At 40.7% G+C, this 139,718-nt stretch overlaps 3 protein-coding genes across 3 annotated transcripts; 1 reads left to right on the top strand and 2 right to left on the bottom strand.

Moving 5' to 3' along the window:
• Positions 1 to 4,468: 4,468 nt before the first annotated feature.
• Positions 4,469 to 30,750, bottom strand: baiap3 (BAI1 associated protein 3). The gene is made up of 34 exons (XM_029507826.1): positions 30,630 to 30,750; positions 22,485 to 22,627; positions 17,323 to 17,410; positions 16,946 to 17,029; positions 16,645 to 16,752; positions 16,288 to 16,347; positions 15,272 to 15,338; positions 14,533 to 14,746; positions 14,355 to 14,399; positions 13,827 to 13,904; positions 13,099 to 13,204; positions 12,904 to 13,011; positions 12,714 to 12,806; positions 12,313 to 12,416; positions 12,104 to 12,221; positions 11,805 to 11,929; positions 10,753 to 10,843; positions 9,759 to 9,815; positions 9,574 to 9,671; positions 9,362 to 9,413; positions 9,125 to 9,276; positions 8,863 to 8,986; positions 8,376 to 8,516; positions 8,133 to 8,228; positions 7,647 to 7,862; positions 7,289 to 7,357; positions 6,916 to 6,995; positions 6,351 to 6,459; positions 5,832 to 5,903; positions 5,652 to 5,735; positions 5,306 to 5,426; positions 5,098 to 5,221; positions 4,793 to 4,998; positions 4,469 to 4,603 (listed from the first exon to the last, which is right to left on the bottom strand). The coding sequence occupies exons 2-34, from the start codon at positions 22,616 to 22,618 to the stop codon at positions 4,500 to 4,502; spliced, it is 3,528 nt and encodes a 1,175-aa protein (XP_029363686.1). The 5' UTR covers positions 22,619 to 22,627; positions 30,630 to 30,750; the 3' UTR covers positions 4,469 to 4,499.
• A 4,771-nt stretch (positions 30,751 to 35,521) lies between these two features.
• Positions 35,522 to 48,477, top strand: usp31 (ubiquitin specific peptidase 31). The gene is made up of 16 exons (XM_029507825.1): positions 35,522 to 36,711; positions 37,127 to 37,261; positions 37,584 to 37,678; positions 37,760 to 37,852; positions 38,384 to 38,519; positions 38,809 to 38,956; positions 39,063 to 39,243; positions 39,351 to 39,462; positions 39,650 to 39,744; positions 40,801 to 40,878; positions 41,607 to 41,736; positions 41,999 to 42,118; positions 42,308 to 42,533; positions 42,627 to 42,785; positions 42,945 to 43,097; positions 43,872 to 48,477. Exons 1-16 carry the CDS (start codon positions 36,187 to 36,189, stop codon positions 45,338 to 45,340), a joined length of 3,855 nt encoding a protein of 1,284 aa, XP_029363685.1. The 5' UTR covers positions 35,522 to 36,186; the 3' UTR covers positions 45,341 to 48,477.
• Positions 48,478 to 76,547: 28,070 nt separating this feature from the next.
• On the bottom strand, positions 76,548 to 92,083 carry hs3st2 (heparan sulfate (glucosamine) 3-O-sulfotransferase 2). The gene is made up of 2 exons (XM_029507831.1): positions 91,572 to 92,083; positions 76,548 to 77,166 (listed from the first exon to the last, which is right to left on the bottom strand). Exons 1-2 carry the CDS (start codon positions 92,081 to 92,083, stop codon positions 76,548 to 76,550), a joined length of 1,131 nt encoding a protein of 376 aa, XP_029363691.1.
• Positions 92,084 to 139,718: the final 47,635 nt, after the last annotated feature.

A 139,718-nucleotide genomic window follows, 5' to 3' on the forward strand; every position in this document is an offset into this window, starting at 1 on the left:
TGCTACTTAGAGCAGGGTACGTCTTACTGTGCACTACTGTGAATGAGTTATTTTGGTGTTGTGATGCAATTTGACAAGACGAGTGTCAGGCTGTCTGGATGGCACAAAGACAGTTACCTAGGCATTATTTCATTTCTGACCAATGTGTGTTTGGAGCACCGGGTCAGTACATCACAGACGTCAGAACTTCGAAAACCACAAAGGTCACACCGGTGAGGAAGGAGGAGGATGACTATCGGCCTTGGCGGTACAGTCTTGAGTTCCAGCTCTGTGCAGCCATGAGTATGTGACAGCAGAGCACGCTCAAGCCTGCCAGCATTGACAAGGGATTTCTTAAATTACAAGGACATCTAGTGGATAGAATATGAAATACCAGTTGAAAATTGTGTGCATGTGTGCAGCTTGTACTTTCCAGCATTGTTAACTCTTATGTGAGGCCCCCAGCTGCACAGACACATTAATCGCGAGCTGTCAGGTGCCACGATGGATGTAGTGTGTGCAGAGGCTCACCAGAGGGCATGAGGTTACCATCAGATGACAAGGTCCTTCCCACACCTGAGCCAGTGAACTCTTCAGTGGCCTTTAGCCATCGCTGGGCGTGTAATTTAAAACGTATTGACGAGCACTCACAGACGCCGGTGTCCATCAGCTGCGAGGAATCCATGTCTAATCTCTTACAGAAACGTGGACAGTCAGGCGTCAAGGCGAGTCCTCTGATCTTACAGTGGACATAATGAACGCTCCTGTTGGCTGTGGTTCTTCCGCAGGGCTGCTGTGGTTGTTAGAGGATGTGTTAGACCGCTGGGGAGCTGCTGCACAGAGTAGGTAACATATTAAAGGTCTTAGGAGAGACGAGGAAGATTGGTTGTAAGGATGATGGCATCACGGGGAAGATTATTAGAGAACAGGTCAGCGTCAGCGTGGCATCTCTTCAAATGATTCCAGCAGTGAAGGCACCCAGTTCAAAGTTACATACACTCTTTATTCCAGGTCATACACATCTCTCAAAGGTATAATCCAATAAACAGCAACACAGGCATTTACAATGAAAGGACAAATAATTCACTTTCACAATAACAAAATGAAGGTTGCCTCTTTTCCCAGCTGTTGCCTTTAGATTTGACCGGCAGATCACAAACGAAATATTCAGTTACCAATACTGCTATATTACTAAAACATGTGAACACAGACATCCATGAAACTAGAATTTGACGATACTCTGTTAATTCACAGTCTGATGTCTTTTGCCATGTTTTCCAAAACTACATTATGAGACTTTTACCTTCTTTTTTCACGATGGCCCCTTTCATGAACTGCATTTTGTAGGACATGAATAGTATGATAATAAATTTCACCGGACATCTGGAGCCTGAAATACTTCTTTGAAATCTTGGAAAATTCACAAAAATAAATGCATCCACTGGACTAATACTAAGGACATCCACAGTGCTGTGATCGAACACAGACAGTCTGGATAAAGTCTGTTTGACTTTTAAAAGCGTCGTCTGAGAGATGGAAATTACTTCTGTACTGTTATTTATCATAGATTTGATCACACAACATAAGCTTTATTGGTGTAGTGAGGATTGTGGTTGCGATGTAACATTTTTCATTGCAAACATCTGGCCACACCAACAGGTTGAAGATGAATGGATGGAAATATACTTGCATAAGTTTGTACTACTAGTACTAATTATATAAGTATATAAATATTTTGCTTTTAATAAGCTGCAGGCAGATACTTATGCTGTTTGCAGGGTGAACTCAGGAACAATACTGAACGAACTGAAAACAATATTAAACAGAAGGGCAGGTTATGCTCAGCTGGACTGAAAGGACTCCTTGCTCCTGTTGGTTAAGGCAGTCTGTTCAGTCTGATCCCGATAATGCAGCACACTCCAGGCATGGATTCGGTCTACACGTCTTCATTCTCACAACAATAACGACGGACACATCGCTATCAAAATGCTGTTGGTGTGAAGATTTTGGTGCTAAATTCTCAGTTCTTGCTACAGTTTTTTTTTTTTTTTAACCTTCTCTACACATCTGTTACTACTTTGTCATCCTGTTTTTTTTTTCCTTCTTTAAAAGAAAAAACTAACTGTCATTGGTAATATCCATTAACAACTGTGAACTTGAAGCTACATTTTCAACAGTAAGGGCCAGTTTCCTATATGAGGTTTATGTGGTTTTAAAACCAGGCTTCCGTCTCTCACAGACATGGCTTTGAATCATCCTGCGTTTAACTTTGTCCCCTAAGTCCTCAAAATACGATGAAATTGTCTCCAGGACTCAAAAGAGTGAGACATCAATGACATTTCTCTTTTTGAAAGGCTTAAGGTTAATGATCAGCCAATGCAGACGTAAGAAAACGTGTGATTTTATGATGGCCTTTTGTGCTCTAACAGCTAAGACAGGTGTTCGATCTTAACCTTGTTAGTGAGAGCTGTGTTCGCCAATTCAAATTCAGCTCAGTGTGTTAAAATCTTAGATTCAAGACATTTCAGATAAAAAAGTTTTTCAAGCACATTACTTATTCTGGATTCAAGCCATATTTTGATGTCATTTAAACTCTCACTGGGAAAAACTTGCTACAATAATATTAGCTTACTAAGTCGCAGATGGATTCAAGTCAGGGGTGTATTATTACCAATTTGTGCTGTCTGGGTCGTTTTAGTCAGTGCAGTTTTAACTGCATAAGAACTTTGTGATTTCCACAAGATGATTGATAGTGTTTATTTCTGCAGTAGCTCCCAGCCACGTAGCTTCAGAGGACGGGGGAGAGCTGGTTTTGTGTCAGCCAGGCCAATGAAAGACGCAGCAGGACGGCAGAGCTTCCTTTATCTCCTTCAGTATGATTATGACACAGCACAGGTTCATTATGCCTTTTCCTGGAGAAACTAAGCCCCACACTGAGACGCAATTTCAGATTTTGGCATGCGAAGAGCCTGCATTGATCTTAAAGGTCTAGCCATAACGACTTGACCATGTTGGATGGCTGTTTACACACATCTCTGAATGCTACATGTACTCATTAGCTGCAATTAGCTGGGTTTATCCAAAATAAACGTCTCTAAAAGATATACCATTTAGATGCAAGCCGCAGTGCCACACACTGTGGTGCACTTTTTCTGGTATCAGTGCCTCCCAGCGTATCCTGAAACCACTGAAATATGAATGAGTCTGAATACGGGAAGACGAGAGGAACTTAATTAGTAATTTTTCAAATGAATGGCAAATTGAACTTTATAATAAATCAATTTGTCATGATGGAAAAAAAAAAGAAGGAATTTCAAATCTGTTAAGCTGCTGTTTGCACAAATCATCCAACCCAATCATCTTGTTCAAAAATTCAAAACGTTATTTGACTACTATTAGTTGAAAGTTTGTATTTAATTTTATTTATTCTGCAAAAACAAACTGAAATGGGAAATAATATGCATATTAACATTATATAAATAATTCAAAAGCAGCTGAATAGGTTTGTTAACTCCTTTCTGAAGAGACTCCTGATCATTATATTATGGTCCAAGTGCAACCATAGCAGATTTTATCTTTTACATTTCAGTTGCTGATGTGTTAATTGTTCAGTTGACATTGAAGGAGGAAGAATGAGAGCTGTCACATATATTTATGGAAAGGTATTCACTCACTGGTCTCACACAGAAAGAAAGTTATTTGGAAAAAAAAAAATAAACAACTGGTCTTTCCACCACAAAGATAGCACCGCCTTTGGCCTCTTCGGTGACCCATCATGAGCTTCGCGGAGAGCGATACTGAAAAGCCCCAATGAACCAGAGCGGTGCCTCAGGGGAGCATCAGGGGAGCGTCAGGCGTCCCCGCTGCTGATCGGTCTGACGGGCCTTAAATCACCAAAGCTGTGTGTTGTTTCTCAGTGATTTCCTTTTACACCCAGCTGTTAGGTGGTAAGTGGATATATGATTTTTGAAAACTAACGTCAACTCGCATCCTAAATAACCTTTCACGAGTTTCATCTCCACAATGTTGGCGAAGAATGGGAACAGTCTCGATACCTGTTTAAACTCCCCTCCGACCAATGAGCATGTCTGAGGTATAGATTTAGACTTTGACTGAATACATTTAGATATGTGAGCTACTTCCACAAAATAGTTCTTAAATGTTAAATCTATCATATCAAAGCTCATACAACAAAGAGAACATTACCTCATTACAAAAAATATAGACTAGTAACATTTAGGATCAACTATCCATTAAACTCTAAAATACATTTTAAGTGAGACAGCATAGAGTTGCACAGTGACAGGATGTTCATCTCCCAGTTGGAAAACGGTGGTAAGCTCCAGTGTTTTCCTTTTTTTTTCTCTCTCTTTTCATTTTGGTATAATTACTGAACGATCAATAACATTGGAGAGGAAAAAAAAAAAAATAATTCAAATATTGTAAACATCATACCGGTACAAAAGCACATGTCGCAAGACGTGGTCAGAAAACGGCGATATAGGCAGCGCGGACAGCTTTTACTCCTCCTCCATTGACTTCTCAATCTCCTTCAGCCTGCGGACAAACTCCTGAGCCTCCCTGTCTCCGATGCGAGCATCCAGCATCCTCATGATCGGCTTCTCTGGAGGGGAGAGCAAACAGATGACAGTATTACCCACGTTTGACACAAATATCTCCAGATTGGATGGCTTTTCATGTGGTATTGGAAAAGTAATTGGAAACCCAGATCTGGTCTCTCAGGAAACCAATATTATGTTTGAGTTGGGGAAATAAAAATAAAGACACTGATACAGCTCGGGGCTACATGTACCGCTGGGTTTACTGCGAGACAGGTGCAGAATGACTGGCTGGACGCTCTTGCCGGCCGCGGAGGCGTTTGGTCTCCCCGGCCAGCAGAAGTCGCTGAGAGGAGCCACGGCTTCACCGGCGAAGTCGTTGGTGGAGAGCCAGTCATAGTCCATCACAGTGAAGGTCAAACAGGCAAACCTGTGTCGGTAATGTTCAGGACTGACGTGGCTGGAAGGACACGAGGACCAAAGGGTTCAGACTCAGGGAGCGTACGGATATACAGGCTGAGGGAGAAGGAGAGGGGGGAAAAAAAAAAAATCTACTCACAAGTAAAAGAGCTCGTCAAACACTGGATGCAGGGTCTTCAGCTTGACTTGTGTGCGTTGACTCTTGGCCATTGGGAAGAGGTGATGAGGGCAGAGCTCTACTATGACAAACGGATCACTGAGTCCTGAGGACGACAACAGAAGTGTGTAAAAATCTCGACTTTGAAACCTTCACTTGCATTTCAGTCAGGCCTTTTCCACAGCTTTACCATTGGCATCCAGTGCGATGATATCGGCGGCGTGCAGGATCTCCACTGTCAGTCTCTGCTCGGGGGCATCGTAGTAGCACTTCACACTGATCCGACCATATCGGGTGTGTTTCAGCGTTTTCTGCAACATTGAGTGCACCTTTGTGTATTTTTCTTTTCCCCCCACAACAGAGACACTTTAATATTGTGAAGAACAAATACTTTGTGTTTTATATGCATCCATTCTTTGCATCAACTGAAAATATCCTGGTTAATAAAGGAGCTGAAGCGACAGACGGCAATCAATACTTCAGTTGTTTGCTCTGAGGCACAAATGAGATGGTCAGCCGGGGGAGCTGAGACACACCTGCTGGGAAATCTTCTCCAGATAGTACTGTTCAATCAGCTCAAAGGAGGAACACTTATTCAGCCTGAGCTCCTCGTCCAGGCTCTAAAGCAGCATGAGGGCGGTCAGAAAAAGGAGACAGATAAACAACACCGAGGTTGGAAGGACAGATTGAAAAGGAGGATTGAAAAACGTCGATACCTTGTAGTCTCCAGTCTTCATGTCTTCCAGGGAAAGCCCCACTCCCTTAGCTTGGAAGAACTGCAGCAAAGTCTAAAGCACACACAAAAAGAACGAAAGAAAGAAGGAAAAAATTCACATCTCTGATTTGATGTTGTTCACACAAACAGCATGAAACCTGTGGTAGGAGGGAAACATGATATCTGCCAAAAGCTCGTGCCATGACTTCTCATGCAAATCTGTCGCGTCCTCTCCCAGCTGGTTAAATTGGCATTGGAATATACAGCTTCCCCCACATCATCATTCATGAGGGGACTCACTTTGGCAATGAACTACTATTTAGTGGCTTTATAAATATCTGATATATGCAAATGGTTGCACGACAGCAAGCAGACAGAGCTAATTAAAGGCTGATGATGACAGCAGTGATGATAATCTTCACAGAGATGACAAGAGTCTTCCTGAGACTTTGAAAGACATGCGTCGGGAAACAGCAACAAAGAGAAAAATATCGCGAGAGAAGATTCGCCGAGCGCTGACCTCCACTGTGTACTGGAAGCGGTTGTAGAACTCCACCTGAGCGCCGCTGTTTTCTGTGACCGTGTCCAGGATCATCCGGAGGAGCAGCTCCCACAAGCTCTGCAGAGCTCTACGAGGCAGCAGACCTGAATTAAACCCCTGAACCCTCACTGATAATAAGCTGTCTGACTGTTAGAGCTCAGATTCATTTTCTTTACTCAATGCTTTCAAACTGATGAGTCAACAGTGAGGAGGATTATGCCTCCTGACTGACTGATCGAATCATTTACATCTTTATGTCTGGTTTTTTTTTTCATTATTATTCTACCTAGATGTTTTCACACACGACACATCAGTTTGATACAGTCTGATGTGTCACAATGTTCATCTGCTTTATGTGACTGTTTCATTTATGAAGGAAAGACTCTACAGACTTTTATAATTAGCAGCACTGACTCACCAGATGGGACAGAGCAGGTCGTCAAAATTTTAACTAAGAGCAGTTATGCTAATTAAAGCTCATTGTCCCTGTAGTGCAGAAAAATAAATGAAGTCCCATTTATAATGAGGAGAGGTGAGATTTTACCTCGTCAGGTTCTCCTTCACCAGATTTTCAGTGAGGATGACCATAGTGTCTTGTAGGTACTTCATGAGAGGTGACACGGCCTGAACGATCGACACATAAACAGACATTGCACGTAGTGCAAGAACAAAACTCTCACAAAGAGTGAATGCTGTGAAAGAAGAAAGAGCAAAAAAAAAAAAAAAACAACCTAACCTTCTTCAATTCTGCATTTTTTTGTTGATTTAGTAAATCAAAAATATACAATTCAAATAAAAAATCCTTGCCAATTCTTTTGCTATCTACTTGTTATGCTATGTACTTTCTTTGTCTTTATATTTTTGGATTCAAATAAAACAAAAATCCCCCAAAATCCTGAATCCCGTTGAGAACTTACATCGTCGTTGTTGATGGAGTCTGGAGACAGGCTAATGTGCTGGATGTACCGCCGCAGCTCGGGCAGCATCTGCACAGACAGAAGCTCTCACATGTGTGTCCCAGTGCTATCCACTGATACAGACAGCATTCTGGGGTTCAAACATTTATCTAGAAATCTGCGGGCGGGTGACATTTCCCCAAAGATAACAGTGCATTTATTAATGGGCATGCATTTGATTTTATTTTTCTCTAAATTGTGCAATCTTATTATGCACTCAAAAAAAAAAAAAAAACCAAAATATTACTGCTCACCCATCAATGTTTTTACATGACATTAATGGACAAACTGCATATATGCCCCTCAGCGTGTGATTCACCTTGTCTGTGAGCAGCGCAATGAGACGTTTGGCTTCTCTCTGCAGGTCCAGGTCCATGTTGAAGAGCTGCCCATTGAGAGCCTTGTAAACCTGCTCCTTCCCCTCCACCCCACACGACTCCTCCATGGCTCGCTCCACAGCTTGCCAGTCCAGGTCGTGGGGCAGGTGACTCAGGAAAAGGCGCACATGCTCTGTGTTGTTCAGGGCAATGCAGAACTAGCAGGAAGTGAGGAGGAGGAGCCCGAGAGGAGAAACAGAGGGTGGAGGTGGAGAGACAAAGAAGGAAAAGAAGCAGGGCTACAGAAAAGTGGAGGGATGTGTGAGTATAAATGGAGGATGAGTACAGGCACCAATTTTTTTTTTTTTTTTTTTTTTTGGATTGTAAACATATATGACCTCCTGCTGAGCCCCTGGAGTTGCATTGGCTGACATTTACTTTCCACGTCATGGTACACCCTCCCCCGGTTGTCTTGCTACAGGCGTTACCTGCACTGTGAAGCTCTTGTGGTCTCGACCCAGCTGGTTCCTCTCAATCTTGCGCGTTATCATCTCTGAGTAGCACACAGCCTCACTGCAGAAATTCTGAGAAAAAAACCCCCACAAAAAACAGTTATTACAGGAAAATGATTGGCTTCTAATACTGCCATAATCCTCCATTAACCCCGATGATGTGTGTGTATATGGAGGACACAAGTGCTCGAGTGTGACAACACTGGAAGTGGCACTCACGTCTGTCAGACGGGTGACAAAGATGAAGGCCCCCGCAGAGTCTGGCCAGGCCAGCTGGAGCCAGATCTCTCGTACCTGGCTGAAGCAGGATGTCACTTCCACCGCCGAAGAGCTGTGTTTGGCCAACTGCACCGGCACCAGCTGCTCACAAAACACATCAACCACAAAGGCAACATCTTTTTCAAGGCTGAGCAATCGGAATGGTAAAAAAAAAAAAAAAAAAAAAAAGACAGACTTTTTAAAAGTCCTATCTATTTAGCATTTAATAAGGACTACATAAACAATTAATCACTGATGAGCCGTGATCATGAAATTTGCTTTGTATCAACGACAGAGATCAACTCAAAGATATAATCCTTAAATCATACCTTTTAGTGGATTCAGATGCATTGACGGTGAGAGTTTTATGAGTTCGTGACCTGGACACTTAAAATAATTAAAAACCCCTTTAAAACATCTGACCTCCATCATTTTCTTCACTGCTCACCTTGTCCGTCTCCACGGCTTTACGGATCCGGTCACAGGATCTGTCATGAACGATCTGCAGCCACTTATGAATCGAGGACTTGAACCAGTTATGAAAGCCAGTCAAGGCCAACATTTTGGCGTCTCTATGGGAAAAGAGCTCATATTAAACACACTCCAGGCTGAAGAAAAAGTTGAATTTCCATCTTCTTGTTGCCATTTCGAATAAATACCCAACAGCCAGAGACTTTTTAAGCTTGTAAAAAACAGAGCTAAGAACTAACTTAAGTGGAAGAAACTCCCGGAAGCCTTTGAGGATTTTCAAGGACACAAAGAGCTCAAAGATGGTCTCTCCCATTGTCTGGGTCAGTCTGGAGCTTTCCTGCTCCAGACTCCCACACACCCGCTCCATCGCTACGTTCACATCATCCGCTACCTGGAGGATGAAAGGAAATCATCTCTGTGCTGTCAATGTCAGCAACAACAATACAGAACGGCTCTTCACATTTTCAAAGACGCACCTGTTTCTCCAGCTGCCTGTAAGAAATGCTGAAGAAATCTACTTTCACAGCGCTGCGAGAACAAAAACAAAAGGATGAAATAAATCAGGCCAACAATGCAGATCTGTGTTCCTTTGTCGGGTACCACAACATTTATCCTTAACGTCTTTTTGTTTTTTCCCCTGATCGTTTCCTCTAAGAGCCGCTGCATGTCTGGCACTCCTGATATTCACCTGTAGAAGAGTTTGTTGTAGATGTTCTGGGCTCTCTGTACGTCTGCACACACAGCATCCACCACCTGAATCAGCTTCTTCAGCTGCTCCTCCAGAGTCTACATCACCGACACACAACCAACATCCTGAGTTTCCCTCAGTTCTTCAGACACAGTCTGCTTAAGACTCAGTGAGTATAAACTTACCCCCTCCTCTGGTTTGTATTGCGCAATTAAACTCTCGTACCACTCTGACGATCCTTTCTGTTGAAGTAATTACACTCATTAAAGCAGTAAATGGTTAATCATATAACTATGACACCTCAACACCTACGAATATACACCTCATCTTCATTTACCGTGAAGTTGAGCAGAAGAAATGGGGAAAAAAAAGAGCAATCAATTAAAAGAAATATAAATACAAATAAAAACACAATCAACAATTTATAAACAGAAGTGAAAGGTTTAGAGATTATGGATCAGAAATGACCAAGACCTGCCACCAAATTCATTTTAAAAGAGTTTTATAGTCAGCTCACCGACAGAAAAAGCTGTAAGTTGCTCTTAGGGGAAGCTGAACTCATTTAGGCTTTATGTAATGGAAACATGGAACAACATGGAAGTAATGCACGATGGCTGCTTGCCAAAAAGAACTTTGTATATAAACTAATGCATAATCTAATCACAGCTGTCCGAGCAAGGAGACTATCCAGCCCTCTTATACAGGACACAACAGTGATGAGACAGCATCAAGGAGCTTTACAGTCGCAGCCTCAGAGATGTCAACATAACCTGATGATAAACTGATGAGCTTCTTATTTTACAGTGTTATGAGACACAGAATTTATTCCTAATTTCTTTTGCCTTTGTGTAATCTCCAATTATCCTCTGAATTGCGGCGAAAATCTGAAAATAATCGGACCCAAGGATCAGCTATGTTGATTCTTAAATTTCTGCAGAAAGGATTAAAGCAGCTTTTCTCTCTGAAGGGGCGAGCGGACGGACAGAGTCGCACATGGCAGAGCTCGGCCGGAGGAACTGAAAAGCTGTGAAGGACCTGGAGCAGTTAGTGTCCGTCATACAATCTAATCAAAAAAATAAAAGTCTTGAGATAGTGACTGCAACAAACTACACAGGATGCCTTCAAGCTATCTTCCAGGAAGCAAACAGTTTGGTCACTCGGTTGCCTTCCAGCTGTTACCTTGACAGCAGTGGTGATGTCCAAATGCAGCTCGTTTCGAAGAGGGCATACAGTCTTAAAAGCCCGCATGTTCTGCATGTAGCCGATCCCCCTGACACACACAGACAGGAAGTAAGTTACAATCAAGACTACTTTCAGCTTCCATAAATCACACTCGCACACTGAGCTCCAAATTTTTTATCCATTTCAATGTATGTAGTTATGTTAGTATGAAAACTATGAGGAGAATGTGTGTGTATTTCTGAGAAGTAGAAAATCTCCCTTCTTACAAAAAAAAAAAAAAAAAAGGGAGAGTCAGACACACCAGCATGAACTTTGATAATCGCTGATTTTACTCACATACACAATCAGTTTTTACCGTCCTAAGACTTTGAGCCAAAGCAGGATATCTCGATAAACACCACAAAAACAAACACTTCCTCATGACTTCATGAACACCTGAGCTTTTGGTGGTTTTATATTTCCCGCTGGCCAACACATTGTCGCTGGCAATGTGTCCGGAAAACTGATGGGTGGATTTCCCATGAAATTCACAGCGGATATTCATGTCCTCAGAGGATGAATGCTTATGATTTTGGTGAGTTCTCCAGTCTAAAAGTTCTGCATCTTCTATATCTGTTTCTAAATCTATAATCCTCAATCTGATGCAATGAAAGAGCAGTAATCCTGTCAGATTCCCGTGACTGCATGGCGAAAATACCAGCGTGTATGACTTTACTAGTGGAACTGAGGAATAGTATGATATGTAGAATAACATGCTAGATGCTACTCATCATAAATATGTATATTATATTGTTGCTTTTGACGACAATGTGTTCAGCTTTTATCGGGGAAAAGTTGTAGCCACAGCAAATTTCAAATATCCATTCTTATATGAATAATGAAAAATGAGAAGATATCGCTGATTGAGTAAGGAGAGCTCTGTGCTTTCTCCACAGAGTATGACTGGTTGTTGCCTCTCCGCATCTGTCGGGGCGAGAGGCCGCACGCGTTCCCATTACGGCGCCACGGGGCGAGTGCGTTGACGTGATGTGATGGCAGTGTGACTTTACCTCAGCATGAGCTCGTAGCGTGTAATGGCAGCGGCGCTGGTGCAGGGGAAAACCTGACGCATGTTCTTCATCAGGCACAGGCAGTGATCTGTGTACAGCCTGAAGCTGTCTGACAGCTGCCTCTCCTGGACACAGGAAGGGGCCCTCAGTTATAGCTTCAAGTACACTGGCTGTGAGACATTTTTGGCCGAACCAAAAACCTCGATGAATGTCAGTGAGGTAGTTGAACTAATGAGGTGACTGTTTCCAGATGATGAAAGGTTCTTTCCTACCGGGAAGCCTGACGGCAGAGAACCTACCAGTTCGCCCCTCACAGTTGGGGGGTCCCACTCTGCATCGATGGTCCTCAGGAGGCGCAGCAGCAGGGAGTAGCACACCCTCTGGGTCCGATGGTGGCTGCTGTAGCACTGCCAGCGACTGTGTCAGAAAACGCAACACAAACCTTTTACCTGATGCCAAAAGCTTCCGCGTTTGAGTCGGGCCACTTTGGTCCTACATTTATACTCACATAATGGCCTGCTGAAGAGGCGAGAGATCGGTTTGCACAGCGTGGTGAGTAAGCACAGTCCATGCTGCAGGACAAACCTGCCCGTTCCAGTTGTAAGGTTCTCTCTAGAAATATATTTGGAAGGTAAGCATGTCGTTTCAATTTGACTATGACAGAAGAATATGTTTGTGCTCATCGAAAATTTAATGAGCACTATAAATATCGCTATGAATCAACGAGCTAGTCGCTTTCTGTCCTTTCAAAACACCTCAGTCAAGTAGTGCAGCATACAGGTCATTCTGTCCTGAATGCTGGAATCAGGCCGCCAATGAGGTATGATCTGATCATCACTAAAGCTAAACCCAGCAGCACACAAACAACACGTCTTCATTCTAAAGGTGAATAATCTGGAGGAGACTCACCTTGACGTGAGCATGTTCATACTCCACAATCTGACTCAGCATCTTTTGGTGAATGGAGACATTTGAGTCTTTCTTCGACAAAGTTGTGTCTCTCTGCAGGTAAAAAAAAAAAAAAAAAAAAAAAAAGTCAATAAAAACAACAAAACAAGTTTCATTTCCTCGTCATCCACACCAAAAATGTAAGACACACCAGGCTGGTGAAGAGCTTCAGTATCAGGTGACATTCTCCCTGAACTTTGGACGCACTGGACCGAGGCTCCAGCTTGAACCAGGTGTCGTATCCGATGACGGGAATCTCCTGCAAGAAGGACACCAGCCTCATTCCTGCAGTAATCAGTTCACTCCCTTCAGTTTGAAGACACGCTGAGTTTTTTTGTTAACTCACATTCAGGGGGATGTTGATGCATCCCAGGAAGTCATCTGCGTTTTCCTCAGAGCCTGATGAGGCAGATCCATTGGCGCGCACTGACTTTGCGATTTGCTTGAAATACCTGAAACACCAAAAACAGAGCGCTGCACACTGGCCGAGTTATACTGTGAGAGACAATTCAGAAGTTATTATTTTTATCTGATAGCTTTATGTGCCGTAACTTAACGTCAAAGTGGGTTTCAATTCCTCATGAGAGTTGGATATTAGTCGGGTTCTTTTGTTACAAAGGAAATTGCCCACTTTCCACTACATGATCCTTCTGTTCCTCGGCTATGATTGCCATTGCCGGGTTTTCATTTTCATTAGACATGCCTGCCATTTATCAGTTTCTCCGTGATCCCACTGTACTCTCTTTGTGTGCACACAGCTTTATTGGTATTGAGGTTACTTGTATGTCAGTCCGCATCTTTAAGGTGAAAGGGACAAAAAAAAAAGAAAGAAACTATCCACAAAATTAATATGCAGTCAAGTGTCAGTGATTTTCAATAAGCGTGGAGAAGCCTGGCCTTTTCAGTCCTGGTGTGCAACGTCTTAATTTAGATGGAATCAACCGTTGGACCTTTTTCATAAATCCATTGCCAACTATGACAATGTCCAAATCTGAATTTCTTACAGAAGATGCATTTGAGACATTTTAATAATTGGCATTCCCTCCAAGGATCACGTTATGGTGTGTCTTCTACCTGCCCATTCCTCGAAGTCCACTGACTTCATTGAGCTTTTTGCAGGCCTCAGCGACAGACACGTCATCATCATGATCCCTAAAGACCAAAAGGAAAAGTCAGGGGTCGTTATTGCCTCTCATTTCCTCCGGGAGCAGCTTTCATGATCTTTGCACAACAATAAACTGAGGTGAGAAGATCGACCATCGAGGCCCGTTGTCATTTATCTGCTCCACTTTTACTGGAGACGAGTTCACTCCTCACAGAGCTTTTTACCACAGGAAGGATAAGTTTTGACTCTCAAGTGAATCTGTCATGCAACAAGAGTCAAATCAGTTATGAAGCTAAAGCTGAATATTTTCAGGGACATGATGGATAAAACTGGAATCAACAGTGCAATATTTTTTTCATCCAGCTCGAAGAAAAAAATCTCTTCTATTTGGCTCGATTTATTAGATAGTCACTGCAAACCTTTCTTATTTATTTTTTGCACAACATTGTGAATATACCGTCTGGCTTTGAAAGGAATTCAATGTGCACCAATCCTACCATATGTCCAGATGTAAAAGGTCGTTGTGGACATCATCTATTTCACTGTGGAAGAAAAACAGCAAACAGAAAGCCGCAAAAATCACAAATGACATCATCACTGTTTTTTTAATATCTAAATCATTTAGGGAGATGAGAAGTAACTTTGTGAGTCTACTCAACACTCTGCTGCACTCACAACACAAAGTGCTCATCCCACACCGGGTTGAGGGTCTCCGGTTTGACCTCGGTCACGTGGATACACCGGGCAGGCAACACCTCTTTGGTGCTGGAACGTTTCTCCAGTTTCTCCTTCCTCTTCCTGAAGCTGAACTTTCTCTCCTTCTTCTCCTCCATCTCTCGGGGACTCTGTCCTACCAGGATTCCCAGCATGCAGTAGGGGTCGCTGTACCCTGACAGCCCCCGGGGCGACACACAGAGAAAAAGGTTATCACACTGTGAAATTCTTTTTTTTATTTCCCCGGTGATGCTGTCGCAGCAGAGAGAGGAAGCGAGTCGGTGCTGTGTTTTGGTAAAGTGCTCGTCAGGGACTGATTGTGGTTAAAGGAAGCACCAAAAACCTGCTGACAGGAAGTCACGGAAGTCAATCAAGCGGGAGTAATTGTTGTATTAATGATGTGCTTAATGTGTGGTCGGCCATATTAAACAAGTGTCATCTTATTATAGAAGGAGAGGATGACACGCAATCCCAACTGAGAGTCTGTTTTTTTTTTATGCACACCATAAAAATTGATGTGCAATTTGTAATTCTGTCTATGATGCACTGTGTTATTACTGTGCAGGCCTCACTTGTTTAAAGCAGCTTTCTTCACAGCACAGGATCGGCTGAGAGGAGCAGAATCACTCGATAATGCACCGAGTGCCATTTGAAAGCTTTCAATTAGTCCTTGGGGATAAAATGACTTGCACTATCTCACCGTTCGCATCCTTGGCCATCAGACTCTTCGCCTTCATAACAGAAACTCTCAAGGAAAATCCGGCTCGCTGCGGGGAAAGAAAGAAACTGTATGATTGTCATGCACTGAGAGCATTCCAATGAACATTGATAAGTCGAGTCTGTCTACTGACAAGAATGTAAGAATGTCAGAGGCAGAAAAACTGTAGAAAACAGTTACATGGCCACACGTTTTCACTCGGATCATTTTAAAGCATTCAAAGCATCATTTTAGAAGTAAAGGAACAGCTATCTCTATTTTTCATCACAACTGATTTCAATTTATTTCACTGAAAGACCTTTAATAAAGTTTACTTGAGTGCTGTTAATCTATCAGTCTGTCACACTTCTGTCACCAATAAAACAGAAATTTAATATTGAATTGATTTAATCATTTAAGATTTAAGATAAACAGAAATGAATCACGAGTTTCCTCAGATTAATCGCTGTGGTGAATTCGGAGCACAATATTTGTCAGCAGCACGTACGTAGTCCGCAATAAACCATCACGCACGTTATCACCTTCAACATATGTGCTAAAAGCAAATAAAGTTATCAGTGAGTGCATCCCTGCATCGGCACGACATGTCTCTTCGCTTGAGTCTAGACAGCCGCATGTCTGAGGAGATGAGAGTACGACAAGAGGACCGCGTTATTATGTGTCTCTGTGCCAGGCTCATTGTTCACATCCAGTAACACGACAATGTGAAGTGTTCTCTCTAGCCAGCTGCTTAAACTTCACATTTATACACAGCACTATGGAGTAATGGACCCTAAGCAGAAGAAAGGTCAAAGACAATATACATGAATTTCAAAACACAGCATAACAGACGATGAAAAGAATAGAAAAGAAAAACAAAACAAAACTGGGAACGAAACTGCTGAATATTAAGAGCAAATTAAATGTATGATGTCCAACATACATAGAATCTGTGCAGTTACTGAAAACTCGTGAGCAGTTCTGATTATAGATGTACAGTCAGGTACATCGTTTCTCACCTTGGATTCTTGAACTTTCTGAAGAATGATGTCATGCTCCTCCTCACCCATATCAAACACCTTGGAGAGATAGGCAAAGATGAAATGATAACACCATGGAAACACTGCTTTCATCACACAATTCAAACTGAAATTCAGAAAGACTGAGCTTTGATGTTTAATCGGGTTCGAGCCGCCAGCTTCCGCTCCGATTTTTTACTGCCTGTTTAATAAATAAGACGGAGGCTCCGGATCAGTGTTACTGATAGATGTTTACTGGAGTTCAAGAAACTGTTTTGTGTTGTGTTGTGTGGTGTCCGTGTTCAGTAGATGGATAAAGCAGTCGGTAGTGGGAGCGAAGGAAAGGTAGGTAGGTACCTTCAGCAGGTATGCAAACAGCTCTTCATCACTTTTCACATGCTCTGATGAAGGCACTCCAACCCTGTTGACCACCGTGTACACAGCCTCCTCATAAAGCAGGTCCAGCTACACGAAAACACACTCCACTTAATAACAACCTTTCATAAATAAAAGCTCATGCTTTTTTGCTCTGCTGTGCATCAGAAGTAAGGATTAAAAAAAAAAGAAAGAATAGGACTGGCTTCTGTTATTGTGGCTTTTACACATTCAATCCCCCGCTGAAATACGATGAAAAACAGACCAAGCTGGGCCGACGCACCTCCGTCCTGCTGATCCTGTAGGGAATAAAGGCCTGGTCCACATGCTCTTGGGGCGGCGGCACAGTGCAGGCCCCTCGTTGGCACTGTGAGGGGACAAAAGCAGTTTAGTCATCGCATGAGCTTGTGTTGAATGAAAACAGAAGGGAGGAGGAGATCCATCATGAAGGAGTAGCCGTTTCCACTGCCTGCCGCTGATGGATCTGCTCAGACCTTTTTACTGAAGTGCAGCTACTGCAACAGAAAGAAATCCTCTTCAACAAGCATTTCTGTTTTCTTTATGATCACTGTTAACACGAAAAATCTGTGTTTTGAAAGGCAAATCACTGTTGATGGGAGGAATATGAACACAAAGGCCTGTGGTGGGGGGGGGGGTTACCTCAGCCTGGGCAGCCCGCAGCATGTTCTCCTGTTTCTGCAGGATGGTATTCATATGCTCAAAGAACTCCACGCTCTCCTCTGAAATCCTGCCAAGAAGAGGGAGCTGAGCTGATTGACAATCCATCTCTAAAAATAGAGATGAGACACTTGGAAAAGCTGTTAATTAACAAGAAAAAAAAACAAAACAAAACAAAACGTGAGAGTGAGAAATGTGCGTGGTACTCATCAGAATATTTCTGGGTGGTATTTAAAGGCACTGGTGGGATCTCACTGCATCCTGTTTGAGGACAAACTACCGGACACCACTGCCTGCAGATCCGCCGAACACCGCCGGCAAAAGGTGGACCAAAGCTGTCTGTGATCTCTGCGTGAACCAAAGTTAATCTACGATGATGAGCAGAGCTGTGTGCGAAATGCAAACCATGTTTTTTTTTTCCTTTCCTCCAGGTGCCAGTGAATCCCCGGACTCCTGCTGGGCCGCAGTTGTCATGGTGATAAAGGCACATTCAGGGAGGGAGCATCTTGGCGAACATCTTGGGAATTCCGCCCCCCATCACCACCATCACCCCCACCTTCGACAGACCCAGATCCCAAATCTCTCTCCTCCCAGCCACGGGCAGCAGCTCTGACGTGAAGTACAGCCAATCCATTGGGATGCTGTTCACCCCCCCAACACACACACACCCCCATCTCATCTGTCAGCCCTCCACACTCAGGCATGTGGCAGCCAAACCCATCAGCCAACCACCGGCTCTCACCGGGGCGGGAGAGCGGATGACAAAACCCCGAGGTATCGATGAAGACTAATGGCAGCCATGCTGGGAGAGCTGGTCGGGTTTCCGCTGGCATCAAACGCAGGATTTAATCAAATCTGCTGAATCCATTCCAGCCAAAAAATAGAACATAATTACACGTTAACATTTATTTTTTTTTCCCCCATTTGTTGAGTAGCAGAAGAACCAATGAATCTACCGTGTAAGGTTATTTTCAATATTCGTTAATCTGTGGATTAGTCCGGATTTATGAATTGACTAATTGTTCAAAATGCAGATCGCAATTTCACAACTTCGAAGCTGATATCGTTCAGATTGCTGTTGCAGTCAGACAGACACATTCAAGGGAACCAGGAGATGTTCCCATCAATGAAGCTTCAGCTTGTGCCACAGTGACAGGGCTTTTATTTTTCAGCCTCGACGCTGTGAGTTGATTTTGCTAAAGGTCATTAAAAAAAAAAAGAAAAAGAAAAAGAAAAATGGAGTTGTTATGCTTGAAACCACAATCTGTCAACGCGTCCACAAACAAACCCTGCTCCTCTAAGAGAGAGCAGAGGCTCAGCTTTTTTGGAGCTTGTGTGTTTTTTTGCTTTAATAAAAACACATTTACTTCAAATAAGCTCTCATTTGGTCGCTTTACTTGCATTAAGAGATGTTCAATACTCTCCACATCCACCCTCAGCCATCCAGGGCATTCTTCCATCTACAAATCGGTCCCAGCTTCTGTCACTCAAACAGCTTGAGGATTTTGTCCAGACAGCCTGGGCTGTTTGGTTTTGGAGCTTTGGGCAGACGTGTTCATGAGAAAAGACATAAAACCTCAATGATGCAAATCCACTTAATGTTGATTTGATGCGCCTCGTGTTATATTTTAAACTCTTCCTCTCCCTCTTTGACACACACACACACACACACACACACACACACACACACACAAGCACAATAACAAACTGATTTGATGTTGCTAGGAAACAGCTTCCTTTTCTACTCTCATTTTATTCTAATTCATTCTCAGAATTCATTCAAACACGTCAATTACGTTTCCCTGCCCGGTGCCTAAATCAAGAGAAAAAAGATTTAGAAAAACATGAACGGCGTGAACTTCTTCCAAACAGAGGAGTGAAAGGCGAAGGAGGCCCCTCACTTCACCACTTCAGTATTAAAGATCAGTGCACACAGTAATTAAGACAATCTGATGTCTGTATGCATTCCAATAAAATAAGGTCACTTTTTTAAATTTGTCATGTTGTCAGTGTGTGATAGATATCAGCCTGCAGCTCCTATCACAACTGTGTTGTCCATGACAAGAGGGCCCCCACCACCACCACCACCACCTGACCTTATTACTACAAACATCACAGTTTGTTCCTCTCAAACTGCACATCTGATTAAGAAAAACGGCTTGCAGATAGAATCTCAGACAGACAGACTGAACGGTGGCCTGGTGTCAGATTATCTCCAACATGGGTTCTCACGGCTCTGACTCCTTCACCGTGTGAGCTCACTCCTTTTTTTTTTTTTTTTTTTTCTTTTTTCTTTTTAAAGGGGGCAAGAAAAGGGCAAATCTAATGCAAATCTCACACAGGTCTTCCATCTTAGATAAATGTATAAGACGTGAAAATCAATCTGAGTTATTGCTGGGCTAAAAGAAAGGAACTTGATGAAGTTCCTCCGGGCTCAGGGTTTGGATGGATAAGGCAGTTTATGTTCTATGCCTTTCTTATTGTCAACAAATTTCAGACAGAGAAGAGAGAAGTTTAAATGTTTCCATCTTTGTGCTCACTTCAAGCTGTAGAAAACACATCTGGGTTAAACTTTAGGGGGCATGTTCTTCCATTATAGTTAATGTGGTCATTGAATCCTGAGTAAAACAACTAGCAGCTAAATGCAAAGTATTTTCTTTAAATAATATTTTATTGGATTACTTCAGATGTAACTGCCCTTCTTTGCATGACTTGGTTTTCCCACTTCCCACCTCTTCTTACTTATTTTTGTTTGAGTAAAGGTGGTTCCAAACTACAGTCCAAGTATTTCAGAAGGTCTGTGGCAGAGCAGCTCAAATCTACATGGCCTCATTTGCAAATGCTCAATTAAAGTGAGAGGAGGGCGCAGGCGGGCGAGCAGCAGTCTGAATGGCTAACAAAGATCAACAGCCTGCCTCTAATGACGAACGCTCAGGGTATGTGCATGGCTGAGGCTCAAGTGCGAGCGCGGTGGCACCAGGGGAGCTGGCATGGGAAATGAGACAAAGGGTGAGATCCTGACAGTTTGAATCCCTCTTTAATGAATAACACAAACAGGGTCCTATTGTTGGGAAAAAAAAAAAAATCCAATTAAGTATTAATAATGCAGCATAAATAAATATTGGTGAAAAAAGAGGTCCTGTGTTGGTGTAGAATCGACCTTTTAAATCCAAAATATATACGTGTTCAAGCATCTGAACATCTGAGGCGGTCTCCCATGTTAAAAATAGAAATGTTCGTCAAGTTCACATTGTGGCAGTGGCCTGTTTAGGTTGCTATAGAAACCTCAGATTCCTACTATTACTTTTGGCTTTAGATAAAGCTTCAATACAAAAGAGAAATGAAATATATATATATATATATATATATATATGTGTGTGGCTTTACCTGTGCCTGGAAAAACTCCTGCAAAACTTTTAACAGAAAAAAAAAAAAAAAAAAAAAGGGTGAAGAATCAGGCAAGATCCAGATCAGTGTACAAAAATCCACCAAAGTCCTGTTTATTCCACCATGCTTTTAGGAAAACAGTGCTGTCAAGCGAAGGGTGACACACAAGTCAAGACATTACTCAATATTGTAAAGGAAAAGGAAGAAGCAGAACAGACAATAAAAAAAAAAACAAAAAAAAAAGAACAAAAATTGCTAATAAAAATACATTCAGTACATGAAGCATATACACAAATTTACATTACATATACTCACATAAATGTGTGGATACATACATACATAGAAGTCATTTAACATATGCACATCAACAGAACTACAAATACATACAGGCCAATATACAGTATGTATACTACATTTACAAAACAAAAAAATTAAAAAAATAAATCAAAAACAACTTGACACAAAACAAATCGGCCAAGAGACAGACACATAAATGATAAAACAACAAGTTCACTGTGCTATTTATAAAAATTCAAAACATCAATGTGCCAATCTCACTGACGTGTGATGTCTGAAAGCAACATCTGTTTTAAAGCACAACTGTGAACATTTATCCATTTGTGAAACATAAATTGGAGAATTATTATTCATACAATTCGTGGAAGAGGAATCACAGCTGAGATCTATTTTAGTGTCTTGATGGGACATCTGGAAGACGCTGACTAGGTCTGAGTCTCTCCTTTTATTGATTATTTGCTTAATCACTTGACTCATAAAATGGCAGTCTTTTTTTTTTTAAAGATAAACTTTGACAGCTTTAATTCAGGGTTTCATCATATTCAATATTATGGACAGTTTTCTGAAGTTGGATTTTCACATACAAAATATAAGTTACTGGTTTCTTTGGTTCTTCCGGCTGCACATTTTTATTTGTTTGGTTTCTGTGTGAGTTACTGGAAGACGTGCACACTAATGTGACACAAATACATGAGAAAACATAAACATGTAAGATGATTTGTTCCGCTGATGTCTCACCACATAGGCCTCTGTATCTGTTATTCAAACAGCTGTGTGCTGGACCACGCTGCTTGCTCCCATGTTGAAAGAGACTTTTGGACACGCGAATCATGCGGCGCAAACTGCTAAACCAGAAATCAGCATTTGTAATCCCGGCTCAGAACCTGACTGTGCATGTAATAGTGTGGTTGATGTGTCCTCTGGGGGGGGTTGGGGGGCATAGCCTCCTTGCAAAAAGTCCCTGCTGTGAAATAAACGCCTACCACATTAAAACACAGCGTTGACAAGAAATTATGACCTGTGGCTTTGGTTAGATGGTCGGTGCAAAATAAATGAATATCGAGCGAGAATTATTGCTTGTGGGCTCTTGCTTCCTTTTTGGAAAGGCTCTTTTCATATTTCTGAGCTGCGCTGACTGCAATTCAATTTCCTTAAAAGGAATATCCTTATTGAGGCCATTACTCGTCCTCAACAACAACAATAAAAAAAAAATTAAAAAAAAAAATAAAAAAAATAAAAAAAAGTAAATGTCAAAAGAGCGAGTGGAAAAAAGTTCAGGCCGCACGCTTCATCAGGTGAATCATGAGCTACAGCAAAGTGGGCAGTGGGCCTCAAATGTCCTCAGAATTCACTGAAAACCTTCACAATAACAGGAAATCAGTCACGGGTCTGACCCTGTAAAGAGCAACTGACCAACTGATGGGCGGGCTCCTTTAATGAACAATAAAGCAGCGACTCACCTGCGAGGTAAGGGGCCAGGACAGTGTGTGAGGGGGCTGCTGGGGCTGGGCGGCGGTTCCCTCCGGCTCCTCAGCGACTGGCTCCTCTGCACTTGCCGCAGCACACTGCTCTTAAGGTCCAGCAGCGTCGTCATGATGTCTCACTGCCAGAGTAGAGACGAAAGAGCAAATTATCAGGACTCGCCCTGCAAGACCCCGATAGGCGTCGTTTGTGCGAAGCAGTCAATCACAAGTGCTGTTCTAGAAAGGTGAGGCGAAATGTTTCCTTTAATCAGATTCCCCCCTGTCCACTCTTACTCTTAACACAATTATAGCTCTTCTCGGCAGAAGGTGTATTCTATCTTAGTCCAGTCATTTCATAGTCACTTGACCTTTTTTTTTTTTTTTTTCCTGCCACGCGTCGTGCAAAATATGTAAATGAAAACACCTTGCTGAGCTGCGAGCCATAAGAGCAGTACAGTTGAAATGTCACCGAAACACAATAAAAACAAAAAAAGAGGAAAAATGGCTAAACTGGAGCTTTGATTTGATATGTTGCGTTAATCTTAGAGCTAAAGCCTCTGCAGAGCTTTGCCCAGAATATGTTGGAAAAATAGTTCAAACGTTATGAAAACAAATTATAAAAAGAAGAGTCTCAAATTCCAATGGCCAGATTTAGCTGGGAAGTTTACAGAGACTCTACAAATGAAGAGAGGCCCAGGTGGTTTGTAAGACAAAAGCAAAGTAATCCATTTGATTAGACTTTTTTCAGTTCTGTAACTACATCACTTAATTTGGTCATGTCCATTTTCACCATCTGAGTGCATTTATTGCAAAGATTGCAGTGTTTTGCTGACTATTAGTATCATTTACTGCCATTGTGAGGCTGATGAAGCACAAGAGCTCCTGGCTGGTTCCTGGAAACCGTGGTTTATGGCCTTTAATCATGGCGCTGGCTGGACATTCATTTTTGGGAATGAAAGGCTGGCGCGCTTTGCTCAGCGACACACCAAAAAGGTGCTGAAGCTGCCAACTGGCCAAACGACGACACACACTACATCGATGTCCACCATGAGGTGGAGGAGAGGCGTAGCTCGATTACTTATTTCTGATCTAATCTTAATCTCTTTTCATCTGAGAAGAATAATAATACAACAATTAACTGAAGAAACACTCTTCAGAAATTAGCTTATTCAATTTCTTGGCTGGAGCTGGAAGAGAAACAGGCCTCCACTTTAATGCGTGAACAGTTTACCTTAGTTTAGCAAAAGCGTGTTTTCACAGTAAATCCTCAATTTGCATACAGATTTAACGAAGAGGATGTGAACAGTTGAACTTTAGACAGGCAGAATGTTGTCTTTAGTTACCTTTGGACAAATCTAGGGCCAGTTGTTTCCTGTCCAAAAGCAAAACAGGGTTTTTTTTTTGTTTTTTTTTTTTTGTATGTTTAGAAAAGTGAAAAGAGAAAGAAATTGAGCAGACTATAAGAAATACATTAGACATAATACAATTCCTGTCTTGCAAATGTTAATATATGGCAACTTTTCATTTGATAAGGTTTAATGGGGTCTCTATCTGAGCATTTGCGGAGGAAAGTCTAATTTTGTTGAGTGTGACTGTGAAATGTGAATTTAGAAAAATGAGCCCATCTGACGACCCCAGAGGAATCGGCACTGTGTTGCTAAGCGATTCACTGAGACCGAGCGGTTCTTTCTCTGAGCCACTTCGCCCAAGAAGAGAGCTCTCACTTTGGCTTCATAGTGTCTTTAACAATAACTGAATTATATGAACTCATAACCATATTGTGCTCCAACAGAGCTCTAAACAGAAGAAAGCCAAAGAATGAAATAACCTGAAATTATTCAATGAAACGACATTTTCTGAAATGATCAAAAGGCAAAAAAAAAAAAAAAGCAAAAAAAAAAAAAAAAAAGCAAATCAAGTTTGTTCCCATTAACCATAATGACAGACAAAACATACATTTTAGAGGATTTAATGGAAATAAATTTCATTCAGATATTCGTAGGTCCTCATCACTTTTTTTTTTTTTTTTTTTTTTTTTTTTTAAATCAGCAGTCAGCCAGTGAACTGTATTATATCTCTGCAGCAGATGCACTTTATCAGAAGTCAATCCCTTCAGTCTTGACAGAAGGTTGGCGTCTATAAATACACAAGTTTCAATATTGAAGTCCGTGACTAAACTCTCAGAGGAACGCAAAATATGTTTATTACCTGCCATGTTTCCTTTAAGTGCAACATAACATTTCAAAGACCGAGGTGCTTAGTTTTGACTTCAGGATTAATTTCAAGCAAATAAAAAAGGTCATTAATTACAAGTGACAGAGAGGAGGATGCTCGCACGTCTGCCTGGCAACTGAGGGGACAATGCAGGCTCAAAGAGTCTCTTCAACAGCATCCAATCAGTTTTGTCGCTGCTTATTCAATTTACTGTATTATATGAGAATAACTCCACCTGTATGACTGAGCAAAGAAGGAGGACACAGACCAGTCAAAAAAATAAAATAAAATAATAAAAAGATAATGAGGACTGGAAGTGTGATTGATGGAGAAGTTGTTTTAGAGGACAGTGAGACAGAATCAGACAATCCTTTCAATAGTTGACAGCCAATGTCTGCACATCTGGGTGGTAAAGAAGCGATGAGCCCACAGGCCGGGAGCTCGGTGTGACTTTTAACCAGGAAGAAGCACAATAGTCTTTTAAACAAGGCTGCTGAAGGTCGTCTGTTATAAATCCGAATAAAAGAAACATATTGGCTGTTGCAGTTTACAGCTTCAGGGGAAATGAACTGAGAGCAGCATGCAGTCGTCCTTGCAGTCGAGTTGCATCACCAGCTGAGCCGAAGGACAGAACACTATCGATCCGGGAGGCTGACATCTGTTACATCTGGAGTATCCACACTTCACTCATTTAGACTCAAGTGCTGATACTCCTTCACCATCAGATATCATCAGAGTGTCATTTCCAACACGTCTCCAGTGAGGAACTGTTAGAGTTTACATTTTTATTTCAGTGATTTCCTTTATTTTCCAAAACGACACACATAAGGTGTCACTACTATTTTCAACTCAACGCTGTGAAACATGAAATATTCAGCTATGACAATATTCACGTATTACTTTAGTTTAACGGTGACTAACTTAGATTCATCAGTGGGCAATCAGGACTTATTCCTGGTTCACTTGACAGGATGTTGTGGCACTTTGTATGGCGCATAGATTAGCTGTGCTGTGCTAATAAGCTGCCGTTACCGGCCCCCTAATTCTGACGTGTTGCATTCTGACAGAATGTGAGAGCTGTTTTGATAGCATGTGCGTGCCGACGTGTTTTTGATGGAAGACTTCAATATCGACTTTCATTGTGTGACTAATGCCTCCAATTTCACACAGGTTGCGACCCTGCCAACTCGTATTAAGAGCACTGAGACGGGCCCTCATCCATCAGGGAGCACAAATGGCTTCAGAGCATAGGTCAGGGGTGTTAGTAACTGTATGATCAATGATCGTGTGGACGTACGAACTCACCGTGATCTTGGGAGTTTACTAAAGGAATTCTAGAGATGCGTAAAGGAATCCGACAGATATTGTCAGTCACAGACACTTCAATCCTGACATGTTTAATAAAAGATAAACACCAAGTTCAATAGTCGGACAACTGAACAATTTATCGCATTCCTCTTCTGCCTTTGCATTATTCATGAACATTATGAGGAAAAAATTGTTTTAAAGTCTGCAGCTAAAAGATGAAGACTAATGGCTCACAATTTCTGGATGATAAAAAACATATTTGATAGCGAACTATGAAAACATGTTGCCATCAAATCAAATCATCTGACAGCCTCGCCATCATACGCTTCCATAATGAACAGATTCAAAAATGAACTGTGGTTGCATAAAGTGGGGAAAGCTTCAGCGACAGAAAGTACATGTGGAACCAGTTAAACTGCACTTTGGGAAAAATATTGCGGATAAATCTGAGTCAATAACGGCACATTTTTCAGCTGATGGCCTCGGCCGTTTAGATGCTAAAACACCTGAAAACATCAAAAAAAAAGGGGTGAGGTACAAGCACAGAGCTGCTCTTTTTTCTCCACAGTTACTGTAATGACAGTCACAGCTTGATTACATGAAGGAAATTATGGTTAATTGGTTTACAACAAGTAGTTCCCAGGAGCGGCTAAGTAGCCAACCTGTTGGCCGAGTCCAACCTGTTGCTGGAGAATATGTACTAAGAAGAGAAAAACTTAGAAATTATGAGAAAGACATGTTTCTATACAGAACGCCACCTTTTACAAACCTACACTGAACATATCTTCAATGCAAAAAGTTTCAAAGTATAAGTCAGATGCAGAAGATCTGATGTAACGATGTGAAACATTTCTCTCCCAACACAAGCTGCCCACAATGAGCCGAGTTCCTTCGAAGGTTTCGACCGGTTCAAATGGAGCTTTAAAGCATTAAAATATGTGTTAAAGAAAAAAATGACTACGTGTTTTATTGTTGTTGTTTTCAGTCGGGGTCAACAAATCACAAAGGTTTATTTAAACACTTTCCCCATTACTGTTTTATTTTGCATTGATTCTCTGGATTTGACGTCACGTTCCAGTCCCTGGAAATCCAAATTTCCTGTTTTTTTCTGGTTGAGCGCTGCTTCAAAGCAGCACTGATGTGCTTTTCGTCACTGAACATCGGAGGACAGAGCTCTGTGAGGTGATCGCATTCCTGTTTCGCTGAGTGACATCAGTTTAACAGTGTTTTGCACTCTCCAAGTCAGCTTTACACAGCCAAGCCTCTGAGATATTTGAAGCATAAACAAGAAAAATGCCATCTAACTTCAAAGTATGCTGGGGGGGGGGGAAAAAAAAAAAAAACAAAAAACCCTGCTCAGCCATCACATTGTATCCACAACAGGCAGGGAGGCAAATACAGACTGTTGACAGCTAACAGGCACAGCAGAGCAGCTGTCTCCCAGGTGAACTCATTTCAATTACAGGAGTGTTTTCTCCCAACTGGATTTCACTGCGCCTCAGTCGTCAACCCCATGGTGACAAAACGGGTCGACGTGCCAGCGTCGGTGGGCCGCCGGCTGCCAAGGAAACAACGTCAAAGCCAAGCAAATGCCTTTTTCACTATATTGGTGTCGAAGTCGCGCCAGGGGAAATACTGGCTCGCCGGTGTCTCTCTCCTGCGAGAGCCGATGAGCCCGGCAGCCAAAGGCGCCTTGCTGATAGGGATGGAGTGTCTCTATGGTAACAGCAGAGGGAAAGGAGCGAGTTGATGCAGGTAAATGGAATTCGAGGCTGGGAAAAAAAAAAAAAAAAAAAAAAAAGACCCTTGATGTTATAATGTGTTCACCTTAATGCAGCCAAACATGGAGAGCATTATCTTAATGTACACAATTCATAGTGAAGTAACAATCACAGAAGGTCAATCTGGGCACTTGCACAACAGTGACAGAGACCATCCATAAAACATCTGATATGCGTGTGCGTACAAAACATTTCCTCACCTACACATCACAGTCTGCCGGTGCTGGTCACTGTTTACACAGACAGTGTCAGTCGGTTCAACTACTGTTGTTTTTTCTCGTGTCTTTCCTTTCTCCAAATTAAACGACAGGCAAAAGGCAGACAGATAACGTAGCTGATCGATGAAGCAACAAGGTTTCCTGTGTGTTTTGCAGCCGCTGGCCCATTAGCAGCTTCAGGCAGACTTTGGATTATACTTTGTGCATTGTTCAGAAACACACCTCTAGTCTCAAAAAGTCTTTAGTCTTTTTGTGTTGCCAAGCTCTTTCCCAGGTGTCTGTTTGATCGTGAAAGCTTCATCATTTAGAATCTCTTTGGGTGTTTCAAAGGGGTTTGGTACAGAGAGAGAGCAAGCAATGTGGGGAGATTATGCTTTTCCACGTTATCTCACAATCAGTATAATTGGGAGCATGCATTTAATTCATTAAATTCCTCCCAAGTCTCCCAAATGAAAGGGAAATATTAACCTTTTATGATGACATTCATGGTTTAAGTAATTGGATCAAATGCGCATTCTGACCTCCAGCTTAATATACCCATGTCAGCCTGAGGACATACACATTCAAATCATAAATCTAAATAGATTACACTGTAGTGTCACTATTGATAAAATCCATCGCCTTTAAGACACAACCAAATGCCTCGTCAGTGGCCATCAATGTTATTCTGAGACTGGCCCTTTGGGGCAGATGGGTTAAATGGATCACACCACTCCTCCACCACTGCTTCTGCCAAAGCTTCAACAAGCTTTCCGGTGGACTGGATGTATGAAAGTACACACATCAACATGACTCCATGCACCTGTAGATAACAAATAATCTATAATCCCGGACAATGCAGCCCAGTGCATCGAGTCATTTACTCCCAAAAGCTACAGGCTTTGTGTTGTCAAGGCACATAAAAGGCACTTTGGCTTGGAAATTGATTGCCGGAGAAAATCCCAGGAATTGACCGTTCACAAGCTTTTGTTGAGGGCGTCTGCACCACAGCCAAGTGGCGGAACTTTAAACAATGGCACAAATCCTCGCTCATTATGCTGCAGATAATGCATCCTTTGTCACCCTGAAAACACTCACTCCAGCTGTCAGAAATAACGAGTCTTTATGCAGAGGGAATAATGCCACCTCCATAGTTTACGCAACAACAACAATCTGAATTTACAAGACGCTTTGCTACAGCACAAGTGATGCTCTGAAGACGTACAATTGCTCACACATGCTATAATTAATGGTGTACTTCCAAACAAAAACAACTCAACACTTTATTTGTGCAGCATTACCATAACCTTTTCATGATGCCTCCTTGACTCTATGGCAAGTGGGAAAACATTGTGTGAGCTGCTTTCTTTGTCACAAACAGGCTTCTGCCTAATGACCAGCGATCCACCGTAGAATAATAAAAAGAAATTATTAATTAATGACTCAGAATGATTAGTCTACAGTGGCGCTGCAACCTCCACCCGGCGGCCGCTGCGAACGCACCAAGGGTAGTTTATGTTTTGTTCCGAACAAGCCAACCACAGCTCTGAGTATGTTTTCTTTATTGCTCCTTTTAATCTGCTGCACATGTAATCACTGTAATTATTAAAAGCACAGGTAAATTACCACCTAGCCATCATTGTGTGTGTGTGTGTGTGTGTGTGTGTGGTTCTGAGATGAGACTAAGGTGCATGTTTGTGTGTGAGGACAGAGGAAGAAAGGGAGCATCTCCGCAGCACAAGACTGATTTGAGTATAAAGCTCAGCACATAGTGTGTCAGTGACTGGAAAAGGCGAAACGGAAAACTTCCTTCAGTGTGGCATCAATCAGAATAAAACAGTCTCATCCAAGTCAGCGCAGTCAAGACGTCTCCAAGCTCACGAGTTAAGACGGCACATCTTCAGTCTCAACTTTGTGCTTTATCATTATCAGATGCGATGCTGTCATGTCACATCTGTGTGTCTGTGTTTTGATTCATGATGGGCATGGGGCGTTGTTAGGTTTGGAAATATGCACAGTAATTGGCAATATAACAAAAAAACAACAACAACAAAAAAAAAGGGATTTGGAGGAGACAAACAAAACAAACAAACAAATGTGCATTTTAGAACTTGTACTACTAGAAAAGCCCCACAGCACTCATCCACCTGAGTTTCAGCAAAACCTACATGATGCATTGGAGCATTTCTCTGAAATGGACTTCCAAATGATGTGACATTCTGGTCTGTCTGCATCTGGTCTCACTCCGAGGCAAACAAAGCTGCTAAACATCACCTTCAAGGTGTTTCTGACGGAACACAAAGACAGATATCATTGTAGGATTTGACCGTTTCCTTCAACCAAAAAGTGATGAAAACCTCCTTCATCACGCCAAAAACAGCTTCATTCCCACACTGAGAATCAACACAACTTTAAACTCCAGCAAAAAAAAAGACCAAATTCTTATAACTATGATAAATTCTCATCAACAGGTGCCAATTAATCAGCCTTTAATGAAACAGCATGAGTCACAACACCTGCTGCCTTTTTGCGTGTGTGTGCTTTAATTCCTCTGAACTACAAAAGTGATTCAAATGTTTATTTACATTTTTTTTTTGTTGTGCGTTGCGAAAGGATGAAATAACCAAGAAAAGGCAGCTCACCTGTGTTGTGTTGCCGACAGTTTTCCTCAGTGAGATGTTTTTGCTGCTGCGTGTATTTCGGAGTTGTGCCGGATCGGGTCTGTCTCTGCAGCAGGAAGCGGCTTTTCTTCTGGAAACGTGACGCAATCAACTTATGCGTTAAACAACGTTTGTCCAATTTTTTTTTTATTTTATTTTATTTTCTTTTCTTTTTTTTGTGACAGTCGACAGACACAGAAGCTTTATTTATTTATTAACTTATTTGTTTATTTGTTTGGTCCCCTCGAAATGCCTTCCCCGTGCTCACGCGCCGCCGATTGCTCGCCTCTAATATGGTCATAGGAAGTGCGGCGGTGACTTTACTGACCTCGACCGCTGTCGGAAATTTCGCCATCAAAAGTTCAAGAACGGCTCGAAAAAAAACCTCCTGCTGTAAAAAATGATGGCTTGGAAAGTGAAGAGGTGAAGATGATTAGCTGTGTAAATAATTGATTGTTAAAGCCAAAATTTATTGTTCCACCCTGAAATAGCCCCGTTAACCTGAAACCAGCAGACCAGATAAATTTATTTATTTTATTTATCTTTCATTATTGCAGGAGTCACAAGATAACTCTTTTTTTTTTTACATTGACATTGTGTGAAATTTAAAAGTAAATTTTAAAGTTCCATTAAAATAGTACTGGTATAACAGCAAACAATCAAATAAAATGGAAATTATTATTTTTTAAATGAATGAGACGTGTCAACATTGCATAAAATCTGGACCAAAACTTCAGACAAAGCTCTTCTCGTTACATGCATTAAAGAAGCAAATGCAAACATAAAACAATGCTTTAAAAAATGCAATTGAATGGTGGACTTTTGAAGGTGCATTTTGTTTTTGTGGCTTTACTTTTGCCTCTGTGACGTGACATGAATTTCATCTCATGTTGTAGAATTAGGCCACTTCCGGCCAAATAGACTCGAATATAAGGAAAAGTTGGAGTTTCCGCTGTGCACCTGAAGGCATCATTTGACTGTTGCTGAGGGACGTTGCCGAGAAAAATCTGCCCATCGGTGATGGAGGGGAACAGGTCCTTCTGTTAGTCACACTGAGGCTTCTACTTAGTTGAATTCTTAATTAAGTCTATTTTCCTCAAATCAAATATGATTTGACTGAAAAATTCCCCTCCAAATGACACTGGCCAGTGAAACTAGGAAATATAATTTCCTAATGATATAGATGATTATGCAAACGATACATTATGGAAATAAAATAGAATTTCCTTTATCTTACTTCTCATAACAGCATGTGCTTCCAGCAATGACAAAATGTTCTAGTACTCGGTTGCTCAGCCTTGCGGTAATATTTACACCACATGCAAAATGATGCAGAGAAGATGATACAAATACACATCACTTTGAAGGACTGTATCACAGACCACATCGGGCAAATTCTCATTCATTTGTTTGCACACTGGGACGCGCTGGGAGAGGAAGGGCATGAGCATCAATGCTTTAAATAGGCACAGGAGCATTAATTATATGCTTGCAGGGGGAGAGGTGTCTCTCTAAGCAGAGAAATTCTTTCACATGTGGCCAGCAGGAAGACGAAGAAGAGGAAGCTGCAGAACTGGTAATACACCAATGGAACCCTTCATCAACACAGACAAAGTCAAAGCTTTTCAGCATCCTGTGATTAGGGAGTTTCCTTATCGCTGTTTACCGACAATACTCTGCCCAAGAGCCCACTCCGAAGCATTCATTACACACTGTGGAACAACTGAAATCAGTAACTAGGAGTGAAATGTGTTTATAATTTCCCAATAACGTGCAGGTTCCACTTTGCATTCCCGTGAAGGCCCCATATCAACAAAATCTGCTGTTTTCCAGTATTATAATCAGTACTAATTAATACTTATTATGTAGGTGGGTTATGATTTTGACTTTGGTGTTTTCTCATTACTGCATGTTCAGAGAGGAAATTTGATTTTGTGACTGACTGAACGAGGCTCCTGAGCTGCAAATGATACAAAGACAATCTGACAAGGAGTTGAAAGCTGCGGGCTGGAGAATTACATCAGAGGGCTTATATCTAATACACTAACGGGGGGGGGGTGACAAACAAAAACAAAAGTGGACTTGCGTCTTTGATTTGTTTTGACTTCATTTTAAGATCCCAGAAAAATAAGGCAGAAGGCTTTTCCTACGCTGAGTGATGAGACATGTGACCCTTTGCCTTGTTACCATGGACACATCATTGGAGAACGTCCCCAGTTTGCTCCAACTGTTAGAAGCGTTGATGGCAAATCACAAGTGAAGGGTTTGGTTATCACCAAGAGAAAATCAAAACCCAAGGCTGAACCTGATTAAAGTCCTGTAGGTACAGTAACTCTATGGAAGAATTGCTGTAGAAGTACTGCAGCTGACACATCTTCAAACATCTGTAATGTCTAATGCCAACATCAGGCCCCTACACATATTTATTTCTAAATATAATTATTCACTCAATCAAAGCTCACTTGGTGCAACCATTTGTCTTTCTGCTGCAGTATTTCATAGAGAAGGAGTTATTTTTATTTTTATTTTTTTTTACCACATTGCACTACAAATCCTTGTGGTATTGTCAGATTTGTGTTGTGATACTTTGACATGCCGTATACGTGGGCATGTTCACCAGAAGTCAGAGCTAAACAAAACTTGTAAACAACAGTGTTGACAGGTTCAGAAATACACCTACACAGATTTTACTTTGTTCCGCTCGTAAGGAGCTGAAGAAAACTCTTCTAAAGGTCCCAACGTGCAGGGATGACTAGATGTCAGAAGGTGGTGAGCAATTTGTTTGAACACCACCTAATAATAGCTACACATGGGTCATTGCCTAAAATTAACAGAAAAACATAACTGGGTGACTTTCTCTTCCTCTGACTGAGCCACAGACAAAGTGGAGCTCCTGTGAACTGCAGTGGTAGATGGTGTTTACCTCGTGGATAAATCTGTCTTCCACTTTCATGGATCTGTAGCAATGTCTGACAGTATTATTTCTACACGCATGAACCTTCCAACAAAAAGTTCCTTATCAGAGAAAAAAGGAAGTCTCTCTAACCAGCAGTTTATTCAGGAGAGACTTCAATATGTGTCAAAGAATAAACTTATTTTGCCATGTGCAAGCCAAGAGCGGAAAGGTAGGCCATGTGAGTCTTTGGTAATTAGACAAAACAGCTGTCTCATCACATTTTTTAGGGACTGATGTTTTTGAAAAAAACATAATGAATGATTGACTGACAGAAGATAAAACTGCTGCTAGTCACCCGATATAATAAAATAATATTAGTTTGTCTTAGTATTTCTTCCCCTCTACTGTCTGGATCGGTCTTCTGCAGATACTTTGCTGAGAAAAGGAAACATTGATTAAAATACTCTAATGCTCTCAAGTCTACTTCATCTAATCATACTGAAGACAGCAGTATTCAACAATAATAAATACACACTGTGGGCTACACACCAGACACATCATAGTGTATTTTTTCTGTCTCCCTCTAACACATAGCTTTGTGATAGTTCAATGATAAAACATGTTTTTGTACTCATGCACCTCTGTTTCTGTTTCTTCTTTATTTTCCCAAGCTTCTTGTGCCTCCCTCAGGTAGAAGAGAGAACTGACAGGAAAGAAACGTGACAATCACTTCACTCTTACTTCAGCCACCATATCACCTCTTGGAAAACGTGTACTAACCTGGGAAAAAAAAACCCAAAAACTTTGTCTGTGCCAGATTTCTGTGTTAACTTCAGGGCACAAAACAACTCAGAACCTGCAGAGAAAAGCAGACAAAAACATAAAAACACCTAAATCGGTTCTTGATAGTGATTCTAATTAATAGTCTTTTTATTGGGAGAAAATTTTACTTCTTTGAATATTTAACTGTAGTTCCAACACCAAAATGAACAAAATCAGTATAATTGCTCTGGCTACATGAATAGCAGTGTTCTGAAAGATATGTGTTTAGTTAACAGATATTTATTGTGCAGAATGCCATGCTGAGTGGTGGCAAACTAATCTGACTGTAGAATTCCAAAACATAATTTCTACACAAAAAGTTATTAAATTATCACACAATATGCCCATTTTTTATAAATAAAAATTCATCTGCCTGCTAATTTTACAACCAATTATGCACCAATCTGGGCTTTTTGGCTGAGAGGTAAGATGGAAGCCTGTTTTCAGTGAAAGTTTGTTCAAAGCATGTGAAGGACTTTCAGACTGTTAGAAATAAATCTGATGAAACCTGCATTGAACTGTCGGGTCATTTTGAACTCATCTTTGTTCTTCATTCACGTGGTTACAGCAGTAACATGACCAATGCTGTCTCTAGTCTGTGGAGGGATCCAGTCTCGGGGGGGGGGGGGTCCGGTCTAGTCTTTGGAGGGGTCCTGTCTAGCCTCTAGTCTCTTGTTGGGTCCAGTCTTGAGTCTCTTGGGGGGGCTCTGAAGGGGTCCCATCTGTGGAGGCCCTAATCCCTAGGAGGGGTCTGGACTGGTCTAGTTAGTAGTCACTGGGGAGGTCCGGTCTCTTGAGGGGTCCCCTCTGCCGATATAGTCTTCTATTCTACCATCAAGCCATATCATATCTGCTGTAACCATCACTCACCTAGTTCTGGCCAGGAATTGAACTTATTGTGGGGCGACAGCGTAAACCACTACTCCACCGTGCTGCTCAAAACACACGGCAGAAAACTGGTGGATCATCAACCTCCGTCTGTGTTCTTAATTTACTTCCTAGTTCATATACAGGAGCAATATTATATTATATTAATTTAATATGACACGGCTTTCTTATTATCTGACTCCCCTCCAGCAGGTGGCGCTGACGCGGCTGCGCAGACTCTTAAACTGTCTGCCAACATAAACAACACGAAGAAGAAGAAGCAGACGACGACGAAGAAGAAGAAGAAGAAGTAAAACGACTTGTTATTTTTTAATAGCCTAGCCCCAGTGTGCCTCAGAATATGGAATAAAAGCGAGGTTTTCCAAATTTCTGACTTCTTCTCCACTTTAACGTCCCTCGCCGGCTCGACATGGCGGGCTGTCGGTTTCTGTGTCGTTTGGACATTTCGGACTGTCACTGCTTTCGCGGCTCTTGTTATTGTAGCTAGCGCCGCCGTTAGCTCGTTTGGCTAACGACGCTGTCGGTTCGTCGCTGCGGGGCAGAAAAAGTTAAACCGCAAAAATAAATAAATAAATAAATAAATATAACAAGCCGGCTGGGGAGCAAAGTCTCAGAAGACAAGCCAGCGGACCCGAGCCATGTTCGCGTTGGCGCTTCCCGACTCGGTAGGTAGCCGGCCTCGGAGCGCTTTTTCGGCCAGGTAGGAGCGCACGGCGTGCTAACGCTACTCGGCAAGTGGGACCAAACATCAGCCACGGTGGGGCTTCAGTGGGGGGAACCAACTGAGAAATGCCTTTGCTGCTGTAACGTTTTGAGATGTAGCAATCGATAGCAGCCGCCGAGATGGCTCTTGCTCATCGTCGTCATCACCCTCATCATAACTTGTCTGTGTAACTTGGTCGCCTGTGAAACGGGGGCGAAGGGGGAGAGATCATGTCTTGCAAAGCCGCAACGAAGGACAAGAAGTCCAGTTTCAGCAAGAAGCTGTTCAGGCGAGGCTCCGTGCGCTCCGTGGGCAGCTTCATGAGCAGAGTCCTCAGGACGCTGACAGCCTTATCACACTTTGGATCTGAAGTACCTCCAGAGGAAGACAAGGACGATGGGGGCTTTTCCACTTTCAAATCCGGGAGTAAAGATGTGGCCATGGACGATGGGGACATGGGGGGGTTCCTGTCCGGAGAGAGGGTGCCCGGGGTGTCGGGTCTCAAAAACCACGGGAATACCTGCTTCATGAACGCGATCCTGCAGTGCCTCAGTAACACTGAACTCTTTGCCGAGTACCTCGTCCTGGAGCACTACAAAGACGAGGAGCTGGGCGAGGACAAGCCGAAGACCAACGGTGTACTTCTGCAGAAGAAGGGTCCTCTGGCCAAAGGAGAAGTTACGGAGCAGCTGTCAGGGCTTGTGCGGGCTTTGTGGACCTTCGAGTACACCCCACAGCACAGCAGAGACTTTAAGGTAAGAGTGACATGGGGCAAGTCAATGATGACTGCAGTTGTGTGTTTGTAATCAGTCAAAGCATTAAAAAAAAGCCTGTAAATGACCTGAACGTACAGTTTTATGGTTCAGTTGTGAGTGTGTATTGCAGGAATTGCGTGTGAGAGTTTGTGTTGTAAACTTTGCTGAGCCTGAAAGTGTCCTCAGGATGGGCTAAGTCTTTGTACACGTAGTTGGTAATGTTGTGTTTTGTTTAGTCTTTTCACACAAGAAACCATGAGAAACAGCCATCCCTCCATCTTCATCTGGGGTCGTGTCGTGCTCATGAGAAACATGCACTAACCTTTGTGTGCATGTTGAAAATACGTTGTGTAGGCGCTGCTGCGAATGAGAGCTCATGACCAACTCTATACTGGTACATACTGTTTCCTTGCAGAATGCTGTGTCGAAAAATGCCACACAATTTAAAGGGAATGCTCAGCACGATGCACAAGAGTTCCTGCTGTGGCTGCTGGACAGGGTGCACGAGGATCTCAACACAGTTAACCCCAGCAGCAGGCTGCCTATAAAGGTGAGTTTGGTATAGTGTTTGCTCTTTGTTTCTCCATATATCTCTTCGTTTTAGGACAGCTGGTGATATTAATCTTCACCGCAGCATTATTTTTAAACCTTTTATTTCACAGATGTTAGTGAAACTCAGTATATCGAACAATTGAGCTGCTACACAATTGTGGTGAACCCGACTTGCATCATCTTGTTTTGTCCCATTTCACGGGACAAGTCAGTAATGTGAAAGTATCTGAAGGCTGTTAGACTTCCACACTAACTTATGAATCCAGTATTATTTTAGGAATGAAAGATCTGACTCTTTGAATCGGTTTGTGATTGTTTAGCCCCCCATTGAAGAAGATGACCAAAGCTTAGAGGGGCCTTCTCCGCCTCTCTCTGCTGGGTCGTTTGTACAGGAACTGTTTCAGGCTCAGTACAGGTAGGCTTAATGTCCAGCAGCAGTTCTGTTATGTCCATGTTGTCTCTCTGCAATATTAAGACATGCCATTTGTCCAAACAGGTCTTCTCTCACTTGCCCACATTGCCAAAAGCAGAGCAATACATTTGATCCCTTCCTCTGCATCTCCTTACCCATCCCACTTCCCCATACACGGTGAGTGCACACCTGAGTTACATAAAACTATAGTCTTTTTTTTTTTTTTGAGCACAGTATTTGTTTTACCTCATTTTACACAATCTAAAACAGTGTGTAGAGGTTCCTCAAAAGGCTAATAGTTTACACTGATGTATTTTTGAGCGTATGAATGCTGACAAGTTCACCAGGACCTGAAGCAAATGCAGTGTTCCTCCCTCTGGTCAAAGAGGGAGGAATGTAACCTGGTTTGGCAATTGTGTTGCGTGGGCGAGGGGGTGAGGGTGCAGCAGAGAGGAATGGGAGGAGTGTGTGAGTTTCAAACCATAATAACAGCGTGTTCGTTTTAGGTGTTTCTGCAGCAAAGGAAATGAGGAGGAAGGAAATACTTCAAAATCTTGGTCTTTGTTTTGCTGCTGTAAAGCAAATGTCAAGGTTTTCTCATGGTTACAGTAAAATCAAAGTAAATCATCCTAGCAAACTGCACTCTGACTACCTTCAATTCATATTATTTCTTTCATTTTTTTCTTTTAATGTTCCTCTTTTTGCCAGGCCTCTATATGTGACAGTGGTGTACCAGGGGAAGTACTCTCACTGTATGAGGATTGGAGTAGCTGTTCCTCTCAAAAGCACTGTCTACCGCCTCAGAGATGCTGTGTCACGTGAGACCAAGATCCCAATGGACCAGGTGCTATTCCCGTCACTTATCAGCTCTGGGTCTGCCACAGTGAGGCTATATCAGTGTCGCACAGTGTTAGCTGAGTGTTCCTAAGAGGTGTGCCTCCGAGTAGTAGTATCTTATGTGGTCTGTTTTCGTTTAGTGTGTGCTATAATAACGGATTTATAAACACTTTAGGGCGGGTGCTAACATTGATGAATAATGGTGAAGTGAAAATGTCATGAGAGTTAATGTAACTGGCAGTTAAAGGGAATATTGAGATGTTTATTTTGGAATGTCTTATTTTTTCTCCTTTCAGTTTGTTTTGACCGAAATGTACTACGATGGGTTCCATCGTTCATTCTGTGATGACGACGACGATCTTGACATCATTCAAGAGAGCGACTCCATCTTCGCCTTTGAGACACCAGAGACCTTCAAACTGGAAAATATACGCACAAAAAGAGGTAACACTTTTTATATGTTGTAAATATTCATACTTTATCAAATCGAATGAGTAGATCACAGTATGTCTTCACTTATTTTTTTTTTTTTTTTCCTGTATAATCACAGGAAGTCTTCTTGCAAATCTGAATCATAACAACTTGAAATATGGGGCAGAAATCAGCAGGACGCCTTCATTCATGCAGGGGGCCATGACTCCCGTAACAGCATCACCCAATAAGAACCTGGGACCAGAAAAAATCATCCTTTTAGTGTGTAACAGAGCTTGCACTGGCCACCAAGGGAAGAGGTATCACATAAGAAAACTTTCTTTATTATCTTTGCAACACAAAACCTTCCCCAAAATGTAATAATGAAGCCTTGGACTGCTTATAGAGCTACATTATGTCATTTTAGGTTTGGCCTCCCTTTTGTACTGTACATGGAGCGCACTGTGACCTGGGATGCTCTACAGAAAGAGATCCTGGAGAAAATGCGTCATCTTTTGAGACCAGGGGTTTACATTCAGGTATGAAGATAAGCAGGCACTCAGTCTGTTCTGTACGCTGAATGGACAGTAAATGTTTTTAATGCATGCTGAAAGGTCATTGCTTTCAACTACTGGCCCTCAAAAAGAGGGAAATCAGCAACTTTCCTTGCTAGCGACTCATCTGGACTAGCCTCACAAGTATTAAAAATGTTGTCTTTATCTGAAGGTGGGACCCTTCAGTCTTCGAGTGGTTGGCGTTGTTGGTATAACCTACCTCCTTCCCCAAGATGAGCGACCGCTGTGTCACCCAACAGTGGAAAGGTCGGTTTGGATGTTACATAAAATGTGCTTAATTCATATGTAAATTGAGGCTGTATGAGGACAAACCCATCCATCCATCCGTCCATATTGCTTATCCGTGGGGGCTGGAGCCAGTCCCAGCTGGCACTGGGTGCGGGTGAGGTACGCCTTAGTGTAGGGCCAAGATACACAAACCAATAACAATCCATGCCAATACGCCCACTTCACCACTGTACCACCTGCTACAACTCTGACAGTTTACACTGTTCCTTTCCCTGGTATTAAAAAAAAAAGCAAAATGATTTAATGTGTTCTTGGGAACTCTACACACCCTTTCTGTCTTGGGCTTGCACGTTGTGGGAAAAAAAAAGTCATGAGCATAGTAGAACAGTAATTTTAGCAAAACCGTAAATCATTTTCAATAAGTGAAATATTTAGCCTGAATGTTTGCTCTCAGCATTACTAACAAAGCAATATGAAAACTGAGCGGGTGGAAATCAAAGTAAATACTGTACATCTGCAAACGAGGGTGAAAATCTGCAGAATATTTCATATTGTTTATCATTATGCATTTAAACGTCTCTTATCATGCGTATGTTGTGAGTTCTGTTTGTCTCACAAACCTGCTTAGATGACATGCCCTGACAGGATTTTGACTGTTTGTTAAAATGCCAGTTTAGCAGGTTAATTTTGCTTATAACCTCCATAATAAAACAAGTCACAACTTTGCTGGCCCATAAAGGTATGCAAGTCAAAGTGCAGTTAAAGTTGTTTTGCACATCAATGTGACTGCTCAATAGGTGCTTTCACTTAAGATGTCTCTGGTTATGTTGTTACCTGTTGCAAACATGATCCTTTTAAACTGAAAATCTTTGTCAGCAGACATGTATTTCTGCTTTGAAGTCACATCAGTTCTTTTAGACCAAAAAATAAAAACACTTCTCAGATTGGATTAACCCATCAGCTAAAATCATTCACATTAACTGACTGATTGCAATGTAATGGCCTGTAAAAACACAAAGGGTCCCTTTTTGTAAATGACACCTGCCTAAATTACTTCCTTTGTTTCCATTACAGGGCATACAAATCCTGTGGACAAGGCGGACCACCACATGTGAAGATAGTGGTAGAGTGGGACAAAGAGACAAAGGACTAGTGAGTAAAAAGGATTCATATTTGCTGCACTTTTGCAATGTGCTTTATTTTATTTCCATCCAACTAAACAAAATAACAGACTTGGTTGCTGTAATCATCACTTGGAAGAATATATTACAGTTTTAAAAAACATTTGGAGACACTGAATACGTCAACATTTGTTTAAACATGGATAAGTTGGAAGAACAGGCTAAACCACTGGTTTAATAACTTGCAAACATTTGGTAAAAAAAAAAATGTACTGAAGTTAATTTATTAGCAGGCTGTCAAACAAGCTGGCTGAGTAAGCAATTATGTGGAAAGCACAACTGAAATGACAGGCCCAGCTTTAATTTAGAATACTTAACATTATGAAAGAATAAAGTTCATGCTGATACGTGACAGAAATTCAGCCACACATGGCTGCACCTTGGTCTGCTAATTTGGGACACAATTTTACAGTTGAAGGTGTGGCAATGTTTCAGTAGTATTAATGCCATCATTACAATGTGTACCATTACTGCCCCCCCCCGCCAAAAAAAAAAACAAACAAAACAACAACCCTATTGGGCCTTTTAAATATAAAATCACCAAATTATTCAGTACATTTTAATTAATCTAGAAGCAAATGAGAATAAATTTAAAACAGTAACATGTAAATCATTTAAATCATCTAAGACTTTACTATACTTTAAATACATGGCTGAACTGTTGGATGAATGTCTGACTTTATACTTCATACCTCACAGTCTGTTTGGTCACACTGAGGAGGAGTACATTCCTGATGCTGAGAGTGTGTATCTGCACAGAGAACATCATCATCAGCCGCAGGCCTGCACCCTTGCTCAGTGCTTTCAGCTCTACACTAAAGAAGAGCAGGTAACACCTTGACAAGAAATATAGCATAGTTACTGCAGTCAGCGATTTGACATTGGAAAATGAATATCAGATTTACTGTGACTCTTAATGCCATGTTTGGGGAAAAGAACTAGAAAGTCTTAGTGCAGACTTGCACGTACATTGTGGTTTAACTTGCCTGCGAATGTTCTGGTGGAGAATAGAGAACAGCAAGAGGAAAACTGACAGTGTGGTTGCGAGCACGTTCTTCGTGGCTGCTGCTTGAGCTGTGTGTCTGTTTCAGCTGGCTCCAGATGACGCCTGGCGCTGTCCCCACTGCAAGCAGTTGCAGCAGGGCCGCATCAAGCTCAGCCTGTGGACGCTGCCAGATGTGCTCATACTACATCTCAAGAGGTTCAGACAGGTACTTCAGCTCATTTAGATACTTTTTAAAGAAAAAATAAAAAAACAAACTGCAAAACGGGAACAGTTATCTGAGTGAGACAAATGGTCACTTGTTTTTACTGATTTAGCTGCTGAGTACTTTAAGTAGCAGGTAAACAGGAATTGCTCCTTAATAGCTGATCTGTTTTTGTGTCTTGTTTTCTTTCAGGAGGGGGACCGCAGGGTGAAGATGCAGAACATGGTGAGATTCCCATTGATGGGCATGGACATGGCACCTCATGTGGTTAAGAGGAGTCAAAGCAGCTGGAGTTTACCTTCCCATTGGTCGCCATGGAGAAGACCCTATGGCCTGGGAAGAAACCCAGACGACTACCTATACGACCTGTACGCTGTGTGCAACCACCATGGGAACATGCATGGCGGCCACTACACTGGTAATGCAATGAACTGAGGAGGCCCGATGATGGTGATCTTCCATTCATCATCAGTTTTTAACTCATTGTTCTCTTTTGGCTTTGTTCTTGCAGCTTACTGCAAGAACTCCATTGATGGTCAGTGGTACTGCTTTGATGACAGTGAGGTTTCAGCAGTAGCTGACGATGACGTGTGTCAGCAGACAGCCTATATACTGTTCTATCAGAGGAGGACTGCTATTCCATCCTGGTCGGCCAACAGCTCTGTTGCTGGTCAGCATTTCTTTCCTACTATCTGTCTGTATTCCCATGTTGTGATGAAGACTGGTGTGAAAGTCAAAACTTTTGCTTTCCATTGTTGTATAATGTATTGTTATTCCCAAAAGAAAAATGAAAAGGAGGTTGAAGTGTTTTATTGTTTTATTTACACAGGCTCCACCAGTTCATCTCTATGTGACCACTGGATCAACAGACTTCCTGGTAGCAGGCCTGCTAGCTTGGCCTCCGGAGCCTCATCCAGACGCACCTCTCTGGCTTCACTGGCTGAGTCAGTAGAGTTTCCAGGCGAACGCAGTGAGGATGATGGTGAGACAGCAGCTGAGATTCGATTTTTGTTTCTTTTTGCTGTGATGATACATCTGTCGGATTGTAGTTAATTTTATCAGTTCATTGCATGCACATAAACTCCTGTCATTTTCTTCACATTTTCAAGTCTATAGTTAGAAACTTTTTATCCTCAACAGAAATTCGGGAGACCAAAACCAATATAAAAAACTATATATTTGATGTAGTCCAGGACTTTTAGGCTTAAATGATGAAAGTGTACTACTCCTAAAATACTTCTTTTGGAACCAAAAGATGGCATGACAGCCTCCGGAGTTTGAAATCCCCCCTGCTGCACCACAAATTTTAAAACAATGGAATCAGACTCGCTGTAAGGACGACGAAGCAGAAAGTGTTTGTCCCAGAAAGTGACTGGGACAAACAAGACAACATGCTCAGCAGAGTGGGAAACCTTGAATTCCAAGGGAGTCCACATTGAGACAGATGCCGGCCTAGGCTGCTGTTTGTGGTTAATATAAATGTAGGTTTCATGTAACCATCCAGAATATGTGGTCCTAAAACTGCTGGCCAGGCAGACTGGTGTTTAATAGTGACTTTCACTGATTTCACCATTGATTGTGCATCCAAGTTGTGACAGACATATGCCAGCTTTTATCTGTATTTTTTTTTATTTAAAGCTTCTTTTTTACCATGTCATAAGAATTAAATTTTAGTAGTACTGAAATTGGTGTTGTAACCACTTACAAATAATATTATCTCTCATGTTTACTTTTTTTTTTTTTTTTTTTTTTTTAGGAGGGTTTTCTGTCCGCCCTTTCGTGAGGAGCATTCAGCGTCAGAGCTTGTCCTCAAGGTCATCCATCGCTAGTCCTTTAGCCTTGAGCGACAGTGGGATAAAACCATCTTGGTCTCTCTCTGCGAAGCTGCACATGAGATCCAACTCGCCATCTCGTTTCTCTCTGGACTCTCGATGTTCACCTCCTCTAGAGAGGATAGGGGAAGCCTGTGATGACAAGGTTTCCACGTCTTGCTTTGGCAGCTACAGTAGACATGAACGCTACTTTGGCAGCAGGACTTCATCCATGGTGGAAAGCAACTTCAGTGACCATGACAACAATAAACGCTTCGTAGACATGATGTACTGCAGGGCTCCCACTCCAGTGGAAAAGAAGAGCACGAAAAATGAGCCAACTGAAAACAACAACCAGATTACAGCTATAGACCAAAACATAATACCTGCCCAAGCAACTCCCGCGAAAGAACAGAAACGTAAGAGCAGCATCGTAGGATTAGTTTCAAAGGCAGAAAGCACGGGTTCCACAAAGAGCTCTGGCAAAGTAGAGCAAGAGAAAACTTGCAAAAAACGTTTGTGTTCAACCTATAAAACTGCTTCTGAGACATCTTCCAGCACACCCGTGAAAGGCAAGAAGGTGAGCAATACTAAAGAAAAGAGCGTAAATGCCAAGAAAAGCACTTCAACACCCAGTGGGACTCCTTCGAAAGCAAAGGAAGCAAGTCAGCCCCTCGAGGCTACGCCACACCACAAGTCCTGTGTCCGCTCCACACCACAGTCCTCAGCTTCTCCGTCACCAACTGCAAAGAAGAGTTCCAGTGCCACAGAGAAAAGTGCCACAGGTACTCGCAAACGTCTGGTCGAAAGGAGTTTCAGCAGAGATTCTATGCACACTAGCCCTCTGGTCGACAATCTCAGAGGCAGCTTGGGAGGTCGCTCTTCACTCTCTAAGAGTGGGGAAACTAACCGTCTTGAAAGAAGGTCTGTGAGAAGTTCCAGCAGCAGCTCTTCTGTCACGAGCCTGCGCTCACCAAGTGTGTCCACCAGAGACATACAGCGCAGCAGCAAATCAGAGGAAAAGGGATTGTCCTTCTTTAAGAGTGCCCTTCGGCAAAGGGAAAGCCGCCGGTCGGCTGACTTAGGAAAAAGCACTATGCTTGCCAAAAAGACCTCAGAGAGGACGTGCAAGCAAAATGGACAAGCGAAGGAGATCGCTGGAGACGCTTCGTCTTCGCAGACATCTGCAGAGACTCATGGAGGTGAGAAAAAGTCAGAGACAAAGGAGTCTTCCAAACCCCCCAGCTCTCTCGGCCGCTCTATTTTGAACGTAGGCAAGTCCAAGTCTTCCACTTCTGAAGTAAGTCTTAAGTCTCCCACAAACGGGAAGAAGCCGCTTGAAAGGATGGCATCTTCCCGAAAGCTGTCATCGAGCATGCAATCTCCTGCACGTACAACACAGAGGCCTCAATGATACAGTCATAGTAGTCAGATCGAACTTACACATTGCAGCTAATTTCTTTGTGCGTAAGTTTCAGTGAGCACCATGTGTATTTGTAAAGAGACAGATTTTTTGGCGTTATGGTTTTGTACACTTGCATAAAATTGAGGCTTTAGGTTTTGAATACTGGCAGCCAGCTTTTGAGTTTTTGTTTCTTTTACTGCATAAAAAAAAATCTGGACTCCTTTTGCATTTTTGGGTGCCAAGCACATGTCTGGTACGGAGCTACATAAGCATGCCGTATGCATTCAGCTGAACAGCGCAGCCTGTTTGGTTGTGCATACTTGAGGCCTGTATGACAGCTGACAGAAATCCCAACTGGAATCTTTGAAAAATATCCTGACAGAAAAACCTGATAAAAAATGCAGCAGCTTAAACACTAAACTATGATGGGATTGAGTAAAATGTTTTACCTTGTATGCATCAGTGATGCATAGCTTGAGAGTTTACGTTAAGATTTAAATACATTTTTCAGATTTAAAATGAAAATCAGCTGGTTGTTGAAGCTCAGACCTCAGATGTTTCTGATTTTAACGACAGTGACAGCAAAACCATAACATTAACTCTAGTCTCTTGACAAATACTGAAACAGACCTGATATGCTCAAACACACACACAATCGCAGTGAAAAGAGTTTCATTCCGAAATAGGAGTGGCTGAACATTCATCTTGGTTTTCAATCAATCAAAATGACCCTTGTTTTTCTACACACGTGCACACACTTTCTCCACTCACCTCATGTCACGAGTTAAAGGGGTAGCGAGTGGTTGTTTATTTTTTCTAAAGCCATGGAGAAAGGCTCAGAAGTAGCATCACATTATAACTTCAGAGTATCTGACGACGCGCAGCAGATTTATTTTTGTTTATGACTAAGACTTTTTCAGTAGAAATTTATTTTATTAGATTTCTTGTAGAAGCTGACATTTTTTCCTTCAAACAAAATGATGTTTTGGAATGAAACCCTTTAAATTCAAAGTGTATGAATACATTAATATGTATAAATGTATTCACACTCACACACACACACACACACACATACAGAATATGGACAGAGAGGGACGTACGTGTCTGTACAGATGTTGACATAAAGTATATAGTATATAATCCATTTCTTTTCAATGAGCAAGATGAAAATAATCTTAAGCGCCTTCAAATGCTGTACATGGAATCAAATAATTGCCTTTGGCAACATAGTAGTCTACTACTGTATGCATCACTGAGTAGGAATGTTGTGTTGTTTGCACTTTGTATAGATAAGATAGTTTTCTTTGACCCAGAACAGTTAATAATGCAATTATCTCATTTTTAATATGCTGTCTGTTCATAACTTCAAAACATATCGTAAAGTAGTGTACACGGGCCTTAGACTTGAAATGGTAAAAGGGTACATTCATCTCAATGTTTCAGGGGTCATTAAAAAAAAAAAATAAAAATATCACCCCTTCACTACACCTGGTGCTGTAACAGACCACTGCTCCTCTGGCACTGATATTTCTTAAATGAACTTATTTTCAGACGTTCAGAACTGTGACCCCCACAGACTTCAGTGACCTAGAAACCTGTTGGCATAACCTGTGGTACCTCAATGGAGAGGACAATATTTTTTTTATTCCCCCCCCCCCCCCCCCCTCCATCAGGCTGAAACAGAATATTCATAACGATCCATTTAGTTCATTGTCGAAGGCCTCTGATTTGTCCAAATGGTGACGTGTGGACAGAATGTTCCCACTGATCAGGCACTGCATGGCATTACCAGTGTTTCTGTGTATCGATAGACCAGAGATAGGTTGGTGTCACTTTGTCTTTACCGCTGTAGCCCGCCTGCAGTTGCGATATTCATACATCAGATACCAGCAACAACGTCTGTGCGTAATGAATGTGGATATGCCATTAAAAGCCAATCGTTAGCAAGCAGGTTTTACTTTAAGCATTAGCATAATCTTTGAATTACAGGTGACAGTATTTCTCTCCACTGTTTCTCTGTAGCATCTACCAGGTTTACATTGGTTCTCAGATGGTTTCCGTGGAAATACCACCCGAGTTAAAGGTCTAAGTATGTTATTTAAATGGTCGCAAGTCGAATGCAGCGTTTTCCCAAATTCTACCCAGCAGTGTTTTTATTTGATTTTTTTTTTTATTTTTAATAATGTGTTTGAAGCCAGAGCATCAAAAGTAACATTTAGCAAAACCTGCCAATAGTGATCAACTCAACAGTTCTTTGCGCATCCTCACAACATTTTTATCACTGTTCTGCACTGACTAAGTCTGCTGTTCTTAGGCGGTAATATAGATTTGTGGAAAAGTTACCTGCTGTTGGCCTGTGAGCTCATCACTTCACTGGCCAGCCACTTTGTGCAATTTCCATCCGAAATTTGTTGCGCCTGTTGGGTTCAAACTTTGACGGCCCACATGAATGACATACTTACTCTTTAAATATGGTCGTATTCCTGTAGCTGCTCTTTTTTACTTAACCTTGTGATCTATCAGGAACCTGTGTGTGGCACTTTGGGTCAAGGGAGGACAAATTCATGTAATTTTGGCTTTTGCCGTCTTGTTTGCCTGTTTTAAAATTCTATAATTAAGCTGTTGTGGCTTGTGTGTGTTTTGGAATTGAATCATGTCCTTACATTTGCTAGATTTGCATTTTGGATTGTTAATCCATTTATGTAGCCAAACCCCAGTGCATTACCTAGCGATGCCCCCTCATTTTTGACATTTTCATTTAGTTATTTGGGGACATTGGAAGCAACGGCCTGTAATACTGTATATTCCTTATAAAAACTGTTATGTAATTTGAGATCAAATTGTAACCAGCCAAATCTTTTCGGACATTTCCTCCCGTACGGGGCAGAAATCTGAAAGCTGCAGCACTCTTAAAAAGTTTCGATTGCAGCCATCACGTTCATGGGTTATGTTGTTTACAGCACGTACGATGAGACCCCAAAAGCAGGCAGCTCATTCAATAGTTGTTGAACCCAAATCCTTCAGATGGAGTACACCGCAGAGCTGAATGTCGATGGTATCACTTTGATCCTGTTCTGTGTTACAGGAAGCTGCTGTCATTCAGTGTCAGCAAAATAGTCGCTTTCAATCACCCAAAAAAAAAAAAATCCTTTAAATCAGTTTCTTTTATTTTGCCTTGGCCAGCGTAGTAGTGGTAAAGCAATAATCTAATAATCATCTCATCGTACGATGTTCATCAGTTACTTGATTGACCGAAGTCGAGTACTGCACTCCACGTGAGAGCTTTTCCTCGCAGTTAACCCAAAAATATCCCCTTTGAAAGACGATGTCATAAAGGATCAATGTCAAATGAAGCAAAACATTTCTTCTTTCTTCACTACAATCAATGCGTTTATTTATTAAACCTTTTAATTGCTAATATACAGTCAGTGTACAGAATTAAGAATTAATAAGGAATGCAGTATTGCATGAAAACACTAATGCATGTATTTCATTATCTATGCAAAAGTCTGCAGCTATGTACAGTAGAAAAACAGCATGGCCGGTATATTCTATCGCTTAATTTGCACACCATTCCAATATTTAGAAAGAGTAAATTTTATTCCATCTTGTAAATCAACATGAATATCTTTCCTATATGAAAATCTATTTAATGCCATAATTGCTTGTAGCATTTTACCATTTCGTCTTATTTTGTCCGCTTTCCTTCATTACTTAAATTTTTGATCTCTGCTGATTTGTGCTCTCTGGGTGCTCCTATCAAACTGGTAGGTTAATGTATTTTTGTTTTTGACAAGATGTTTAATATTTACTGTTGTACACCAGCAGAGATGACACTCTGGATACGATAATCTTGATGTGGTTACTGAATAGCCTCATGTATGTATGTATGTATGTATGTATGTATGTATGCATTGTGAAAAGGCCTTCCATGAATTCACTTCAGTGATAACACTTTGTCAGCCCCTGTTAAAATGTTGTCTGCTGCATCGAAGATGTGGTCAGTCTCTAAGATAAATATATAAAATATATATAGCCAAATGCAATAAAGAAAGATCGTACATTTATAGTTTTATATTACAATACATTATGAACAAGGACATGCCAACAATTTTTCTAGTATTTATGCCGCATCGTTTTAATCATGATGTGATTTTTTTTTTTTTTTTTTTTTAATAAACCATCTCTTTTTTTGACACAGGTTGCTTTTTTTTTTCTGAAAACTGGCAAAGTGGGTGTACATTAATCACGACTTGTTCACACAGGCTTCATACAAAAAGGAGAGAGTTCTGCTTTGACTTATTGTTAGGACGGCTGGTTGCATTTTTGTTTTGTTTTTTTTTTTGTTTTGTTTTTTTTTGTGTGTGTGTTTAACAGAGTCAGAAAAAGTTCCACTTTTTCAAGGTGAGAACATTAGTTGTTGATTTGATACGTCACACGTTTGAGTGAGTATTTTGCCACTGAATCAAAGTTGTAATGGCCCTGAAATCCCAAAATTTGAGCCACGGACGTAAGATTCTTCAGATACTTTATTACAGCAGCACAGGGGTGTCCTTTTCCAGTCGTGTGAGATTTTGGCTGACATACTTTAACTTTAGGGCTGATGCGTGAGGCTTTAGAGGACGTCTGTAAAAACATTAACACTATAAACAGCTGATACTGAAACTTTTCAGAAGCCTTAAACAAAACAAACTGTCGCTTAGTTTGTGTCTGGATGATAGAGAAACTAAAGAGCTGTGTTAGGAATGAATGTCATAAGTCTCATTATTATTTTTAACACTATTGTGCTAAATCCATAGCACATCTCTACTCCGACCTTTTAGTCTAGTCTTGTGCTTTTTTATGTATTATTCTTAAGGCATTTTGTAAAGTACAGTATGTTGCATTAATTGTGATTCTTTTTTTCTTTTTTTTCTCTATTCGTTGTTGTACCAGGTTCTTGAGGTAATTATTGACATCTGCATTGTCTGAACTGGCCTATTTCTTTTCTTTTTTTTTTTAATTCTTATATTTCACTTTAGGGCCTGTGTTCCAGCATTTGCCTGTTTTTTTGTTTGTTGTTGTTTTTTTTTAGTTTTTATTTTTTGTTTCAAGTTGCTCCGACTGTGTCAGTCTTCTATGTTAATTTATTTCTGTTTGTTATTATATATGCACTTTTAAATGTTTCTTTTTTTTTTTTCCTTTTATAATTCCTCTAAAAAGACAAATGTGTATATACTTTGTTGGTTTACCCATGCAAATACAAAATGAAAAATCTGATTAAAAATATTCAAAGTGCCTGTGTGGTTTGGAGTTGAACTTATTCTTACACTAGAGGGAGCTTTTCTCCAACACATTGTCCTCAGCGTCGCTCCACGCAGCTTTCAGGTTTTGGGTATCGGTGGTCAGTGGAGACTCAGCGATGCAGCATTAGGACAATAACAGAACGTTTCCGGTGTCACCAATGTGCGTAACGACTTAATACCGGGCTCAGTTTTCAGATCTGCAACTTGCCTGCCTCCATATAAACATGAATATTCTCACTGGCGTCACAAATTGTATTGGAGCAGCAGGACACATATGCTCTGAGTATCCCCGCTTATCTTATTTGGATCCACTTGATGCTGGGCAACCAAGAACATGAGCACACAAATCTGCTTATTGTCAGCGCCGCAGCAGACACTATTATCTGAGACCTCAAGGCTGTGCAGTACACGAGCGGCTCAACATTTCTGGGCAGGATTATTATTTCAATATTTTTTTGTTTTTTTTGTCCTGGCAGAACGGTACTGAAGTGCAGGAGCTGTGATGTGATGACAAACATTGTCTGAGTGGGTGAAGGTGTCCATCTGACATCATTTAACACCGGTGGTGGGGGGGGAATAACTGCTGAGGTGAAGAGCGGATGTCACATTATCGCCTTTATTGCTTTAATGAACAGTAAATATTCCACGTCACCTTCCTGAAACTAGATCATGCAGTTTTATCACTTTAAATTCATACAAGCGACAAAAGAGATGCGTTTCTTTCGAGCAGAGGGAATACAAAGTAATCTGACGAGAAAAAGGCAGCTGCTTATATTTACGTAGAATATTAGTTAAGTCAAATTCTAGTTTCTTCTATCTCCATATACGAAAAAGTTTGACAGCCATAGAAGTCAATCTGCAGAGTAACTGGTCACTATATCTGTCACATAAGTGCAGCTGATTTATAATGAAATGTAGAGTGACATGCCATGGAAATACTCCCACAGGCTGTCAAAGTAGAACTGATGCACTTAATCAAAACAGTCTTCTGAACAGTCTCCTCCTGATCCAGCAGTTTCTGAGTCGTTTTATTAATTCAAAATGATACAAAATGACCTTTGTAGAGGCCAGTAACTCCTTCCTTGTTATAGACGGCAGAAGAAGCTTTGCAGTCTGACTGATGGGTCAATGATGTAGGTGCATAACCTGCAGCAGTTGAAGTATTTCTTTTTGATTGCACAATAATTTCCCACTTGACATAACTGAACACTTTTAATTCGAGTGGCGATGGAAAGGAATTCATGTTCAGGTGAAAAAACAGATGTTGTTTTAAGAAGCAATAACAATTTCAATTTGAAATCCTCTGGCAAGATTATGAGCGTTTGATTTAATGGGCGTGTTGTTTTATGCCGCTACAAGAGGACATCCGGTCCTGCATTTGGCCAACGTCGACATTCTGAACCTTTGGACATTTCTCAGGAAGCAAATGAATCAGAGTCAGAACAGCTTCTAACTCCCCACTCACGATAATATCAGTCCCGCTACAGTACAGTGGAGTTACTTTAGCAATTCGCCTGTGGTTTTATCTCCTTTGTCCCCTCTTTTGACTCCACCCCAAGAGAGTGCAGGAAAATCAATAATAATTGATTTTAGAAGGCAAGAAAGGCAGGTTGGAATTCAAGGGAAGGAGCGGGGAAAGACAGAGACAGAGGGCTACTAGCAGGGAGGTGTGAGACCTTAAGTATAATATGCATGTGCTGGCACAGCTAAAGGTCACCAGCATGAACCTGTCTGTAACAACAGATTATAAAGTGTCTGGGCCTTACAATTACTGAGGTCTCACATAAAAAAAAAAAAGAATAACGGCAGCTGTGAACACTGGTGCCACCTCCTAACTGTAAGTAATTTTATTCCATAAAGAAAGACGGGTCGTGTAAAGACTCTACCCCTGTAGCAGGGCAATTATCGACGATTAGCTCATAAATAGTACAAGATGTGCTTGTTTTTCATGGCCCCTTCAAGTGGGCGATGACGCAGGGATTCTAAATCTGATGTAAAAATCTGCAGCCACACTACCGGAACAGTTTGTAGCAAGTTGAGCTTCATCGTATATAGAGGCGGCGGCCACTAACCCTAACCCTAACCCAACCTTCACAGGGTTTCTTTTGAAGCAGGACAAGACAGCGGCAGACTTCCACTACAGGGAGGAAAGCCTGTTTGATTTTTATTGCAGGATTCGTCCGGGGGTCCGGCGGGTCAACGCGGCTGACAGTTTGGAGATTGATAGCTGAGATCTTTCCCAGGCGGAACAGTGTTGGACAACATGAGCAGTGATCCACGGCACCAGTGGGGCTGGGTGGGGTGTATCCCTCAGCGAAGTGTGTGTGTGTGTGTGTGTGTGTGTGTGTGTGTGTGTGTGTGTGGTCTTTTGGCTGAAGGCCATGCGCCCCGTGTCATCAGGACTGCTGGATGCTCCTCAGTACCTGCAGACTGAGGCCCCTGCACCTGGAGACCCATCAATGGTTCAAAACCCGACCAATTTTATAGAAAATGGGAACTTGTTTTCTTTTTTTTTTAATCCTTTTTGCTTCCTTGTTTTTCTTTATTGACTTTTTATTATCCCCTCCTGTCATTTCCTTCCTTTCTTTATCTGGTGATTTCAGACAAAGCCAAATACACCAAGATCAGCACCAAGAGAAATTGTTGCTCATCCCGATTTCGATCAGAGCCATCCGAATGCTGAGTTGATTTTAATATAGATGTGCACACACGTGGACATCCAATCACAATGCTGTTACGCTGCTGCGCTGATTTCTCTTCTGTCATGAAAATAACACGCTTATATATAAAAAAAAAATAGCTCAGCATCACAATAGTAGTAATAGATTTTTAAAGTCGATATTTGTCACATATTCATCTGGGTCCAGTTTAGTGTGTGTGTGTGTGTGTGTGTGTGTGAGATGGGTGGGGAGGTTGGGTTGCATGGTTTCGCAGTCCCACTTTAGATTTCTCATAAATGTGAATGAATGATGAATTATTTGATGCCACTAGCATGTTTTCATGACATAAACATGATTGAATCATTACAAACTATAATATGATATGAATATATTTCTGAGCATTGTTGAGACAGTGGCTGAAGTTCTTAATAGAGGAGCAGAACATATGCTTTTCTCGGGGTGATGTGTTAATCCCAGCCATGGCAGTATGAATTAAATCTGATCTACTTGACCCGCATCAGACAGATGTAATGACCCTTCGTGCTGCTCAGCATATTTCCACTGACAGCACTTCCTGTTAATTTCTGCGTTTGGCCATATTCCCATCAAGGTAGATAAAACATGCGTGAACTTGTCAGCATGCAGGTCAACGCCCGAGCGCCTCTTTTGCATTTGTGTATTGTATGCATGGAATGTGTCATGGAGATCACACTTGTGATCCATTCACCCGGACTCCGGTTTGCCTTCCCCTGACGGATGCTGCAGAAAAAGCCTGCATGCCGCCACAGATGTATAAAATATCAGAAAAGAAGAAACAGACTTCAGAAGCGCACAGTTGGACAAAGTAGCAACAAGGCAGGGCAAATGTAGTTGGCTTTTTTTTTTTTTTTTTTTAACATTGCATGAGCGAGCATCATGAGCCGGGTGGGAAACAAAACTGTCACATTTGAAAGCAACAAGTTTTACTGCAGGATTAAGGAGGGAACACAAATCTGGAAATGGACCCAGTGGACCGTAAACGGGGATAATGGACTCACCAGCTCTCTCACACTTGGTAGGCTGTGCTGAAAAGCTGATAGATGTGTCTACCAGTCACTATCTGGCCATTTGAAAACCATTAAACCACCTCTGACCGAAGCTGTGGAGGTACCACACAGGAACACATGCAGCGGCCTGTCAAATAGCCAGTCGCTCACCAGCTGTCAGCCTCTGTCTGACTTTGTGTGATTATTCCTCTGACCAACATGTGTTTTCATTTTTATTTTTTATCCACTGGGAATGACCCATTACTGGATTAAATGGTAAAAAGACGAGAAACTGTGCCCGGCTCCTTATGTGATGCTTCTCTACAGGAACAAAAGGCTTGAAGGAACCATAATTTAAAGAGACTCTGCGCTCATGAATCCTCTTTATCATGATACATGGTTTCATGAGCACAGCGGCTAATATGAATATAAAACCAGATGCCCCCATAAGCTGTTTCACCATTATTTATTTATGAATGAATATTCTCCAACTGCTCTAATATGTCCTTGGGTTTATAGGGCAATGGTCTAATGTATTTGTTAAGCTTGGTCTGGGATTCTTTATTACCTGTCAAATTTGTGGAAGTAACACTTTATCATTCGGTTTTATTTCTGTTTGCACGTCTTAAAAGTGCGAAAGCAGTGGATGACAGCGGATGATGGCTGAGCCTGCTGTGGCACTAAGAGCCACATAAATGTTTTTATTATTATTATTATTATTACCTGCACTTTACCACGTTTTAAAAACCGTGATGAAAATTTGATGACTTGTGTCAAGAGCTCGGCTGTTATTTATCACACAGATATGTCTGTGAATCTGGCGTGTGATGCCTAAAACATGAGAAGGCTCCGTCCTTTAATGAGCCTGATGTAAATGCAGTCTCTCTCCACTCACATCATTTACGCCATAAACATAACCTCCAGCGCTGAAGGGGAGCGAACTGCTACCTTAATAGATTTTGTGATATATTTATCATTTTTATCCTACATCACCGCCACTGTTTGCTTGGAGAGGAACAACACGGCAGACACAGAGATTTGTTTGGATGAAAACAGGAATAAACTGTCTGCTACGATCGCTCATTTGTGTCCTTCCCATGCACCCTTGAAAGCCCTGAATTAAACAGAGGCGGCGTTCGAACCACTGACTGCCTCTGTTTCTCGACCTTTATGTACCATTTCTCCCTCGACGCGTGGTGAGCTTCAGATTGCATGTCAGCAATGTCGCCAAGTTGACACGCTCATGACAAGTTTAAGGAAAGAAAGTAGGAAAAGAAAGAGAAAGACATCATCTGCCGCTCTGCTAATTACCAGTAAAAGGACACCCTATCACATTCCCCCGACTTTCCTCTTCCCCAATGAGAATAACAATGAATCCAGCGGAATAAATTATAGATTGTCCTGCACTCTGACGAAAAATATGAGCGCTTGAGCACACAGTACACTTTTTTTTGTGTGTGTGTGACCATTTAAAGGCACTTTTAAGCTGTTTCCAGTATCCACAGAAACTGACTAATGAGTGGACTCACATTGCTGTAATGATTCAGCCAAGCGTTGGCTTTAACCAGAGCAACGCCCTCAACCCGAGCCCCGCTGCTGCTGCTGCTGCTGATGTGCGAGTGTGTGTGTGCTTTTCAATTCCCACCAGTCCCTGGCTGGCCTTCCAAACAGCCTTATTTCTGTGATGAGCAGCACCTTTGCTTTTTAATTCTGGTGTTTAAAATGCAAAGAAAAACAGCTCCAACTTCACCTTTGCAGCCAGAAATTCTCGAGACAAGCATCTGAGATGAAAATGCATAATTAAGCGATACATGGTTCTGTTTAAAACAAACATTTTCAGCGTCTCAGTGGATGACATGAAACAGAATTTCATATTGGAGATGAGTTTTCTTTTTCTTTTTCTTTTTTTTCTCCTGAAATTTAAGATGTGGGAAATTTTCATCCCTAGTGATAAGTAATGTATTACCTCTCATTCTACAGATTTCTGACCTCAATATGACAGCTTTTATCTTCTCCACAGAGCTGGAGTGTCCTAAAGAGTTCATTTAGAGATGAGATGAAGCCCTCAAGAGCTGGAGAGGATTCAGTGCAGTTAGCTCCTTCAGAGAAGTAAGAAAATGTCAGCCGTGACTTTGAGGCAAACTGGTTGAGTCTACCTCTATAATTATGATGTAAGGAAACACATTCATGAATAAAATATCACACTGTGCCTTAAGTATGTAAACTTTAAAACACAGTAGCTTCTCACGAGGAGCTTACAACTTCTATTTTCATGCATTTTTAATTGGTGGTAAAATAAAGAGAAGGGGAAAGAAAATAGACCCAAATGAACTCCAGAGAAAGTCTTTACATGTAATGCAGAGGCAATTTACAGCAATTTAGTGTGGCTGCAATACAGCAGCCTCCTCGGGCGCCTCCTTTATTTTCATAGAGCATCCAGTGACAGTAATGAATCATAGTTAAGACCGAACTGCAGTGTAAGCTTGTAGTTTATTAAACAGTCAGCAGCTCATTGCTTTTGATCCTTGGGAACGTCATTGTAATAGATTACGGTCCACCTCATTGATAGTTCTCTGACCAATTCCTCTCCTTCTCCTTCGTGTCGCAGACTTCATATTTCTTTCCCGGCGAGCTCGGAGGAAAAAGCAACAACAGCCAAACGCGTCCGAAAAGCCACGCTTTGGAATGTGAATGCAATGACCTTGGCTTGTGCTATATCCTTCTGAGTGTTGAGTCGCTTTGTGGCTGAAGGCAGGAATTTAATCACTTCTTGGGTTCTTTTTTCTCTGAAAAAGGTTCGCTGTAACAGTCTGCTGAAGGACGAGATATGTTTTGGAGAGAGTTATCAGGTCTTGCACAGAAGCAGAACCCTTTCACTTTCCCTCGAATGCATAGTTTATCATCAGATGAGTGATGCTTATATCTGCCGCTGACACCGGGCGCCATTTTTCCTAATGCGACACTGCCATTAACGGCGGAGCAGCCGGGGTCAGGACGGGGCTATGTTGTTTATTAGTGCGCCCAATACCATTGGTCAGATTTGAGACATCGGCCGCGCCTCCGCCGTCCATACTTCCGAGAAGATGGAAAATATTTTACTGTCAGATGACTGAAAGCCGGAAAATATGAATGCAGACGCCAATCAACACCTCAGCGGCGGGAGATTCACAGCAACGTTTAACCTCAGTAATTTACCATCGAGCAGGAACAGGTGGTGTCAGTACATTTCAGTGTCAGGACACAGGGATCAGGTGTGGCTCCATATTAACCTGAGACCATTCAGACCATTCATTCCTCTTAAAAAACACAAATGCATAAAAAATGCATGTGAGAGATGTGCTGAGGCCGCGACCTCCGTGTCCTCCGTCCTCTGTCAAAGCTGTCGCGCTGACTGCTAACCAGTCACTGTCTTTAACATTTCAATGACGGGAGTAAATTGTTCTGAGTCACCGTGTGCAAGTGCTCTGGTGAGAAATTGGAGTGACACGGCACTCAGTCTGGCTGTTATTTCTTTTGGGCAATTTTATCAGAAATGTAGTCTATGGTCTCGTTTATAGGAGTTTTAGGTGCAAAGTGACAAAATGAGCTGCTCTGTTTGTTTTTGAGCACTTTGTGGGCTCCAACCTTAAACCTGATGTTTGCTGAATAATCCTCTGTGATATGATGAAAGCTAAATATTTTGACAATATATTTGTCCGCAAATCTATGCGGTGAAAAGCCAAAGTAAGGTTTTACTCTGATTTCTCTCTTAACAAATATCACAAAGCAATAAGAGCAGTGTTACATACTGTACACAACTGATTGGAAGCAAAATGTTGAGAAACCTGGTGGAGAAGTGCTAAAAGGGTATTGACGTGCTTATCTGCAGGGAACTCGGCTGTCTGCAACAATCGGTCAATGTCTATCACGAATCTCTTAAGATATTGATGGTGGAAGTTTGCAAAAGAAAACTTTGTGTTTGGGATTAAATAAAATGAGAAAAGTCTGGTGGATCAAAAAATTGTAGTGTGCAATTTATTTATATATAAGAGAAAAAAGAAAGCTCACTTTAAATCTCTGACTGCATTCTGAAGGGATTTCTGATTTTCCTCCTATGCGGCTATTTTGTGAAAGATGCTCTTTAACATGGTTCTTTCAGTTTAAATTCTCGGGCTATATGAAGGAGGAGAGTAGGTGTCAGTCAGATAAGTATTCAGGGATGTTCAACGCACATCAGCGCAATTATTTAAAAGATGAAGCAGTCTGCAGTCTGCAGTCTCCGGGCTTTAATTAGGACACATGTTTCAGTAATCCAACACCTGATGAGTTGGACCTAATTGTGCACACCTCCACTATTTCATGCAAGTGCATAGTCAAATACAATTAAAACTCGTTCCAAAAGTTCTTGGATCTCGTCTTGGAACGAGAATTGCACAGCACAGGTGTACTCTGTTGGGTCCCATCGGAGGGTGTTGGATTCTCTCCTCTGTAGGAGCAGGATGCCAGCTTTTATTTCTCAATGGCTGGGCTGTTTGCAAGTGTACAAGGCAACTGAACAACTGAATGCATTAAAATCGTGTCAGATTCTGGCATGTGTGAAACAGTGCAGAAACACGTTGCACCCGCCAGCTGCCCGTAACCGCTTCCATCCTTGACTGGCGGATCGAACACAGTCTGGGACATAATGCTTCAGAGACTACAAACAGATCTGCCTGTGAAACAATGAAGTCACATAACATGGCAGTTGTTACTCCTCCTGCTCTTTCTCGATTCTCTCAGCATGAAATGTCCTCTGGGGATGTTCGCAGCAGGAAGTTGCACGGCTGAGCTGGTCCATCCTGGTCAAAGCTGTTCCCCTATGTGGAGAGCCTTTGATGCTGATACAGTAACATCGCTCTAAAGCAGAAATTTGCACTCATTAGCTGTTAGAGTTTGCAGCTGCACACAAAACTATCACACTTGTATTCCCAATTTAGCGTGGAGGATTCAGTGCTGCTACTTGTGCATGTTAGTGGTGTGAATCTGTGGCCACGACACTGAAACCGGGGTTTTTCACCACCCGTGCACTTGTGGCAGCTTCTCTGATTGTGTCAAAGTGAGCAAATGAGCTAAATGTCTAACGTTGACTCTGAAGATCACGACTGAAATATGCAGCAAGTCCAGATCTGTAATGTGATGCAAGACTTGCAACAGTTTTCTTCAGATCTAAAACAAAGTGGAGTTATGTTTAATTTTTTCTCAGGAAAGCTGCTCCAGCATTGACATCGAAAGACACAAACAAAGATGATTGGAGGCCAATGGTGGACTGAGTTTATCTTGAGCAGACATTTGCAACACTTTTTTCCTTTCTTTAAGTAGTCACAGTTCTCTTGGAGTCTATTTGGATTAAACAAATCAAACAAATCCACTTCTAATCAACTTTTACGCAAACCATCACATCACATCACAACATTTTATTGTTGATTTTTTTCTCAGGTAAAAGTCTGAATCAACTTTTGCGTGTAATTGGATGTTTGTAAACTGAAGTGCTGAAGTGCTGAATCTTTCCAGCGTCAATATTCACATTTGGATGAGTATCAAGACTTGTGCAAGAAAACGCTAAAAGTTCAGTCTGTATTGTAAAAAAAAAAAAAAAAAAAAAAAAAAAACCCGATCTGGGGGCCTTGTGGGTTATATTACATCACACCACACCGCGCTGTATTGTCTCACTGTGCGTAACGAGCAATTCAACCCCACCTGACATCCAATAAAAGTGGCTTTAATCACTGTCATCATAATCCTTGCAGCCCTCTGCCTGCTATTATCAGGCCCGCAGAATACGTTGAGGGAAGTCAGCGCCACACCTGCTGTGCTCAGCATAAAGATATGTGAATGCAATCTAAAAGCTGCTGCACTAACTGTGACAGAGCATTTATAAAGGCCCTGTTCCAGGGAGCACATACTGTATTTCCTATTTCAGCATACTGGCCTCTTTCTGTAATTAATCTTAATTTAGTAGCAGGAAGTGACAGGGCAGGGTGTAATACGGAGGCTTCAGAGATTGGTCTGCTGTCAGGTCGGGCCTGTGCTCTGGTCTTTTAATAAAGAAGAAAAAAGGGAATTTAACACAATCGATTATCATCAAGGAAAACCGAAGAGGCTTTGGGAATGATTTACGGCATCTTTTCGGGATCCCAGAGTATGCAAAACTGGTAAGAAGTTAGTTTAACATATTAGGGCCGTGATTTTAAAGCCTTATTTTATCTTTCTCAGGGTCGTTTATTGTGTCATAAATCACTGCTGCTTTTATTATGCTGTTTCCCCAAAGAAAACAGAGAAATATATTTGAAACAGAGGTATGCGTTCACTTGTTCATGATTACCGCCACAACAAAGGCACCGATAGCAGCGCTTTCATTAAGGAGGGATGTTTTCTGCCATCTCTGCTCCTGTAATCAGATTTCTATCGGGGCATATTATTTATTAGAAAAGCAGATGTTTGTGTCATTTTTAATTAATCAGATCTTGTCTTCATGTTATTGAATTCAGTGCCTCGTCATAAATATCAAAGTCGACAGCAGGATATATTTGAAAAATATAAATTCTTGTAATATGTATTCTCAGTAAAATTAGACGAAGCACGCGAGCAAGTCGAGCGTGTGCAGCTGAGAGCAATATGGCCGCACGTGGCATCAATTATCTGTTCACATAGGAGCCAAATGGATGTGTGCAGCATGAATTATGGCACACGGCTCAGGGACTGAAAGGAAATTGTTATGTTTGATTGCGGCGATTGGTTCATTTATTTAAAAGTGCTAACAACACAATGTGCTGTCGGATTTCCCGTCTGGTGTTTTAATGACCCACAGCTTAAGGAGTGCAGAGGAATGCTAATACAGTCAGGTTGGTAAACACACTAGAATCAGCGAGCAGTTTTGTTACATTAGGAAACACTGCAGGGGCCTCTTTTTTTAATTTGAATTGGGAACGGGTTGCTAAGTAAGTAAGCTTCATTCAGACTCCTGCTTGGCCATGCAGAATAATGAACGTGTTTTTAATATTACAAGATTATTAGACTGATCCCCTCGCAAGACAGCGGTTAGCTGCGCTCAAACTTCTGCCACAGTCTGAGGTTTATGCTGAAAATCCCTGCGACACGTTCAAAATATCAAGCAGTCCAACAGTTGCATTAATTGTGCGCATTTGCATTGATGGACGTGCGATTATTTCACTTGGATGAAATGCGGGATGTAACGTATGGGAGATATTAACTTCTCACCTCCCCTCCGTCTCTATCCGTCTCTCCTCCTGGGCCTCCCTCCCTCCCCCCTTCTCTCATCTGTAGTTCTCGGCTGATCTGCCGTCGTCTTTAAAGTCGCTGGATGTCTTAGAGTGTTCCTTCGCTCTGTGGATGAACTCGCACCCTGCTGTTGTACGAGGACGGGAGCGGGGGAGGGGGGGTGACGCCTTGAAATTCCTCCAGCTTCACCCACAAATTCTCTCTTGGTTTATGACAGAGTCATAAAATAGTACATCGCACCTCCATAAATTATAATATTAATGGTAATAATAATATTTTTTTTTTAAAAGCAGCACGGTGGCATAGTGGTTAGCAGGGTTCAGTTTCCGGGCCTGAGGCATTTCTGTGCGGAGCTTGCATCTTCTCTCCCAGTCTGTGTGGGCTTCCTCCAGTGACTCCGGTTTCTTCTCACCATCCAGACGTCACGTTTGGGTTGACTGGTGAGTGGTAGCGGTTGTTTGTCTCTGTGCGTTGGCCCTGCGATGGATGTTGTCCTCTCCTGGGTTTCTCCCGGCCACGCCCCCCAACGTGAGCGACCAGATGAGAATGAATGCATTAAAAAACTAAATAAAATAAATAAAAACCATTTCCTCTGTGAGTGTGGAGAAGATCTCCTGTATTTCATTTGGTGTTATGTGGGAGGAAGCACATCTGGTTGTGTTTACACAGGCCGAGATAATCAAAAATCTGATGTAAGGCAATCCAGACAAGATGGACCTGCTCTTTTAATCAGTCTTCATTGATACTGATCCTTTTTTGACTCTGCAAATGGTGATTAAGAAGAATTTCTATCGTTTCGTAACGAAACATCTTTTGTCCACCCGACCAGCCCAGCAAAGGCAATTATTGTCTGTAAGCAGTGATTTGGCCTCTGATTGATTTGGAGAGAGCAAAAAGAGGAATAAAGACGAGTTGGCATCACTGCGGCCTTATTAAAGCGATGCACATCATAAACGTGGAGAGCAGCCGGTTTGGATGAGGCCCTGGTTGGATTAGGAGCTGCTGTAAATGTTTTTATCTGCCAAGCTGGTCGGGGGGAGAAAGTTTTTTCCAAGTGCCCGCTACGCTGGCCTTTTGTTTGAAGAGTGGAGGAAGAAATGTGTCTGTGTTTCTTTTCTCCCAGCAGCTGCAGCGAAGTGGATGTGAATGTTCGTATTATTAGCACCTTATTGCTGATGTTGTGTTGACACTGCGTTCCTGGGTGCATAAAAAAATGACAGTCATTAAAATGTAATGATTGTGAATCTATTAGAGGCGACAGCAACGTGAGGGCTGTGTTGAATCTTGGAAACACTCAACAATTAGCCAGTCTGGCGGTGTGTTAGAGGAGGCGAGACTGGACATCAAACAAGCCGGTTTATTCTAATAAACTGTAGACGTCGTAGAAGAGCGTCATCATGTCTCAGACTCCTCTGCTCTCATCCCTTTAAAATGAGACATGAACTCTGGATGAAAAATCAATAACCAGGCAACCTCAGAGACTCTTTATATAAGACGGTTTGTTGGCTCAGTTTTGTGGCTCTGTTTGTTTTCAGTTTCAGCCCCAGAAAGCCGAGGTGAGGATCCGCTCGTGTGTTTCCGAGGGCAGCGGCGCGCCCACCAACGAACGTGTCACTTTGACATGTTATTTACCAGACTGTTACTATTCTGTGACGCAACACTGGAGCCATGTCCCTAAGAACCAAAAAGTGTTCTCTCCACAACGGCGAGGGTTAAACTGCAGCACCTGCTAAGCATTCGCTAAATAATACAGCAATAAATATCTGTCTGTTTCTGCTGCAAGCTGTAATTTCAGATAAGGAAGTATTGTCAAACCTCTCGCAGCGCCGACAGCCGTGCGAGTTAATGAGTCCTTATTGCTTTAAGTGGATACCAAAGCTGTATATTACATTCATAATCAGAGTTGTAATAATGATATTTACGGCGTGTCTGGCTTGTTTTTACCACCTCTGACTGGTGTTTGAGGTAACGGTGTGTTTGCACCTCAGAAACACTGCAGGCAAAGCGATGTGCGACCCGCTGAGGCTACTTTGGACTCAACATGACGGATGCACGGGTTTTTTTTGCAGGCTGGAAAAATGCTGAACTTTCTTTCTTTCTCTTTCTTTTTATAGACTATTAAGCAAACAGTTGTTGATGTAAATGTCCGACGTACCGCATTAGCAAAACTTGCAAATGACTTTTTTAGGCAGAGTTGATTAAATGCTTATATGTTCTCCCAATTTCCATTTATTAAATGTTAAAATATGTTTCCATTAGTTAAACAGACAAATGTTCCTTTATTTATGGCTTAATGTCTCATTAATTATGAATTATTCCAAACATTGTTTACTCGCAGCATTCTACCTTTAGTATTTAACTCGGGCTTACATCTTAAGTGAATGAAGACAAAAACAGTTTCAAGGTCCATTTGCTGTATAGTAATTTGCTAAAGGCTGAATGAGTGGGAGGTTAATTGGCGAATTTTAGATCTCCCTTGAACAAGATGCAAAGATGAAGCCAGAAAATTTGTCAGTGTTGCCGGTTTTGTTGCTCGATTACGCTCAATCACAACCATTAGCCTCCAGAAACTGCAGATTCAAAGAAGGATTAACATGGTTAGAACAAGGGGCCATAATGTCTGCAGTGAGGAAATTCATTCATCATCAACAGCAACACCCGCAGACTGAAGCCCTCTGTGTTGCAGCTGACCTTGGATGTTGAGCTCCCATTAAAGATAAACTGCCTGTAACTCCTTTGTACTTTCCGCAGGAGAAGTGATTGCGTTCATTTTTCCACATTGCTAAAAGAAGAAGCAACATGTATCCAACCAGGGCGAAAGATAATTCAGCTCCTCTCGTTGCTGCATCTTAAAAGCTTGTTATGTCTGCCCGCTATATTCCCGGCATGGAGGTTCATGTAGGAGCTGGAGGCTCGGTATCAGGAATTGTCAGTCAGTATCACAGCCAATATTTGTGCTCTCTGACCCAAGTGGAGCCACACGGTGAATAACAAAACGCGGCGTGAGCTTCACTCACTGTCGTCTGGATTCCTCTCTCAGCCCCGCCCCCCCCCCCCCACCACCACCACCACACCGTCTCACCCCTCCCAGCAGGAAAGAAACTAGAAATGGCTGAAGATACACGGGGTGAAAAAAAAAAAACAAAAACAAAAACGAGCACACAAATGCATCATGCTTGCTGCAAGTCGCACCACTTGTGCAATCAGAAGTGTGAAACAAGTGCAAATGAGCAGCTTGTGTGTGGCTGCCAGAGCCTCCTGATTGTTCCTCCAGGCCAATTTCTGTGACACATAAATATTCAATTACTCTCAGATTAACATAATTTTCCCCAGATCTGCACCTACAAGACGTTTACTTTAACCCAAGAATCTATTTGTGTTTGTGCTCATAAAGAATGAAGTGTTGTTTTTTTTTTTTGTTTGTTTCCATCCAATCCAACAACATTTCACTTGAGACGTTTTCATTCACACAGACGAAAGCAAAGCAAAGGTTTGGTGTGGATTTATAGCTCCTCCAGACTTTTCCCTTTTTAAAAAAAAAAAAACATGTTGAATAGTGATGATAAAACTGTCTGCAGGTTTGCCAGAACATCTTAGTTTCTGAACAAGGTGGAGGTTTTTGGCCAAGTTTCCTCAGCCTTGAAGGAAAAATCCAATCTCAGGCCAAAGCAGACACAAAAGGGGACTCTGCCGGCTTTGTGAGGTTCAGCTGGAGGAATCCGACCCTCGTGGCCTCCATGGAGGAAAGCGTGTCTCTGACTTATGTCTTCATTTGCTGAAGTTCTCACTATATTTTCTTTTTTTAATGAAATGTGCGATGCAGATAAATAAAAAATGACATGAAATCTACATTGTTCATGTAGATAAACCCACAACCTCATCGGTACAGAGAGTGAGAGCACTGTGCCAGCCGCTGCCAGTTACGAGCTACCAAAAAGCACGAACAGACAAAAGATCACAACTGCTGCTAAGTTTTGGTGCACGACGGCTTCAAAGTCCTGGCTGAGTCTCTCTGATGTTCTCCTCTGTGATCTGGATACTCTCTGCTAAAAACCTCGCCAGGGCAGTGAGTTTGCTTCCGCACAACCACAGGAGCTGTGTCAGCCGCTTAATCCGGATTTTCTCACGACATGCTAATGACGAGAAGGGAGAAGCACGTTAAACCAAAATATCTGTGTTTCGACAGTTTAAGACAAGTTTGAGAAGTGCCGTCTGTATTCTGATTTCTTGTAACGCAGCACACACAGCGATGACTTACAGAATGAATTGTTAAAGTAAACAGAGACGATGTCATTGTTACCTGGAAGCCGGAGGATTGAGGACTGTTTGCTTCATTCAGTATGAACGGCACCTCACCTTTTTCTTTTTTTTGTTGGAACCGTCTCAAAAATCTTCATCTTCATCGACAAAACAAAGCATCTTTTAACTAGTAGAGACTCTTTGAAGACGCGTGACATCTGATAAAAAAGAGACAAAGCAGCGAACTTTTATTTTATGCAAACACTTCTAAAGGAATCTTAAGTGCATCGATGGAGTCGATAGCAAACATATTCTAGGTTGCCAGAGCAGAGATCAGCGTATCTACAGTGAGAGAAAGCGGATTTTAACGACACAGGATTTTATTCTACATGCATGAATTGCAATGCCGCAGGCCCGTGAGCCCATACATACAAATAAAGCTGTCCTCTTTCAGCGTCGTAGTGTACCTCCCAACATGGCAGAGCACTCACTCAGCTGATTTTAACCGTCTGGAAGTGACTCACACTGTACTGGAAACGGCCTGGTAATGGTCGGGAAAATAGAGACTGTACTCCACGATCCGTGGGGGGGCTGAGTTATTTGCATTGTTCTTGGCATTGATATTACACTCACACACTTTTTGGCAGGTTGTTTGAAACCTTTCTTAGGGATGCCTGGAGCATAAATAGTCTTTGAACGCTTAAGATCAATTGTCTCCAATGATCAAAAACAACAGTGCCGCGCTCATTCCTTTTGAAGTTGAAGGCAGTTCTGCTGAGGGCTCCTGATTTCAAACATTGCTGATTCAGTGACATTTCATAACCCCCTTCAGCACATTATCATGCTCAGGCATAGTTCGGATAACACGAGGATGCATCTCACGAACGCTGCTATTCATTATTGTATGCAGAGGTTTCCATACGATGGTGGTGATAATAAAAATAGCACTTTTGGTTTGGATCCAAACGGTCCATCCTGATGCACAGCTTTGTATTTGCTCCTGCAGTCTGCACCGTCCTGAACAAAGTGTGCTCGTGATTAATTTCACGCGTGTGATGCGGCACTAAATATAGCACAGTTAGACAAGTCATCAGCAAGTTTGTCTTCTTCCTGTTATTAAAATGTTTGCATTTTAGTACAGATTTCCTAATTGTGAGTAACTGATGTTAACAGATGGTCTCTCCTGTCAGACGGCTCTGGTGTGATGTTTGGAAATGTGTAAACACGTCAACCTTCAGCATCATCATTACCAGACGTTTACGCATCCTTCATTGATAAATGTGCTTCATTAGGCAGCAGCCTGCAAAATCGCATATAATCAGGTTTTTGGATGATAAAAAGTATTTTTGACATCTTTGAAAGAAAAAATTAAAGAAAACTCGTTGAATCCAAAAATAATGTCTTCCCAGAAATATATATATATATTTTGGTGCTTTGAGCGTTACAAGCCAGCTGCTGTTTGCTGCTGAGTCGAGGTGACAGCAAAGATCTCTACTGCAGTAACTTCATCACATCCAAAGTGTGAGCATGATCCGATACCGCTGCACTTCAGGTGCTTATATGTTAAATAATGTTTTCGTGTTCGTGGCGAGGCGAGCCTTTCAAATAACGCCTCGTCTAGGCGAGCTGGAAAGTGACAATGTCAGCGTTTCAGCCTGCAACACCTCATAATGCTCAGTTTAAACTGTATTATCTTCCACTCAGTTGCCGGGCAAACTCAAGGTCACCAAATGGGGGGAAATTACTTTCAGTCCTTGAAATATGGATTATAAAGATCTGAAGACAGAGTTGTTTTTCGCAATAATCTGTACCGAACTGAAGCTCTGTGTTTAATCGCAGTTGCTGTCGAGTTCTCATGGTCTCTCTTTGGATGCTCATCAGGCCCTCCGTGCAGCTATATGTGTGACCTTTACATGATAAACCATGAGGGGCCAGAGTTCTGACATATCGTTTTGTCTTGGGAGTCTTTGGCAAAGAGGCTCAACTCTCCTTGGTGCAAAAATGCATGACAGCATTTTGGGATTTTTGAAAGGCCACTATCCATTTTCAGAACATTTAACAAGCGGCCAGGGTGCACTGTATTTGCTTGGCCCAATGAATCATATCTGTTCACCCACACTGGCCTCCTTTATTTGTGCTAATGTGTTTTTATGTTGAGGAGAAAGGAAAACCTTTTTGTTGTATTCCTGTGCTTGAATCCAATTTCTTCTGTCAATATTGTCTTATTAAGATTTTGTTCATGGTTCTGTTTGGGCAATGAACTTAGTGTTTGCTTATGTATGTTTACTAATAGCTCCTAATGTTCCTGATAACTGAGCCTTTTTTTTTCCCTTTGCACTGAAGGGTGTTGGATAAGAGCCTCGGATAAATACCTAAAATTAAAATGCAATTTTGAAAGTGAAAGAAATCATTTCATTATTAAGACCATGTAAATATCTAATCCCTGTCAGACTCACACGGTCAGTGAGGCGTTGAGTAAAATCCCTGATTAAGTGAAATGACTGTCTTTATCATATGCAGTGTCAGTGTTTTTCCTTTTTCCTACAACGTAAGTTACAGTTAAAGGAATACCTCAGATTGTTAGCTCATTCATTTGCATGTTATTTCTTGCTTGTTGTTTAGTTACCAAAGATCTAAGATAAAAATGTGTCTCTGTCTCCATCATCCAAAATGAATGAACTCCACCACAGTATCAAAACTGCACAAGAGCATTCACGACCTTGTTTTCTTATGCTTTTCCACTTTCCGTTATACATATTACTGCAAATTACAACGTCTTCATTCTTGAATTCATAGTCTAACTTCAGAAGAACATGAACCCTGAAAACATTCCACCTGCAACTCGTCCTCTCAAAGTTTACTGTCACGCCAAACTGAGAGCTGAGACCACCGACGGAGTAAGATATCATAAAATCATTGAAAATGACCTAAAATGATAAAAATAAATAAATAAATAAATAATAAGCCTGTGAAGTCCATGAATTTTTTAATTCTGTATATCATCTGTTTAGATTCTCGCTGGCGGTTGCAGCTCACAAGTCATCTCTGGCGAGTGACAGGAAAAACACAATTATAAACCTTCGACGTCGGCGCCTTGAAGAAGCGTGGCAGCGCCGCCTTGTCGGGAAGAAAAAGGCATTCACTTAAAAGTCGAGCAACAATGTCGATCCGTGTCAAAGCACAACAGTGACTTTGAAAGTCAGGGGGGAAAAACAAGAAGAAAAGTCAGCAGCAAACCAGAATTTCACATGCTTGTTCTTGACACAATGTAGTAGGTCGTCGTTCGACACAGAGAGCGGAAATTTGACACTGACAATGTAACTATCACTTTCAAAGTCTGCGGAAAAAAATCCAGCTCTGCGGTATCTGCTGTCTGTCACTGTCCTGAAATGAAGGACCGCAGTTTGAACTCTTGATCTCGGAGTTGTGTCTTCAAAGCAGAATGAATCCCGTCATGCGGCCCTGCACACATTATGTTCTGTGAAGGACTCAGCCGTCTTTGACTAAATTGGTTTGGACCAAATGTTGTTGACGGATCCACTTTTAATAATTCAGTCGTCAAACAACGTCGATGCTGTGAGACACAAAGGCTGACAATTCCTCTGGAGCTCACTGTAAGTCCCAGTTATGTCAGTAAACATTAATAATCCTCTTACATTTTCAACCCGTGTTGTGCGACTTGTCACACATTTCAGGCAGCTTCTTTTGTTGCCACCGCAGAGCTTTGGAGTGTCTGTGCCAACAACGAGCCATTAAGATGTGCCCATTTTACAGCCTGACAGAGCAGATGAACCTTGTTACATCTTCTACTTTTTAGTTTTTCTCCAAGGCTGTCTGTGACTGATTCACATGCAAATTACTGTACTTCCACAAGAGGACAACTGTTAAAATCTGTGGTAAATGTTCCGTAGGTGATTATCTCTAATTTATCAGGAGGATGACAGGTAGACTGTTGTCTTAAAGGGGCATTGACACGCCTCTCAGATTTCGTCTTTCTTCAAAACCGCCGAGTGTCTGTGGTGACAGATCACCTACCTCTGCTTTGGGATGCTAATAACTTTCTGACAGAAAAGACGTTTGTTTTTATTGAGGCTGGATTAATCTTATTGAGCTTTTAGAAGTCGGCTGACAGCTCGAAATTTCGTTTGGTGTTTCCCCACGTTTTAACTTTTCTTGTTGAAACTGATTACAAAAAAGAAAAGTTCCTGATGACCTTAAATGAGTCCTAAACTGCCAATTCCAACCAATGTGAATAAAAAAAATGACATTTCTGCATTAAATTCATTGCTGCGCTCTAACTAAGCTTTATCTATCTTTCTTTTTATTTTATCTTGTTTTCTTTAGTTTAATTTCACAGTTTCTTAAAGTAACAATTTGATATCACTCTTCATTTGTTAGAGAAGAAGCTGCAGCCAGCAGAGCTTTTGTTGAAACGTGGCCAGCCTGGATCTGTCAAAGTAAAAAAAAAAACAAAAAAACTTTGCCCTGTGGCATGGTGCTATGCCAGAATATCTCTGCTTGTGGTCGTGATTTACTACACGTCCTTTTAATAAAGGGACAGATATGAGAGAATTTGGGGTTCTTCCCTAAAACCACGAACCATTTCAACATGTTGTCACACAGATTTTAAACCAAGAGCAGACTTATTGTGCAAACACCTTCATTGTAAACACCAACTAATGGATCTGAAATCCTCCTTCAAAATGGAAACAAAGATGACTTTTCTTCTGTCTTTATTTTGGCCCATAGACCGTCAACACGCAGACTTTAAACAGGGAAAACGCCGAAGTTGTGCTTGAGGGCTGACGATAAGAGGTAAGAGAAGGAGTTGGACCGATGCTGATTGAACGAGCCCATTTTCTCTGAAAGCATGAAAGTAATGGCACTGTGGAATTGCTTTGATAAGTCGCATTACGCTAAACCTGGGCAAGTGTGATTGCAACGAGTGTGCTACAATCTACAATCATTTTGCTCTGAGAATGTATCCCAGGCAGACAGAGCCGAGCTCCGTGGCTCCGATTACTGTCTCCAGTTCTTCAAAGTAAGGGCATTAGTTCTCTAATTACGCAGAGCTACATTAAAGTATGATTTACTTTTTTTTTTTTTTTTTTTTTTTTAATCGCAGCTTTTTAAGAGTCCCGGAGATATTATACCAGCGGGGCACGTCCTCTGTTTATGTTTATGGCATTTTATTCACATCCTGAAAACAGTCGTGGCAGCTTTATGGTTCCATTTCATTAGAGATCATAAATCTCCACCTTACATTCATGATTACGTCTGAATAAGCAAATGTGAAGCGGAGGCATTAGTCTTGTGCTGCAGAGCTGTAACACAGAGATGATGATCGTCTAAGTGATGTGGTAATATAAACATGTTGTTGTCCTCGTGTGTCCCCAGTAGCTAACATGACCGAGGGGGTCAGGATTACGTTGTTTTATATATCGAGTTTAAAAATTTGAAATGGAAACAAACTCATGGAACTGACAGTAGCAATGGGATTTTTTAAATTTTTTTTTTTGGGTCATTAAAAAACTGTAATAAAGGAGTATGACTGAGAAATTGCTGCATCTGTGTGTGGAAGTGACAGCATCCGACAGTTCGACGTTCAGCAGTACTTCCTTTTTTCGCCCATTAGCAGTTAAGGGAACTTTCTGTGTTTTTTTTTTTTTTTTAGACCGATGTACAATTCATTTTCAGCACCTGCTGGGATTTTACAAACCTCAGGATCTCTAATGTTGAACTGTTTATAGCTGAGGCCAGCAGGCTCCTGGGTTTGTGTGCAAGTGTTGGTCATTTGGCAGAGCTCCTTATTGTGTTCTGCTCCTCTGAACATGCTGCCGGGCACATTCGCTCAGTTGAATAAGGACTTAATTATCTAACTTACAGACTCAGACTGACTCAATTTATCAGGCGTCCTGGAGAGAGTGTCTGTTATCACCGCGTACCCCTTCTTTTCCTCTCGAGGTGTCCCTTGGGCGTAGTCCTGTATGCCGAAATTACTTTCTCTGTGATCCCACATTTAAATGGAAGGCAGTGGGCAGAGTGCAACCCTGAGCCACTACTGAACAGTTGTTTGACTTGCAAAACTTGCAGCCAGAACAACAGTTGTAGGTTATCATTTGTCTTCCGGTTGGATTATTTTTCTCTCCCCCAACAAAGCAGCATATGAATGTGACGTCGCTCAGCTACTGCAGCGCTGGGAAGTTGTTTTGTTCACAAAAATCAGCCCCCCCCCCAAAAAAAAGACTGATTATATATATGGTTTTTACTTCAGCTATTTGCGGTCAAAAGCACAAATTATTGTTGCATTAAGTGGGCAAGAAGTTACAATATGTCCTCTGATCAATGCTACTTTAAACGCATTAAATCTAATTTAATTATATATCGTGTCGATTCCTAATAGTTACCTCAGGTCGAGTGAAGTGAAGGGACAGTTTGACCGAGTTCGGGCTAGCTGGTTAGCATGCTAACCGGAAATAGAATAGTAATAAGACGCCGCTCTTGGCAAGTAAACGAGTTAAAGCGGATCAACTCCTTCACTCCTGAGGGCTGCCACGCTTGCAGATGCTGCTGACAAAAAGGACAAGATAATGTTTAAAATTGTGCATTTGCATTCAGACAATGCAGATGTTCTGTGTAATATTGTTGAGGGAGCAGCAGGTGAATCGGGAACCTCTCTTACACAACTCAGCAGCCACAATGTTGAGTGGACTTATATATGTGTTATATTATATTACATTATATGAGTAATGTAAATTCCAACCTGGCTTGCTGCCCCCGCCCTCCAGCAGTCGGTGTCGACCAACCGCTGCGTGTTTCCCAGAAGCTGGTATGCATCCTCCACTGCTGCTGCTGCTTAATTAGTTACTGTGCGCCTGGAGACCTGTTCTGCACTTGACCTTTCTGAAGGTAAGGCGAGAGGCACATGTTCAACAGACCAGAGGAAATGAGGTGAGGGGAAAGGTTTTCATATAGGTTAGTGATGTCTGTCTGTGTGTGTCTGTGTGCTGACGACTGCACGGCTCCTTTTCATTATTACGGCACAGAGCTCATCAGTTTAATGACATCAAGCACGAAGCAGCACGAGAAAATACAAACAGTCGTCTGCAGACGAAAGAAAGAAAGACATTTCTCTTTTTTTTCTTACCTCATTTATTTGAACAGCTTGAGGCGTGATGCTCAGTGATAGATCAAGTTCCAGTGATAGAACATGATCCTGATACAAGCAGGATAACATTCAAAAGGTGCACTGATGCAGGTAGAGGTTAGCTTGCATGCCATTTTAGTATTTAATGAGATTTCCTCTGGAGGGCTTCTGGCTGCCAAGTTTCAAATCATCTGAAGGGAAGTCTGCTCCTCTCATTGTCCATTGGAAAAAAAGGAACATCCTCATTATCCTCCATGGCTTTGGCTCATTAGGAAAGGACAAGGCGATGTCTCCGGTATAAATACTTCAACACTGTCCTCCAATTGTTAAAAAAAAACAAAAAACAAAAAAAAAAACTTCCTGGTGAAACGGCACAGTCCAGGTAGAAACATGCTTCAGATCTTCTTTCATTACGTCCGGAAATCTCAAGCGACAAACACAAAAAACAAACAGCAGCAGACAATGAATAAAACAAGCCGACACATTCTAAAAGATTTTTTTTTCTATTATTCCACCTGAACATTTATTTTCTTATACCGTTGATATGTAGTCTTTTGAGGCACTCTACAGTTACAGTGCTTTCTGGGGCAAAGCACACGCTGTTTTTCTTTAGTTGCCGTCGCCACAATACAGAGATTACAGACACGAGCTCGTACAGCTTGTGAAGCATCAGGCTGGGCGCTTCAGTACAATTTCAATTGGTTTTCAGGGCAGGCGTTGAAAAGATGTCTTCGGCAGGGTTTGCAAGAGGTGAGTGCAAAACACATATTTGAATGCTGCTTTATAATTTTGGACTTTTTAAGAAAAAGTAAAATAAATGGACTCCGTGTTGTGATTTGATTTAATTGCACTTTAGACGTTGCTAATGAGTGGCAGAGGATCATTTCACCTCAGACTCTTTGAAAGTTCATGACATTTAGAACAGCTTCTTTGGTATTTACTTTGAAGGTTACAATGGTCCGTCAGACAGTTTCTAGTTAGCCAATAAATGCTTTGTTCTTTAATTAAATACAGTAAATGCATTATATCAATGAAGAGTTTTTCACTGGTACAACAGCACTGCAGATGTGGGTTGCCTTCAATACTGCAAGGCATAAAAAATTAATGAGCGCACGCGTTCTAGGAAAAGATGTGCTGAACTTTGAAAGCTGCCATTTTCATCTCTGCAACATGTCTTCAACTCTGTCATGATTCCCAAAGTGAAACATTCACTTCATGTTCCTCGACAGCAGTTACTCAGACGGCCGCCGGATTCAGGATGGATAACGCATCAAAGTACCCGCTAGGGAATTATACGGTGACAGTGGCATGGGAGTCTATCCCCGGTGCCATGCCATCAAGGTCTCAGCAGCTATTGTGGGGAAAAGTTATAATTAACTGAGCTGATTTAAAGTTGAGCTCGCTGCTTAAGCGACACGTCTGCTGATGGCTCACTAAGTAGCGGGGAGCTGCAGACAGCATTGGCAAGTTAATCAAAAATTAATGGAGAAGATCACAAATGACAGTTTAAATACTGCTTTTGGCCATCGGATGTGTACTGAATGAGCACAGTTGGAATGCAAGTGAATATCTAATTTGCTTAATATGGAAGGTCACATTGTCAGAATTGCACATTAGTCTAAGTGTGACCAGATGAGCTTCACAACCCTGCAGCCGGAGTCAAACACCTATGGAAGAAATCGCTGTTAAATACTTTCACAATTAACAGAGCATTTAGCGGTTTAGCAGACCTTAGATAATCATATAAATTCTTTCAATACTTTCACCAAACGCCCTCCGGCGAGGCTTTTTCTCTGGATAAAATATTCAGCGGTACGCCGTTGTCACTCAAAACATGTATGTTTAGCTAAAACGACGACAATTACACACATCGCTTCACTTGAGAATTTGTGTTTGCAACATGGGACAGAATCAGTTAAATCTAAAATGAGCTTTAAAGGGCTCTCCTCAAATTAAAAAAAGTTCAGTGATACGTAACAGAAATTACAAAGCGGTGTCAGTACCAGAAAACGACGACGACAACAACAAAACTATTCAACAAATCGAGGAACACCGAACCAACAATATTACCCGGGGAGGTCATCTGTGATCTGACCTGAGTTCTTTAGTCTGCACTGTTAATACCAGTAGCGTATCGTCAGTTTGCTCTTTTTTCTGCACCTCCTCTGTGTCGAGAGATTTTTCAGGTATCAGAGGAAATTATTAATGACAACTCTGATTGGCTTCGAGGCGCAAATTCAGGAGGTTAATCTAGCTGCTCGGTATTGAGATCCATTCAGAGGACGAGCACGAAGAAATCCATTAGAAGAAGAGTCTTGAAAGTTAATGAGATCAATGACATGCATGACAGCATTTGGTAAGGAACATTTCATCTTTCACGAGGCTCATCACAAACTTTTCGGCACTACTTTAGTCATAGATTTTGCGCGTTCTGTGAAATGTGGTTTGGGGAAATATGTCCTGCTCCGATTTTCAAATGAATTCCACAAAGTCGACGTGGAATTAAAATCCTGTATGTGGCCTGAAGGTCACTCAATCAGTCTTTACAAAGCCCACCAATAAATTTATACATATAAAAAATAAAGGAAGTAAAAAGCGGCACGGAGCCACGAGAGGCTTGGTAGGAAGACATCTGTGCGTCGTGGCTCTTGATGCTCTGACTCCAGCTTCTTTCACTTCTTGGATGAAGTCGTTGCTTGACGATCTTCTCAAGAATCCTTTTCCACCAACACTTTCCGCCTCTTTTGTCATCACTGAGCTCTGCCAGCGACGACCTTCTGTGGCTTTTGGACAACTGTCAGGTCAGCAGCCTTCCCTGCCGTTGTGGTTGGGGCGCACTGAACTAATTGAGACATACCTGGTATTTATTCTGCACGAAGGCCAGGGGGGGAAAAAAAAAAATGTCTGATAAATACTTCATGTTAACACTTTAGCCTTTTATTTCGATGGTCACAACAAAAACACAGAACACAGAAAAAGTTGAAGTGGAGTTTAACAGACGGTTAACTTTTGTCGGTGTTACAGCATCTCAGTATAGCTGTTTTAGTTTTCTTCTTCAGTTTCTTCAGTTACAGGACATTTACTCAGTAAATGTGTCACCGTTGCCGATGAGCTTTTGTCGACAAAATGCAGCGCAGAATGACTGACAGGGTGACATTTTAATTTATTTGACATTTTGCTCAACATTTTCGCTTTTAACTGTAAACCAGCGGTTCATTTGGAGTTCAAATGAGGAATAAATAAGCAGGCAATGAATATTCAAGCAGTGTCGCCGTTGTTCTGGTGTTGGTGGGTTCCTGTTTAATGAATCAATGCCGGCTTTTTACTGATGCATTCAAATGTCATGTCCTGTATAGAGTAAAGTAAAGAGGTGTCTGTTTTTACTTCATCTTAGCCTATAATCATAGATTTGGAACATCCATGATTATAATTTAATGTCTGAGTTGTCTGCTTTTTTATATTAAGCTTGTGAATTCATACACAGTTCACTAGACTTGTCATTTTGTTGAAGATACCCTCATTTATATAAATGGCTACCTCCAGAGACATGTCAGTCTCTGGAGGTAGCCATTTTAAAATTACCTCTGTATCAGTATGGCACCCTCAATCCCACTTAAAGTCTTGTCCCACAGTTTCATAGAATTTGATATTAAATGGCCTATAAAACTCCTGCAATTGCTCTATGACCTCCTGGTCAATCTGTACGTGAGTCCTGCCCTTGGACTTGCCGAGGCAGCGCGGCTGGCTGCTGCTCTCCGGCTTCTTCAGACAGGGGAAGCCTTTGGTTCGATTAAAGTAGAAGTGCTTGTCCGTGATTATTCGTTTCAGTCCTAAAAAGTCCTGAACGCGGCCCATCTCCCCCGCTGGATCAGTGATGAGGCGCTCCCCGCTCACAAAGTGCATCTGTGACAGGCGAAAGTACTGCAGCCAGTTCTCCAGGTGCAGAATATACATCCCAATCCGAATGGCGTTCCAGGACGTGTCCACGAGTCCTAAACTTCGGTTCTTAAAGGCGAGTTCTTCGAAGGTGGGGATGTCGGGCTTCTTGGAAAGAGTCTGTGTGTAGTCGGAGATGGCTCTTGTGACCGGGTTGCGCACCACAACAATCAGCTTGGTCTCGTGGGACATGCTGGAGATGCGCCTTGGCGCTTCTCTGGTAACAAAGTAGCTGGGAGTCTTCTCCAATGTGATCTGGCTGTCTAGTGTTCGTGGCATTAGTCCCCTTGGGAGAGAGAGAGAGAGAAAAAAAAAAGAAGAAGAAAATACAGATGGATGAGTCAGGAAGAGCTGTTATTTTCCTGTCCTGTGGCTTTTCCTCACGGATGATAGAAATGTACTACAGAGAGTAAAGTTTCAATCTAGAAATGCAGACATTAATCCCACAATCAGCAAGGATTAAATTCAACCTGAATATTAACAGTTGTTATGATGGAGCCATGTACACGTCCAGATTCCATTGTTTGGCATATTCAGGTAAACACAGAATAAAAAAAACAAAACTGAATCACAAATTATGTGTGTCAGAACATTCAGACACTATTGGGTATACTGAAATGAGACGAGGAAGAATTCCTTCATCTGGAAATTTAGAAAAATTAATTTAAAAACAGATATATATACACAATTCAAAGGCTTTAGAAAGAAAACGGCTTTCATGCCTCCAGCAAACACAGAGAACAATGGTAGACTTTGCTCCGATAAGCACGATGTGAATGTATTTGTTAGAGATTCATCGGTGACAGGACAGCTTGTACAACACAAACATGCATCATAATTATCATCATCGTGCTGCCAGCTGATGGCTTTGCAAACAACGGGCAAATGTTTCCATTTGTCATATTTGTCGTGCGAGTTTTCCTTCCCGGTGTAATGTCTCATTCTGCTTCGACACTTTCAGTTCAATAAAAGTTGATTAAGAGCCATCCGGTGTTGACTGTTGAGACGATGAATGTCTTGGCTGCAATTCTCAGATCATCCATACTTTGTTTCTCGTTTCCTCTAAATAGAAAAGTGACAGCTGAAAAGTTCCCAAAGTGCAGAGTGCCGGAGCGTTGGTCCATGGATGACAGTATTAATGGCAGTAATTTTTACCTTTTTACTATTGTGACTACAGGATATAGAGCCCCAACTTCTCTGTATTGCAGTATGTGCATCTGGACCTTAGGTATGTTACTACGCCATTCCGATGATAAAATACCACACTTTCTTTATTATTATTGTGGGAAGGCTTCGATTAAAACCTAACCTTTCTCTCTCAAGGTAGGGGTAACCATAGGTTACCTCTAAAGTCTTGGAAATATTGATCCATTTAGCTTTATTTATGTATCCTGAGTTGCTGGCTTGGGTGCCTCAGGGCCACTAGGCAACTATCAATCTTTTATGAGAACAGCACCTTTTCAAGCAAACAGCTTTGCTACACACTAAAAAACTTGCAGCCTTTTTCCAGGAGGTGCAAGAATCCGAGACACATCTTTGGATGTGTGCTTCGTTATCCGCCTTGTCAAGTCCATATGTTTTCATTATCCTCAGAGATGAAGATTGTGAACAGGAGCAAAGAGTTCTCTAGATTTGTTGGTTCAAAACTGGTTAAGTGCTCAAACCTGCAGAAAATGTAACTGCAAACAGTGAAAGGTCAGAGCTAAGTCTTCTTGGAATATTAAAAGATAACACTATATAAAGTTATTTACATAGAAACACCAAAGCATGAGGCCATCGGGAATAAGATGTTCATAAAAAATGACGATATTCGATTGAGAGGAGATCTCACACTCTAATATTTCCTTCACACAAGTTGTTTTTGTTCAGACGTGAGACACAAAACTCCAAGTGAGTCTGTGTATCAGTGGAGGTTACAACATGTGCTAACTTCGACTGAGTTATTGATTTTTTCTTTTACAGCTGTTATGCTTGTTTACTCACAGTGAGTCTCAGCACTGGAAAATTATATGACTGTTACACATAAGCTACACAACTCTCAAAGAACTGATATAGACAAGATGGAAATATAGGTGTAAAAACTCTGATGCCTTTGAAGCTGAGAGGCCGGCGGCATCTTCTGGATCAATTATCATTAAAACGAGTGCTAAATAATGTTCCAACATTAAGAACAACATGGCTATGATACATTTCTGTCTGTCTGCCTTATGTTCTTCCAGCGTTGTTTGAGGCTAAAATTCGAGACATTTCAGTTAATGTAATCAGATTTTTTTTGAAAAGCTTTGTTTTTTCAAGGCATTATCACACCTTAAACACGACTTCTGGGTCGCGCCTGGAGCTGGTCCGATACACATTATCAGTCAGGTGCAATCTTACTGCAAATATTAAGAAAGGCTAGCAGTCAAGAAGTCTCAGGAATAAGCCGATCTTTGAAAAGCCCCACGTAAAAGCCGGTGTAGTGGCTAGATGCAGTACTGCAACTCGACTGACGCTCATGAGCCGCTGTGTGTGCACGGGCGTCGTGACCAGTCAGAATATGAAATGAACACACGCACACACACACAATCACATTTTTGGGGAAACACTCTCCCATTATAATAGCAAAATCCATCAAGCTGCATGTGCGCCTAACTCAGCTTTTCATGAAAATGGAAAGTGGCTTTTTGCAGCTTTGAAGGAAGCGCTCTTATGGATGCATTAGCGCCATGTGCTTTAGACAATATCCAGCAATTCTGCTTTCCCTTAAAATAATTGTCATTGATGGATCAATAAGTCCTGAAAGACTTTGGCGGCTGCTTTTGAAAAAACCTGTTGCTACCAATTATGTGACGGCTTAATTGCATCGTCAGTATCAATTCACGCAAGGTCATACGAAAACAGAATATCAACAGACGGTGCTGCTGTGTGCCATCCAACGATGATGCTAATCTTGCTCAGTGACTCATTAAATTGATGCCCACAGCAGCCACGTGCTCTGAGCTCTGCACGTCTGATGCTTCACCTGTGGCTGTCGGTTGTCCTGTTCTGAGGGTTGTTTAACTAGCTGTAACTGCAGCCAGGAGGACAAGGTGCGATCGGATGATCAAAGGAGGTGAGTCTTTATTTTTATTCAAATCAGTGCTATTTATACAGATTGCTTTCATGTCAGTGGAAGCAGCCTGGCCCCACAAGTTCCAAGTCTCCTGTTTTTGAGTGATGTTAATGAGAGACACCAGGGGATACAAATGCTTTTTTTTTTTTTTTCTTCCCCTAATCTAATATTTTTTTGTGGAAACTCGTGTTAATTTGTCTGGTTATCATAAACTTTTAGTAGATTTTAATGGATATGCATTTGTTGTTAATGGCCATACGTGCCTTTCTATGTGACATAACAAAAACACTGTAAGTGATGAGCCGAGAATAGACATTTTACTAATACAAGCTTTTCTTTTCCTGACTCAAACACGTGGCAGAGGCAGCCTCATTTATCTATCTGTTCGTTACCGAGATAGAAGGAGCGAGGCCAGAGGGGGCGCACGTGATACCTGAGGCAGGTGTCTGAACCAACCATCAGAAATGTACTTTTTCAAGGGCTTTCCTTTTTCTCCTTTCCCTCCAAGAAACTATCAACACTGCACACAGCATCTGAAAATGAAAAGATTAAGTTGTTGGTCTCTAATGCGGCTGGTTCTGGAGTGCTTTTTACCAAAAGCTTTTCTGGCCTGGTAATAGTTATCTGCATGATTGTAATTCCAGTGGAATTACAGGGTAATCACTGATGTTCCTGGAACTGCAGAATCTTGTATAAAGAAGAAGAAATGTGAAAATTAATACACTTAGGGGGGGACATTTTGGTTTTTGGTACTTGCTTACACACACACACACACACACACACACACATGCACACGATTAATTGACATTTGAGTGAAGTGCTCTGATTGATTACCACCTTCACACTAAGAGTCAGCACTAAATTCTTTGGGGTAATTTACAGTCTTTCTCACAACTCTTGGTGAAACTTTAAGTCAGAAAGCATTAGAGGCTTGACTGTGACATTTTAATCACTCTGGGAAAATGAACTCAGGTATTGCCTGCTCTGCTCAATACTGTAAATGAGACCTGTTTCTGGTTAAATAAGAGAGCGTGGCTGAAAGTAAAATGTTCTGGATGCTTCAGCATTGAGGTTGATATTGCAATTGGAAAATTTCCTTGGTTCTTAAAAGAACCCAAACCAAAACAAACCAAACAAAAAAAACAAAAAAACAAAAGTCAAACTCATTTATTTTCTTTATGTTTTCATTATTCATTTAACTTTCAAAATCCACTTCCAGCAAAATACACGATTTATTTTCCTCCCTACAGATAAGATTATTATTATGAATGATTTTTATTGTTTTATGTTTTATGTAATTTCCTTTCACCTATTCCACCCAATTAATATTTCTGAGGTAACAGAAAGGAGCGTTGCTCGTTAAAATGAGTATAGCAGCACTGTGGGCCCTCAACTATCACCTATAATTCAGTGCATATCTGTTCTGGAATAAATAGTTTCATAACGTTTACACAAAGCAAAGACCCAGCTTTTTTTTTTTTTTTTGATTAGACACCATGAACATCACAAATTCATGACTACAAGATGTAGTCAAAAGAAATAATGTCCTTAGCAGCCACTAATGGATATATACATGGTCTTCTTTTCTTGTAAAGTCTTTGATTCAGTTCCTTCACAACAGGGAGAATTTATATTATCACAATTTTTAAAGTATGCTACTGCAGAATAAATTCTAATGTGGAAACAGAAGGGACTGGGACTAGAACTAAATGGACTTATTTGAAAGTTGCTTCACACAAATGTCGGGTGCATTCATTTTTAAATATGACCTTTCTAACCAGCCCAGCAGGCACCATGAGGCATCAGAATAACATCAGAGAGACGTTGGACTTCTCAAGATGGCATGAGGCGCTTGGAAGATGTCGGATTTTTGGTTGCTTAACAACACAACAAAATATCAACCTTAGCCCTTGTCTGCATTCTGCATCTAACCGGCATTAGAAGTTGCAACATACATTGAACAGAATATCAACAATACTGACAATGCTGATTGATGTCCGCGTCCCCGCAGGGAGACTGTACATTTTAATATGCCTTTTTACTATTCGACCAATCCTTTTCTGTAATGATTCAAGTTGTTCATTCTATCATTGTTTCCTGGAGAGGAGAGAGAGGAAAAACAAAATAAGCACCAGTTGTCCACAGGTAGTTCGAATCAACAGTAGGAACAGTCATTGCCACTCATTAATGAGCCACAGTGTGCCGAAAGCTAGTCTGCATATTGTAGTGACCCCAAAAGAGCCCGCTGGCTATCTCGCAGAACGATTTATCTCTGTTGGAGCAGTAGAAGGAGGAGGTCTGGAGTTCACACTTAGCTCCCTCTGGATCCTGCTATATCATTATGGGGAAAATAAGCCACAAACACGGATGTCTTTATTTGAAAGTACCAAGGACTCCCTATTAAATCCAGATACAGCATTTCCATTGGGAGAGTACAACAGTGCAGGACAACAATTAGATTGTGCGAATTCTGGCCAATCAAGAGCAAAGCTCAAGATGAAAACGACAGGGACGTATCCTGAAAGTTAAAATGGAAAATGAGAGTGTAAAATACTGAATAAGTGCACAGACACCCAAAGCAATTTGTCAGCAATAGATATAAAGAAAACTTTGCAGGCAACTCAATAATTGGCAGTGTCATTTTTGTTCTTTTACACAACCTTTAACTTCCCATGAGGCTCTCCAAGCTGTTGTTATAACAAGATGAATGGTCTTCATATTTTGTGTACTCAGCCAGTCAAGATGAGCGTTCTGTACCCTAAAGGCTTTATGGAGCTCACACTGGTCTGGAGAAAATCTAATGAAAACAATAGCCGCAATGTATTTTACGGCTGGGCCACATATGGTCAGCTCCACAACAGCAACTAAAAACTCTGGAAACGGAATAACAGATGTCATTGTGTCATGTTTGCATTCTTACTGACTCTCATATATCATATACAGTATTAGTTTTCTGCTTCTCAGACAATGAACTAATACGAGATTCTGACACAAACGCGGCCCGTTTAGACTACGTGTCAAAACGCAGAGATGTCCCGTAGCTGCTGCCTTACACCGTACATAAGTGAAAGACAACCACTGTGCTGTGGTTTCTGCTGTATTTACATGCAAATGATCACTAAGAAAGAAAGTTAGAAGTGACAGAATACCTTTTAATTTCTCTCCCACGCAGGGCCTGGGTAACAAACTACTGCCACTCACTGAACAGAGCCAACACGGAGGGAGGTATGTCTCTCTCCCTCCGGGGGCAGGGAAAGAAAATGAAGTGAAGGATCGGAGAAGTCAGTAAATCCATCGACAAATATTTTAATTTGGCAGCACTGCCTGGATGTGCCCATTCATTTTGAAAGATCAACAGTCAATTCATGACTGCAATTAGGCATTAGGACCAATGGTGTGTCACTCAGTCACTAAGTCGCATGTTTGCAGGACAGAAAATAGGATCCTCAGTCCTCAGGCAGCTTTTCAAATTTAAAACCAACTGTCTCCAGAAGGGTTAGGGTCACCTATGGATCTGGTTTTCCTACATAACGACGCAAGTTAGCATTCTACCTAACTAACCGAGGCTGGCCATGCTGTCTGAAGTCAGAGTGCCGCTCAGTGAGTTTTTGATTGGTTTAACATATTACAGGCATTAATTAGAAAAACACTAAACTCTCATTTATCTCACAGTGACAATACCAACAGAGCGTTACATGAAATCCTGCCACAGCTGCATCATGGCAGTCCACCCTGCAAAGACATTACTTGTATTAGTAGCTACACTTCACTATAAATTAAAAGCTAGCGATAACTGCCCTCTATAAATCCCATTACTTAAAAACTTCCTCCAAATGGGGATCTGAAATTATTTAATCCCAAACAACAAGACTCTGTACCCACCAAAAACCCTCTGTAACAAACAAACTAAATAAATATTGGACATTGAAAACCGTTTGTTTCAGGGCTCCTCTATTAGGTTATGGACTGCAAACTGAGATGCACTTTCCATGCGTGACTACAGAGATAAAACAAAACAAACCCACCCCCCAAAAAAAAGGGTCAATTTGCTGCATTATTTCCACCACCAAAGTTTTCTTTCACGGCATGAAGCCAAGCCGAGCAAATGTAGTGAATCAGGAGACTGCTCAGCTCCAGACAGTGTGTCTTGTTGAACAACTTTAACTTCTAAAGAGCAGCGAAGGTTCATCAGGGATGCAGACCATCAGAACAAGTAAAGGTCAGCTTTGAATCATCTCCGAGTGAACAATCAATGAACTCAGAATTTATTACTGTCATTTCACTTTGGTTTGAACTTACAACAAAATGCTGCAAATTGTGGGCTCAAGAGAAGTTCTCAGTAAATGTTTGCAGCGCGACTACAGAATTGTCCTGCAGCATCATTACAGAAGCAAAACAACAAAGAGTGTCCAACGTATAGACACATATGCATTGGTCAAAAGTGCCATTTAATGTGTTGGACGTCCACGCTGAAGCATCAATTTACATGTTGTATTTTTACACATATTTATTCTGCAAGCAAACTAAGTTGTTGCCAACCTGCCGGAAGGCCACTCTTGCTCCTCCACTTCAAACCAACACTCAGCAATAATCAGCAAACTAACCAGTGTTGAATACGCAGCATCTTCCTTATCGCTTGGAATTAAGCAAAGTATATTGTGCAAATAGACTATTACTAATAAAACAGTTTAATGAGCTGGAGGATTTCAGGCAAACCTTGATCTGACTGGAAACTTAGAATCCATTAATCACAATGTGAAGTGCTTCTGCATGCTCAGGGGCTGGTAGACTTAGAGAATGGCCTTTACCTCCCACTGGACAACGAATGTTTGTGATTACAGCAACTAATAAGGAACCCAGCCTGTTAGACAACATGCGGGCGCATAGGCTGGGCCAGAGAGAGCGATCAAAGTAACCATTCCATGCTGTGTTTGTACAGTCTCTGGAGTAATTTAACAGCAAAACGGTTACACATTAGATTATTAAAAAACAAAAACAAAAACAAAACAGCTCCTCTTGTAGCCTGTGCTGTGTGTTATCACAGAAAGCAGCACACAGAGCAAATGATGATCAACGTCCTTGACAATATTATACACAAAGGTTGTGGAAACAAAAATGTCGCCATTTCTCAAAGGAAAAGATCAAAACTTGTATCAGGGGTAGAATTAAAAAACCAAAACAGAAAAACAAAAACGCACACACATACAAACACACACACACAAAAAAGAGTTAAAGCAGCCGCTTCATGATTGTACATCCAAATTACATCTACTCAAAAACACGTAACAAAGATGGCATCAACAGTCAACGGTACAGTAACCTGGAACACGTGACATAGGTACAATGCGAATGCTGTGCAAAGTTGAGCGGATTTGCTTAAGAATTGCAGTCTGGTTAGGAAAGATCTGGGTTTATTAAATGAAAGTCTGAGTTGTGCGATGTCCTCACCATGTCACAGCAACTTCAGCAGAAACTCAGAGCTTCCGAGTATTGGATTTATTATCTTCTTTTTTTTTTTTTTGTTCATTTATTTCAGATGATTGGATACAATCCTAATGTTGTTTTACTTTATTTTTTTCTTAGAATCATTAGTCAAGCCCCGATTTGAACATCTTTTTGGTTTCAAACTTTCTATCCAATCCTTTAGAAACTGACTTTGGGAAATGATGTTTTCCTACAAGCCATTTGTCCTTAAATGTCCTGAAAAGCCAATACCACACGGGCCTGCTGCCTGCCATCCAAACCTATTAACGGTTTATTTTACGCAGGTAGACTGTGCAGAGAAAATGTTGTGAAAATGCTGTGTGGCTCCTCATAATGTCTGCGCCACAGCACTTCCTGAAAGTGTCATCTCCCTCCTCCCTGATCGGAGAGAACAGATCCAGTCAGCACCAAAGAGGCGGCTCCATTATTAAAGTATCACTCACTTAGATTACAGCTGGGATGACATCTGATCATTAATCACCAGCAACAGAGGCCTGCCACCTTGAAAGTCTATTAAGAGTTAACAAAGAGCAGTCCAGATGAACACACTGATCCTGCGGCTATTTCAGCTGGGAGAGGAACAGAAGGTGAATCACAATTCAGGGTCCTGAGAATCAAGCATCTATTCCTCTAATTCAATTAAAGACAAATTGGCAGCAAATAGCACACTATCTCAGCCAATAGAGGATCTTTTCAACATCAAGCCTGTCCTCAGCCACATATTTATAGAAGGACAATACTGTAAAAAAAAAGAAAAAAAAAAAAGAAAGAAAGATAGAAAGAAAGACTGCATAATGTGTTTCACCTTGGACCAAATCCCACTTAATTGCTGCCATTTCAATTCTAGTCTCTTGTTTTCTTTGAAATAACAATTATTCAAGGTTCAGTCTGCAAAGGGGAATGACCTCCACTTGCTTCCTTTGAGCAAGTTCAACTGATCTGAGCTATGAGCTGTCGCGTTAAGATATGGCATTGGAAACCATCCACGGACACTGAAATAAAGATATTCAGGAGAGCTGTTTCCAAGCTGATTCTGTTTGTTCGGTATATTTTTTTCAGACCAATCAAATCGGTTTGCAACACTCTACTGTATGTATGGCAGCCGAAATAAAAATGCTTTATAATACTGTAATTCACATGAAATGACCTTCATTGTTATGACATTGGGACATTATGAATCATAGTGTTAATTAGTTTGGGGCAGACTGAGTCGTGCCCTGCACACAGTCAGTAACACACTCCCTCCATTTATCGCCCCTTTGCATTTTATCTTAACTGACAAATTTTTAGATTTCTTGGACTTGTATTCAACATCAGAACTCTTGCAAAGCAATCTGATGGTCAAGGAGGTTTATAAATAGAGATTGGACAATCCACGCCCCCTTTACTCCTCTCACTCTTTGCAGAGAAGGTACAAAAGGAGAGAAGGGAGATGGAGAAAGCAAGAAGCACAGGCAGGATTTGATCTCCGGTCAGGGACACTCTGGCTTCGCCAAGAGGGGAAAGTTAACAAGCTGACAATTTCTAAATGTGAACTAAGAATCGCTGACTTGCAAAGACACATCAAATGATGATCTAGATAGTCCTCAGTTGTGTCTTGCTCTGGCCTACAGCAACGCAAAAACAAAGTATCACACTAATGACTTCATCAACAACCCTGTGTGCTACACCTACGTTGGCTACTAACTCGCTTTACCATTTGAGTACATACAAAGTAAAAGTACAACAATGTGGGAAATATTTGGGGCTTGCAGAGTATCTATACATCTTCATTTTATAAAAACGAAGCAGTTGCAATCATATTTCTTTCCAAATTGGCTGTATAGAGTAGAAAAGTAATTTCTAGGACATAAGGCTGCTGAGATAGATGATTGAAAAACATGGCAGAAATGCTGTCTTTGTAGACATGGCATAAAAATGTTACTTACAGTTTACCTTGTTCATCATCATGGTTTAGCATGCTATCATGCCAACAGATAGTACTTAGCATCCAGTAGCGACTGATGGGAATGGCATTACATTGCACGTATTGAGCCGTAAAGCGTTTGGGAATTGGACAGTTTGAAATGTTGCTACAGGAAAATATCTTTTAAATTTCTTATTATATATTCAAGTCAGGAGCAAATTGGAAAACTGACTGACAGAGTGAACAAGTAATGGCTAATAAGCAAGTTGTGAAAGCTTTTCATCTTATACATCAACTGAGCAGACTTTTCACACCAGCATTGGCTGTTAAATCACAAACACGAAAGCTTTAACATGTGATTGGCCCATAATGTAAATATAATTGCATTATTTCCTTAAGTACTCCTTTACAGAAATAAAAGCACCATCTCTCTCATATTTCGGACTGATATCATTGGGGAAATGTCTCAGAAAGACTTGTTTGGTAATTAATTTTAACCACTACACGTCTCTTAGCTGCACTGGAATGAAGACAGCTCATTAATAATGCAGAGTTTCGTCTGACCATCTCTTGCTGTATAATGTGCAGTTTTCAGTGTTAAATGAGAAACCATCTAACTTTCTGTCCTCATCAACCTTTCTGATGATACTGTTCCAGAGCTCCCTGCCTCCCTGAGCCAATTAATGTGGACCAGGAGAATATTCGTGGGCTGCAGCCTCCCATACAATTTCAACACTTCTCAGGGAATCTACTGGAAGTTCATCTGACTCATGTGAAATCAATAGAGCTGAGATGCCCTTTTAAGTCTTGATGGTGTATAGCTGCGTTTTTTTTTTTTTTTTTTTTTTTTAATCTTTATGATCATATGAAGAATCAGATTAAAAAAAAAAAAAAAAAAAAAAAAAAAAAGCGGCGAGAAAAGTTCAAGGAAATCGGTGACAATGAATTGTCTGTTTTATCAAATCCTGCACCGTTATGTGAATACACTCACATGAAATAAATGAGGCCACGTGTGTGTTCTGTTCAGGAGGCACAGTAATGAACACTGCACCATTTTTCTTCTGGGGCTAAATGATCTGTCACATGCTTAATGTAACAGGACAGATTGTGAACAGAACTGAACAACTGGCCACTTCACTGAAACTGACAAGAGTTAATTTGGTGTCATGTACGTTCTGTCTGGTCAACAGATATTAGCTATGTGTTTTGAAATGTGTCTAGAAGGGAGCTTTTTATCCCTTCCAGTATGCCGAGTGTTAAGGATCTTTGAAATGTGATTGATGGCCCAGAAGACTTGGTAATTGGACCTCGTATTAAGTTTATTTTATCATGCAAACTTAAACCTCAGTCACTAATGAAGTTTTGTGCTCAGATGAATTAGTCAATCAAAAGAAAAGTGAGACAACCCTTTCAGCCCCACAATGCTGGAATACCAATTAAAAATATTTTGTCAAAAGTTAAACCCAGCTCCATGTTAGCAGGCAAGCAGCTTATTGTTTATACTGAAATGCATCTCTTGGTTATTTTATTTTGTATTGCAATTCTCCGGCTCCTGTCAACTGAGCATAATGGTTTATGAAGGCCATTATAAAGAAAAGTCACTAAAATGACAAATCACAAAAATAAATGATTGATAATTGTAATTTGAAAACCAACTGATCGACAAACACATGCTGACAACTGAAACAAACTGGGTTATTGGGGACAGCTCTCTGGAACAGAGCACAGAAACACATGTAAAACAGAGAAATTTGTTACTTGGTATATAGACAAAAGTGTCAGTTAATCAAAATGGAGAGATGCTTTCTAACTGTGATCGTCTATCACTGTAACACTGTGATAGATGATCCCTGACGACTAGTCTGATGCAATGACTATTATGTGGCCACTCATCAAGTTACGTAACTGCTGCTACAGCCTGAATTAATCCCATCTTTGTGTCCGAGGTGCTGTTGAAGGCTTAAAGTTGAATATATGAACTGTCATCCTGTGAAAAGTGTACAATATCCCAGCGATGCAATTTTCCGTTTGTGGCATCGCATCTGCGAATGAACCTCAATTCATCTCTGCTCCAATCTAAATCCCAAAATCAAACCTCTGACCTAATAGTTTGCTTACTGACAAAATAAATGGCTCTTTTTGCATCATTAAGCTGCATTAAATTGGTAGATTTGTGTGGTGGGAGGTTGCTGGTGGAGCAGGATGACATCTGATGCATTTGAGGATAGATTTGGAGCTTTAAAATTCTTCCTACTCAGTCATGCTGGGCTCACCTGAAGTCCAGATGTTGATATACTGTTGATATATTGGGGTATTTAGTTAACGTTTGTTTATGTAATGTCTCAATGCTTCAAAGGAAAACAGCTTGAATACACCAACATCTACACTTGGTGTGTGTGTGTGTGTGTGTGTGTGTGTGTGTGTGTGTGTGCGCATCCTTGACCACATCCTCTGAACTCATAAAGTGTGTCCATGACCTCAGGTGCCTGCTGAGGTATTTAACAGGCCTTCAAGCTCTCAATGTTAATTGTAACAAAGACTGGTACCCTTGTTTGCTGATATGTTGTTTTCTAAATCAATGCAATTTGTGATATACCAACAACAATAAAGACTAACTGTCTGTAAAGTAGTCCCTGAGGAAGTTTAATGTCTACAGTTTGAAGCCAGAAACGCTTTCCCGTGCAGGCAAACAGTGTGGGCTTACTAACTAAATATAATACAATTAAGATTAATATCAGAAATGGCAATTATAGAGAGACGTTAAAAAACATGCAAATTATTGAACAAACTTTTTGCTTTTTAACTTCAAACCAGGTCATCTGTGGTGTTTTATGTCTTAAAATAATGTAATTTTACAATATGACAGCCTCCGGTGTGTTGGTGAAAAAGAATGAAAAAGGCTGATTCTCTTTTCAGGAGTATGAAACTTCTTTTGAGATGCAGCCACTCTTTGGATTTGTGTGCGTTTCTTGCATCTTCATTGGTACACATCGACCCACTGTCATCCTGAAATCATCTATAGTGATATTTTATTTTGTACATTTATTTGAAATTGACAAAGCTGTCTTTGCAGTCATTGTTAAGATAAATTGGTTTTCAATGTCCAATCCTTTTTTTATTTATACTTATATTTTGCAGTAATATAGCTTTTCCTACACTGCAAGGACATTGTGCGTCACTGCCTTGCATCAAGTGATAGAGAATACAGCTGGAGTTATTAGTATGCAGTAATTAAAATCATTAATAGTTGTAGTAAAGTTAACATAAGCAGACACTGGTAACATCTCATACTGTGTATGTGTGACATGACCTCAACAAACTATGAGATGAGACATGATGGGCAGGTGATCATTCATTCATTCATGTTCTACTGCCTGTCCATTTCTGGGTCAGGGGGGTTGGAGCCAATGACAGTGATCTTTCAAGTTTTTTTTTTTTGTTGAGAAGAACCTTCAACTTCCACAGTTATGACTTGCTTCTGTTATTTCAAGTGGAATTTTACAGATAATAGAATAAGAAATGAAAATGACCAACTGAAAAAAACAAAAAAACAAAACTGTCTGGATTCAACAGGGGCCATTTAGACTGAAGCGCTGTTAAGACGTCACAGAGAGACACAGAGGTGGGTGGGGATTTTTGCACCTTGTGAGCTCTTTTGCCTCCATCAAACAACACAGGAACATTTTGTCTGTTTGAAGGCAGCTGGTAACCTGGGGGTTGCCTGTGTCACCCATGCTGTGAGTTGTTATTGTGTGAACTGCATCAAGCTCGTATTAACGACCACCATGCTCTGCTGACAGCCAACATCTGCAGCATCTGGAGGAAAACATCAGCATCGCGCAGACTCAAAAGTAGGCTCAAACTTGTGATCTTAGTGGTGACATCGGACCGAGATGTCGGTGTGCATGTGCACAGTGCTGCAGCCAAAGATTGGTGATGTGGCAATCCTGATAATGAATAGTTAGCAACTGAGTTATTGTAAAAACTGAGAAGTAAAAAGCAGACATGCATTGATAGAAAAAAAAAAAGTGAAATTAACGTTTGGATTTTAAAGTGTCTACATGAGGACCTCAGATTTGAGCAGAGCAGCAGGCAGGACTGTGCTGCACCGGGTGACAGAAGTAAAACCAGAGCAACATATGCAGAAACATATAAAACATCACAGGGCTTCAACACAGACACAGAGGACTGAGCTCCCCTTTTTCCTCACCTGTACCATTCCAGCCCTCTGTCATAGTTTCTATCGAAAAAGTGCGGCTCTGTTCCGAGTGCGCGCACATCTGGATGTATCCGGATGAACTCCAGCACCGCCCTGGTGCCTCCCTTCTTTACCCCGACTATTAGCGCATTAGGCAGCTTTTTAATGCCATATTTCTGCGCCACACTCATGTTTCTCAACTTCGCCTCAGCCCAGTGACTTGCGGACGAGCCGGGGGCTTTAGTTTGATGCCGGAGATCAGCGGATCCTCGCCGGGCAGCAGCCTCATCCAGGGCGGACCGGACTTCCAGCGATGCGCAATTGTCCGAATTTCCAAGAAGTTTCTTCCCCGCCGCGTTCTTGCTCGGCGGGCATCTCCTCCCCTCGTAACCCCGGCTGGTCATGATTGTGCTGCGACAGAAAATGATACTATAGCACAGATAGGTGCAGGACAGTGACACGGTGAAGATGAAGGCGAATCTGGCGCTGAATCTGTTGGAAGGTGAGAGGAACCTATGTGCCATGTCTCCATGGGTTCAAAGTGCTGCATGGTTTTCCATCGGAGTCTTCCTCCTCTCTCTCCTGGTCTGCGTTCGGGGTCTGGCAGTAATACAGGTTCCAAAGTCAGACTGGCATATGAGAATAGGGGTGGCCTCTTGGAAGCATCAACTGCGCGTAACTCGCATTATTTCTTTTCATAGGCTGCTGAAGTGTGCAAAAAAAAAAAAAAAAAAAAACTTGGAGCAGAATATGAAGACACGCAGGGGGGAAAAATGGGTCCAGCCTTCTTTTAAACAAGTTGCTCTCAAGTAGTTTGAAGTTTGTCATTTGGATAAGTCACTGTGGAGTCCAACACGTCTTCAGCAGCCACCCCCACCGCCAAAAAATAAAAAATAGAAGAAAGAAAAGACAGAAAGAAAAAAAAAAGGGAAGAAGCCTCCCCAGCTCTGCTCGCCTCTCAGGGGGATTTGGATGCATAGCCCACCTTTCCCTTTCATAATGAAGTTGTGAAGATATATGCACTTTGGCTACCGCCTATAAATATTTCATCAACCCCTCTGACGTCACCCAAATACTCATAATTCAAAACGCGTCTCATCCTTTAAAGGAACATCCCGGATTTTTTTCAGGAAAAATTCACGTGTGGAGACTCAGAAATACAATACTTGGCTGAGTGCCAGTGATTCGTGCAAGGGAGGATTCCAGCTCTAACGTTATGTGTGTGTGTGTGTGTGTTATGACACAGAATTTGTATTTTGTATTTATGGGATGTTTAATTTCAGTGGAACACACCACATGTACCTGCGTTTGGACAGCAGGCGTCAACAGTTTTGTTATCAATTTAGCTTTTCTCTAGAAACAGAGTGATTCAGCTTGTTAAGCCTGAGCACCATCCTCTCCATGCTGAGTGTTTTCTTTACACACCCACCTACACGCACACTCACACACACGCGCGCATTAGCAGCCTCTGAAAGTCAAGATCACACTTGATCCTCCGTGTTGCCATGATGTAAGCTGGATGCAGAGTGGAATGCAAAGTTTCAATGTCAGCTCCCTCAATGTCATGGTTAAAGTTTTTGTTTCGTTGTGGAGGAATGGGGAGACTGTACGGAGGAGACAAACAGCGGCTGCAATATTTATGGTCGCCCCTGTTTAAATACCAAAATATGAATAAAGTACATTGTCATTCTGCTTCTGTCCATGACTGTCAGTTGGAGAGAAGGTCTGCCATTTTTCCGAATAAGTAATAGCTTGAACTGTTCAAGCTCAATTAACGGGCAACATCTGAGGCTTAACAAAGAAGCAAACATGGAAGTGGCACAGAATTAAGTATATAGAGCCAGAGAGAGAAAACTATTTTGGTGAACTGCAAAGGGACTCATTTTAATTTATCTCATCTGTTTCAATTTTACTGTGGCTTAGCAGCCTGCATGACGGAGTGAATGTCGGAAGCTAAAAGATGCTCTGCATGTGCAGGAAGGACCATGCCTAGGTCTCTCTGTTTGCTTTTTATATGTTCCTTATCCATTCACAGTGCTTACGTGTTTCTGTGGACACCTTTTGAAGCACCGTCCCACTGACGGTGGTGCCAACAAATAGTTGGAAATAAATCAAACTTAAATTTACATGACAATATGAACCTTATCGCTTCAAGAAAGAAACCAGATTTCTAATGGATTATTATAATAAAGGTGGACTATAGGCTCAATAACCAGCTTTTGCCTCTTACTCTTTATTATTTCTGTCCACTTGCTCATAAAAATCACATTTCACTTTCAAACAGCAGACAGCGGTGTCCTCACATTAATACAAAATACCTACAATAAAAATGTAATTATTTTCATGAGCGATAAAACACTCAAGGTTCAGCATCTGTTATTATTCCCTTTTTTAGTTACTGTTCAGGAAATAAGCAAGAAGGACCCTCCCGTCCCCCCATCGCTCTCTCTCTCTCTTTTTTTTGTCGACATGCTGCACTTTTTATTAAAGCTATGAAGTTATCCATCAGGCCTCTTGAGCTGGCCACTAGACAGCTTAGTTTCACCTGCAGCTTTTGGTGAATGATGTCAGGAGATGCAACCTGCTCCAAAAAGTTTCATGATATACGACCATTTGGACACAGGTAATTTGTTTGAGTGTCCCCAAACGAAAAATAAATACATAAACATTGTTTCAAAAAGATATTGAGAGGTAACAATCTCTACTGAAGACATTTTCACATACTATATATATATATATATATATATATATATATATATGTGTGTGTGTACACACACACAATTATTTTGCATATGTTCTTGCATTGCTAAAATTATAACCTCGTTCTTTACTGTTTAGTGATTCATATTATTGTTATTGCTCGTTTCCCATGGGCTTCCAAAGCCACTGATGTAATTAGCAGTTAAAAACAATCATATTGAGTTGTGACTTTTACAGTAACCTACACACATATTTCTCATATGCGCGCACAGACACAGACACAAACACACACACGCTACCCAGCAAACCCCTCTCCAGTCTCACAGAGACAGCAGGTACAGACAGGACGTTTTCATAATACGTCCTTGAACTCTTGTGTGCAGCACTGCACTTGTCTGGCCTCACATCCTTCACACAGTGGTGAGTGAAGTCCGTTGCCACAGCATTGCAAGACAGTGAGCTCTAAAATGATCTTGTGTGGGTCACCACCGCCCCCCCCCCCCCCCCCCCACACACACAAAATAATGCTTATTGAAGACTAAGATCAAGCAAGCACATGTGCACACACGTCTCCCAGCACTAAATAAATAAGTACCACAGGTAAAAAAAACAGAAGCCCATATCATACTCAACTGAGAACTCTAACATGACTTGTGCGGCGTCTCCAATAAAACCTCCAGAATAAGTACAAGCATAATTTTCTTTTCCTCCACTCAACCTGGAGGATCTTTAATGAAGCTGAACTCTGAAAAGTTCTTTTTTTAATTCTGTGTGCAACTATGTGCAATTCGAATGACTAACAGAGATAAATATTATAAGAAATGTTTCCTTGTTGTGAGCAGCCATAACAGAAATTGCTTCTAAATTACAAGCTTCTGCAAAAAAATATGACATTTGTAGGCCAACAAGCTAACTTTCATGCCGCGCCTTCAGTTCTTTAGTTCATACAGATGCCGCATCGCAGGGAAACATGAACACGGCCCAAACACATCCATAATTTCTTTTTCGTTTTTAACACCTGGTGTTAAACTGACACCATATCAAACACCACAATCAAAATCAACACCTCCAAAAAAGACAATCTTTTTTGTTTTTTCTTCCTTTTGTTGACCACTTGCTGCTGACTGCCAATTAACTTTGTAAAGTACGCCTTTGCTGCGGTATTAATGGCGATAAACAACCAGCTGTGTCCTGGTAGAAGCTTTTTTTCCTCTCAGCGATTCAAATAATCTTTCTCTTTTAAGATATAAACCACTGAGAATAAGCCACCTTGTCAGGCTTTTGCACCGCACCGCAGCATAGCACCCCACAGTAATGAAACACCTTTCTTCTTGTCATCATCCTATAGTGTCGAGGATATCTGGATATCTCAGTTTCCCATTTAACGTTTTGCAATCCAGAGATTATAGGGTGATGGTAGCAGCATGATACTTGACAGCATTAAGTAATTCCACCTTCTCTTGTTGGAAAATCCTGACATTATAGCACTAAATTGTGGCACACTGTAGGCTGTGGGTGTATGAGGAAAAGATGCCAGCGTGAGGACAATAAGTATTGATTCTTTGAAAATAAAGTTTGACAGCAGTGATGACTTTCAGAATTCATGTTACAGAGTGAAATATTTCATCTTTACTTGTGGTAAACACCCACTCAGCCTTTCCTACAGGTTCCCATCTGTCTGGTGGAAATCAGATTGAGATTTAGCTTGACTGTGTATGTAGACAACCTATAAAAACATCTGTCTGAGAGGAAGTTGTTCATAAACTAGGGCTTGCCATAAGTGTAAAAGGCAAAATGGTCATTCTGTGTTAAACGATAGTTGCGTAGAAGAGCTTCACTTTGTTCAGATGATTGGTCAGTATTTCCCACTAAAGTTTCACCTCAGACAGCCTTTAAACTACGAGAAAATACTTATTAATATAATTAATGTTTTGTTACCATGTTTTTTGTCTTTGTAATATTGAAAATAATTGTGTATAATTTTTATCCTATAGGCATGTTATCCTACAACCAGCAGTAGCTCACAGTGTCAGTAGTTGTGCTCCACATCCAATTTTTGGCTTTCTGGACTTACAAGGTTTCAGGTTTGTTTTTGCCCACCTACTGTCCCTGCAGGATTAGTTCCTTAAGTTTGTGACCTTTGAATCCCTGGCTGTCTGAAGCAGCTTTTATGACACTCTTCATTCCCATTTTAACAAGGTTAAACACACTTATTATGTGAGCCTTAATTTGATTAATTAAAAACAGGACAAATACGAGTTAAAAATAACTATCTGCAGATTTTTTGCTCACAGGGACTGTCCAGGGAAGCACAATGGGGACCGTAGTCACAGTCATCTTTTGTCACAGATCTAATGTATCTTTGAAAGCAAACATATATATCCTGGATGTTTATTCAACTCCGCTGAATCAATAAAAAGGCTGAACAAACCCGGGTCACTGAAATGTCTTGGCGGTGATATGAATGTAGACAGAACAAGGGAATCTTATTGCTGCCTCTTTCCCTCAGTGTCCTTCTTTCATTGACACTTGTCCTTATGTCCAAAAACTCTGTCACTATTGAAGATTTTCAGTAATTAAACTGGATCCGCAAACCAACAGAGCAAAAAACCTTGAGGTCATTAAAATAGACACCATTGGTTTTGCTTTTCTTTTCCTTTTTTTTTAATAACAAAATGAATTTCAGGGTGATATTTTGAAGTTCACTTTCTTTATATGGGTGTTTTCAGAACAGAAACATTCACTGAGCTGCCAACAGACGTTCTGATTTCATTTATTGACAGTTTTATTTTGAGTTACTTTCTTAAATTCATCTAACTTGTATTTGTTGAGCTTCATGTGCTTTGTAAGAGGGAGTTTGATGGGAAAGTTAAAATTTTTCAAATCACAAAAATAGCACTCAAAAGCACATTCAGTATTCATGTAAGCGGTTTATTTTCTCCTTGTCTGATTTTTTTTTTCCTAGCTTGCTGTAAGCAGTCCCACTATTTATATAAAAGATCCCGTCCTAATACGGCTCAAATTTGAAATGAGAGGGGACCAAATCCATAATACTAAAATATATTTCAAAGCTTGTCTGGAGTTCATTTGAAGCTTACGCAGTCCGAGTTAATCAAATGAAGTAGGATCTTCCAAAGTTGTAGTTTTTATTTCAACATTCCCTCTTTGTGCCTCTCTGAGCAGTACTCCCTTTGGTGGAAGGATAAAATATCTTTATTTATCTTAAGAGATTATTCTGTTAGAGGACGCTCACTTCATTTGTTCGGCTTAGTCTGCTGAAGATTCGTATTAGTTTCGGATAAAGTTTAGCATTTCGTCCCATGTCACTTGTAAGGAAGAATGATCGTAGCAATTATAGCGCTCACTGAACATTTTGTTAGAGACGCCGTTGTCCTACAGGGGCAAGGCCTCTGTTTGCTCTCAAAAGAAGCTAAAATGAAGAAGCAGGAAACCTTTTGTTTGCTCACATGATTGGATCAGATGATGTTTACAGATATATCTACTGCACAATTATAGTACGAATCTGCCCCGCCGCCACAATCTTCCCCAGATACCAAGATACGTCTGACATTGATCGATTGATGATTGGGACACATGCGGACCAAATGTGGCTAACTACAGAAAATAATATGGCTGTCAGTCAACAGCAAAGGGACCAGCCAGAATCCACCCAGACGTGAAGTACATGGGTCAGACTAGGGCTGGAACTCGAGTGTATAGTCCGAGGTTACATTTTGAGCTTTTTGACATTGTGAATTGTCACGCTGGAAGTAGCCATTTGGTAAATTTCACTCGTGAAGATCCCAGTAGATCAGCAGTTTCAGAAACGCTCAAACTAGCTGACATTAACAATAATTCCACTGTCAAACACAGGAATCACATTTTATTCTTCCCCTTTGTGTCGCTTTGAAAAACCCGTACCCTCAGGATTTTATGCATTGCACAAATGACTAATATTTCAGGATCTATTTGTGAAGCTATCACTCCATGTATACAGTCCATTGCATTCAGCCTATTTTGCAGCCTAAAGATACTCAAACTGCAAATCTACATTCAATACATTATAATTTTAAAGCAGAAATATAATTCTGCTCACTTTGGTTGGGCGGCAGCTTAAAGAGGAGCTCTGGTTGTTCCATTCAAGACTGTTGGAGGCCACTTTACTCTTTAAAGCCTTCACTACAGGAGACATTTCTGTTACCTTCCCCATATTTGTGCCTTGACACAGTTCTGTCTCTGAATTCTGAAGGTGCCTGCTTCCAGCTCATGGTCTCCTTTTTGTTCTCATGTGCCTTATCAAACTGCCTCCAATCAATTTCAAGTGGCATGGTGAGGGATACTTATACTGAATACTTATGGTAATGAAAATAATATGGCAGGAAACAATGCAGACCGAGCCCGGAAATTACAATTTTACATGAACGCATTTAAGTTCAAATCAACAGTTTAAAGACCTTAAAAAGTTTCTTGGTTACTTGGTGACCGGAGCAGTCATCGGGGGAGAGTAGCACATTGTCGAACGTTGGCATGACTTAGCATTCATACCAGCAATACACTGTAAAATACAAGTACATTTTCTGATTATTTTAGCAGCTGCATGTGGAAATGGTGAGACTTAAGTGGCATTTTCTGGCAAACATAAATCAGAAATTAAATTGTGCGTCAAAGTAGCCCGCAAATCTATGCAGACAGATGCAGCTGGCGTTAGCAGCAACGTGTGTTGCCGATAATGGCAGCAATGAAGATCCCACCTTTGCAGACGGAAAGGCTTTTGCAGAAGAGCCGTGCACAAAACTCATACAAGTTCATATTCATCATCTTCTTATTTATCTTTTTCCATATTCTGTGTATTTGTTGACAATCGACTGAGGGAAGATACAAGTACAAAAGTCAAAATCTGACTAAAGGCCATTGAACAGCAGGTTACCCCTTTCCTCGCCAACCACAGTGTCAGCTAATTGCTCCTGACATTTTGCCCATGTTGTTTCAAATAAAAACTATGACACTCTCTTTTGTTCCATAACAGAAAGGCAAAATGGTTTAGATATGCCATACTATCTGCTGTCCGCTGAGCGTCAATAGTCGTCCAAATCGTCTAATTATCACACAGCTGGCTTTGGCCGGTACTCACTAGTTTCCTGAGCACAGCAACTATTTCTGATCCTTTTGCATAAGAGGCTAAAGTCAACACCTACAGATCCAGCTGTCATAAGGTAAGGAATCCTGAGGTTCAGTAGGAATCGCAAGATTTTAACTAGATACAACTTCAACAAAAAAATAAAAACACGAGAGTTTGGGCCCTTTGATCACTTTTATTTTAATACACTAAACCTGCAGCACATTTCTTAATGAATAAGAAATGTGTTGCAGGTTTCGGGAGAAACAATAAATAACACTGATGTTTAGATGCTGTGACTCTTGTTTGAAATCAGTTAAAACTGATACTTTCCAAGCTGTTTCCATATTTCAGGTTTTGGTGGTGGTTGGAGTTGCTGCCTCTGTGTGTGTGTGTTGTTATTTATTTATTTATTTTTTAAAACATCATTTTAATCAACTGTTTGCATAATGAAAATACATTTAACACCTCCGTTCACTGATTCACAGCTGCTCTGCTCTGATGTAGCAGCTCCACAATGATGGACAGCTGCCATCGGAGAAGGACGCCAACGCCGTAAATAAATAAATAAATGAATAAATGAAGCCGCTCATTTGCTTTGGGCACATCTGAACGCAGCTGCTTATTGATTGAGCCAAACCACATGCCCGATGGATTTTGTGCGTTTTATTTGGGTTTAAATGACCCAGACAAGGGGTTGATTAGGCCAGTGATTGATCATGGTGCATACAGGGCCACACCCCTGTTTCAGTTTCCTTAAGGCGACAAGAGGCGATTGATGGTTGTGAAGTGGATTTCGATGTCCTTTCGGTGGCTTCGTAGATTCGTTTTCTTTGATTATATCTGGACAGATTCTTTATTGCCGATGGCCAGTTGCATGTGGAAAGCGCATAAACAGGGACCACCTAATCCCTGCTGTTATTCACGGTCTCAGTAACCCCAAATCCAAACATAATGAAACCCGTTCCTTAAGAGGACTTTGGACTGGGAGGAAGGGAGAAACTTATGTTCTCTAGTGTCTGTCTTGTTGCTATTGCTCGGTTGGAGAACATCCTTCTAACAGGAATCACATACTCATTTAATCAGTGGAGTTGCTGATTGAATCAATTTTACATGCAAATGCATTTTTTTTTTTTTTTTTTGTTCAAGTCTTGAGAAATAAAGCGCTTTCTCTTTGCTCAAACAAAAGTGAAGTAATGTAACTTAAAATTTTGTCGCCTGTTGCTAACTCATCCTATCACTCATTTCAGTTTTAGTTGTCTCGGTTGAGGCCTTGAGAAGGAATTAACTGTGACAAATATTGATTGCAATGTCCTGCGGTGGAAAAATGTGCGAGTTGAGAATGTTTAATTTCACGATATTCTGCTTCGAACTAAACTGTGTTTCATTTTCACACAGCCTGATGTTACCATATGCGCAGAATATTTTCTGAGATGTTTATTAGTTTTCAACTGTTTCCCCAAATAGACATACTGAGTCAGTCAAACAAGATGGATAAAGCCAAATCTGGGTTCTCTAAATCTACTTCAGTCAGGGTGTGAAAAATATATTGGTCGCCATATACAAACACAGATCAGAGAGGAGAACAGGAAAAAAAAAAAAAAAAAAAAACACTGACACACATATGAGAATCAAAGTTTTAAATTGCAGGCAAACCTGTGGAAGATCTTGCAGGTAACTGATGGGGGGCTACCATCTGAGTGCAGCTGAAAACAGTCGGCCTCAACAGTCCTGGGGCTTTATAAAAGATTCCATCTAAGTCCCTTTACAAAAACTCTCTTCATGGATTGTGCTTTGGTTTCTTTTGCTTTAGCACACACCACTGACTCCCACATTACTTTTCTCCTGTTTGGGCATTTCTACTTAAGTAATAACTTTGCCGGCAGAAAATAAATTTAAGTGTTTCTAATGTTTTGCCCATTTTTTTTCTCCTTTCTTTTCTTTTTTTTTTATTTTGACAGGGCCTGCAAAGCATTCATGAAACCATTAATTTGGTTTAAAAAAAAGAAAAACATTTTTTGGCAGTATTAAAGCACTTCATCCTTTTTCCAAAAATTAAACTAGGTTTGCCTTTGTTGCTGGCAAATTGTCTGCCATGCTGTCAGTTGAACAAACAGGTGGATTATTTCTAAACTGACAATTGATCAGTCTACTAGTAGTCTTTCTTCAGAAGGACGAAAATCCTAACTCTCCCGTTGGTTCTGTTTATTCTTTGTTCTCATTTTGGGTAGTTTTAATTTAGCGGCTGATGCGTTTTTTGGAGAACTTAGGTAATTGTTGATTCTTGTCTAGTTGTGTTTCACATGTTTTCTCACTTGAAAGTAATTACTATGCCGATTTTTTTCTCAATTTTATCTGTACCTCTGGAGCAAACTGGAATTTCATTATGGAAGCTGGCTGTGTACCAACAATTTCAGTGCACTTAGCGTTTGCCCATCAGCTACTTGATAATTTTGCTTAGCACAGTAAAATGAACCGCTTTGCCTCCAGCTTTCTGCTTCGAAATCAAACAGAGGGTGAATATAATCTTAAATTCTTAAGTTCTGACTCTAATAACAGATATAAGGCAGGGAATAGCATAAATAAGTGGCACAGATAGTGTCTATACTACAGTATGTTAACCTATGTGTGCTTACACAGAGGAGTTATTTTAACCACATTCTCACACTAATCAGCTCTCATTCCATAATACTCAGCTTCTCATGTGTAATGACTGAGGTGACTGAAATGGGCAGAGTATCTATCTGCCTGTATGCACACATTAATTTTTAAATTCCCTGATACTGACTGCCCTCCAGCGTGCTCCACCTTGCACAGTAATTCTCGGTTTTCCTGCAGGAGCCTTGCAGCTCATCAGACATCTCGGCACACAAGAGTTGTCAGTGCAGGCGATAGCAACACTGCTCTCACAGAACCCCCCTGCTGTGAAAACAAAAGTGAGACCTCATCTTGCTGTATCTGTTTGAGTATGTGTTTGTTAAAAAGCATTATCATATGTTAGTGTATGTCGCAGGAGCGCAAATCTGCCAACTACAGAGCGGTAACGTCTAATTCGGTGCACACTTCCCGGCAGCCAATGCAGGCTATGAACTGTATATATTTTTATATATTCATGAATACGATGACAGTGGTGGTCCTTTTTTTCTCTGAGGTATGCCATCATTAGTAGCTCTCTGATCCCGCAGATGCTATTCAAGATGTTCCACCCCTGCTCAAACGAAACAGGTGGCAAACCTGAAGTGAGTGCTCTAACAAGTGTCTGGCAGCATAAAACAGGTCTAACAAGGGCTGAGCTTGAAAATAACATACAGCGTTGTGAATTTAATTGTTTTGGCTTCTTTGAGTACAATCGTGGATTTTTTTTTCTGTAAAACAGAGGAGAGATTATTTGGCATTACTCTCAAAACCACCAGTGTATAAATGCGGGCACCACATAGATCGGTGGAGCACTAAGGCGAATCTATAATTGAAGCGTGAGGGAGAATTTTTAGAGCGCTCTAAATTTCTGACGTATCCATAATTTATATTTAAATCCTTCTTGGTTCCTATTACATATTCAGATCTCATTTACTGTCATCCGTTCAGATGTGGAGCCTTTATCCTTCAGGAATCTAGTCTCAATTACTGTTCTTATGGGGATTTGGGAGAGGATTTCAGAGGGATGGTGCTTGGTAGTGACCATGGAAATATTCAATAGAAAAAATATGCTTCTTACACCGATAATGGAAGTTACATTTCATGACATTGTTTTTGGTGCTCTCATTCACGCTCACCAAGTCCTCAGAAGAGCGCTGTAAGGTTTATCATTGCTTGGCGAAACCAAGCTCGAACCACACACGCGGCTCTGTGGGGCCTTCATCCACAGGAGGTTTTAGGGTGGGTGCATGAATATTTAATTAAAACAAATTGATTGTTGCAAATTCTGATGGAGCTGTGCAATCTTCGGTCTTATTTGTTTTTTCACAGCGGGCTAAAGCCTGTATCCATACCATTCCTGCTCTGCTTAGGGGAAACTCCACAGACAGCCGGAGTCTGTCAGAAGAGATCGTGTAACCATCATATAGAAGACTGGAAAGAAAAAAAGAAAAAAAGAGGAGAAATAGTTTCAATCATTCATCACCTCTCCCTGCACCACTGTCACGGGGATGGAGATTCAGAATACAAAGAACAAGGTTCACGGATGCTAAAACTGCAGAAAAAGGGGTAGATGTTTTGGGTGATTTGTCATAGTTTTTGCATGGTAGACATAATGGAAAAATGATACAGTTTGGCTCAGGGAAAGCTGCTGCAGGACCACAAGATCAGAAGTGTCAGATTTATCTCCACTTCTGTATTTTGTTTGTTTCTCAACAGGAGGTATTTTGTTGTTTTCTGGGCCATTGCAATAATGTCACAGTCGTTACAAAAACTGCTAACAAAAGCCGGCTGGAACGTGGAAGAAAATAAAAGGAAAGCCTGTCAATTGTATTTCTTCCAGAGAGTGAATTTAAATTGAAAATTTAAAAAGAAGTAGATTATTACCCATTCAAAAAAAAAAAAAAAAAAAAACCCCAACAACAAGCAAGCATGTTAAATAATCAACTATTAAACAGAAAAACGTCCTTCCTTATATTCAAAATCAATTTCCAACGACAAACCTCCAATATTCTAAATAGTAGTAGATGTGACCACATCTGCACTTATACTGTAACAGTTTGTTCAGGAAAATGCACGTTTGTTTTCTTTGAGGGGGGGTCAGAGATGCTCAGTGTGATTCCAATTTTCACTTTTGTGGGAATAATCATCAAATCAGTTTTGTTCCTGCCCCATCTGCTGCTTGTTAGCTGACACAACAGTGAGACAAATGATTTATTTAGCATAAGATAATGTTATACAGTAGATTTATTGAATTATAGAATTTACTGTACTATTTCTCAAAAGGGAAAGCACCTTTGAATTCCTTTCACTCCTTTTCATCTGCTGGCCAATTGAAGCCTGGCAAACAAAGGTTGTGATGGAGGGCAGCAGTCCCTCCCAGGACTCCTGAAGAGACCAGTCAGCACTGCAGCCTTGTCAATCATTGCTGCTTTTTGAAACTCAGACCAGCAACCGGGGGGGGGGAGTCCATCTGAATAAGCATAAGTAAAGCGATAAATCTAAAGCCGAGAAAAACGAGCTGCACAGGAAATGCACAAAGAGTGAGCCTCTACTTTTGTGCATGTGTGAAATATTTTTTGTGAACAATAAAGGAGGTTTTTATCTCAGCCAAACACGCACACGACTGTAACGGAGGGCAACATGAGCGTTGACATTGCCTTTCAAGGATATCAGAAGAGAGGGGCATGGGTAATCCCTCACCTCAAAAGGGTGCTGCCAATTTGATTTCATAAACACAGAGTAAACTGGGGACTGATGGCAAGGTTGTGTGTGTGTGTGTGTGCGCGTGCGTGCAGTATAGCCAACAATGCTCCCAACTTAGTGAAAACCTGCAGGGACCTTCTACAAGAAGGAGATATGACAACAGCGAGCACACGGTACACCTCAGTATGCAGGGGTGAACTTGAGGATATTTATCAGCAGCTGGCTGTAGGGATTTGGCAGTGAGGCAGCGAAACAACGTTTGTGTTATCGCTGCAGTGGTGTATTGTTGTTAATTAATTCTACATTATGTAATTTGTGTTTCCTGTTGTAAAATTTTATTGTTTGCGCTGCACATGTGAGAGCAACTGACACTTCATAGTGCTTCCAGTTCTGCAGCAGACAATTTCCCCCCCATGCATGTTAACTGTATGTTCTCTGTGAATATACAAGCAGTTGTTTTTCCCCTTCCAAAAGGGAAACGGCACGTCAATGAAGTTGTACGACCCAGAAACGGCACACACTTGATGCCCTAATGCACAAACTGAAATGCAGTTCTCTATTCCCTATCTCAGTCGAGCTGAACACATCCTATTTGAAGAAGATGACGACTAAGAGGCTCCAGATGATGGAGCTGACACATCCAGAGAGTGCAGGCTGTGATGTTCCTGCAGTGAAGCTTGAATTTTTGCCACACTATCAGTGTAAGGCTGCTTTTGAAGTGAGTTGAAAGAACTTAAATCCAATGATGACTGCCTGCACTTTCTCATCTGTGACCAAACCAAGGGGTAAGTGTGGGCACACTGCAATCCTAATGAGGATGCTAATATTTCACTTTTCCTCCAAAACATCCCTCAGATAGATGATTTATGTTTTCATCGTACTTATAGAGTTAGAATATTACCAAATGGGAAAGGGGTTTATATTCAAAGTGATACAAAGAGTAGACATAATGGAATTTAGAAATAAAAAAACATGAATAATCTATCTAACAGCCTACTCTCATTCACCACCTCATTCATCTCACTTCAACACTTTTAGTAACTTTAACCTGGTATTTATTTATTAATTTTTATCTTTTATCATTTCATGAGGAAACTTAAAAGCCTTTAATTTATAATAGGGAAGTGGAGTCCATGCTGGAGGGATAAAGGAGCACGTGTTCATAAACTAAATGTCCCATGTTGTGTGTATATGTAATGCAGGCCAAATTTGTACATTTTATGCTGTGAAATCTTGATGTTCAGAGAAATGCACACAGCCTGTATTCATCAACTGAACCTTGAAATGAGGCATCGGGATTTCTGTCAATTTGTGTTGTCACAACTACACACTCACCACCCCTTCACAGGATTTGGTTGGGTTTTGAAATCTGTTCTTATTTAATTTGATCACTCAGAAAACACTCAGGCTTATCGATCTGTTACCCTGAGAGGTACCCCTGAGAGAGGAGAAATAAAGCTACACTGAGATGGCTTTTGGTGGGATGTTAAAAACCTGACGTATATATCACCTCACGTAAAAAACTGGAAGGTTTAAAAATACAAGATTTAATTGCTGAAAATAATGGCAGTCTTCCACCTGTTGGTCTACCATTGAGCACACATGAAATAAGATGGGGCTGTCGAGCTAAAAGTGAACAGAAGAGCAGTAACATCAATTTGGCCTGGGGAGACAAAAAGCTAATCACACACACATTAGGCTTCTAATGAGGAAATGAAGTTCTGCTCTACGTCAAATCACCTCATCTTGCTATTTTTATGTTGCTCAAAATATGGTAATTTTGAACATTATTATTCAGGTGTTTTTTTTTTGTTTTGTTTTTTATGTTCAAAGGAGATTTGAATGATGTAGGTAAAATCATGCCAATCTTCTTACTTCCTCTTTCTGTGACCTTTTATCTTTGTCAAAATAGTTATTCATGTTCATACAAACATTATCTGGATTGTCCTTGACTGCAGGAAGGCCAAACAGAAAGTGTTTCATATTTAAACATGCTGGTTTCAGCAAACAGCTTGTCTTCAGATTGGTAAAATATCTTGGAGGAATGGACTACTGTCAAAAAGAAAAAAACATTTTGAATATCTTTTGGAAACAATACCTTCATCCAAACAGTGTTTGATAAGCCCCTCTACTTTTGAATGCTTATTTAACCTCATACTCAAGAGATTAATTTCAGCATTGTTTTCTGACTTCTTCCCTCCATTTCTAATTTTCCCAGAAAAAATATGGTTTTGAATGTGAAGTTGTGAATCTTTATTTTGCAATTCAATATCCAAAGCAATGATTGGATCTGTTGAGGTCCAAATATTTAGACAACTTAGACGTCAGAGTTTCAGTCTCTCAAATATTTAATTTTCCCAGAGAACATTTCTCATGGGTTTGGGTAAATGACACAGTGATATATATTGCAGGGTGCAGAGGATGAGAAAAGATGGAGGGCAAAGGAGCAAAGACAGGGTTGGAAGGGAGAGTGCAGAAACAGAACCACAGACAGCTAAGAGTCAGTGGTGCTAATGTGGGGTCTGAGTGTGTAACCTCACTCTCAGTGCGCTCTGATTAAAGAATGATTTATAGGCCTGCTGGAGAGCCCTCTCAGCAATCCGTCTCTTCAATGAGATTTTTTTTCTCTTTCGAGAGGTTTGGTAAATCAAGCCATCTTGGAGAGGATCTTGGGTCGACAATGTCAATGTGTTACTGAGAGGGAACCATTAAATGTTATAATCATGAAGGGGGTTGGTGGTGGTGGTGGTGGTGGGGTGCATACGTACACCAATTTGTCACCTGCAGTGAAATAAATCAACAAATGGAGATGTTTCCACATATATCATTTCCATACACTAATCACTGGACTAAACTTAGTCTCACAGCTTTACTGTTCGTTTGTATGTGGAAATCTGAGACATGTTTGATAATCAATGCATTGGGATATAATGTGTCTTTCTCCATCCTCCATACTTTTTTGTGGAGTTTATGTAGTGTGTGCCAGAGTTGCGAGTGTCAATCATACGCTGATCAATCTCTCACTTCCTAAAACTGTTCTGCAACATTGCATACAACACTGGACCTGTATTATTCTAAAGCAAAAATTGTTTTCAAGTTATCTTATTGAACTTTTGTTGATAGAAGAGTCAGGGTTAGGGTTAGGCTGGTAAGCAAAAAAGAAAAATTGATTGAAACTCTAAATACCACACATTTAATATAGGTAAGATTTTACTTATTTCACTTGGGGTGGAAAGAGGTCTGCAACATTTCTGAAATCACAGCAAAACGCTTTGACACCCACATCAATCACTATGAAATCATTTCATCTGTAAACAGAATTACACCAGTCATGATGCTATTTGACCAGAGCATGTTGAATGAAGCTGTGGACTGATGCAAAACTGTAACGGTTACACTGATGAATATTTGCATATTATCTCCAAAGAGTAAACTATGTTTTAACTATGTCATATTATGAAATTTCAGGTAGCCTTCCTATATGCTGCATTCAAGTTTTGTATTCAACTATGATGACCTTTTTATTAGCTGGAAGCACACAACTGCTCTGTGTGAGATTCCCAATTATCTTCTCCTGTTTACCCAATTACATTAATTAGAATACACTGTATTTACATAACCAACAACAATAAGCCATTGAGCTAAACCTATTATAAAGCTTCTGTGAAAATAATTACTCCACCTACAGATGCCATTGTTACAACGTCGCCACAATCAGGAAAAAGTTGCCACAGTCAGGCCTTCTTGTTTACAAAGTGACAGTGCAGTGTTTGTTTTTTCACGGTTTTATCATCAAGAATGTAAACTCATAATTAAAACTCATATCTAATGAGTGTAAAATACAATAAAATAAAAAAAAAAAATCAGATTAGGCAACGCTTTTCAATCTAGTTTGGGTAGGAAAGACAAACCAAAAATATTTTGGTATCTGCAATTATTTCGTGAGCTTTAGATTGGCTTTTTGCAGTGGTGGCACACCAAAATTAATTGATGTGGTGTGATTTTTGAATGCAGTTTTTTTTTTTTATCCACAACTTTATTCAGGAAACCAGCTACTATTTAATTTAAGATAACACAACTATGACGTTTCCAACTCAAATGTTGGTGATTACATGATAGGATGGACTCAAAATCCCAAAGTAAAATAATACTGAAATGCTGTATTTCAGTGAATAGCTACTTTAATTCTGCAGGTAAAATTATATATAGATTGGCGAAATAATAAAGTTTATGTCTTTAAGGTTATTCTTTGGCTATTTTTTTTTTTTTTTGTTTTTACAAACACAACATAAACCTTTGACAGCAGTGACACTGATGTAGAACTGTCTGTCCTTCAACAAACAAATATGACAAAGTCTTTGATCAATAATAATATGAACAACAGCCAGTATGGACACTTTAGATGTTCCTGTAGTGTTCTTCACAATGTTTTCAGATTTTGTCTGTAACAATGTGCCTGGATAACAGTGATTAAACCTGGCAGACAGCTTGCTCATCATTATGGCACGAGGAGAGGGCAGTCTGAGAATACTTGAAGGTGCTCAACAGCCACAGAAGACAATATTTTGCTCCGCTGATTAGCCAACATGGAGCAGAAGAGCATGGCTGACAATTATTCCTGAAGATGACAGTAGCAGCATGCCGGAGCTGTGCCGGCTCCATAAATGTCAGGCTAAGCAAAGTCATTTGATGTTTTTACCACCATTCCCCTGTTGCATATTTCTGCTGAAGTGAATTGAATTTTTCAGCTGAAACAAACGCTGTCTTTCAACAGAAGCCTCAAAGATGCCGCTCTGAATGCTTATGGACAGCAGGATAAAGTCACCCTACATCTGTCTTGCAAAGGTTCACTCTGTTAGTCATATCACAACATTGTGTCTCTTTGTGTAGCCAGGTAGTCCATCTCAAATGGATATGACAAGCCTACAATATTATGTCCTGAATATGGAATAGATACGGGGCATTGGTGTGCAGCTCCTTGCATCTGAACTGTCTCTCTACGAAAAAAAAGTGCCAATTATAATATTAAAGCTGTCTCTACTAGTGACCTTTTTGCATTTGCTCTGTATGCTATTACACTCAATCAAAAAAGGTCAGTAGCGGACGTGGGTCCCATGTAAAATAATTTTTTGAGTTTATGTTGCCTGTTTTTACAATTGGATTTCATCACTTCAGTGCACAAACACACGGAGTATAATCTGAGCCTTTGCATCAGATTTGGTGCTTGCATATGGTGATTTCATTTGAATAACAACATGTGTTTTTGTATTTGGAGATTTTGTAGATACACTGAGCAACTTTTTTCTGTACGCAAAAATAATATGCCACAAGGTTACTAATCTTTGAGATATTACAATTTTCAATTGGATTGTAGTATTTTTAGGTCTAAATAATAAGTTATTTAAAAATGTATTACAGTTGGTAGCTGATTATTGCGCCTCTGACACACTATGTCATGGATAAAAACTCCCTATTTTGAGACAACAGGGCAATAAAAGTTAATGTATGTGCTCACACTCTTGACACTGCACAAATTCTATTCTGATGTGGCTTTTTGCAGAACTATACAACTAATTAGTCAGATCCAGCCCTCCCAAAGCAATAATTATAGTCACATAACATAGTACTATGACTGAACGCACTCTAGAGGATTGAACCTGTTTTGCATAGTCATATCTGTATATGAGGAGGGAGCCCCTTGGTGGTCAAACCCTGAATTTCACTTCTCACCTCTTATCTATTGACTGTCAGACTTAAAAACAAAAATATAGTAAATGCATTGATTTTGCAATATTCCCAAGAAAAAAATGGGTCACTTTCACAACACATTCTAATGACTTTGATGAAGACATCATAAGAGATGTAGCCATGTTTGAGTTATTTGAAGCTGTTTTGGTGGTGTGTCTTTTGTGAGTCAGTTGAAAATGTTAAACCTTCAAATTCTCCGCAGCAGAAATTGAATCAAACAATCAAATGTCTGTGTCCCTTTGCAGGGCTCATGTCCAGACAAAACTGTCAAGTGACTTTTTCCTAACCTTGTTGTTATGAAAAAAATAAAAAAAATTCAGCTTTACAAATATAAAACACTGATTAACTGGGAAAATCTCACGTCCTGTCATAAGGGCAGTGCATCTCCTGATATGGCGATATGAATTCTAACAGGATGTGGACTTCAGTGATTTCATTGACTTTATTCTGCTTCCTTCCCTATTGTTGGTTTCAGGGTGTTTTTTTCTGACTCAGCTTTTACTGAATATTTTATGATTTTGAAGGCCAAACTTTAGAATCTCTTAACACCACAGTAAGAAACTTGGAGCAACTTTTCAAATCCACTACCCAGTGAAGGCCCCGTCAGCCTGCACAGTAGAGTATAAACAATATCAACCCGCCGCTTGTCACTTTACAGAACCAATCATGGAAATGTTTCTGCCACATATGAAAAAAAGTATCTTTATCCTCTTGCCTAAACATGTGCTGACATAATGTACAATTTGTGAAATATTGGTGCAATTTAAAACAATAGATCATAAGTAGAACCAAATCAAATGTTTTACGAATATATAAAATACCCAGATATAAACACTGAAAAAAAGAATTTAAATAGGATGACGATACTCCAATGTCAAAAATGCTTTGTTCAGATTCACGTTCCTCTGTGTATATTTTGGCACATATACTAACAGAATAACGCTGTGGGAGTAATGATATTTTAGTGTAATGATTAATACTATTTCCTCCCACTGGAACAGTCTGAATTTGATTCCAAGCCCAGACATTATATTTAGTTTGTATTCAGTTGAATATTGGCATTCAACATTTGGGCTCGACCGCTCGCAGCTATGTTGCATTTCGCTCTTTTAAGAAAACATTTTGTTGTTGAGTCAAGTTCTCAGTTAGCGGGGGACTCACTTACTGTTCAGAGAAAGGCAGTTAAATTTTCATTCATCATTTCCTGTGGGCGGAGAGCTGCCCATTTCCAAATGACTCTCATTTGAATGAAAATGGTGAATATTTCGGTCCCAGTTGGATAAAGCCGTTTGTGTGTACTGCAAGACCATTTTATCTGTTATTCCACTAACGCAAGTGCATTTCTGAAAAATAAATCTGAGATTTATTTGAAAGGTGTAATTAGGACTCAACCCAGATATGCAATAATAAAGAAGAAAAAATGAAGTATAGATGTAATCATTAAAGAAATGTATTTTTTGAGAAGGCCGATGAATGAGGGAGGTGTGGTTTTCTTCATGTTTAATTACTTCTCAGTGGACTAAAGCCAAGAGGAACGAGACATACAATTAATCTTTTTTTTTTAAACTACAATATTATTTAAACCCTTTGGAAAAAAAAAAAAACAACATTTTTTTGTCATTCTTCTTTGTCACCTTTCTTCCTTATTAGTCAGGGTACTTGATTATTTGGTTTATGCTATATTGGATTGATACAATATCATTCACTGTAACTAGTTAATTAAGTTTTAATTCAAAAACTGATTTAGTTTTTAAACCTCAAAACTTTATGGTTGAATATTTTAAAAAGTTATGAAAAAAGTTCATTTAAGTAATATTTACATAAATATGTATTTGTAAGATTTTCTGTGAAAAATCGAAATGCAAGTAATGAAAAATATTGTATTCAACCAAAAATCTCAACCTCACATCAAACCTACAACACATTTCAGCTGAGTCTAACTGTGAAGTTTCTGTGCAATCACACATTTGTGCATTCATTCATATCTATGAAAGCATTCCGAATTAAGTGATGTATTGGCTTATTATTTCTTCCATATGCAATTTGAGCTCAGATTAAAATGTGCAACATAAATTCAAGTCATAAAATTAATAGTCCTCTTTGATTTCTTAAACTAAACACATAAAAATGTTGTTTAAGGCATTTAGCAGTGTTTTCCGCAATCTATTACCCCTGACTGCGTTCATTAATGATATTTTCAAATGTATATAGTCAACAAGTGCATTTAGAAAGATTAAAATTATTGGGAAAATATGCCACTTATTTAGGGAGGTTTGTTCTCATATACTGAGTTAGAGTTAGAAAAGTGGGTGAGCGTGATGGGCTGGAAGAGTAGGTAGGTACTGAGTTGTTGTTGTGTTGATTTCAGTGACCTCTGCAGGAGTTCATTCACATCTAATCGATTCACCGATCAGAGCAAGATGAGCTCAAAATAACTCCTGAAACCACTTCCCACCCCCCGCATTGCTTCATACAGATGCCGATATAAATAAATATTCACTGACTCCCTGACTGCTGCTTACTTTAGTATGCTGTAACTTTGTGAGACCCTTGCACATTGTTCCAGTTCATATGATGTGATCTATTACAAACTAAAGTAATTAAAATTTAGCACATAAAAAAAATTAGATAGTAAAGCGGTAGTAGATAGTAAACACAATGAGATGCACTGTATTTCTGAAATACCCTTTCTGAAGTAAAGAATTGGAGTTCGTGGTTTTGCTCAGCAGCACTTCAGAAGAGGAGATGCTTTGCTGATGCTGATATTTGAGCACAGGAAAAGGGCGCGTCTCTGCTGCACAAAAATCTTTGATCCTCTTGACAGATCTTAGTAGTGTAGACATTAACCATTGTTTGAGCCATTAGACATTTTACATGATTAGATGCAAACTGGCTTAATGGAGTATTTGATTGATTTTAATTATCTACCATTCAACACATTTTACAATCACAGTCTTAGTAAACCAATATGGTGGTAAGCTTTGCTTAATAAGCAGCAGAGAAAGTTTGCTGCATTTGAGTATGACTTTGTGTGTGTATGTGTTGTTTAAGGTCCCGGCTTGCCTTGTACAACCTGTGTGAGAAAGGCTTTTTCATCTGCTGTTGATGTAGATGTAGTGCCACCCATAGACAGGTCAATATATTACATCTCCATCCTCTGTGTGTGAGGGGAGATGGTAATCATACAGATAGCAGACTGATTTTTTTTTTTTTTTTTTTGCAGTGGATACAACACACAAGTGACTGCAATCTCAATGTGGTGTGCAACTGAAATGGATCACAGGAGTAAATCAAAAGCATTTTATTTATGCAAAGGCTGGGTGGTAGTGATGTATCTTGGTTTCACTGTCTTTCCAAAAGAGGTATATTTGGGCCTGGGGCAACTATTTGAGCAAATTAATGAATGCATAAATATTCATAAAGTAGTTATAGGGCTATAAAACAAACTGTATCACTATGCAAAATACATACATAGATAAAATATTCTGGCCTTACGCATTACTGTCTGCTGTTGGATGATGTTTTATGACGGTAATAGCAACATACAGTTCAGGTAGAAGAAAACAAATACACTCAAAACATCAGTAGAATATTTAAGAAACACATGCAAATTGAAAGGATGTTTGATGACCGCCCCTTCCGAAAGAAATTAATCAATTGAAAAAGTCATTTATGATTAATTTTCGGTTGATTCACTAATCAATTTATCGACTCATCACCTCATCTTAATACTGCTTTATAGGAATGAACACAGCTGGAACCAAATGCTATTCCTTTACTATTTCAAAGACTATTTTAAAAGGACTGAACTGTAACAGGCAAACCATTCAGCTCTGGCTAATGTAGCCTGTGGTGCAGTTGAAAATAAAATGGTTTCAGATTTAAGTCAAAGCTTCACCGATTCCCACTTCCTGCCATGCACAGATTTCCACACCAGCAGCTCCAGCAAACATGAGAAGATTACCAAGTGCTGTGTTAGACAACATATTTAAACAAATGTCCACCGGGCAGTGGTGTCACTAAAAATATACATATTTATGGTCGATTGTCTGCATTCCCCACCATAGAGGCTGTGGATTGATTAGTTCCTGTAGCGAAGGGGGCGTGGGCACTCGCTGTCAGCCTGCAGCCCGTTCTGTGGGTTCCACCACATTGGCTTTGCTTGATGGCAGATGTCAGTAAGACCATAGAACAAAATAATTTTGAATGAATGCTGGCAAATTGAATTCCTTCGCCATTTGCTAGATGCCACTGTAAATGGGTGTTTATTGACAACTGTAGTCTGACGGTCGAACATGAACAACCCTCGGCATCAGGGATCGATAGTATTAACTGAGATGTCCCTGCCGAGAGTCTTGGTGAAAAAGAGAAAACAAAAGGTATGGATAAAAATAACATTATATGAGATGATGATATGAGCGCTTTCTTTCTTTTTTTTTTTTTTTTTTAATGACCCCATTTCACTGAGTTACAGGATCATTCTCCATATGGACTCCAGTGACTAGTGATGGTTCTGTCATCTTCTTTAATAAGTCCTCTTATTTCATCTATTTGTCTTTGTCATCTCAACGACATTGTCCATCGATCAATACCCAAGAAGCAAAGTAGTCAACATGAATAATGTGCTAAATTAGGATCTTTAGCAGTTATTGATTATCAATCTGCCCCTGCCCTTGAACCCACTTGCAGCACTTAACTGGTTTATATGCAAAGAGCGCTTTATGTCCCTTTATCACAACAAGAGAAGCACACAGTATAGGTCAAGCTCAACAGCCCTCCATCTATTTTCAGTATTGCGCTTTGCACGCATGTCTTCACAGTGAGGCAACCTAAGGGCTGCCCTTTAAAAATGGAGAGGCGAATAAAGCATACAAAGCCGCAGTGATTATCTCCATCCCTTACCCTGACAGTGAATGTGATGCAGCGTTCCAAAGAGAAAGGCCTCATCAGTCCAGAACATTTTGTCAAGAACCGGCTTTGCAGCAGTCACAACAAGACGCTCAGGTCGAAATGTGGCCAGAGACATGTAGTCAGAAATGATGTCTCTGTCTCCCAGAGTACACAAGCCAACGCACATTCATTAAAGAGCTCTCGATTGGACCTCAAATGTGTATTGACCTGCTGGGGATAAATGAGAACCATTTCCCTCTATGAATTGAAGCCATTTGTTACAGATCAGGATTGATTCTTTGTCATGCCAGCCAGCAGTGTGTGGTCATAGAGTAAGAAATTGCATTTTATATATCAGCTGAAATTGATTTAAGAAAAGAAAAAAAATGGTTGTGTTTTGACAGAGTGAATGGCCTCATCAAGATGTGACCTCGAACGCATGACGGTGTCTGTGTGTCAAAAACTGAGCCAATGTTCACATTATCACTCTATCACCATTTCAAAGGTTTCGCCAGCCGCTGTGGACCTGCAACCTCTTATTTCTCTGTTACATATTGTTTTCATCCAACAGTACTATATAGTCATTTCGAATTTACAAATATTTCATACTTTTAACAGGTTCAGGGAACAGCAATACACAGCACTAACTACATTTTCATAATATTGAATAAATATATTTTGAATTTTATTAAATACTAAAGAATCAGTTCAAATGATGTGTCCATTTAAAGAGTTAGAGCAGATTACAACATGCAATATACTGAACACAACTTTTGCAGAAAAAAAAAAAGATATTTCAGCACGACACAGGGCTGAGTGTCACATTAAAATAGTATAAATATAGTACATATTATAAAATAGTAAAATAGTATAAATCAGATCTCAGTATCCACACATGAATCCACAACTGAAAGCTCTGCAGCTGTTAATGCACAAACATGCACAACCTACAATGTTTGATGTTTTCATGTAAGCTGTCACATAAAACTGATATTCCATCTTCTTGGAACAGGCCAAATATAGGAAGACTAAATCCAATTTAAATCCCATGCCTAAATACAAACAGCCACTTTTTTTATTTTGCCTCAAAATGTATATTTGTTGCTAATATGACTAAAAGTGGATATTCATTTTTTAAAAAAAAATTACTAAAAATAAGCAATTTTCCTGGCCACACTAGAGCTACACTAGAGCTACTACTACTAGAGCAAAGTGATCATAAATGAACCAAAACACAACAATGCCACCATTCAGTGTTCCAGGTGTATCTCTGTGCTTTCACTAGGATGTGCTACACATCTTTCTGCTCTGTGGTTTGGTGCACAGCTGAAACTAAAGGAACATTTTTGAGGCCCCCGTGGTCCTAAAATTGAGATGATCTCAGCTGGAGCCCTAAATGCAACGTGTGTACTGCTGTCCTCCTTCAATACCCCAGACAGAGTTATCCAACAAAGCAACATTGACATGGAATCAGTATTACATTTAACTCTGGTTTGAGAAGCCATTACCTTGGCACAGAAGAGACAGCTTTATTTAATCTACAAGCTGCCAGCTCTGTCCCCTACCCAGACTGGCACAGCAGGTGCTTGTTCATTCAATCTGTAAGGGCTGGCATGAGTTGTGGAATTTGATTATTTCTAGAGGCCTGAAAAACCTGGCAAGGAGCAAAGTTCACACAGATGCCTATCTGCAAAACAACCGTGTAATCATTGTTTAGGTTCTCTGATGCACTGCATCAATTATACTGTAAATTATACACTGTATATTGTACTGTTTATATTATCTGAAAAGGTGAAGAATTTAGTATGGAGGGGAGAAAAACGCTCAACCACCATTCAGTTTATTCTTTCCTTTTTTCTTTATTTATTCCCCCTGCACCCCCCACCCCCTATTAAGTGGTGCAAATGTGGGAAATATGTGGGTTATTCCAGAGTTGACAGGACTCCACAGCCAATAAATAACATAGATCTTATCTCTCGCAATCCGCCAGACGCATCTGACCGCTGACTGCACTGATACAAGTGGCATTTTTATTTTCAGATTTAAGCAGGTGTAAAATGCTACGGTGTCAAAAAGCACGTTTGGCACGTGGTGGGTCAGAAGTCGAGTAAGTCGGTGTGTACAGTGTGAGACTTGGCGGGGGGGGGGAGGAATAAGGGAGCACTTCCACTTCCAGGCCAGAGAATTTGAAATCCACCCTCGCCCCACAAAAAAAAAAAAAAAAAAGTCCCTAAAATGTGTTGGAGCCGGCCAGCAAGCTGCTCAACAGATTTATCAGACTTAGATGGGACTGTGGTCACGCTGTCCTGCTCTTTCAACCCAAACGTGTACACATACAAAGATTAAGCCCACACAGGCTTACGTGCTTTACTTTGGAACCAATTTTAAGCGATACACAAAGGCATATGGCTAAATATTTTAATGACCTTTAATCCTCATGGAAGAAAAAAAAAGCTATTGCTCTCTTTGTTTTCTGAGCTCATTGGTAGTCTAAGAGCGAAACGGTTAAGGGTTTTATTATTGTATCAACAGCGTCAAGCTGAGGCATCAAGGTCACTAAATAGTTGGCATTTGAAGCCAGAGGTGAAGCAGTTGGCAGAGCAGTTTCTCATTACTTAACATCCCATTTAGAGAAAACACAGATACATGCAGAAAAACACAAATATTTTTAGGCACACGTTTTATACAGCCAGATATTCTGATCCATGTCCCCTCACAGCATTGCCAATGTGGTCCCATTGCTGTGACAGACAGAATATAAATTGAAAATTTATATTGTCTTTTCCTTTAGATCCTGATTTGTGAAAAAAGACATTTTTTGTGACTGTTGGGGGCGGGGGGATCTGCTAGTGTCATTTGCCTCATGAGTTCTTGAAAATTTCTCTGCTGAATGCACATTTTGAGTCCCCACGGCTCAAGATTTGAGCAAAGTGTAAGGCAGAAAAGTCCATGACCAATAAGTTGCCCTTCTTAAACCATTACAGATCACGTCTCTTCTCATTCTGTTCCCACTAACAAATTACACTGGCCTGACACAGTAAATAGACATAATAGGAGCTGTTTGTTTTTCAGCGTCCTTCTCTAGACAAAGTCACGGCTGCTGCGTTTGTTGTAGAAGGTATTTTTCTGCAGACTATGCCTGAGGTCTGCTTAGTTTGGACTGCTTTATATTTCATGCTTGTTGGTTTTGCATTTAATAGACGCTGATCACCAAGCCACTGCACATTTCAACGAGTTGCACATGAATAGTGGTAAGGACAAAGCACAGATGTGGCTGTGACCGTAACGTACTGCAGATGGCAGTAGTTGAACAGGCATGCACAGATGAGCCGTGTTCTTTCTTTTTCTTTTTTTTTGTCTTTAATGTTACCTCCTCCACAGGTGACAGATGATAACCAAAAGCTCCCCCAACAGTGTAGTAGTACTTTTAATCCAGTTCAGATTTATGATGTCAACATTGGGGAAAGTTCTTCCTTGCTCCCAGTCTGGGATGAAATGGAACGACTGCACAGACATTAAATAAAGAGGAGGGTGTTTCGGGAGGGTGATAGAAAAAGAGGGCTTGCCTCATATTCACCGAAGCGAATGCCCCATGTGATTCATCCTACAACCTTTTAGAAGTCTGATGGAGCGAAGGCATGAGGTGAACTGATAACCAAGCTCTACATCAGACAGGAATGAATTGAAAGACAAAGTGTAAATTGCAGCAACTCCAGGAGAGATGAAAGGCAGAGCTGAAAAAAGTTCAAATTGGAACTTAAAACAGGGCAGAAAAAAAGGGTGATGAACAGCCAATATAGATTGACTTTATCCTAGCCTCATTCAACATGTACACCCCGTGGCTGGGTTCCTCATTTCCATAAAAGTCGAGGCCTTCATCTGACAAGAGGGGGAGCAAAAAAAAAAAAAAAACCCAACATATGCTGCTGCTTCAAAAAAACACAAAGCATGGAGAATGTTGCATCATGTTCTTATCCTGCTGACACTTTGAGGTGGTTACACATGACATATCCATCCACACATTAATGTGCTGTATGACGACAGTTGCATAAAATATCTAACCACATGCAATAAATCACAGCTCGGGTGCAGTCTAAAGCAAAGCTTATTAGCTCCATATCCTTAGGAAGAACCATGAATGGCCACGAACGAGGAGCCAACCTAAATAAAAAAGCACATTCTCAAAGACACACGTTAAACAAACCAGAGCGTGAAAGATTCACACAAAAGGGCCAAGCCAAGATTTACAGTCCTGTCGAGACTCAAAGTTTGTCCACCCTGTCAAATTCAGCCCAGCTGAATCCGTCATGATGAGGCATGGGCATATCATACTGCCACACCAATTGTTTGTTGCGCCTTGAAGATCAGAGCATGACCTTAATGATCTGTGCCACATTAAGTGTTGGATTACCAAGTTACTTGAGCCAGCCACTGAAAGGCATGCTGCTTGTTATATTATGATGTGCAGGTGTCAGCTGATACCCCCCCTCAGCCCTCCCCTCACGGAACCTGACGCCAGAACCGGGACACTCTGGGGAGGCTTCGGCAGGATGAGGCATTTGGCCAAATATCAGCGGCACATGGCTCTGCAATTTGTCTTCCTCCTCCTTTGGTCGCACCTCATGAAAACAAATGAACTCTCACCTTTGTTGCTACAGCCAGGAAGCACGCAAACATTGCTACAGGCAACAATTCATTGTAGGATGGCGGGGTTGTTATGGGCTCTTGAGCACCGCTCCCTCAGGGGCGGATCTGGACTTCTCCACACTTGTGATTGGGATCTACTAAAATTGGCCGAGGTGGGGAAAATAAATAAATAAAAGTGAATGATACCTAGTGACCTTTAATGTCTGGTGATGTTAGGCCTCCAGGGTTTTGTGGACTACATAAAAGACAGTAACAGAAAGCAAGTGTTAGAAATTCACTTGAGGGTTAGAGGCCAGATGCTGCATAAGCACTCCTGCTGCACAAATATCATAAAGCAGCGGGTGGCCTATTGATTTCACAGTCTTTATCAGTGTTTCCATGTGGCCAGTGGCCGAAATACTCTGGGATAGACACTTCTGTCATTTTTATGTGCACATTTCCTGCGCCCAAGACAAACAATAAGCGTTGCAGCCTCATCCATCTATTTCTGTCAGCTGAGTAAGAATTTGTCCTTTTTGTTTTGTGTTTTCTTCATTTACAGCAGTGATTTAAAAGAGCTTTCTGTCTGTGTCCACAAGAGACACACTAATACACTGAGGTTGAATTATAAATCAATTTTCCAGCACATGACTGCACATGACAACCGAGCGTGAGTGGAGCCATAAAAGCTTCGGAGGATTCTTTTATTCTTATTTCAATATAATTTAAGCTTTAGTAGCCATCTAAGTCACTTATGATAACATTGTACTCGTCCGTGGGGCAACATTGCCGCAACAAACAACGACTGAGGAAGAAGCACCAATAAAAAGGTTCAATAAAAGTCATACAGGTTGTAAACAAGCCGAGAGATATCTTTAGAGAAGGGGTGTCCAAACTTTCCTCAGAGAAGGCCAGATTTGATGAGGGGAAAATGCCCGATGGCCAGCCACTCTAAGTCAGAGATTTAGCGCAAATAAAACGAATAGTCTTCATCACCGGTTTCGTTATGGGATCGTATTCGAGACATTTAGCGCACATAAGGTGTGGTTGAATAAAACAATAATAACTTTACCTTGTTCTTCTCTGACTTTCTGACAGATTTGGGTTGATACTCCACTTCTTCCTCCAGCTGTGGTTAGGTGATCCATCCGTAATAATCCCACTGACTTTGTTTATTCCGCCGTAGTTTCTTGTCATGCAGACACAAATAAATCCGATTCTCTCGTTTGGTCGTTTGGTCCTTCGGTCCTCTGCAGGTAAACCAGCACTTCAGTCACGTTCATTTTAATCTTCCACCCCTCTTAAAAATTAACAGTACTTTAATAAGAGGCTCACATCAACAACAACAAAGTCAAGAAATGCCTCTTAAATATTTCCAGAAATATCTTGTTAGCAGCCAGGCTAACATTAGCAACGTCCTGCTTCTTCACGGGACAGATGCTCTCCACCACCGTCTCGACAGTCTTTAATAAATTCACCTCCAGTAAAATGTTTTCAGTATTTCACCGTTAGCTTCGCCGCCTCGTGAAATACATTCGTGATATTTTTTAATTTCACCCTCGGGCTCTTTTGAAAAAGCAGATTTGACGTTAAAACAGTGTCCAGCCTGCGTGCTAGCTGTTAGCTTGTCGTATCCGTTAGCATGTTCCGACCGGTGCTCTTCTCGTCAACATCCACAGTCTCTTGCCAAATTGGGCCAAATCAGTTGTTTCGTATTTCAGTGACAAAACTAAAATTGCCACCTGTCCTGTCTTAGAAATGGAAGCCCTCTGGGTCAACTTTTCGTTTGTTTGTGTACAGTCGCCATTTTAGAAATTGGCTGTAAGGGTCACGGTGAGGGTCAGAAAGCCGGAGGGCGGCAGCGCTGCTGCCATCTTTTGGCGAAAACGTAAAAATCGATCTCTTCCGGCATCAAAATGTGGTGAATGTGAAGGCTGTCGGATCAACATTGGCATTTTAATTTTCTTGTTTGCCTTCGTTCTATCCCTCCGGGAGAGCCTTGAAAAACATGTTTATTTTTTTTTTATGAATTGACTTAAACCAGTTTTTTAACACAGCGCATTGGTTGATTTGATCTTCTTTGTTGGAGCAGGTTCATAAATAAGAATGGAGGGGAAGTCATTGAATCCCTTTCCAGCACTTTTACTCACTGCCTACTGCCACTTGTGAGAAGACCATAAACATCTAAAACGACTGCAGAATGACTCAGAACAAAGGCGATCCACCTGTTGGTGAGGCCCAGAGTTCAGACTTTAATCTAGTAGAGATGCTGTGGAGTGACCCAAAGAGAGAATTTCTGTCTTCAGTAAAACCAGAAGTCACTTTTTTCTATAACCAATTTGCAAAGACACCCAAGCGATTCCAAAGGTTTGGGCAAACTTTTCCTTTCTACTGTGTCGTATGATCAACTCTGATGACAGCGAAAAAGTCCAGGTGGGTCTGTTGTGACATTTTTTTTATTTTATTTATGTTTTGTTGGGGATGGGGGGTGATATCAGGGAATCAGTTCATCGAAAAGCCTGAGCTCATCTCAGTGTTGGCTGAAACTGAATGAGTTCAATAACCCAAGTTCATATTCTGGTTAATTATGTCTGCGTCTGTAAATAAATGCGGGGAGTAGCCTTTGTAACCTGCAGCTGCTGCACCTACTCAACATGATTGACTTCCACTGTAGGCTTTGGGGATTAGGTTGACCTGCTGGACGAGCAGATGAGCTGTTTCTGTGTACTTCAGGGGTGTAATTACTGGGGGAACATCAACACTCAATTTATTGAAAACCTCAATGCTGTCATAATTTCAGGCAGCAGTTAAATGGCGTGACTTCTTTTCTCTCCAGCAACCTAACAATCAAAGGCTGTCATCAAATTACGTCATCGCCATTTTCTACTCAACAACGACAAGCATCGCTTTATAGTTTCTTTTCATTACATGCAATCAAACAGTGTATGGAAACAACATTATAGTGGCTGTGTTGTGTTGTAAATTACACTTTGCAAATTATGTCGGAGCAGGATAAATAAACAATTTTACTGAAACTCACTTCTGAGGCACTTTAAACGAAATAAATGTGCGTTTGAGGAAATCTAATTATAACTGAACTATATACAGATTAGGGAATCGGTGCTATATATGTATTAATGATGCCAGCAATATTTTTAAAACTCATTATTGATATTGCATAAATATACAAATATGATTACATTATGAAAGCCCTCTCTATTTTTGTATATTAGTAAACGTATTTGCTTTTCACAGATTTGTTTTTGTGGACTTTTGTACACCTATTGTTCATAACACTTTCCATCCAACTATGCTGGTATCTCATTCATACTTCATATGAGCCAAAATCCACAGTGACACTTTTTGTTTTCAAGCTTTCTATTATTATATTGAAATTACATTGTTATTGTGAATTCAGCTGGACACAAACCCTCATACAGATAGATTTAATTTAACCTGAATGTGTGTTAAAATATCAACTTCCCTTTTGATTATTACAGTGAGGTTGAATTTCTAAGCAAAAGTCCAGCACGGAAAAATATTTTTGCCATTTCTGTCGACTGATAACATAGATCTTTCTGATAGTTTTCTCCTTGACCCTGTTGTAATTCTGTGTGAGTAATGGATATGCTCTTAGTCCCATTAAGATGGCAGATAAGGCACTTAAAGGCCATTGAGTGACGACTGCTATCAGATTTTAATCCTCTTCTCCATTTATTGTAAAGTAGCTACACACCTGCCTTACTAACAGAGGAGAAAAGATTAAGACAGAATAAATAAACAGTGGCTGGTTCATACTTTGAATGTTAAATGCACACTGTCTGTCTTTTGCTATGACTTCTACTTTTGTTTGTTGAGGAAACAGTGTGAGTGTGCTGCAATATGTCCATGTAAACTAGACAATGATGTTGTTAAATGTTTAATTTAAAATACAAACTCTTAAATAATTGTTTCACATACATGCCAGTTTTGTTCTAGATGTTAGCTGATTATAATAGATAACGTTGATTTATCAAGAGATTATTTTTTTTTCATTTTAGCATAAAAAAAACCCCTCTTAATGCATAACATGAATGAAAGTAGAATATTTTTGTCTCAGTTCACTGTGGAAATGTTTCTTTTAATCATTTATTACTTTTCCTATTTGAAAGCTCTTGAATAGATTTGAATGAAGCTTTCACTTGAATGAGATAATACACACATACTTTATTAAATTTCCATTATTAATCATCACTTGCAGTTAAATTTTTTATTGTTGCTTTGAATCTGTTAATTTTGCTTTTGTCAAAGAGTTACTGTTCAAATTTACATGGGACTTTTATAATATCTTGATGGCTCTACTGATGGTGACATTGACGGAACAATATTAAAATTTTCCCTGACACCAAAAAGAAAAACAAGGGGAAATTATACCGTCAAGTGGCTATTGAAGTCCTCCAACCTCATTCAACAGAGAGAGTGTCTTATTCCAAAACACTGCAGATTGAGCAAAGGTTTAAGATGGCAGATATTGAAGGTTAAGCCCCACGCACTTTCATCAACCAATAGTTTCACTCCAGATGTTGGCCAAGATTCACCTCTAAATAATGTATACATTTATGCATTTGGTGAAATTTCATTCTGAGATGGAGTTCTTGTGAAGGGGGAAAGCATTATTTGTTTCTGTTGTTTGTGTGTTTTTCTCCCTGCAGCTCCACCCAGTTTTTCTCCTGATCATCCATAAGATACACTTGGTCGGGGCAGGAAGGGATTAAAAGCCTCAGAAGGAGGGCAGAGGCGTCAGACATGGCTGCCTCTCAGGCTGCAGTTGCTTTTCTTGTCTTCTGATTTAACTGTGTTTTCTGTTGCCTTGATTTAGTGTTCTGATTTATACTTTTGTCAATAAATGATGTACTGTGTCATTTAGACACATTTATTAGTTTATGTTTGGCCACTGGTGGAGTGTTGTGCACTTCATCCAAGGCCACCAAACGGTGGCGAAATTTCCTATTTGTCTTGCATTCCAGCTCATAGAAATTTTAAGCAAATATAGCAGAAAAATTACAGCTCAGATGAATCAAATTATTAGTTGAATAAAACTCACTTTGCAGTTAAAATTTGGAGCAAGTGCAAAAAAACAACAACAACAAAAACAAAAACAGAAAAAAAAATTGTTCTGATAGAAAAAAAAGGCACAAATTTACTTGTGAGAAATCTGGTTTTCCACTCTGCTTGAAAAGACCATCCGGGAGTAAATACATTCAGATATTGTGCTTTGCTCTGTCTCATTCCCTCGCCTTGGAGTCGGAATGAATGGGATTGAATGTGCAGGCGTGGAAGGTCAGTGATAGTGAGTGTGCAGGTGTGCATGTGTCAGAAGTTAATAGAGGCAACGGTGGCTCTGTAACAGATTACAGCAGCTCTGTCAAAGGAAGACGGGAGGCATGGCCTGCAGCCCATTCATCACCAGCCCTGTCTTCTCCTCGGCCTCAGTCTCCTTAAGCCATGTGATAAAGGTGCATGTCAGCTTCTCTCTGCTGCTCAACTACATCCAGTCCCTGCAAAATCCATACACAGAGGATCAGGTGCCTTGACATTGTAACCAAAGGAATACACACAGCTGCCAGCCTGCTGACGTACAGTATACATGGAACCGAGCTGCTTCACATACGTGGGACTTTGACTCTCACAAGTACTTTTCTCATAAAAATACATTGAAGTTCCTGCAAATTTGCACACACTTATTTATACAGTACCTACTGTGTAACTCAACAATCTTTATTTTCACTGTTGAAGATTATATATGACTGAGCTTAAAGTATAGAAAATCCCCCAATCACTTTGACTGCTCAGGGGACTCTGCTTATAATCTTGCCTGAAATAGGCCGACGCTGTCTTACTCTGTGGTGTTCTGATGGCATTAAAATCAGAAATATTCAGAACTTCATTCCCGCTAACAGCCACTTGGAAGTAATTTCTGTTTGACCTAGATTACAACATAAGGGGATATTCTTTCCTCATTAGTGACACAGGCTTATGCTCTCTCTCCACTGGATGTGGAGGTGGCTGTTGGTTGAGTCATTTTATGAGGGATAAGCCATTCAATCACATCATGTTTCAATCTAACCGCATTTCTCACATTGGACATCACCGTTCTATTTATTATTATTCACCCTGTAAGAAAAATCTCTGCGAAACTGTTGAAATGGTGCATTGCCTTAAAAGGCTGAGTCATGCCTTTGAGCCACAAATCAAATAACACCTTTACATACCTATAAACTATACTACACATAAATATGTATAAACTATACATATGCAATTTGTTAAATCGATCAGGGACTTCAGCTCTGCGTTCTCTGCTCCACACTACTCTTTAAGTACGGCATTCTGAATTCACCATCTAAAGTGCACACACCATGATGTCTGTGTGCTCATTGAGATAAAGGAGATGCAAGTAATTTTACTGTATGTAAGCTTATTGCATTCATGCGCTACTTATTTTGTTTTGTGAAGGGACTATTCAACATTTACGGGCAACACTACATTAAGTGAGTCAAAGAGGTCAGAGGATTCCGTGTATTGTAGTCCTGATTGCAGTATAAGACTCCCCACAATAACCCTGCTTACCACGGGTTTATAATTCAATGCTTTCTCATTAGTAAAGGTCTTGTCATTAATCAGAGAGTTCAGGGTGTTCATGGGGTTTCGCAGTGAGTGATAATTCTGGGAAAGCATGAAAACCTTGCTCAGAAGCTGCACTCTCATTCAGCGTGTTGTGCTCCCTTTGACCGTGATCTGCAAAGAACTTTCCTTCTAAAAAGAGAAGATTTTCTCTGATGTTTTCCTCACTCGAACGCAAGCATTCAGATGTTTGAAATAAAAGATTTGATTGCATGTAGAACTTTTGGTTGTTTTGGGGACTCAATTAATTTGGATGAGTGGCTCTGCAGAGCATTTCCTTCGCAGCAAATAGTAAAGGGAGAGATATGCGTGACCTACATGGACGATGATTAACAATCAAGAATAATCTTTTGAGCAGCATTAAATCCAAGCTCAGAAAAAGGTCCAGATAAAATACAGTTTTGCACGACACAGTCACAGGAGTACTTAACTACCATCGCTCCCTACAGTACATACCAGTCTTCCTTGACTAGTAATAAGATGTACTGCTATAATGTGCTCCCACGCACTTTAAATTCCTCTGTGCTTTGATTAAGTATATGGAACACCAATCAATATCGTCACACTTTCCTGCTTAAAAAAAAAAAGAAAAGATCATCCAATCTGACGCCCAATTTCCGCTACCGTTTATAGACTTGGCCTGAAATTATTACAAGCTGACCAATATGCTGTCGACCGTCTTTGGACTATTTTATAAATGCACCTATTTGTTCTAATCCTCAACTGCTGTCTTTGTGTAATGTCTTTCCATTAAGCCCAAGAAACATGGACATCCAGCTTGTTGTATTTGAATAGCATTAATAGGCATGTGTCATGGCTAATGGTGTAAACAAGTAGCAGTGAATTGATTAACATAAAATAATGACGCTATCTTTCTCACAGGATAAAGAGATTGATTCTAACCCAATGTCGCAGAGACAGGAATAGCAGTGTGATCTAATATTTCAAAAGAACATCAGTGTCTGGCATAAAGGCAGGCTGCAATATGATGCTCACACCTCATAATGAAACTTTACTTTTCATTCTCCAGTCCATTCCATCTTCACCTCTCTACCATGTCCCAGGTCCTTCAGGTGCACTAGATGAAATGTTCCCCCAGAGTGAATAAATGTCATGCAGAAACCTGGTTAGGCCTGCGTTCATTTTGCAGTCGGTTCCCTCCCATGTCTCCGACACAAGAAGGGTACTTCTGTTAACAACCCTGCCAGCTGAAATCTAATCCAGCCACGTGAATCGCGCTCTGAAATAATATTCCTTACTCCACCTTCGAAACGCAGCACATATCAAAGTAGTGAGAGCAATGGAGACATTAGAGAAGAGGCACGGTGTACTGTCCTCCAGAGACAGCAATTTTTGGACTGATGAGGATTAAGCTGGAGGAAACTATTTCTATGATGATGGGGATCAAACAGATCATATGAATTATTAATCACGAGCATTTTGTCCCTGATACCCTGAGGAAAATGCAACTACTGCTAACACAATCCACATCTCATTTATTTTATGGAAAGTTATTAAAGTGTATACTTGAGATCAAACTGCTGGTGCAAAGAGGAAAACATGAAAATAATGAATGTCACAGCCTCGACATCAGAGGATGTGGCTCTCAGTGACAAAAAAGAGATTTACTGCTAACCTATGGCTAGAATAAAAAATGTTTGTTTGTTAGTATTTGTATCTATTTTATCAGAACAATAAAGCCGCATTCATTGGTTCATTCCTGACATTTAGCAGTGGGAGCAGAGGATAACAAAGCACCAGAACAACATGTAAAAACTTGGAAGGGCAATACAGCAATGCTACACTTTTCTTTATATTATCATGACAAATTTGAAGACTATTTCATTGTTATCTTTATTTTTATACAACTATAAGGAATGAAGCGCTGCCAAATGTGGTTTTGTTGCGTACTGCAGTGACAATATCTGTCTTGAAATATTGCCACGCTCATCGTAAGATGTGTAGGCATTGGAAAATTTGAAATTTTTATCCAATCTTCACGCGCCGCATGAGAAACCACCAAATCACCAGAGCTGTTCTGATCGTTAGGGGAACAGGGCAAATTTCAAGGCAATCAGTCTGATAGTTCTGGAGATATTTCTCCTTGGGACAAAAGTTGTTATTCTGCTTGGCAGCATTAGTGCTTGAAGATTAAGTCATAAGGTGACATCATCTGGGAACCACAAATGTCTATCTGTAACGAATTGTGTGCCATACCATCCCATAGATATTTCCTGAACAAAATATCTGCGCTGGAGGAAAAGTCACGGAATTAATAAAGTTACTCAGACTGGGTTGATCCTTTGGAGACCATGATAGTGATGCAAACTTTTATGTTTTGAGGTTTTAAAAAACAAGCTGGTGAATTAGCATTTGCTCCAGTCTCAGATGTTTCATTAAACATCGCAACATCACATACAAGCAGCATTCAAGATTTCAAGATGAATTCACAAAAGCGTTTTTATTTTATCTCTGGATGTTTGGGATTTTTTTAATCTATCGATGCAAATAACTTTTAGCTAGATACACAAGAAAGAATATATTTTCCTTTAGCTTAAAGAAATGTGTTAACTTGTTTGACCTTTTCTTGCTTTAAGAGCCAGTTCTACATTTTATGTGATGAACTTTGAGCTCCCATTGAAGCTACTTTGCACCAGACTCAGCACAAAGAACATGCATGGCTGCACCTAACGATTTTGTTAATTTAGCTTAAGTGTCCCGGGGTAAGGACTGAATTTAACACCAGTCCTCATCATGTTTAACATAGTTATTTCAAAATTATGAGATGAAACAACCATGACTTATTTGCCACGTATTAAAGGGCAGGTTTAACGGAATATTAATGATAGTAAGGAATATTTTACTTAAAAAAGAGAGAGGATTCAGGAGAATTATGATGCGCTGGCGATGACAGAGAAGATAAGATTGATTTTTTTTCTCTGTATTAAAGAACAAAGAAATTAGATTTGAAATGACTTACAATAAGGTTGTCAGGACTTAGCAACGTTATTGTGTTACACCGATTTATTAGTATTGTCAGCAATCCAAAAAGTACAATTTAAACCTCCATTAATTTTTTTTTTCAGACAATGTATTTAATCAACAAAGGGTGAAAAGTTTCCCCGGATTACAATGAAAGTGAAACTGATGAACCAGGTAACATAATCTATATTAAAGCAACATTTACTTGTGTACCGTCACAAACAAGTGATGGCACACAATCTCAGGAATTGGCGTTGTTTTCTGTCATTATGCTGTCGGTGTCGTCTCTGCACTTTATCTATATACACACTTGTGTTTATTGTTTAAACAAAATAACCCAGAGAATGTGAATAATTCTTCCTTGCATCGTGGAGTGCTGCAGAACATCTCTAAAAACCATTAAATCAAATTGCTGATGTCTTGCTGAATTATCATCACCCTGCATTAACTGTGTGGAACTACATATAGTCTGTGTTTTTCTTCCACATTCATTAATATAATAGCCTTGAGAGGAATATTAATGAAAACATCCAATCAAATCCAAACATCCAATCATGGTGGCCCAGCTTGCTTATGTTGATAAAAGCCTGTGCCACATTACAGCGTGATGTAAACTCGCTGCAATCAAATTTTGTTTTTCTACCTCAGAGCCGTGGGCACTTGGGCCTAAAATTTTGCCAAGGAAACATCAGTACAATTCAAAGCTTTGCACTCTAAAAGCGTAGAGCCGCTCTCTGTCAGCCTGAGAGATTTCGGCGCTCGCCTTATTGAGAATAAGGATGACGCCCTCAGCGCTTGGCTGTGACAGGCAGAGCTGATGAAGAAGTACAATGCCATGGCCAGCGGTCAGCAGTGTTTATGAGGAGTGTCATCACAGCTGACAGCCTTCCCGCTCTATGATTTATACACTTCCAATTGCAACAGGCACCTGCCGAGAAGTAACAACTCGCCTGCGGAGGAGTGTGGGATTGTTTCAAGCGAAGGGTGTCCTTGATGCCTGCACAGCGTAATGACACTGTCTGATGTCTGGAATTCAACAGCTGGAAGACTATGCAAACATTTGCCGGGGACACATTTCAGACTTGTCTATCATCTGATGAAGAAGCTGTCTTATTTACAACTGTTCATTCTTCCCCCATTCAGTTTTTATTAGAGTTACAGTGCTGTCTCCCTCTCTCTCTCTCTCCCTCTCTCTCTCTCTCTCTCTCTCTCTCTCGTGGAAACCACCTTTTGTGACAGCAGGCTGCATAGCTGGAATGGATCACACAGACCTGCTGGCATGTAAAATATAAGGTTACCACTGAGATTAAAGTAAAAGAAAATTAGTCAAACTGAAATATCCTGTGTATAAATCATCTTCCCTAAATTGTTGTGCTGCCCATTAGGTGCTTAATTCATCTCAGCAGTCCATTCATTTGACACTTTCTCCTGAAAGTTTAATGTGACAGTAAGGATTAAATAACACACCTACTGCATGTGTAGCTCTGTGTCTATTTGACAGAGCAGTATCATTTCAATTTTTGAAAGCCATCTTCAATTGAAATCTTCATTCGTCATTTGGGGTAGAATCACCCGTGGCACTGCATAAAACAGCCACTGACACAAGCAGAGCTTTGAAATGATTATATAATTAGGCATTAAATAGGTGATATATTCTGTTCTTGATTCTTTGGACAGTTACATCACACATTTCTATCACATTTTTCTATGAAACGACACATTTTTGTTCTTGCAAAGCACAGATAAGACTAATTGGACAGTTGAGAGCCTCGTGAATTGATGGTGTGGCTTGAGTTGCTTTTCATTCAAAACGTGGCGTGAATTGATAAAGGTCCCTCTGCGGCTTCTCCGCGTTGCCTGTGACCTTCACCAGGCTTCAGAATGATGTTTTTGTTTTGGTCCTTTTTCTTACTTTTAATTTATGGTACAGAAAGTGTTCTCTTCACTTCTCTCACAGAATCTGTGCTTATAGCATTTCATTTTTTGATCAGAGAAAACCTGATACATCTTGTCATGTACTTGGTATCGCTACCTCAAACAGTGATTTTTTTTTTTCTTGTCGGTATCGTAGATTAATCATCATATGGTTTTGAAAGCAGGTGTTTTATTCATCTATGTTTAGCTCTCTTTTTGTTTGGAATAGGTAGACCCCTGTGCATTTCCAAAACCATTAGTGATGATTAACATGAACAGATTTCCACTCTTCGACTTCGTAAAAATAAAAATAATTGTGTTTTCATTTGAGACAGCTGGTGTCTTACGAGGAAGCTTTTATTCCCAACCTGCTGCAGAAAATTAAAAAAACAAATGCACTAGGGTATGTTTTTGAAAATATTATGCAAATAGAGGTATTTTTTTCATGTTCCCTTACATTCAAATTAAATCAGTTTGGGCTCAGCACCACCAATGATTGCAGACACTTGAGTAGATTGCAGAGTTTTGTAAATAAGTCAGTTGAAGTACAAATAAAGAGAGATATCTGTATCTGCTGCATTAAAAAGGAATAAGAAAATAAAGTGACAAATTTCTGTCTCTGTTATGCCCAAAAAACCCGACATAAACATGAAACACGATTCATCAGCAATTTTAATTCTTCAATATACCAACTCTGTGTGAGCGCAGTCTAATAATAGTCGGCAAAAATCGCAATCATGACCATAGTGCCTTTAGAGAAGCGCTCTGACAAGTTTAGGCTTTCTGTTTTTTTCCACCATGTCACGCTTTATTGATAAGAAGTCAGTATATCCTGGAAGAAATGGAAAAACCAAACCAGAATCTTTATCTCCCGACATAGTGGATAAACTTAACCTCTATCTGGGTGTTATCAAACTCCAGAGAGCACAGCCACATTTCTTGTCCATGTGAACATTTACCCTCTGGTCTTCTCTGAATGAAGAGGTACTGTATATCCCGAACCTCACGTCTGGACAAATGTTCCCTTTATGTCCAGCATGTCACACTGATGATAAATCCTTCAAATTACTCCATGCTTGTTTAGAAATCTTTGCTTTAAAGGCAGCGTGCTGCATGGGCCAAAAAACAGAGGACTCCAGATATCAACTTAGTAATTAAGACATAAGTGTTAAAACTCGTTTGGGTAAAGGAACGTCGGGGGAAAAAAGAGCTTGTCAGACACTGAAATGCTAATGAATTGGAAAAGGGTTTAGGAACAATTTAACCATTGGCTGATCTGATGCTCTGGGGGCTGTTTTTCTATTACACAGTCTCAAAGCTGCCACAGGTACAGCTTCATAGCCCATCAGTCTCAAGCAAAGCAAAGAGCGCGGAGGTTTTAACTTTAATTAAGATGTAAGTTGAGGTAGGTCTGATGTGAACGTAGAGGAGCGTCATCCTGAGAAAGCACGTCTGAACTGTGTGTGTTTCACGCGCAACAGTGCTGTTATTATTTGGAGGAATGGCAGCGGAAAGGAGGGAGGAGGTGTTAAGGAAGATGAGATTCAGTGTGAGGGTGAAGGCACCCAAGGGGAGACTTCAATCAGATTTTCTTTGTGTGTGATGCCTGCTATAAACACTGACCCTTTTGTTTTTCTGACATCTGATGCAATGTGTGAAACTAAATCCCAACCCAGCAGAGCAGAACAATTGTGGAAACCTGCTCTGCATGTCAGTTATTGGTAAATCAGGTGGAGAATCAGAGACAGCTGCCGCCACTATTCTTTCCTGTGCCATGAAAATGCTGCAGCGCAGCTCGCAGCTGATCTGGGCCCTCATTTTTCAGAAAACACTGTCATGCCCGCATTTAAACAGATCAGAAGATATGTCATTTCTGTGACAGCTGCACCCTGATTTTTGCATTCAACTGCGTAAACAGATCAACTGGATTATCACCATATCCTTGTTTAAATTTTTTACCAAGCTTTAATCTACCAAAGAAGGCTGAAAAAAAAAATAGAAGAAGAACTGAATAAACCAAGAGTTTGGAGCCATGCTACTGTGGTTGGGATACATGCTGAAGTCAGAATGCTAAAATAACCACAGTAACAATGCATGCTAAAGTCAATGGAGAATTCAACCATCACATTACTGAGACATATATCGCCTTCATTATTGTGCTAAAAATAATTCAACCAGGTCAGACGTTTGTGACGGTTCCCATATTCTTTAATTCTCATCTACATCTCACTATGAATACAGGGGGGAGAGTCTTTTGAAATCCATCTCATAGTTGGTGAGATATTTCAGGGTTGATCAAAGCGGAAGACTGATTGACAGACAGCCGATTGAAAAGGAAAAAAAAAAGCAAAACATCTTCAGATGTCAAAGTACGCATGTGGGCGAAAGATGTACACTAGGAAAAGCTCCTTTTTATAGGCGGTTTCTAATAATACTCTGACCTGCTTGGTGCTAAACCAGTGACAACAGAAAGATGCCAAGATGCCATTTCATCCCAAGGTTAAGAGACCATAGTGCAGACTCACTGTCGTAAGTTACTGTTTTTAAAGTTTCTGACAGCTGACTGGACCAGCCGCTCAGCTCTTCTTCCCAACAGAAAAGGTTTTTACTGCTGAGATTTCACGAGCCGGCTGTGTGCTCAACACCGAGCCAGGAGGTAAATTACATGGCATGGGCAGACTGCACAGGGTTTGTCTCTGTTGCCACTGATGTGAATGGAAATATAAGTTGAGGAACTGCCTAACTGGGAAGAGAGTTAACCGCTCATTTAATTAGTGTATGCAAAAGAAAAAAAAAAAGAAAAAGATATCGTCGTCTAAACGGGGCGGAATGGATGTTTTGTGAGGGAGTCAATTTTGAGCAATGTGTTTCCGTGATCAGTGTGACTCTGCCTGTGGCTGGCAGCAGCCATACCGAGCATCGCAGAGAGCTGTGCTGATCTCAATGTATGAAGTGAGATCAGTTTGGAGTTAACAGCATCTTTCAAAATCTTATTTGCACATTAATAATTGCAAGGGTTATTGGCCAAGTTGCCTGGCCCTGCCTTCGAATCATTACCATGTGAACGAGGAGGAGCGGGGGGGGGATTACATATGCATGACCGGGCAGAATGCTGATGCATTTCTCTGCTAGCGCTATTAGGGGTGTTCTCCATTCACTGCGCGCCGTTTGTGAACAGTATGGCATTCTAATTTGGTCATTTCAGAGGTATGGTGCACACTCTATGCAGCTTGAGCCCCAGAGTTAAGAGTCTGGATATCTACTCTGCTGCAAAAGATGACCCCAACGAGAATCATGTGTTTGTCGAACACATCATCAAACCAACGGGAAGCAGTGGGGAGGCAACACTGGTAACGTCTGACACAGACTTAGCACTCAGTAAGTCGTTCAGCCGACTCAAAGGAAGGAGGGAAACATATGGTGTCATTCCCATGTCAATGTAAAATGAAGCAAGACGCAAGAATCACATTCAGAGACTCTGAAGTGCAAACGACCCATTGGCCTGTTGCTCGTCCACAGATGGCGTGCGTTAACAAAAGAGTCGGCTAAGAGGCGAAACAGAGGCGCAGACATACTGTGTCTTTTTTTTTACCCAGCTGCTCATTCATTTAACACAAAGAGCTGTTCGGAAAAATCATATCAGGATAATCCTGTTACATTTCTCTATATTGTTTCACCTCCCCCCAACACGTCAAGTCAAGAGTGCTGAAATTTCATATCTACCTACCTAACAGTATAGACACGTTCCACATGGCGCTCGCCCATGCTCCCACACAGGCACGGAAAAATAAATGCAAACACTGGAACACACACACACACACAACCACACATCGAGAGGACCTTTTTCCAAACATAGCTGCCAGATCTGATTCAATGGCACTGTGTCATAGAGAGCACAACCTTGTAATTACATATATCTTAGTCACAAAATATGCAAATGTTTCATATTGGATGTTTTCTTCAAACCGGGAGAGGAAAATTTGATTCAAAGCCAGTAGCAATAAAAATTAAAAATAAAATAATCAACAAAAAAAAAGTCTAAACGACAACAGTGGTCTCTTGTTCCCTTTTATAAAGTCTCCAGTCATTTTTACGGATCATTCAGCTATTTTGAAAGTACAAGCTGCAAAATGTTATGTTTTATAAGTATTCATGCTGTGCCAAGTTTCTGATGTGCTCTGCTGCGTATTTGTTTATGTCTTGGAGACAGAATATGTGATTTATAGTTAGACTGGTGGGGGTGGCAGCAGGGGAAGCTGTTATGTTCTTCCTTTGCTGCTTGTCGTGTGCTGCTGCTGCTGCTCTCTCCAGCTTTCTGTACGTTCACCCCGATATGCACCCTCAGGCAGTATGCCTTTCATTATTTCTTTTGAAACTTTCATCTGAAGTCTCTGAGGGATTAGCCCTCTTGATTCCTGACACAGTCAATGAAAAACAAGCCTCATATACAGGGAGGCTTACAGCCAGAGATGCCCTGCTCAGCCCTCCCCTCGCCTCTCAATGTGAAACTGTATAATGGTTTGCACAACAAGTGGAGGCTTTCTTGTTATGGCCATTTTGTCTGATTCAGATTTGTCAGATTTGGTATTCAAGTGTGTTATTGCAAGAAATAATAATACGTTTATGTTTTTTGATGAAATTCAGTGGCTGTGTTTGTAGCTCCAGTGTATTTACTGTGTATCTATTAAATATCATTGGACAAAACTCTCCGTCAAATTGTTCCCGACATTTCAGCAATATTGCTTGTATTGCCAGCGAATCAAATGCAGCACCGAGCTAAATGAAAAGCAATACCAATACTGTTCAGGTTCTGGCTGCTTTTAGCAGTCTGGGTTTGCCAGGCCAGGCCTCTCATTAACCCCCACACATGAAGCCATAGGTAGCTGTTTTCAACAAACAAAACAAGGCGCGCTGGTGTTGTTCAGCAAGACACTACAGCAATTTGCAGTAAATAAATGGCTGGTGAAGAAATGCGACCATCTACCCGGACACATAAACAAACACGAGTGGAAATGAATGACAACTCGGCTCTGGAAATAACAGGATGTGAAATAAATAAAGCATTTGCTAACAAGTTTGCCACGGACACATCCTTTTTCTGCTTTTGCCCAAGTAGCCAAAAAAATATGAAGATTCTGCGGCTCTAATTTCACAGGTTCGTGTCAAACTTTAAAAGAAACTTTACCTGCTGCGGGTTAATAAGGAGACAGTGTTGATTATTGGTACAGTCTGATCACTTTATCACTGCTAATCAAGAGATAATAGCACCAAAATATATTCCAGTTGTAAGGTTTGGTTTGCGGACTCCTTTCTACATTAGACTGTAAATTGACTGGTACTCTGAATGGTTAACAAAGTGTAATAATCATATTAGCATTACTGTAATGTTGATGGAAGGTATCCTCAGATTAGCTCCATGTGTCTCCTCAAGGTGGACCAGGCTAGCGAAACGGTGGCTGAGTGATGAAATGTTGCAATCTTGACTCCTTACGCTGTAAAAACTGTGAGTTATTAAGTAGCGTACGTGAGTCCCTTTGGGATGTGTATCGACGCACTCCATCCTCGTTCTCCTTTGAGCTTACTTTTGTCAGCAGTTTCATTACTTTGCACTTTGCTACTAAGCAGGTGGAGCTAATCTATCTAGTTTGCCCTTCAGTTATGGTTTACTGTCCGGGGGACTGGACACGAGTGTCTCCAATAATCCCTTAATTAGGCAATGATGGACTATTCATTTAGTATGCAAAGCTGCAAATCTCCCTGTCCGCTGAGTGGAGCCCTCTGCAGTCATACGGAGGCCAACGCTAATGATCTCAGCAAGTGGCAGCAATCCATTGGAGCGCTGCAGCAAGTGCACATTAATCTTGCAGGTGATCCAGTTGATGAATGACCCTGGCCCAGAAGCCCTGGCAGATCCCACCTTAATTATGTTGAGGGAGCCACACCTGGCAGCCACCGGGGAACATCTTGCTAACTCAGGAGCGACGACTCCGGAGAAGGCCCCGCGGTCCGCAGGCAGCTCGCTCCACGCAGCTCCTGTTCCGAGCGTCGAGTTAACGTCGTGGGAAAACAAGCCGGCGCAGCAACTCCGCGGAGGACATTATTGCCGGGACTGACTTCCAAAGGACGTGTTATGGAAAGGGCAAATGGATGTCATCAATTTAAGACACTCTGCACTGATAGATCATTAGAGAAAAAATGATTTTTAGGCCAGCCCCACAAGAGACCTATTCATGTTTTTCTGTGATGATGCTCCCAACTGAACATTTTCATCACTGCTGTAATTGTACCCCATTATTTGGCTATGCGCTGACATGTTTAAAGAGAAAAGCACAGCAGGCCAAGTGTTGCATCAGTCTAACATCAACACCCTAAAGATAGCACACTGGCACAGTGGGAGGATGAGTTTAAAAAAGAAAAAAGAAAAAAAAAATGGGAGAATTTGATCAAAACGAATGAGTAAACAATATGAGAAAAAAGTATTTGATTAGCAATCACAAAGACAGACAGACACCGTCCACAAATTTCTTTTTATCTTCAAAGGAATAATACACGCTAAAATAGTTAATAGCTTTGTATTTGCGAAGCTAAAGCTGAGGGCCCATTTCCTTGTAGATATCCACGATGTAAAATACAGTAATACCAGCATTGTTTTGGTATTTTAGCCGTAGTCACTGAGCGGGAGAGAATGTGGGGGGAGCAGATGAGAGGAAGAGATTTGAAGAGTCTTGAAATGAGTTTTTGCTCCAAAACACAGTATTGGTTATTTTGTGCTGTTGGAGAAAATGAACCTTCCTTTTTTGCCCCCGTGCAGATAAACCATTTTACGAGAAGACTGGACTAAATATGCTTCAGATTTAAAATAAATTGGGCATCTCAGCAATTACACTGACAGTGAGAAAGGCTGCATTAATATATTCTGCAGTTACTGTGTCAGGGTGTTTCTAGTGGCCTCTCACTAATCCTGTGGGGAGCACACGATCCATGTGAACTCCGAGCCGCCTTGATTTACACCGTCTTCATTTTCCCTCCAGTAATGGTCGACTGCTTCTCATTTCCTCATAGGATGCTATTGAACATATGACCAATTCATAGAGGTTATTGGATTCTGTGACACAACAAACTCCAGTAGGGATAATTTGTCCCTCCTCGTGCAGCAAAGCCTCTGTGACTTATCTGGTAGCAAATTTGTGAAATCTCATTACGTTGTGTTTTGAAGTGAAGATTGATAGGGATTTATGCTTTGTTTTATTCATATAGGTAGGATGTGGAAATTGACATATTGTCCCTTTTCAAAGTTTATCTCCATGCTCTCCATCTATAAATCTATTTATCTTCTTTTTTTTTTTTTCCGTGAATCAATGCGACGCAGGCCTATTGCTGCATCACGCACACGCCGCAAATTGATACAGCTGCATTCACATACAATAAAGTTAGGAACCAAAAGGTCAGCTTGAAGTGGAAGAAAACCCAAAGGATTTCTCTTAAGGGCCAGCTGAATTTAATGCACATCCATCACTTTTTATCATCTAATTAGTCCACAGCACGGCATCCTGGTCAACATTGGAAGGGAGCAGAATTATTGATCAAGTAACGGATAGAATCTATCATTTCAGCTCAGCATCGACACTCCACGCCACTTGGAAACGGGGAAGACAATACAGCAACAGCAATGTGCAATGAGAATCATGAATGGCATTCAAAACAGAGACCATTCGTTTGTTCTCCTCGATTGAGCCATCGACTAATAGACTTTGTGGCGCGACAGCTGCTGGGATTATATACACGGGGCGAAGAGAAGGCAACCAGTAGCAACCGGCGAATGTGAAACATAACGTGGTAGTTTTACAGCTTGTCACGTGCAAACTGCAACAGTAACTGTCCTTCCTCTTAATGATCGATGATCAAAAATGTGCCCGCAAAATGACTGAGAGAAATGAGATGACTGAAGCAATGATATGATTTCGTAACTATCATTTTTGCCATCTATTGTTTGGGGAATACATGAGGAATGAAGATTTTTAACTTATAGAGAAACACATTGAAAACATCTGACATACAAATGGAAACAATGACTGGACTCGTGTTTTGTAAAGCCCATCTCAGGCTTTTACTGTGGGATTTATTACTGCCCGTTTTATCACAGATGGGAAATTACATGTTAGCTGGATCCGGTGCTTTCTCTC

This window comes from Echeneis naucrates, chromosome 8, assembly GCF_900963305.1.
Source record: "Echeneis naucrates chromosome 8, fEcheNa1.1, whole genome shotgun sequence".
NCBI classification, from domain to species: domain Eukaryota; kingdom Metazoa; phylum Chordata; class Actinopteri; order Carangiformes; family Echeneidae; genus Echeneis; species Echeneis naucrates.

Excerpts from the sequence above, each read along its gene's own strand:
- baiap3 (XM_029507826.1), bottom strand. The coding sequence starts at position 22,618 with ATGACGACGCTGCTGGACCTTAAGAGCAGTGTGCTGCGGCAAGTGCAG. Across the intron at positions 9,816-10,752 it reads ACATCACCACTGCTGTCAAG|AAAGGATCGTCAGAGTGGTA; the intron begins GTAACAGCTGGA and ends TTACTTCAACAG. Across the intron at positions 4,999-5,097 it reads TTTGACGAGCTCTTTTACTT|CCACGTCAGTCCTGAACATT; the intron begins GTGAGTAGATTT and ends GTGTCCTTCCAG.
- usp31 (XM_029507825.1), top strand. The coding sequence starts at position 36,187 with ATGTCTTGCAAAGCCGCAACGAAGGACAAGAAGTCCAGTTTCAGCAAG. Across the intron at positions 39,244-39,350 it reads ACTGGCCACCAAGGGAAGAG|GTTTGGCCTCCCTTTTGTAC; the intron begins GTATCACATAAG and ends ATGTCATTTTAG. Across the intron at positions 39,745-40,800 it reads TGTCACCCAACAGTGGAAAG|GGCATACAAATCCTGTGGAC; the intron begins GTCGGTTTGGAT and ends TTTCCATTACAG.
- hs3st2 (XM_029507831.1), bottom strand. The coding sequence starts at position 92,083 with ATGGCACATAGGTTCCTCTCACCTTCCAACAGATTCAGCGCCAGATTC. Across the intron at positions 77,167-91,571 it reads AGAGGGCTGGAATGGTACAG|GGGACTAATGCCACGAACAC; the intron begins GTGAGGAAAAAG and ends CTCTCTCCCAAG.